Here is a 144179-nt window from a genome sequence, read left to right as displayed (position 1 = left end):
TAAAAGAAAATATTCATAACTGTCTTTTGAGGAAAATTAGTTATAGGTGTTCTACACGTATCACAATCGGACTATGTAAATGTTTGATTAGCTACAGGTGACTTGAATTCGAACAAGTTGGTTGCATAGAACCATTTACATAGGTGGCTAATCTGAGTTAATGCTTCAACAAAACTATTGGATTTATTAATTAACCATCAAAGGGTAGACAAAGTCTCCTATTGCTTCCAGGTTTCATATGTTTGACTCCACCTTTGACTGTGGTCCTGACCTAGATTTTTTATCGATCTGAGCTGGGTGACTAGGATAGGATCCATGTCAAGACGATTCCAGAGATGCCCATGTGGACGGTTTCTTCATTTGACACATGTACCCTGCTAAACCATGGAAGTAGGTATGGAACACATAGTTAGTTGTAGAATAGGTTGTGTTCCATAGCTAATTTGTAGAAACTTATTCAAATAGCAAAAACATAAAGGTATAACATGTCAATCATTTAATGTCCTCCTTGAGACAAAATCTATCATTTATCAGTGATGGGGATATGTCTTTTTATGGAAAACAAGGGAAAGAAGTGAGAAAAGTTGTCAAGGAGAGGGTAACTCTGAGGTTCAACATGAGTAGAGACACTTTAGGGAAATTCTTAGGAAATACCCCAACACCATCAAATAGTCAACCTTCCCTCTTCTTCAGTGACTCTCAGCTTCCCTCTCTGACTGCAAGAAATTTAGAGGACCCCTTAGGAGAAAAACCTAAAATCTTTGAAAAGCATATTAAGGAAGAAGAAGATGAGACCATTCAACACACTTACACCATGGCTAAAAATAGAAGTGAGGGTCCTTTTCCCATCAAAGAGATTAATGGAGATACTAGGATGAAAAACATAATTACCTCTGCCCTTCCTCACTTCCATGGCCTAACCTGAGAGGACCCTGATACCTTCTTGTTTGAATTTGTTGTCATATGAAGAACCAATGATTATACCTCCGATGACCAGAAGTTGAATTTGTTCCCATCCACCCTCAGGAATGCAACGTTATGCCGATTCATGGCTCTACTTGGGGATAACATCACTATCTCGGCTCAAATGCAACAATCCTTTAATAAAAAGTACAAGGACTATTGTAGGTCCAAAGACACCAAAGTTGAAATATTTAGAATGATGCTAGGACCTAATGAATCCCTGGAGGAATATGAGGAAAGGTTCCAACTTAGTTACAAAAGGGCCATATGCACCGTTGATCTCAAATCAGTCAAGCTAGTCCTTCTTAGAGGAATCAGGGAGGACATATTGGAAACCCTAAACATGTTTTATAGAGGGGACATTTATTAGCTACCCTATAATGATATCAATACAATATTCAAAAACCATTATAGGGTTGCTAGAAATAAGGGTAGGGCTAGTCAAGATTTGGCATGTTCCTCTTCCTCCAACTCATCTATAAGGAGTGAAATTGGAAACATGTTGGAGGAATTTAAAAGAGAAATTATACACATCTTTTCTCTGCAAATGGACACTATGCATATAAAGAGGAAACAAGAAGCAGAGAGAGCCTTAGCTATATTTTTCCCTAAATTCACTACGAGGCACCTAAGAAATGAATGTACACTAAATTTTATAGAGGTCTACTCATTTTGTGAGGAAAACCATTCCACAGATAGGTGCCCTTCTCCCCTAGGATTGAAGGATTTATATCAAGGGGCTAAAGGTGGGGTTGAACAACTCTATTATATCAACGAAAGTAGGCCTCAAGGACCTCGACTGTACCAATAGGGCATGCAAAGTCCATCCTATTCCTATTACAATCCCAATCAGAATGCACCCTTGCCCCCTTGGTGTTCTCCTGCTCACCCTTCATGGTCCACACCTTCTCCATGGTCTTATGCATCTTAGTATCCTTCCCAACCTTCCAATGAATCATTTCATCCATATGATTCTCCACATCCTCAATGGAATACCTCATCACAAGGTTGAAGGCCTCAATTCAACCAACCTCTTACTTTATTGCCTCCACCTCCATCTCAACCACAACTAATTCATCCTCCTCCACCCAAGCAACCTCAGATGCCTACCCAACTGAATCCAGACACAAATAATAAACATGCACAATAGGTCTGTATTTGGGAGACATCTTACCCTGCCTATCCCATGGAGATTCAAGAAATTCACCTTAGGTTTGCAAAGTGCTACTAGATAACCAACCTCCATCTCCACCTAAGCAGCTTAAAGAGGAAAAGGAAGAGAATGTTCCTAAATCCAATCCACCTCCTTTTCCTAAAAGATTGATCCATCCTAACCAAAACACCTTAGAAGAGACTAAACGTTTGGAAGAATTGAAAAAATTGTGTGTGAAAATCCCACTCCTCTAATCCATCATGGATGTCCCCATCTAAAACAAGCTATTCAAGGATAAATTCTTCAAACATCCTAGGAAGAGAAAGAAAGACACCCCTACTATCAATGTCATTAGTTAATTGTTTGACCTAATGCTGGGGAGAGTAATTTTCCCAAAGTATCTAGATCTTGGAAGTCCTATGATAGGTGTGCACATTGATGCCATCACTTTCCCTCATGCGTTGATTGATCTTGGGGTTTCCATCAATTTGATGACTAAGGATACCATGCTCAAACTAAATCTACAAGGATCCTTAATTAATTCCACAATAGTACTGCAACTTGCAGATAGGTCCACTGTAGCTCCCGAGGGAGTTGTTGAGGATTTAATGGTCTTTATTGATTCCTAGGAATATCATGCTGACTTCTCAATTCTCCATCTCAATACCAAATTCAATGGTTATCCTATCATCCTTGGAAGACCATGGTTAGCCATTGTTGGTGCTTACATAAGTTGTAGAGATGGGAACATGACCATTAAGAATGGGCATTTATCCAAATGGTTTGTCTTGTACCCTCCTACTCAACTGATCCAGATGGATATTGGTGGCCACCCGCCTATTCCACGTGGACCCCAACCATTGTTTCTTTCAGTTTTTTAGTTTCATTAGTTGTAGCACAGTTGACTATTTTTGGTATTTTTTTGGGTCATGAACTTCCGAAGCCGTTTTGAGGCCCTAAATGATGTTTTCTTGGCAATATTACTCCAAGGGATTTCATTGAAATCACATTTTCAGTCGCATTTATCAGAGATATATTTCCAACCAGGTATCATGTGTGTCAAATAGAGATAATATGACCAAGTTATGACCCCAGGAAGTTGGTTTCCCAACTAACCCCAACAGAGCCCATAAACTCTTGGTGTTACATCTCCTCGGGTTAGGGTTTTGGTTGTTTAGGGTTTTCTCTCAATGTTCAATAATAAAAAGGCCCTTGAGCTTCATTGTAACTCAGTTTAGAGGCATGTAGTTGCCACATCTCTTCTCAGAGATATGCTACCATCGCTCGAGCTAATCTCATTTCCATTATGTCTGTAGGCATATTTCATTATTTGATATCAATGAAAGATAGTGTTATTTTTGCTGCATATCTGTATTTATGGTTATATCTGTAAAATTTTTCTTTCTTGTTTGAATTCGGATCAGTGGTATCAGAGATGTCTTCTCTATCTCTATTTTTCTTTGCATGTCACCAATGAGGTCAGGATATAAGGAGTTAGGGCTCGAACTAGTCGAACCTTTTCAAGACTAGCCTTGGAAATCCTGAGGGCCTCCCATGGGGAAAGAAAAGAAAGATGAAGGAGTAGGAGATCCTATCAAAATATTGCTCGACGAGGTCCTCAAGAAACAAAGGAATATGATGATGGATAACTTTTCCTAGATCCTCCAATGGTTTCCCACCGGTGGCGCATCCACATCCAACAGCCACTCTGGAGGCGCCACACATTTTAAGGTACAAGTAAATTTTGACATTCCCATATTTGAGGGCCAACTACATGCAAACATAGTAGATAAATGGTTGAATCTAATAGAAGGATATTTTTTTGTTCATGATTTTTCCAGCCAAGAAAATATTCATTTCTCTCTTCCCAAAGTTTCCCCGCACGTCAAGGACTAGTGGGAAACCTATTGTGAGTAGAAAGATGAAGGTATGACCTCACTATTTTCAGCTGCTCCCACATGGAATTCATTCTGAGTAGCCATCAAGGAGCAGTAGTACCCTGTGGACCATGCTGCAATAGGGAAGGGACCAAGATGTGTCAGAGTTTACCAATATTTTTCATACCCTTCGCATGAAGTTGGGTATCAAGGATTCTAAGAAAAATTTGCTACTCAAGTACCGCAACTCCCTACATAAATACATTCAAGACAATTTGGAGTTCTTGGACATCTCCTCACTTGACATGGTGTACCGATACGCCTTCAAGGTCGAGAAAAAGTTTAAATAGAAGAAGCGATACTTTGGATCTATGAATCCAAAGCAAGGGAAATGTGCCCTCAAACCACAGAACAAAGGACAAATCCAAGGCAAGATGACCTAGGACAACCCGCCAATGCCACAAGCAAAGGAAAACACTATGAAGCCAAAGAAGGACATGGAAAAGTGGTGTGAGTTCCATAAGAGCTCCACCCATAACACAAGTGAGTGTCATGCCAAGGGGTCACTGGTGGCCAAACTGAAGGCTTTAGAATCAAATACATGTTCCAACTCTAAGTAAGAACTTGACAAGGGGAATGATAAAGGGAAGAAGATTATTGATGTGGAACCCAATACCACCATCGCCACCACAAAGATCCAGAAGGAGGAACCTAAAGATCTAGAGGATAAGGAGCGTCTCTTCCACTCTCAGATGTGGGTAAAAGATTCCCCGCTACAGTTCATTATCGACAGCGGGAGCCAAACGAACCTGATTGCAGTAGAGGTCATGAAGCAGTTGGGCTTACCGACCACAACACACCCGCAACCATACACCATTGGGTGGCTTCAACCAGGACGAGATCTATGCGTGAGCCAATAATGTCACCTTCCATACAACATTAAGCCCTTCATAGATGAGGTATTATGTGATGTTGCTCCCCTTGATGTTTGTGATGTATTATTAGGCCAACCATACTTATGGAAGTGATATGCTATGTATGAGTCAAGGCCTTGCATTGTCATTGTTACATTGGGAAATAAGTTGTATAGGATACCGGAGGTAGCAATGCCTACCACCATCTCTCTAGTTACTGCAAAAAAATGTAGTGAGCTCATTTCAAAAACCAGGAAATTTGTTTTCTTGATGATACACCCTTAGGAAAGAAGAAGACGGTGGACACGACCTCTAGATAGGGCCCCTCCACATGACAACAATAGATGGACAAGGTTGTGGAGGAGTATGAGGACGCCTTCACCTCCTCCATAGGGGTGCCTTTACACTGTCAAGTCAAGCACTCCATCGATCTGACCCTAGGTGCGTTGTTACCCAATGGACCAATCTATCGGCACTCCGTTCTAGAGAACAATGAAATCAAGAGGAAAATTCAGGAGCTACTGCACAAAGGTCACATTCATCCGAGTTCATCACCCTATGGGAGCCCGATCATGTTGTTACAGAAGAAGGATGGGACTTGGAGACTCCATATTGGCTATCAGGTGATAAACACGATCACCATCTAGAATAGGTACCCAATCCCATAGATTTGTGACCTTATGGGCTAACTCGAGGGGGGAAATATTTCGGCAAGATTGACTTGAAGTCCAGATATCACGAGGTACCAATCAAACCCTCTGATGTTTTTAAGACTACCTTCAAAGCCAAGGAGGGCCTTTTCAAATGGTTGGTTATGCCTTTCGGGTTGACGAATGCTCCTACAACCATCATGAGGCTTATGGATGATCTCTTGTGCCATTCACCAACTCATTTGTAGCGATATACTTGGATGACATCCTGATCTTCTACCAGAGTTGGGAAGAGCACCTCCACCACATCTGATAGGTTCTCCAAGCACTGCGGCAACACAAGCTGTGTGCCAATTTGGAGAAATGCACTTTTGGCATCACCCAAGTTTAGTATCTAAGATACATTACTGATGAACGGGGGGTGCATGTTGATCCAGCCAAGATCCAAGTCATTTTGGATTGGCCAGCCCCAACCACTCTGACGGAGCTTCGCAACTTTCTGGGTCTTACCAATTTCTACCGCATGTTCGTGTTGGGGTTCTCTCATATCACTTGGCCCTTGAGTCAAGTCACCAAAGGAGGAGTGAAAGAAAAATTATTTTGGTCTGAATCTCAATAGAAGGCATCTGCAAATTTGAAACATCGCCTCTGCTCTACATCAATTCTCACATTAACAGACTTGCAACAACCATTCGAGATCAAGACAAATGCCTCTAACTATGCTACTGGGGAAATCCTTACTCAATGGGGGCATCCAGTGGCATATCACAGTGAGACACTTTCAGACACAGTCTAAAAGTATCCCACTTATGACAAAGATATGTATTCCATTGTGCAAGCCTACCGACAATGGAAGCATTACATTTTGGGGAAGGAAATGGTTATCCACACAGACCACCAACGCCTGAAGTTCATATGGAAGCAAGGGAATTTGTAGAATGATCACCATCAGAAGTGGTCCACATACCTGCAACAATTCCATTTGAATATCAAGTATAAGAAGTGAAGAAAAAATAATGTTGTAGACTGCCTTAGCCAACCACCGATCATCACGTTAACCACCGTGCTCAACTCTTGTGGGCATGAGACTTTTGATTGGCCACTTATTTACAAACGCGACACATAATTTGGCCACACATACCATATGGTCTTCGAGGGTCAGCAAGTTCCATATTTTCACCTCCAAGATGCTTTGTTATGCCACCTAAGACACCTTTGTGTTCCTTCAAGAAAGTGTGTGAAGATGATATGGGAAGCACACTACATTTGGGCTGTTGGGCATTTCAGGGTAAAGAAAATGGTAGAAGTACTGAAGAATTATTTCTATTGGCCGAATCTTCGATAGGATGTCAACAAGAACATTAGATCCTGCACTGCCAATGCCATTGCCAAACCAACCATCAAGAAGTAAGGTCTCTATACTTCACTACCTACCCCTAGTCAACCTTGGGAATCCATCTCCATGGATTACATGTCAAGCCTTACTTCTACTAAGCATGGCAACAACTTCATTTTTGTGGTCGTTGACAGATTCTCGAAGATGGTCATTATGGCAGCCTTTAAGAAGAATATCACAGCAGAAGTCACTTCTAAACTCTTATTTGAATGAGTTTTGGTACACATTGGGATTGGAACAACAGGTTCCTCAGTACATTTTCATCCACTCTCTGGTTGATGCTGGACACCAAGCTCACTAAGTCCATGGTTTTCCATCCCCAAACTGATGGCCAGACAAAGGTTGCCAACATGATGATCATACACATTCTACGCATGTACAACTCAAAGCATCCATGCACGTGGGATGAGAGCCTCCCCTATGTACAACACAGCTACAACCAAGCTCTCCACAGCTCAACTAGCCACAACCCATTTTAGGTGGGCTTGGGATTCCAGCCACTATGACCCATTGATGTGGCCATACCATTTGTAGTGACACAGGCAGATTCGGCTCATGTCCAGTCCGAAACCAACAAGGAAAATAGATTCATTGAGCACATTCAACACATTCGTCAATAGGTCCATGACATATTGGACAAATCCAATGCTAAGTACAAGCAACGACATCATTAGCATTGGGTGCCATGCAAGTTCCAGGTGGGCTACAAAGTTTGGCTACATTTGCAGAAGAAGCGCCTCGCTTGGCCCCACCGCAAGATTCACCTGCCTTGATATGGACCATACACTATCACCAAGGCTATGGGAGATAATTCTTTTGAGCTCAACATTCCACCATTCCTTGGCCTGCACCTAGTGTTCAATGTGGATCACCTTCAACCATACTTTCCACCATTACTGGACACATCCGACATTACATAACAACTCACAGCAACAGATTTAAATCGAGACTTCTTGGAACAAGCTACAACTGATCGGATCATGGACACGCAGACCAAGAACACTCACCAGCAGAAGATCCAACTGTATTGAGTTGTCAAATCTGGCCAACTCCTACACCAAGAAAAATGGCTCACTAGGGACCAAGTTCAGCAAAAGTTTCCTCATCTCATGGGGGAACTCAATGCAATGGACACCATTGCTTCCTAGGAGGGGGAATGATCCAGGTGGATATTGGTGGCCACCCGGCTATTCCACGTGGACCCCCACCATTATTTCTTTTAGTTTTTCAGTTTCATTAGTTATAGCACAATTTACTATTTTTGGCAATTTTTCGGGTCCTGACCTTCTAAAGCCATTTTGAGGCCCTAAACAATGTTTTTTTGGCAATATTCCCGCAAGAGATTTTTACGAAATTATGTTTTTAGTTGTATTCCTCGAAGATATATTTCCAATGAGGTATCATGCACGTCAAACAAAGTTAATATGACCAAGTTATGACTCGGGGAAGTTGGCTGCCCAACTAACCCCAACAAGGCCCATAAACTCTTGGTGTTACATCTCCTCGGGTAAGTTTTTTGGTTGTTTATGGTTTTCTCTTATTTTTCAATAATAAAAAGGCCCTTGAACCTCATTGTATCTCAGTTCAGAGGCATGTAGCCACCACATCTCTTCTCAGAGATAAGCTACCATCGCTCGAGCTAGCCTCATTTCTATTCTGTTTGTAGGCATACTTCATTATTTATTATTAATTAAATATAGTGTTATTTATGTTTCATCTTTGTATTTATGGTTATATCTGTAATCTGTTGCATTCTTGTTTCAATTCAGATCATCAACCATCCCTAGAGCATGACCTACCCTTGTGCTTAGAAGAGGAACATGAAGATGAAGTATATCATACCACATCCTATCCAATCTCTACCCTAGATGCTATTATAGGAGGGAGGCAGCCCGATGAAGATGACCTCATTAATCAAATCCTCAAGACCTACCCCCCCAATACCATACCTCTTGATGAGTTGGTGAAGAATTAGGAAGATATCCCTTGTGTTGAGCTACAGAAAAGGTATGAATTTGACATTTATTTCCTTATCTTTTTCTTTAATCATAACTCCTTTATATTCTAAGATGGTAATATATCAAAGAATTATAGTGAAAATTAAGGAGTTGTTGGTTATTGAAAATTAGTTAATTATTGTCTTTTTCCATGCAGGAAATAGAAGAAATGGAAAACTACCATTCTGGAGGGAAAGACAAAATAGAGTAACCATTGTTCCTTCACCAGGAAGTCGTATCCAGACAAGTAGATCAAGATCGGAGCACACAGTTAAGGATAAGAATGGAAAATCACAGCATCAGTGCAAAAAGACAAAAAGTTGATTGGAGTTAGAAGATTGAGCAGATCCCTTAGGATCTCTTGATCCTGAGGGATCATTGCTTCAAAGTTTATCTGTTATTTCTTGTTTTATCTGCCTAGCCATTATAAAAGGGATAGCGCTTGTAAAGAAAGGGGATTCATGATCGTCATTCAAAACTCACTGTTCTATATTCACTTTGATCATTGATTAAAATAGAGTACGATTGCCTGTAAACATTTTTGCATATGATTAATACATAAGTCGATTTCTATTCCATTCTTTTACACTGAAGTAGTCTGGTGGTGCTTCACTAGCGGCTAAGGGCCCGGCCCTAGTGGATCCACTTGCTATCTGTACCATTACTTTACAATCACAGTCATGTGATGGTTTGGTTTGATTTTCATTTATTTGAATCGCATTGTTTTACTGTTCCTTGTTCAAGAGTTTATGAATTGTTTTACTGTATATGCTGCAATTGAATCGCGTTGCCGTTCCTTTTCATCATAATATGATTATTACTCTTTGCAAACTATATTGTCATGCTGTTCATTTCAATCATAAAGCTTCACTGTTCATTCCAGTAAACTGACTTTGTTGTTCGTTACAGATTGTTGTTAATTTCTACTAAATAGCATTGTTGTTGATTTACTTTCTGCAAGTATTTGGTTTTGCTTTTAGCGTTATTATAGTTAGTGTATTTATTCCATTTTTATTAACAACATTGTTGATTTAATTCCTTTTCATTTCCAATCAGTCGCTTTAGTGTGGAGTGTGAGATCAACAACTGTAAAGAACATTGGTTATTACTATCTGAGTTCTCACATTGAGGATCTTGTTCATGATTGATTTCGTTTACATCAGTTGACAAAGGAAAGAGTTATTGCTACTGCATCCTTGACTAATAATTGCTACTAATTTTCTGAGTGAATGATTTAGTTTCAGAGAATTGAGGTTCTTTTAATTACAAGTAGCTTTTATTTCAAGCATCCGTTTACTCTTGTATTTGAAGCACTGTACTGCAAATTGGAAAACATTACTCTTGGATTAAATTTCCGCCTCAGACTGAGTACACTCTTGAAATAGAAAATCGTACCTGGATTGATAATTAATGTAGGATAAATAGGAGTTAATAAGACACCTTTTATACCTCAACATTTTGGCACCGCTGCCGGGGAGAGTGTAGCCATTTCTTCTTTCAGAGAGTAGTGTGCATTTGATGAGTGCCTGGTAGGAGAGAATTGGGTATTAAAAACAGAAGGCAAGAACCTGCGTACGGAGCATGTAACAGCCCTACTCCCCTGCCTACTTTCTAACAGATTTGTTCATTTTTTTGGGGTAGAAATAAACATTTAAGTTGTGTGTATTACTAAGAAGAAAAAACTTGAAAATAATCCAAAACCGCTACCCAAACTTGACAAAGCTAAGCGACCGGTGACCCTTCGTCGATCAACCTTCATAGACAATATCATTAAGCAAGCCAAATCTCAGCCATCAGTGGGCCCTAGAAAAGTTGCTTCTAGACAACCTACTGGCTCCCTTCGAGCCACAGGTTCACCATCTATAGCCTTTGCTGAGGTGCACAGCAAAACAGAAGAGACTGAGCAAGATTTTCAAGAAATTGAGAATTCTCGCCCAATTTCCTTTTGTTGGGTTGTGTTATATTCTTTCCATGACTAGCCCACGTAGTTAACCAGGGGGTTAGAGGGGGCCCAGAGACCCCCTTCGTTGTAGCAATTGTGTAGTTGGGGGGGGGGGGGTCACAAGGGGTTTGAGATGTACCCGTAACCCCACTTTATGGGGTCTAGGGCAATGCCCCAGAAAATTTTGGTTTTGGACACTATGTTAGGTTGGGAGGACCCAACTATGGTTTGGTGCATGATTTTCGCACATGCTTTTGGATGCGATGGTTTTCGGTCCATGGTATTGGATGCTTCAGCATGTATAAATATGTATTCTAACATTGAAAGGAACATAATCAAAAATCAAGCTGGTAGTCTGGGTTTTAGGATCCAAGGGAAAATCTCTATGTATATGTGTTTTATGTGTTATCCTCCCGAATTGTTTATTTTCTGTGTTTTAGAATTTGTATGCAGGTAATTTCTGTACAAGGTTAAAACCTACATTTGGTATTAGACGTGTTTTGGCTTCAAGGGGACGTCTTTATTGCTCAGGGGTTTCGCTCGGGCCTGTGGTAGACCCTATTTAGTGGGAGATCTACGATATCGATTATGATGGTAAAAGAATATGTAGAGCAGTGGAAAGATAGAGATTAAGAAATTTAATGGTTAGAGTTTTGAGTTGTGGAAACTCAAGATGGAGGATCTGTTGGTGGATAAAGATCAGTGGATCGCGGTAGATCTGCGTACTAAACCAACGGGAGTGACTGATGAAGAATGGAAGAAGTTGGATCAGAAGGAAAAGAGCACAATATGATTGTGTGTCTCAGATTCAGTATTTCTGAATGTATCAAGGGAAGCTATGGTGAAATATTTGTGGGACAAGTTAGGGACTTTGTACCAATCTAAGTCTCTGGTGAATAAACTGTTCCTGCAGAAAAAGATGTATAACCTGAGGATGATAGATGGAGACTCAGTGATAGAGCATGTGAATTCATTTAATACTGTGGTAAGTCAGTTAGCATTTGTTGATATTAAAATTTCAAATGAAGATAAGTGCGTCAGTTTGTTGTGTTCTCTACCAGATTTGTGGGATAGTCTGGTTATTGCAATAGGTAGCAATGCAACTGCCTTGCATTTTGATGAAATAGTCTCATCCTTGCTGATGGAGGAGATGAGACGGAAAAATATGGAGAACCAGAATGGTGATGCCTTGTCTATATGAGGTCGGTCCCAGAATAGAAACAAAAATAAGTCATCTAGTGGGAGATCTAAATCTAGAGGCAGATCTAAATCTCCAGGAAAATCTGTAAAGGTGGTGTGCTGGAAATGCGGAAACGAAGGGCACTACAAAAGGGACTGTAAATCTAAAGCTCCTGATAAAGGAAAAGGATCTAATGATGCTCCTTCTGTAGAGATTAAAACCACCTCAGATGAAGGTGGGGATGTGTACTTGGCTTCTTCAAGTACACATGTAGATCATGAGGCATGGTTGATTGACTTAGGTGAATCCTTTCACTTCACTCCCCATAGAGAGTGGTTCTACGAGTATGAGAAATACGATGGTGGTGATGTCTTCCTAGGGGATGATAGGAAGGCTAGAATCATTGGTCATGGAAAAGTAAAGTAAAGTTGAAGTTGCAAGGTGGAAGGGTTAGAACACTTCTAGGTGTTTTTCATATTCTTGCATTGGCTAGAAATATGATTTATGTAAGCAAGCTGGATGATGCAGGTGTAAAAATAGTGTTCGATAAGGATACTTGCAAAATGGTTCGAGGAGCACTGGTATTGATGTGGGGAGTTCAAATTGGAACTCTGTACAAGCTACAAGGTAGCACTGTTAATGATGGGTGCAACAGTTCTGTGGTTCCTGAAAGTGGAGCAGAAAATCTAGTGGTCTCTGGAGAGAAGACCATGTTGTGGCATCAAAGGCTTGGAAATATTCGAGAGAAGGGTCTTCAAATACTTCATGGTAAAGGTATGGTGGAAGGTATGAGTAATAGCTCTCTGGATTTTGATTTTTGTGAAAATTGTGTATATGGGAAGCAGAATCAAGTGAGTTTCCCCTCTGGTAGTAAGAGGGCGAAATAGATATTAGAACTTGTGCATAGTGATGTGTTTGGACCTATGAAGGTTCCATCACTAGGTAAGTCTGTGTACTATGTATCATTTATAGATGACTTCTCAAGGAATACATGGATATATTCCCTTAAGAAGAAATCTGAAGCCTTTGACAGGTTTAAAGAACTTAAGGCTCTCATGGAAAATCAGACAGAGAAGAAGATAAAGGTGCTGAGGACAAATAATGGTGGAGAGCTTTGTAGCAAGGAATTTGAAGAATTCTATAAGAAGTGTGGTATAGCACGACAGAAGACTACTCCATATACACCTAAGCAAAATGGAGTTGGAGAAAGAATGAATAAGACGTTGATGGAAAGGGAAAGAAGCATGCTCAGTGGTGCTAGGTTAGGACAGGAATTCTGGGGAGAGGCGGTGGATACTGCATGTTACCTGGCCAACAGGTCACCTTCATCAGCGTTGGAGGACAAGACTCTACAAGAGGTATGGATTGGTAAGAAACCCTCTCTTTCACATCTGAGGATATTTGGATGTGATGCATATGTACATGTTCCAAAGGAGAAATGAACCAAGTTGGATAGTAAATCTAAAAAGTGCATCTTTATTGGGTATAAGAATGGTTTAAAGGGTTATAAGATTTGGAACCCAGTCACATGAAAGATTGTGTATAGCTAAGATGCGGTGTTCAGAGAGGTAAAAGATGTTATTAAACATGAATTCCAACCAAAGGAACCTAAGAAGATATATTTTGAGCTAAAGGAGGAAGAATCAAACTCTACAGCAGAGGAGGAATCAGAAGATGAAGAGCCACAAACTCTAGGTGTAAGAAGATCAGCTCGAGAAAGAAGGTAGCTAGAAAGGTATACTCCATCTGCTTTCTATTCAAATTTTGCTTTATCTATTACTGATGATGATCCCAGAACTGTGAAGGAAGCAGTGGATTCAAAGGATGGAAAACTCTGGAAAGAGGCCATGGTTGATGAAATGGCATCTCTGCACAAAAATGAGGCTTGGGATCTAGTGGAGTTATGGTCTAGAAGGAAACCCATTGGTAGCAAATGGGTGTTCAAGAAGAAGACAAATGCAGAAGGAAAGGTGGAGAAATACAAAGCTTGGTTTGTAGCAAAAGGTTATTCCCAGGTGCCAGGAATTGATTTTGGTGATATTTTTTCTCCTATTGCTAAGGTAACTTCTATTACGTTACTTTTATATGTTTCTACTGCTTTTGATTTTGAGGTAGAACAGATAGATGTGAAGACAACATTTCTTCATGGGGATCTAGAAAAGGAGATCTACATGAAGCAACCTGAAGGCTTTGCAGTGAAGGGTAAGAAAGAACTGGTATGCAAGCTAAAGAAGTCTTTGTGTTGGTTAAAACAGTCACCAAGGATGTGGTATCATAAATTTGATACATTTATACGGGGACTTGGCTTCACCAGAAGCAAAGTAGATCACTGTGTGTATTTTAAATTAATTGGTGACTGTGTTATTTATCTAGTCTTGTATGTGGATGATATGTTGCTGGTTGGAAATGCCAAAGAAATTATCCAAGATTTGAATACCCAATTTTCCTTCAAATTTTACATGAAAGATCTTGGTGCTGCAAACTATATTTTGGGCATGGAGATTAAAAGAGATCAGGATTCGAGGAAGCTCTGGTTAAACAAGAGGAAGTATGTCGAGACAATACTACAGAGGTTTAATATGCAAGATAGTAAACCGGTGAAGGTTCCTATTCCTGTAGGTGTAAAATTATCTGCTAAACAGTGTCGCAAGACATAAGAAGAGGAAGAGAATATGTCTCATGTTCCATATGCAAGTGCAGTCGGTAGCTTGATGTATGCAATGGTCTGTACTAGACTAGACATTGCACATGCAGTGGGAGTATTGAGCAGGTTTATGTCAAAACCAGGGAAGGAGCACTGGACAACAGTGAAGTGGGTTTTCAAGTATTTGCGTAGCACTAGTGATTATGGTTTGCGCTACCAAGGAAGACCAGGATTGGACAGAATGTTGGATATTCGTGGCTTTGTTGATGTAGACTAGGCTGGAGATCTGGATCAGAGAAGATCTACAAGTGGGTACGTGTTTAACCTATTTGGAGGTGCAGTCAGTTGGATGAGTAAGAAACAATCTGTAGTGGCACTATCAACTACAGAGGTAGAATACATTGCAGCCACTCATGCAAGCAAGGAAGCAGTTTGTTTGCAGAGATTGTGTTCAAGTATGGGGTTAGTACAGGGAGCTATAAGGATAGACTGTGATAGCCAAAGTGAAATTTTCTTGGCAAAGAACCCTGCATATCATTCAAAGACAAAGCACATTGATGTTTAGTATCACTTTGTGAGGTATATGATAGAAGACAAAAAGGTGTTGCTGGTAAAGGTGGACACTTTGAAGAATACTGCAGATGCATTGACAAAATCTATGAGCTCTGAGAAGTTCTCTTGGTGTAGAGAGACAATGGGCATTTTAGGGCTGGAAAAATGACTAAGCTCTCTTGTGGCCCCGTGTGGAAAGAAAACAACAAGTGGGAGAATGTTGGGTTGTGTTATATTCTTTCCATGACTAGCCCACATAGTTAACTTGGGGGTTAGAGGGGAGGCAGAGACCCCCTCTGTTGCACTAATTGTGTAGCGAGGGGGTGGGTCATAGGGGGTTTGAGACATACCCGTAACCCCACTTTATGGGGTCCGGGGCAGTGCCCCAGAAAATTTTGGTTTTGGACCCCATGTTAGGATGGACGGACCCACCTATGGTTTTGTGCATGATTTTCACACATGTTTTTGGACATGATGGTTTTCGATCCATGGTATTGGATGCTTCGCCATGTATAAATATGTATTATAACATTGAAAGGAACATAATGAAAAATCAAGCTAGTAGTCCCGGATTTGGGATCCAGTAGAAAATCTCTATGTATATGTGTTTTATGTGTTATGCTCTCGCATTGTTTATTTTCTATTTTTTAGAATTCTTATGCAGGTAATTTTTGTACGGGGTTAAAACCTACACTTTTCAAGAAGATAACTCTAGTAATCTCTGCGAAGGGGGAGGAGAAACAGGGGAAATAGAAGAGCCAAAATCTCCTCTCAGAATAGTTCAAATGCTCAACAACCCAGATAAGGGGGATGTTGTCAAGATCATCCAAAACAAAGCAGAAGAACCTGAAGAGCCAAGATCCTCCCAGATAGTGGTTCAACAAGAAACACTCATTATCCCAAACCAAGGAAGTGTTGTTAAGGTCATTCCTACTCCTTCTAGTCAGCCTAAGAATAACTCCCTAGAAATCCCAGAAGGATATTGGCACATATTTGATCAAATGGCCTAGAACCAGCAAACACCTCAAACCTCCACACTCCAATATCCCATTGTGGACATTGCAGCTAATGCACCTATGAAGGCCATTCCTCTCCAGCATATTCCTACATTCCAAGGCCTAACATCGGAAGATCCATATGCATTTCTGTTTGAATTCAATGTATTATGCCGGGGGTCTGACTATACCACCGATCCCCAAAAAATAAAACTATTTCCTTCCACATTAAAAGGAGCAGCTTTACGATGGTTCATGGGGTTAGGTGGAGGTGTTATAAATGACTAGGATCAGATGAAAACTGCTTTTCTAAAGAAATATTAGGATTACTATAGGTCCAAATAATTAAAGGATGAAATATTTCAAATGACAGCAAGGACTAGTGAAACACTGGAAGAATATGTAGAACGCTTTCAATACAACCTCCAGCGATCTCCCTATGCAACTTTACCTTTACCTGATCAAGTGTTAAAAACTACATTAATTAAGGGAATGAAAGAATAATGGGTTGAAACATTAAACATTATGGGCAAAGGTGACATATATCAGGAAATTTTTGCTAACATTATTGATTTGTGTATCAGGTGTTCGAGAGGTAGCACAAGACTAAAGCCAACAGAACGTGACATGATCACAAGGGATAACAATGTTCCTGGTGGACGTATAACCGACGTAGAAATTGACAATCTATTAGAAGATTTCAAAATTGATATTCTAGGGACTCTGACAATGCAGTTTGACATCATGCAAGCTAAACAAAAGCAAGCACAAGTAGAGCAAAATTTGGCAATATTCTGCCCTAGATGCAGAAAGAAACACAACCAAAAAGAGTGCTCGCTGGATACAGTCCAATTCTGCACCATCTGCACAAAATATCACTCCATAGAAAGCTACCCCTCAGTCCCGGGATTGAAAGAAGTCTAAAAGGAGGTAGAAGAAGAAACAGAACTGGTTTACCTACTCAATCAGCATCGCCAGTGGCAGTCACGACAAACAGGTATGCCCGTTGATCCATCCTCTTCTTTTTACTCTCCTCAGTATAATGGTCAGCAATATAATGGAATGTGGTAGAATCAGCCACCTTTCCCCAGCTGGTAACAATAGCCATTTCTCATATCATTGGCCAAACCAAACAAATCAAATCAATTGGCCGAACTTTCCTTATTGTCCACCATTTTGGCAAAACAATGCATATCCAACACAATGGTCACCCCCCACCTCGCAGAGTCAGACCTGATAGTCGAAATAGCAAATACCTATGAATCAACCAGCTGGAACGATTACTCTCCTTCAACCGACACTGCCAGCACCTTATACATTGCCACAAAATCCCCAGACAAACTTAAAACCACAACTCTCAGCCCAACCCAACCCAAACCCCAATAATAGACCGGTTAAATCTATTCAAATAATCGAAGGACCAGAACTTGAAACCGAGTTAAGGGAGTGCAACAACATTCAATTAAGATATGGGCGCATAATAGAAACAGATGGAGATAAAAATGCTCAAGTTGAAAATTCATTACCTTTAGAACACTACAAGAAGAGAATTTGGTTAGACAACAAACTCATGAACAAGCAACCACCTCTTCTCCTCCATTTCCAGAACGACTAATCATACCTCGCCCAATAGAACATCCTGATTTTTATCTTCTGGGAGAACTATAAAATTTGTGTATAAAAATTCCACTCCTCTAAGCTATCTAAAATATCCGAATTTACGCGAAAACCGTCAAAGAATTATATATAAAAAATTCATAGAGGAGAATAACAACTAACCCAACTGTCCAAGTAGTCGGCACCCTACCTGACTTACTATCAGGAAGAGAAGCACCTGTAAAATATGAGGACCTAGGGAATCCTATAGTTACGGTGCATATCAATGGATGCTCCCTCCCAAATGCCTTATTTGATTTAGGAGCTGCAATCAATATTCTAACAACCACCACTTGTCAAAATCTTGGCATTACATCATTAGATCCAACCACAACCTTATTGGAGTTGGTTGACCAATTGGTAGTCAGACCAGAAGGCACACTACATGATGTAATGGTATCTGTAGACTCCTGGGAATACCCTGCAGACTTTCTGATTATTAATCCCAAAAACCGAATAGATGGACACCCATTAATTTTAGGTAGACCTTGGCTAGCAACTGCTGACGCTTACATTGGTTTTCGACAAGGTAGCATGACTATAGCAAGAGGGAGTAATGTTAATAATTTAGCCTTATACCCTCCAACCCAGTGAAGTTTAACAATAATCAAAACAGAAAAAAAACCTGTATCATACCTGACAGAAAACATTAGATCACCGTTAACCATAGAAGATGCCATCGAATTTAAAGACCAAACAGAGGATGACATCATTAACAGCTTCATTAACCAACTAGAAACCAAATCCCATTTACAATGTCACATGATTGAGGTAGCATTTGATAATGATGTAATAGAAGATCCCCTGGAAGACACTCATGATCATTCAATACCTACCACCTATGTTTACAACAACAAAACTATAGAAATTGAGCCTGGAAAATTTTTGAACATTAACAAAAACCTGACTACCGAACAAGAAGAAAAGCTGGTCCAACTACTGAGAAAATATAAGGAAGCTTTTGCATGGGATTACCCCAACATGAAAGGAATTGATCCCTAGTTGTGTACACACCACATCTATACAGAAAAGGATGCTAGACCCACTCACCAACCCTAACGGAGATTAAACCTTCATCTTAAGGATATTGTGAAAGCTGAATTACAAAAAATTTTAGATGTAAACTTTATTTACCTAATATCTGACAACAAGTGGGTCTCTCCACTAGTAGTGGTGCCAAAGAAGAATGGAAAGTGGCAAATATGTGTAGATTACAGAGAATTGAACAAAGAAACCCAGAAAGACCACTTCCCCCTTCCATTCATTGATCAAGTATTAGACACACTAGCAGGAAAGAAATTATTTTCTTTCCTAAATGGCTTCAGTGGATACAATCAGATTCAGATTGCCCCTGAAGATTAGGATAAAACTACTTTTACCTATCCTTGGGTAAGATTTGCTTACAGAGTTTTACTCTTTGGGTTATGCAATGCCCCTGACACATTTCAGAGGGCCATCCTTAGCTTTTTTTTCAGATTTAATAAATGAAGGGCTCAAAGAATATATGGATGATTTCACACTTTATGGAGATGATTTTGAGCCAGCGTTACAAACATTGGAAAAGGTGCTACAAATATGCATTGCCACCAGGCTCTTCTTGAGCCATGAAAAGTGTCATATGATGATGACCGAGGGACTCATCTTGGGTCATGATATCTCAGCAGCTAGAATACAGGTAGATCCGGCTAAAATGCAGATAATTTTGTTAATACCTACTCCTACCACACAAACAAAGGTATGCAGTTTTCTGGGATTTTTCTGGTTACTATAGAATATTTATAGAGCATTTTTCTTAAATTGTTGCACCTTTATATGCACTAACAGGGAATGTTGATTTCATTTGGACAAAAAAGTGTGACTGTGGTTTTGAGGATCTGAAAAAGCTTGTATCGACAACCCCAGTGCTAAGAGCCCAAATTGGGATTTGCCATTCCAAATTTCATCTGATGCTTCAAACACAAAAATCAGAGCAGTTCTTGGGCAGGAAGAAGATAAAAAGCCATATTCAATTTATTATATTAGCAAGAATCTATCCCTTGTTGATTTAAACTATATTGTGACTGAAAAAAAAAAAAAAAATTAGCTGTAATACATGTTGTAAATAAATTTAGACATTATATAACTGGGTATCCTGTAGTTTTATATATAGATCACTCTACCATAAAATACTTAGAAAATAAACTAGTTACAAATGGAAGAGTGACAAGGTGGTTGATTCTCTTGTAGGAATTTGACATCACAATTAAGGATCGACCTGGAAAAGAGAATCTTTTAGCTAATTTTCTCTCACAAATTCCAAAGCCAGCAGATGCAGCAGCAGTCGAAGATCAATTTCCAGATGAAAATTTGTTTGTTGTTACTGTCAGAACACCACGGTATGCCGACATTGCAGATTATTTAGCAGTAGGAAAATTAACTAAGCATTTAACACCTAATGAACGAAAACAGATAGTGCAACGCAGTACCTGATTCTCTTGGATTGGGGGCTACTTATTTCATACAAGGGCAGATATGCACATCAGAAGATGCGTCTGAGAAGATGAAATATTTGACATTCTGAAAGCATGCCACGATGGGCCATGTGGCGGAAATTTTGCACACTGTACGACCAATCACAAAGTTTTACAAACAGGCTATTACTGGCCCACTATATTTAAAGATGCTAAAAAGTTTGTTTAAGCCTATGACAGTTGCCAAAGGGTGGGATGCCCTGGACAAATGAAATGCCTCTGAACTCGCAATTAGTAATCAAGCCATTTGAACGATGGGCACTCAATTTTATTGGTCCTATTAACCCATCATCAAATCATAAAACATACATACTGGTTGCAACAGAGTATGTTGCCAAATGGGTTGAAGCAGAGGCACTCCCAAGAGCTACAGAGGATTCTGTAATACATTTCCTTTTCCAATTATTTGTGCAATATGGCCTCCCGAGGGACATAATTACAGATGGAGGACCGCAATTTGTAGGTAATAAAATCACTGCAACAATAAAAAATTACCACATTCTGCACGAAATTACAACCCCATATCACCCACAGGAGAATGGCCAAGTAGAAAGCACTAATAAGGTGATTGAGGCAATAATTACAAAAATAGTCACATCACACAAACATGACTGGGCTTCAAGATTGTTGGAAGCCTTGTGGGCATATCGAACAACATGGAGAAACACCAACAGGTATTCACCATATCAATTAGTATTTGGAAAAGAACCCATCTTCCAAATCGAATTCAAAATTCAAACATTAAGAACAACACAAGAGGTGGGTTTGAATTTAAATGAGGTCCAGACTAATAGATTACAACAAATCAATGAGTTATATGAAATTAGGCTCTCAACTCTTGAACACACTGCATTAATTCAATAGCAGAGAGAAAAATGGCACGACGCCCTTATTAAAAAGAAAATCTTCTACGAAGGAGATTGGGCACTCCTATATGATTCTAGGTTTCAATATTTCCCCGGAAAACTCCAGACACAATGGCTTGGACCTTATGAGATAAAAAAAATGCATGACAATGGCACCATTACATTGACTACCATCGATGGATCTAGACATTCTTTCAAAGCAAATGGTCACTGAGTTCGACTTTATCACAAACTGCTTACTTAGGAATCCTTTTACCAGCAATTACGGGAAGATTCCACTATGCAATTTCTTGCTGAGGAAGATAACCCCTCCTTAGCATTAATTCACTAACAATTCCTTTGTTTCTGAATTTTGTACATAAAATTTTCTCTTTAATTTTGCTCGTATAAACTGGTTTTTTTTATAGATTTTTACTGCTGTTCCATTTAAGGTAGAACTATTGTTCCTCTTAAGAAAAAATAGCCATTTCATTTCAGGAGTAGCAGAAGGCTTCTTTATTTCATTTTTGTGTTGTTCATCTTAAGGAATAGCTATTGTTCCTCTTAAGGAACAACTGTCGTTCCTCTTAAGGAACAGCAGCCATTCCTCTTAAGGAATAGCATTTTTGCATGTCGCCTTTGATGTTTTTATTTTTGTTGTTCCTCTTAAGGAACAACTACTGTTCCTCTTAAGGAACAACACTTTTGTGTGATTTTATTTTCATTGTTCCTCTTAAGGAACAATTGTTGTTTCTCTTAAGGAACAACAGCCGTCCCTCTTAAGTAAGAGCAGTGGTCCCTCTTAAGGAACAACAACTGTCCCTCTTAAGGAACAACATTTTCGTGTGTTTCTATTTATGTTGTTCCTCTTAAGGAACCGCTGTTGTTCCTCTTAAGGAACAACAACCATCCCTCTTCAGGAACAACAACTCTGCGTGTTCATATTTTTCACTGTTCCATTTAAGGAACAACTGTTGTTCCTCTTAAGGAACAACAGTCGTTCCTCTTAAGGACCAATAGCCTTGCGTGCTCTTATATTTGTTATTCCTCTTAAGGAACATCAATCCACGTGTATATTTTAGCTATTCCATCTAAGGAACAACAATATCACCTGCTTACATTTGCACTGTTCCTCTTAAGGAACAACTGTTGTTCCTTTTGAAAGGAACAATAGTTTCGTTATTTTTTTTTACCTTCTGTTGTTCCTTCTAAGGAATAGCAGTTTCGATTTGGAGTGTTTTTAGGTTGTTCCGCCGAAGGATCAACACTTTATTTTGTGCTTGCTTTACTTGATGTTCCACTTAAGGAATAGCTGTTGTTTGTCTTAAGGAACAATAGTTTCGCGTGTAATTTTTTTTCTTTTTTTTGCCGTTCCTATTAAAGGAATTGCAGTTTTGCATGTAGATGTTATTTTTTTTGTTCCTCTTAAGGAACAGTAGTTGTCCCATCTAAGGAGCAACACTTTTTGAGTGCATTTTTTGTTGTTTCTCTTAAAGAACAACATTTTTTTAGAGTTTCTGTGAATAATGTTTCATTCTTCATGATCCTTTCAAGCCAAAGATACAAATTTATGCAAGGACACAAAAATTAGAGGTTACTGAAATAAGCAAATCAAAGAAAAAATTGTCATCTTTAAAGAGATTGCTTTGTATTGATAAGAAAAAGGAAAGGACACAACTATCTATATCACTTTGTTGTCTTTATCTTCACTAAAACTTAATTTGATTGATTATTTTTATCATGTTGGTTCTTCCCTAATTCTCATAATTCTCTTTGATTATTATTATTGAATAAGAATAAGGGCATATTTTCCTCTATTGATATGTTCAGACTTCTTCCACCATCCCTACTCTTAAGGAGTGTTGAGCCATCATCCATATATAAATAGGAAGTGCTATATAAAATAAAAGGAAAAGAAGGAAAAAAATATATCTATATGATTACTAACAATTCTATGATTTGTCAGATGGAGGATAGGGGGTCTCATCAAGAGCCAGCCTACCATGATCATAAGGAAGTAGTGAAGTGGCATTCCCACTATGGCCACCACACCAGGGATATGATCCAAGGGGAACATCAAAAAAATAAAAGTCCTTGGAACAGGAGGTCTCATCACGAGCCAGCCTGCCCACCTTTCACTCCTTCCTAGTGAATGGCATTGTGATTCAACTGGTTACCAAGCCAGCACAACAACCTCCATTCTGACATCACAAAACACTTTCCTAGGCATACATAGTGGATTATGGTTCCAAGGGTGAAAATGCAACTTTGTTAAGGTTATAAACACCTATGGGAAACAGAGCTCTGCCGATGGTATTGGAGTCATATTTTTCAATATTGATAGTAATTATAAACCCTTTTCTTATTTCTTTATCTTTATTTCAAAAGAGATTGTGTTCCCAATTCCTTTTGAACCTTTTATGCATGAAATATTGTTTAAAAGTCAATCATAATGGTTTAAGTGAAATAATGACCGCATAAGCATTTTACCTACGTCAACTGTCATTTTCCCCTTTCCACATCACTCCATAGCATCTCCATATCTATTCACAATTTTCAGCATAAGCCTCGATTTTAGCAAATCGACACTTTTTGTGATCTTGTCATGAATATGTACACCTTTCCCTTTTTATACTATACAATTTTCGTCTAGTACGTTGCTCCTCCATTTAACCGGTCGAGGATGACCTATCATATTTCAGGGGGCCACGGGTGACTTCCAAAATACTCTTGCGTAAGTGTCAGTTTTTTATTTGGAGATACTAGGCTACATCAGATCCCTTAATAGCAAGTTTTAATGGTATTGATGTTAAAGAAGGGATATTATTCGATATGCACAATTTGTTGTTCCATTATTATCTCTATGTATTGCTATGTAAAATTAACAGTGTACAAAACTTAGATGAAATGGGAGGTTGATCAGTATGCAGCGAGCCACAATTACTAACAGTTTCTGATGCTACATGAGAAATTTTGGTAAGAGCAGGATGGATAGCATATTTTACACGACTACAGCAGCCCCATGAAACTATGTCTATCGAATTTTTGCAGAATTTGCAAGATGATCATTTCATAGTAAGAGGAAGGCGAATAATAGTGACAGATACAGTAATTGTAGAGGTATTTGGACTACCAGCAGTTGGACCCATATGGACACATAAAAAATTGAGATTTCATAATGCCATGGCCACCTTTTCGGATGAGGGACAAAACCTGATCATTAAAGGAAAAGGAGTCCAGCCTTCATCTCTAGGAGAACCATGGAAAAAATTAGCTAGAGTAGTGTAGAGCTACATTACATGTGATGGGAAAAAGGATGTGGTAAGACCACGTCACCTCAAATTACTATCGATACTAAAACAGAAATGTGCTGTAAATTTGCCTGCATATTTAAATTTTTTGCTGCATGATGCTGCTCAGAGCATAAAGAAATCCCATCATATAGGTACTGTAGTGAGCCACCATTGTTTAATTCGATTGATAGTAAGTTATAGCCTTGCTCAGCAACAGACCAGTTGGGAAGAATTGGTGTTTTCTATAGACGGGGGACTAGCCTTACCAGCCCCAAAAAGAAAAAGAACCACCAGCATAGCAAACAGACCTCAAAAACGCAGACACTCCTCCAGATTAAGAATAGGCAGGGGAATGTTTGAGAACCTCCAGGTAGTAGCAGCCAACCCTTAGAATTACATAGTTCTGAAAACGAGCAACCCTCACAACCCGAAGGAAGAGATAACCAAGAATCAGAATTGGAGGAAGAAACTGAGCACACTAGTGAAGAAGAGAGGGAGGAAGTGGAACTTCCCTTAACCCCCAGCGCAAGTCCACCACAAAACCCATTGCAGGAGGATGAATTGGCCCAGATTTTGGCCAATATGAGTGAGTATATTCAGCCCCAAAGTCCACTCAACCTCAATACTGAGGTAGAGCAATCATAGGAACACTCTGCCCACAGCAAGAATACATCAGAGGAAATAAATGATGAGGAAGAAGCAGGAGAAGAAGCCACTTAGGAAGTGGCAAACCAAGCTAGGTTACCTCTCCAGAGGAACCTAGTCAGGATAATGCAAATACTAAAAAGGTGCTCCAAACATAGGATATGGAAACTATTTAGGGCAAAGGAACAACCCTTGAAGAACAAAATCCAACTAAGCAGCCAAGCCTAGAAAGAATAGGAACAGTTAAAGAAATAGTTGTTCCTCCCAGGAAAAGGAAGAGTGAAATTAAGAGGCTATGAAAGGAACAACAGAAGCTGCAAAATTTAGTGAAACAACGCAGACGAAAGATAAGGACACTGAAAGGGGGAAAATCTCAAGAACCTCGAAAACAGTGGATGTAGCTATCCAAACTGAACTCCATGATACAAGGGCCACAGAGACTCAAACCAAGCCCATATTTATTCAAAACAATAAGGAACAACAAGCAGCACAGACTTCATGCACTCCATTCCATGATAAAGAGACACAGACTATAGGCACTCAGTATTGTAATAAGAGTACCCAGATAGATCTTCAACCCAAAGATGTTTTGATGGAAAACAACCCTGGTGTAGCAAAACTCCAAGAGGATCTGGCACAGGCTCAGCGGACTATAGAGAAGCTTGAGGAAGAGATTGTTCCTCAGAAGAAATACCAAGAATTACAGCAGCAATTAAGGAACATCAATGCATCAAAGAACGAAGCCTTCGATAAATATTGAAGGGCAGAAGAAAAAGTTGAGGAGGTAAAGAACAGACTAAAAATAGTCACGAGTCAAATGGATACTCTCTGTTATTTATATACAGATGTTCTAGCATGTAGGTCCCCTGCCAAAAACTATGCTTTATTTTTATTAGAAAGATATTTACAGTTAAAAATTAAGGCTGTTAAGGTAGGGAAATCTATAGAATTAAAAATTGTTGATGATTTTATAAACTGCTGTAAACACCATGGAGTAAAAGTCCAATGATTACTCTATGAGTTTTATTTACATAATTTTATATTGGAGGAGGAAATGGAGAAGAATCCCAATCCTTTTGTGGGTGATGTACAGTTTCAAGCATTTATTTCATTTGTTGTTAACCAATTAAAGTGGCTCAAGGCCCATAACACTTTTCAGAGACAAGAAAATGGGTTAGACCTTTGGGTTAGGGGTGAACCGAAAAACCCATTACAACTGCTGGCTAAACATAAAAGCCTAATGAAAAAGGAGGGAGTGATCCAGACCTTGGGACCCATCCACAAAGAAATTGTCCAGCAAGGGGTAGAATATTTATTCTCTATCAAAGAAAATTCCTTGGCAGTAGCTAAATTCAGATGGAAGACTTCCAATCGGAATATACAAGATAGAGAGCCATTCAACTACAAAAACTTTAAGTTAGCTGTAGATCGCCTGGTTACTTATAGTAACCTCATCTTGAGGGAAGGCCCGTGTTGGCCTGGTTGTAGATTTCGAAGCCCTATTATCTGGTATCCTGCAGAAGGGTATAAGGCCATATATGAATTGCCTGAAGGGCAGATGGGGCCCATCCTGGAAGTTTTATCTACAAATCATGGGTTTATACCACTTCATGACAATCCCTCTCCAGCCTATTCTTGGACTACTTTGCATGCAAATTATATGGTTTTCATGAGGGCATGAAAAAGGGTAAGCAGGGGGGTGTGTTGAGCTATGGAAAAGGTATGAATTTGACATTTATTTCCTTATCTTTTTCTTTAATCATAACTCCTTTATATTCTAAGATGGTAATATATCAAAGAATTATAGTGAAAATTAAGGAGTTATTGATTATTGCAAATTAGTGAATTATTGTCGTTTTCCATGTAGGAAATAGAAGAAATGAAAAACTACCATTCTAGAGGGAAAGACAAAACAGAGTAACTGTTGTTCCTTCACCAGGAAGCCATATCTAGACAAGCAGATCAAGATCAGAGTGCATAGTTAAGGATAAGAACAGAAAATCACAGCATCAGCACAAAAAGACAAAGAGTTGACTGGAGTTAGAAGATTGAGCAGATCCCTCAGGATCTCTTGATTCTGAGGGATCACTGTTTCAAAGCCTATATGTTATTTCTTGTTTTATCTGCCTGGCCATTATAAAAGGGATAGCGCTTGTAAAGAAAGGGGATTCATGATTGATATTCAGAACTCAATGTTGTATATTCACTTTGATCATCGACTCTCGTTGATTAAAATGGAGTACGATTATCTGTAAACATTTTCGCATATGATTAATACATAAGTCGGTTGCTGATCCATTATTTTATACTAAAGTAGTCCGGCGGTGCTTCACTAATGGCTAAGGGCCTGGCCCTGGTGGATCCACTTTCTATCAGTACCATTACTTTACAATCACAGTCGTGTGATGGTTTGGTTTGATTTTCGTTTATCTGAATCAAATTGCTTTACTGTTCCTTGTTCAAGAGTTTATGAACTGTTTTACGGTATATGTTGTAACTGAATCGCGTTGCCATTCCTTTTCATCATAATAAAATTATTACTCTCTACAAACTATATTGTTATGTTGTTCATTTCAACTATAAAGCTTCATTTTTCGTTCTAGTAAACTAACTTTGTTGTTCATTACATATTGTTGTTCATTTCTACTAAATAGCATTGTTGTTCATTTCTTTTCTGCAAGTATTTGGTTTTTCTTTTAGCATTATTACAGTTAGTGTATTTATTCCATTTCTATTAGCAACATTGTTGATTTAATTCCTTGTCATTTCCAATCAGTCACTTTAGTGTGGAGTGTGAGATCAACAACTGTAAAGAACATTGGCTATTACTGTCTGAGTTCTCAGATTGAGGATCTTGTTCATGATTGATTTCATTTACATCAGTTGACAAAGGAAAGAGTTATTGCTACTACATCCTTGACTGATAATTGTTGTTAATTTTCTGAGTGAATGATTTAGTTTCAGAGCATTGAGTTTCTTTTAATTACAAGTAGGTTTTATTTCAAGCATCCATTTAATCTTGTATTTAAAGCACTGTACTACAAATTGGAAGACATTACTCTTGGATTAAATTTCCACCTCAGACTGAATACACTCTTGGGATAGAAAATCATACCTGGATTGATAATTAATGTAGGATAAATAGGAGTTAATAAGACACCTTTTATACCTCAACACCTTGGAATGATTTATGCCTAGTTGACCCTAGTCCTGCTCATGTCAAAATGGTAGAATTTGGTCCATCTGAAACATTGAAAATCAACCCCTCTCCCTCAACCAACCAATAAGAGAAGTTGTGCAACATGCTGAGAGAGCACTTGGATGATTTTGCCCTGAGCTATAAGGAAATGAAGAGAGTGCATCCTTTGGTGTGTACTCACCGCATCTGCATCAAGGAAGGATGGAAACCAGTGCACCAATCTCAGAGGAGAATGAAACCAACCCTCAATGACATAGTGAAGGAAGAGTTGCAGAAATAGTTTGATGCAGGGTTCATTTAGCTCATCTCAGATAGTGAGTGGGTGTCCCCTCTAGTTTTGGTCCCAAAGAAAAATGGAAAATGAAGGATCTATGTGGATTACAGAGATTTAAAAAAAGAAACCAAAAAATACCATTTTCCTCTACCTTTCATTGATCAAGTCTTTATGCTGTGATGAATGATGGGTTTATGAAATAATGTCATATTGATGCATGACTTTACAGGATCTATATTGTTATGTTAACGCAATTAATGTCAATTCTTTACATGAATATTATATCGTTGTATGTTAAGGTTATCTAACACTTAAGAAGATCTGAATAAATATTGGGTTAAGAATAATATTGGATGTGCATAAGTAGTTAATTAGCCTGTTCAGTGTCTGCAAAAGCCAATTGTAGACCTTCATGAAGGTCTAGAAGCTAGTTAAAGGGAGTTCCATAGATAAGCCATAAAGTCTTATCGATCTGCGCAAAGGCAGATCTATATCACAAAAAGATATCACACTGATCTTTGGGTGAAGAAACATGGTTCCAACATCCCCCCATATTGCTCCGGGTGAGACTTAAGTCTGCACTACGCAGGTTGATGCTGAAAGGGCTAGTAGTGTAGGGTTTTGTTTAGCATAGCTAACTCTAAACTTGGGTCAGGACCCACTAAGCAGACAAATGGTTTTGTTGTCGGGACTAGGATATGCATAAAGAGACTTTTGATGTCGCATCACTGGAATCCAACAAAGAAATATATTGAGAAGTGGTTGGATAGAAAGACCCATGAATTTTGGGCACAAGAAAAAAGAAATTCATGCGTGATAAAAGAATAATGGTTGGACAGATATCTGTACACGAGAATACATGATATTTTCTTCTGTACATTCTCGATTGAACTATATGAGTGGACCGCTAAATTGGCAGATGACCAAGGTAGGCAGAGGCTTGACGGTCTGATAGTGTGGACCGCAGAGCTCGTGTGAAGGTTGGAAGCTTCTAAAGATAAGATCGCATGCGTAGTTTATCACTGGCTTGATCGAGTCATTCGAGGATTTGTTACTGTGGAGTACTAAAAATGTATGTTTTTAATGATCATTTCAATGGCTTTTCAGTGGGACTTGTGAATCTTTTACATCATGAATGTGGAAAACAATAGAGAATTATGATAAAATATGTGGAATTAGTATGCAAGACTTAACCGCTGATAGTTGTCATTCTCTTGTGAAGGAAAGGGTAAAAACGAGGAGCTGCTATTCCAAAGAAAAAGACAAGAATAGGGTAACTGTTGTCCCTTTGACAAAGGACCGAGTGCAAACTGTTAGGATATTCCGACACATAGGAAATAGTTAAGTACAACTTGGTCTAGTATAGAGTTAGGTATAGAGTTAGGTAAAGTGTGTTTCTTTACCGTTGTACATTTTGTAACTTACCATCCGACGGTCATGATATGTAGTGATCCGACGGTTCATTCTCTCCTCGGTATTACCGACACTTGATCCGTGGCTTGACACCCGATTGGTCCATGATTTCTATTTAAAGCGCATGGAGGGTCATTTGTAGGGTAATTGGTGCATGAGAGAAACATATGTAAATTTTCATTCTTTTATTAATAAATTGCCTGAAGTGGCCGCGTGGGCTCAGGCCGTGGATTGTTTCCCTCTCTGAGGGTTTTAACCACATCAAAAATACTGGTGTATTGATCTGCGATCTGGTTGTGAGCGGTGTCCTTTGGTGTTCTATATGAGGAACTTACCCTGTAAATTCCTACATGGTATCAGAGCAAGGTTGTATAAGTTTCACAACTTTGGGTCATCAAATCTTCCCTCAGTATTTGTTGCTCATAACGATGAAGTGAGCAAACTTTGGCATGAGCGATTTGGTCACTTAAACTATCGCTCCCTTCAACATCTATGTAAAGAAAATATGGTGACAGGTCTTCCTATGGTATCTTGCAAAGATGGTGTTTGTTCCGGATGTGTACTCGGAAAACATCATCGGGACAGTTTTGAAAAACGTGCCTCTTGGCACGCCTCAGCCCCTTTAGAGCTTGTGCATAGTGATTTATGTGGTCTACCTCCTGTTGTTTCATTCTCTGGCTGCAAGTATTTCTTAAATTTCATTGATGATTTCTCCAGACGCACTTGGGTATACTTCTTAAAACTCAAGAGTAAAGTATTTCACACATTTTTGGCCTTCAAAGCATTTGTTGAAAAATAATCTGGACATCAAATTCTTAAGCTAAGATCTGATAATGGCGGAGAATATGTTAAAAACACATTCATCAACTTTTGCACTGAGAATGGAATTCAAATGCAACATACTATTCCATATACTCCACAACAAAATGGTGTAGCTAAAAGGAAGAATCGCACCTTAAAGGAAATGGCTAATTGTATGCTACAATCTAAAGGACTTGGTCTTAGTTTTTGGGCAGAAGCAATTAACTGTGCAAATTACATAATAAATCGCACTCCTACTAAAGCTTTAAAGAATATCACTCCAGAAGAAGCATGGAGCTCAATCAAACCAGATGTAAGTCACTTTCGTGTTTTTGGAAGTGAAGCGTGGGCCCATATTCCAGATGAAAAGCATAAAGCTTTAGAACCTAAGAGTGAAAAATGTACTTTTGTTGGATATTCTGAAGATGTCAAAGGCTATAGACTTATTCCATTTAAGTCCAAAAATGTTATCATTAGAAGAGATGTAAAATTTGATGAAAATATATCGGCCTGCGAGCCTAGTCCGGCGGATGTGCCACCTCTCCCTATCTCTTCTACTTTTGAAAACATTTCTTCTTCAGATGATCAAAGTGAGGATGACAATCCTCCCCCACCATCTCAGGATCCTCCTTCAGCTCCTCAGCTTCCAAAATGGGTTCGTGCTACTCGAGATGCAGCAGGTGATCTTGCTGGTGATCCTACAGATCAGCGACGCACATGTTCTCAGTTCGAGAGAGCCTCTTCTTTACTGGCTCAAGCTCTAGTAAATTATGATCCTGACACCTTTGCAGAAGCTTCAGGCCATCCAGATTAGGAAGCAACTATGAATGAAGAATATCATTCATTATTGGCAAATGATACATGGGACCTTGTTCCTCTACCAAAGGGACGAAAACTTGTTAGATGCAAATGGGTTTACAGAACCAAGTATGGACCAGATGGGAAAGTTGATAAACATAAAGCTCGTCTTGTTGCTAAAGGTTTTTCACAGGTTGAAGGCATTGACTACACTGAAACCTTCTCCCCTGTTGCCAAAATGAACTCTATCCGCCTTGTTCTTTCCCTTGCTGCCTCATTCAAATGGGAAGTCCATCAGATGGATGTTAAATCTTCCTTCTTGCATGGGGACTTGCATGAAGAAATCTACATGGAACAACCTATTGGCTTTATACAAACAGACTCCAACCTTGTATGTCGGCTTAAGAAATCCATTTATGGTCTCAAACAAGCTCCTCGAGCTTGGTATGCCAAAATGGATAACTTTCTTTTAGAATCTCGCTTTTCTAGGTGTCATTCTGACAATACTGTCTACACCAAGAAAGTGGGCAAGTCTCTTATCATTCTTGTTCTTTATGTTGATGATCTTATCCTGACTAGTAGTGATCCCAACCTTATCAACCATGTGAAGTCTAGCCTTAAAAGGAAGTTTGAAATGACAGACTTAGGACACTTACATTATTTTCTCAGTCTTCAAGTCTTGCAATCTAAGGAAGGTATTTCCCTTTCTCAGTCCAAGTATGCCTGTGATATTCTACGCCACTTTCACATGGAAGACTATAAGCCATCCCCTTCTCCCTTCCAGTCTGGAGTCAAACTTTCAGTCACTTGTACTTCTCCTAAAGTTGATGCTACCTTATACCGTCAACTTGTAGGAAAACTTCTGTATCTAACACATACTCGTCCTAACCTTTCCTTTGCTGTTGGCCTTGTTGCTCGGTTCATGCAAAACCCCCATGAAAGTCATTGGAAAGCAGCTAAAATAATACTTCGTTATGTTCGAGGTACAGTTCAATTTGGAATTCATTACAGTGCCAAGGCATCTCCTCTATTGGTTGGTTTCACTAATTCTGATTGGGCTGGTGACCCTGATGATCAGAAGTCTACTGTCGGTTATGTGTTCACTCTTGGTTCAGGACCTATTACATGGGCTTGCAAGAAACAAGGTGCCATTTCTCTTTCATCAGCAGAAGCAGAGTATCGTGGTGCTGTAGAAGATAGTAAGGAAGCCTTGTGGCTTCGTCAGATCCTGTCAGAGTTTGGCTTTCAGCAGCAGCATCCGACTATACTTTGGTGTGATAATCAAAGTGCCATTTAGTTGTGCAAAGATCTAGTCCAACATCAGCACAGCAAACACATTGAACTGCACATGCACTTCATCAGAAAGCGCATCCATGACCATGTTCCTAAAGTGCAATATTGTTCAACTGATGATCAAGTTGCAGACATCTTCACAAAGGCTCTCACAAAGGCGAAGTTCACTAAACTTCGATTTATGGTTGGAGTTTAGGAAGTTGTCACGAAGGGGGGATAGGCTCTAGTGCCTCCTTCCTTCTCCTATTGTGTCATATTTGTAAATCCTTCAATCCTATCCCAAGTTGTTCTTAAGGGGGGATGTTAGGATATTCCGACACATAGGAAATAGTTAAGTACAACTTGGTCTAGTATAGAGTTAGGTATAGAGTTAGGTAAAGTGTGTTTCTTTACCGTTGTACATTTTGTAACTTACCATCCGACGGTCACGATATGTAGTGATCCGACGGTTCATTCTCTCCTCGGTATTACTGACACTTGATCTGTGGCTTGACACCCGATTGGTCCATGATTTCTATTTAAAGCGCATGGAGGGTCATTTGTAGGGTAATCGGTGCATGAGAGAAACATATGTAAATTTTCATTCTTTTATTAATAAATTGCCTGAAGTGGCCGCGTGGGCTCAGGCCGTGGACTGTTTCTCTCTTTGAGGGTTTTAACCACATCAAAAATACTGGTGTATTGATCTGCGATCTAGTTGTGAGTGGTGTCCTTTGGTGTTCTGTCTGAGGAACTTACCCTGTAAATTCCTACACAAACGAGGCTAAGCAAGTTGAGGCAAACAGGTCCGGAAAAGGAGAAGAAGGCACCAGCTCGGCGGAGGAGAAAAGAAGTGATTAAGGATTAACAGTTTGGCGAATCCCTCAGGATCTTCGATCCTGAGGGATTGCTGCTTTATTTATCTTATTGCTTAGACATCTCCGTCGTTACCCTTATATAAAGGGACGGAACCGTTAGTTTTGGGGGACGATACTTTTATGTAACTTTCTGTTAAAGATTGAACTTTGATCATCGAGTCTCGTTGAACTTGGTTCATTGTACTTCCTGTTTCATGCATTAATATAAACTTGGTGATTATCTTATCTCTACGACTGGATTAACCTAAAGCGGTGTACCCTTGAGGCTAAGGGCCCGGCCCCGGAGGACACTTGCTTCTGTATCACTACGATTTGATTTCTGCGTGGTTTGCTTATCATCTATAGTTGGTAATCTGATATGCCTTATAAGTTACATCACATGCTCTGTTAAGATTCGTTCATTAAGGTTCTTTATATTGGCTCTGCACTATATCACCAATACTTTCAGAGTTGATTGAATATTACTATACTTAATTAAACATTGTTATCATTTGGTTATGGAGCTTTTATGATGTGTATTTGTATTAAGGAAATTATCTGAAAAATGTGTTCTTTATGATTCAGGATTAATGCCGTTCCATTTCGAAACACAGTCGTAATTCCTGTTGATGATTGGTGTTAAATCAGATTACTTTTCCAGAGTGTTGTGTGTGTATGATTTCCACATGCTGTTCCATAATTAAGTAATTAATGTTGTTCCATTAGTTGGTTGCGTGATTTACTTGGAGAATGAAAGATTGGAGTTTTGATTACAATGAGTGCATTTGAGTTGACAGGATAAAGTTTGATTATTGCGCGCAAGGTTTATTTATCCGATTGTTGTTCCATTTCAGAATTGTTGTTCCATTCTAGATTTGCTGTTCAATTTCATATTTGCCGTCCCATTTTTATCTGCTGTTTCATTTACTTGCATTTGGTGTGAGAGATGATCTGTGGCTGTAGTGAGCCTCGACATTTACTGCCTCGCTCCTAGATCTGTGGTCCATGCTCTAATTTCCTTTCCATCAGTTTCCAAAGGGATGGGCTATTGTTGTCAAACACTTGACTGATAAAGTTGCCTAGCTTTAAGAGTGTGTGATTTAGTCATTTGAAGTAACTTAGTCATAGATAAGCATCAGTTTACTCTTGTATTTTTGTAGAACACTGTATTACTAGCATTACTCTGACAAATAGCCTCAAATTGAGTCACTCTTTGAAATAACCAAACGCTCTCGGATTGACATATTAATGTGAGGTAATTAGAGGTGAAAGAGACCCTTTTTATAGCTCTACATTTTGGCGTTGTTTCCGGGGAAAGAGTGTGTTGGCATTATGTTTCTGTTATGGCTATATGTTACAAATGTTGTACTTGATGGCAACTCCCATGGCAAGGCTCTCAATATGTTGAAAATTAAGAAGTATGCAGGAAATCAGCTCTGAAGGTGCGTACCCGCAGGTACACCATGCAGGGACCGCGTCCAGATACGTAGGCCAGCCGTTCAGGAGGTGTGTACCCCCAGTGCACACATTTCAAGGCAGAGAAAAGCACACGTGGGGTTTCTTATGTTTTACTCTTGGTATTTAGCCGACAGTATTTGTGTTATTACGGTTTTGGCTCGTGGTATTGTTCCATGATTTTAGGAGGAGCTTGCCTATATAAAGCAAAGGAGATCACTTGGCTAAGCATCTTTTGCAATTGAATATCTTTAGATCTGAAATATTGGGTTATGGTCTTAAAAGCTTGATCTATATGAAAGGGAAGTTGAAGGCGAATCTGTGAAGGGTGATCTCTCGAGCGCATGATCAGATCTGAGCAACTGTGCCACTCTGGTGAACTGCCTATTCGGCCCTAATCAGAAGTACGCAGGTGTTTAACAGAAGAGCTGCGTGGGTACGCAGAGCAGAAACAAGAGATCTGCGTGGGTACGTAGAGCAGAAACAGGAGACCTGCGTGGGTACGCAGAGCAGAAACAGGAGAGCTGCGTGGGTACGCAGAGCAGAAGAAGGAGAGCTGCGTGGGTACGTAGAGCGACAAAGGTTCAGGTGCGTACGCATAGTAAAAGTACGTGGCGCGATAGTATTTTTGGGTGCGTACCTGCAGTAACAGTACGCGGCGTGATAATGTCTCTGGGTGCGTACCTGCAGTAATAGTACGCAGTGCGGTTGAAGGAACAGTGTGTGGGCACGCAGTGCGACAGAAGGATTTCTACGGGTATACGCAGGAAAGCAGAAGGTGAACTGCGTAGCGACGCAGGCCACAGAAGAGAAAACTGCGTATCTGTCTTAAAATGTTCTGTTGATTGAATTTTTCTGTAGATAAGGTGTTCTGGGTTAGTTCTGTTATTGCTGATCTGATAACTGTAGTGGACTGTAACTTTTATGTACTTGATGATCATTTGATGCTTTATGAAAAGAAGTAGGGGGTTGTAGCTCCCTTCCAGGAGAGACTGGAAAACGAGAGAGAGAGAGTTGTAGCTCTCTGCAGGTTGCAGCCTGCGTACTGGTAAAGGACTGCACCAGTACAAAACCATTGTAAAAGAAGTTTCTAATTTGAAAGAAGATAGAGACATATTGTAGCAGGTGGTTTTCACCCACATTGGGTTTCCACCTTACATCTTGTGTTCTTTGGTGTGACTATCTGTTTTCTTTGTTCATGCTCATTATTTTATGGTACTGACATGCAAAAATAATTCAAAGAACAAAGATAATACTGATTCACCCCCCCTCTCAGTATTATTTTCAACAATTGGTATCAGAGTAGGTCCTTCAGAGAAGCTTGATCGCTTGAAGGTAGATCGTTCATCATGAGCAACTACGAGAGAGAAGCATCAATCAGGCCACCGGTTTTTGATGGGACAAACTTCAATTATTGGAAGGTAAGAGTTACTGCCTATCTTCAATCTCTTGGTACAGAAGTTTGGGACATCATAGAGACAGGCTATGCTTTTCCTTCAGCTACTCCTACAGATGCAGCCGAGAAAAAGAAGTATGAAACAAATGCGAAAGCAGTCAGTACTCTATTAGGATGTATATCTCAATCAGAATTCATGAAGGTAATGCACTATAAATCCGCAAAAGAGATATGGGACAAAATTGTCACGAGCTATGAAGGAGACGAACAGGTAAAGCGTGCTAAACTTCAAACTCTTAGAATTCAGTATGAGACTCTCAAAATGTATAATGATGAAAGTGTGGCTAACTATTTTCTTCGGGTGGATGAGGTTGTTAATTGTATGAAGAATTTGGGTGAAGAAATAAAAGAGGCTATTGTGGTTGAAAAGGTCCTAAGATCATTGTCCCCCAAGTTTGAATCTAAAGTATCTGCAATAGAAGAAAAGGAAAATCTTCGAATTCTTACTATGTCTCAGCTACATGGAATTCTAACTGCTTATGAAATGAGAAAGGGAGGTCCATCAGACAGAAGAGAAGCTGCTTTCAAAGCATCAGGCAAAGGAGATTATTATGAAGCAAGCCACGTCCCGGAAGAAGAGGAAGAAGAATCAAATTTTGTCAGAAATCTTCAAAGGGGTTCTGGAAGGTTTAGAGGTAAGTTACCTTTTAAATGCTTTGCTTGTGGAAGAGTAGGTCATTATGCTGCAAAATGTCCTTATAAGGATAAAGGAAAGGAACCTGCTAGATGGAACAAGAAACAGAACGCAAATAAGAAAAGCTACTACACTCATGAAGATAGTGATGGTCTATCAAACAGTGATGAAGATGAACAAGGTAATGAATATAAGTTGTTAATGGCATTTGAAGATGATGATTATATGGATGCTATAGATGTGGATAAACTTTATGATGAAATTACTAGACTCAAGAGATGTATAGAAGAAAAGAACATGATCATTGATACTCTACAATTTCAAATTGATGAAAAGGAAAAACATCTTGAAAAATTAGAAGGTGAAATTGCTGCTCTCAGAAAAGAGATTGAGAAAACAAAAGCTATTAATCTCAAGTTTGTCAAAGGATCTGAAACTTTGGATGAGATTATCAATGTGCAGCGGTCTCCACTAAACAAGATAGGTCTGGGCTATAATGGAGAAACTTCTCAAGCATCCACCTCAAAAAGTTATCTTGATGCAGCAAGAAGAAATGAGCAAAAGAACAATGAAGATCATCAGGTAAAGCAGGGATGAATTACAAACAGAAACTATCAGGGGCAATCCATCTTAAGGGTGAACAAAAGCTACAACCAACCACAGGTAAAATCTTCTCAATTTGGTTCAAGAATAGATGAAAATAGAAATTACAATCAGTTGGCTGGTAGATTCGATAATCGCAGAAGTTTCTTCAATGGACAATGCTTTTCTTGCCATAACTTTGGTCACAAAGCAGCTCAATGTGTTGCATATAAAACGATCATGACTAGGGAAGCTCAAAAACAAAGAAGTATGACAGGGATTATAAAAAGGACCTATAACAACTTTTCGGTTCTTGAAAATGAAGCTGAATGTTCTATTTGCAATAACTTTGGTCATGAAGACTCTGAATGCAGGAGAAGGTTTCAGCAGAAAAAGGAACAAGCCTCAAGCACCAAAACATGGAGAATAAAGGAAACTCAAACAGAAAGATGTGGGATAGCATTTTATGCATAAGGACAGGAAAATCTATGGTACATTGACAGCGGATGTTTGAAGCATATGACAGGTGATAAAGAAAAACTTGAGTCTTATTCTGCTCTAGAAAAGGGAAAGAAAGTCTCTTTTGGAAATGATACTCCTGCAACTATAAAAGGAAAGGGCATTGCTCAGTTAAAAGAAAAGGTCAAGGCTGGAAATGTTTTGTATGTTGATGGATTGAAGTATAATCTTCTAAGTGTCAGCCAGATGTGTGATCAAAGAACCGAGGTTATATTCAGATCAAATGGATGTCTTGTTCGTGATCTTGATACAGGTAAAACAGTGATCAAAGGCAAAAGAACTCCAAATAATCTGTACATATTTGAAGAAGGACAACAACAATGCTATCTGAGCAAGGATGATGAGCACTGGCTATGGCATCGGAGGTTGGGGCATCTAAGCTTTTCACAAATAAGGAAAGCATGTAAATATCAGGCAGTTCGCGATCTTCCAGATATGAAAATTCCTGACAACACCATATGCAAATCATGTCAGTTTGGAAAACAAACCAGAACTAACTTTCCAGAGAAGGAAGGATCAGCTAGCATGCCTCTTGAGCTAGTACATACAGATACATGCGGTCCATTCAGGAAAAGAACACCTAGAGGAGAAGAATACTTGATATTATTCATTGACGATTTCTCCAGGTTTGTCTGGCTAGGACTTATGAAGCACAAAGATGAAGCATTCGAAAAATTCAAATCCTTCAAAGCTTTGGTTGAAAATGAATCAGGTCACAAAATTAAGTGCCTCAGATCCGACAGAGGTGGAGAGTTCACCTCAAATGAATTTTTCGATTTCTGTGAAGAACATGGGATAAGAAGAGAATTCTCTACAGCTAGAACTCCTCAGCAAAATGGAGTTGTGGAAAGAATGAACAGAACAGTCCAACAAATGGCTCGTGCTATGCTTGATGAATCAGGAACTCCCACAACTTTCTGGGGTGAAGCTGCACATGCTGCGGTTGTTATTCTCAACAAAACATATGTCAGGGTGAACAGCACTCAAACTCCTCATGAGCTCTAGAGTCGTAAGACTCCTTCGGTAAAGCACTTCAAAATATTTGGGAGCAAATGCTATATTAAGAATACTGACGAGCAGCTTGGCAAACTTGAACCTAGAGCAGATGAAGGCATTCTTCTTGGTTACTCTCCACACAACAAAGCATACAAATGCTACAATAAAAGACTTGGCAGGATTGTTGACAGCATTGATGTAGTGGTTGATGAGAACGGATACATTCCTAGGCAAGTTCATCATGAAGACATCGGAAAAGATGAAGGCTACCCTCAAAGACAGAATGATGAAGAAGAAGAACCTCAAGAAGAACCAGAGGAGAAGACAAGAATAGAAGAGAAAACCCCATCCAGATATGTTCAGAAGAATCATCCAGAATCTCAGATTGTGGGGCAGAAAGAAGCAGGTGTACAAACAAGAAGAACAGTTGCAAAAGCCTCAAGCTATTTGGCATTACTCTCCTCCACTGAACCACAAAATGTGAAAGAGGCATGCAAATATGAATGTTGGATGAAAGCAATGGATGAAGAACTTGAGCAAATCGAAAAGAACAACACTTGGGAGTTGGTTCCTAGACCAAAGGATAAGAATGTTATCGGAACAAAATGGGTCTTCAAAAACAAATTGAATGAAAATGGAGAAGTAATTAGAAACAAGGCCAGACTTGTTTGTAAAGGGTATGCGCAGCAAGAAGGAATAGACTTTGAAGAAACCTTTGCTCCTGTTGCAAGACTCGAGGCCATCCGAATGTTCCTTGCTCTCTCAAGTTTTCAAAACTTCAAAGTATTTCAAATGGACGTGAAATCAGCTTTTCTAAATGGAGACTTGGAAGAAGAAGTATACATTGAACAGCCAGATGGGTTCATTCTTGGAAATGATCCAAATCTTGTATGCAGATTGAAAAAGGCTTTCTATGGTCTCAAAGAAGCTCCAAGGGCTTGGTACTACCGTTTGGACAAATATCTTCATCAACAAGGTTTTTCAAAAGGATCAGCAGATAGCAATCTTTATATAAAAGTTGAAAATGACAAATTGCTAATACTTGTTGTGTATGTAGATGACATTATTTTTGGGAGCAATGAAGAAGCTATGAGTCAAAACTTTGCCTCGGTCATGCAGAAATAATTTGAAATTTCCTTGCTAGGAGAACTGACATATTTCCTTGGTTTGCAAATCCAACAAAAGGAAGGAGGAATCTTTTTATCTCAAACCAAGTATCTCAAACAGATTTTGAAGAAATATGGTATGGAAGATGCAAAACCAGTATGTACACCCATGGTCACAGGATGTAGCCTCAGTGCAAATGATGAATCTGCAGCAGTACATCAACCAACCTACAGACCTATGATTGGAAGTTTACTTTATTTGACAGGTACCCGACCAGACATCATGCATGCAGTTGGAATAGTTGGAAGATTTCAGGCAAATCTGAAGGAGACTCATCTTCAGGCAGTGAAGAGAATTTTCAAATATCTTCAAGGGACTCAAAATTATGGCTTATGGTATCCTAGAGATACAGATCTTACACTTCATGCTTATACAGATGCAGATTGGGCCGGAATCGTGGATGACAGGAAAAGCACAAGTGGTGGTGCGTTCTTTATGGGTTCCAGACTGGTATCCTGGTTCAACAAGAAACAGAGTTCGATTGCCTTGTCTATAGCTGAAGCGGAATATGTCGCTGCTGCATCTTGTTGCACCCAACTCCTTTGGATGATGCAGACTTTGCAGGATTTTCAAATCACTTGTACACCACCAATCCCCATCTTATGTGATAACACAAGTGCAATCAGCATCTCAAAGAATCCTGTTATGCATTCAAAAACCAAGCACATACCAATCAAGTATCATTTTCTCCGGGAACAAGTACTTGAACAGAAGGTCAAGTTGGAGTATGTTCCTTCTAAGGAACAAGTTGCTGATATTCTCACCAAACCATTGCCCAGGGACACTTTTGAATACCTCAGGCAAAAGCTGGGGGTTGTTGATGCATCATCTTATTGTTGAATCTTTTCTGATTGATGGTACAGGTTCAGGGGGAGCATATAATGCATTGTTGGCATTATGGAGGATGGTCGGAAGGAGATCTTGGAAATAGCTGCAATATGTCTCTATCTCTTTCATGGTGGATTATGGTTCTTTGTTGCAGATCTGGTTCATATTCAGGGGGAGCATGTTCTTAGGGGGAGCATACCCCTTTGCCCTTGATGTCAAAGGGGGAGAATGAAGCTGAAGATTGTGAGGTTGCCATCAAGTCCAAAGGGGGAGATTGTTGGCATTATGTTTCTGGTATGGCTATATGTTATAGATGTTGTACTTGATGGCAACTCCCGTCGCAAGGCTCTCAATATGTTGAAAATTAAGAAGTACGCAGGAAATCAGCTCTGAAGGTGCGTACCCACAGGTACACCATGCAGGGACCGCGTCCAGATACGCAGGCCAGCCGTTCAGGAGGTGCGTACCCCCAGTGCACACATTTCAAGGCAGAGAAAAGCACACGTGGGGTTTCTTATGTTTTACTCTTGGTATTTAGCCGACAGTATTTGTGTTATTACGGTTTTGGCTCGTGGTATTGTTCCATGATTTTAGGAGGAGCTTGCCTATATAAAGCAAAGGAGATCACTTGGCTAAGCATCTTTTGCAATTGAATATCTTTAGATCTGAAATATTGGGTTATGGTCTTAAAAGCTTGATCTATATGAAAGGGAAGTTGAAGGCGAATCTGTGAAGGGTGATCTCTCGAGCGCATGTGTTATAGACATTTTTGTGCCTTACAGCATGAAGCATGAAATGTCCATAATCTAAGGGATCCAAAGTCCCTAAACATGTTGTTCCTACCCCTAGAGGAACAAGGTCAGCAAACCACAGCACTAAATATCAGTTCTCCACCTGAAAACACTCAAAAACAAGCAAATTTTGGATCATGTCAACTGCTCCACTGAGCATCTGCGCTGAATGTCAAGTGCTCCACTCTGTACCTGCGCTGAATGTCAAATGCAAAGAAGGCCACCTGCGCTGGGCGTACTTGGACAAGTGGCACAGTCATTCCTCAAGGTGTCAATGCCCAGGAAGCTTCCAAAATGACACTTGGATCAAGGAATTTGACTGGTGATGAGTAAGAGGGTCTAGATCTCCAAGTGGAAGCAAGAACCTCCAAGTGGACCCAAGAACTGAAGAATAACTGAAGTGAGAGAGGACACTAGTCAGCTTCATGCTAGCCTCAAGCTGACTCATCCTTTCTCCAAAACTCCTATATATAGAGCTCTCTCATGAGGTCTAGGGAGGTTGGAATCTTGTGAATGTAAGGAAGTGCTGTTGGTTTGAGTTTAGAGCTATTGGGTGATTTGCTTTGAAGGAGGTGAAGAGGAGATTTCTTTCTGCTGGGAAGGTGATGCTGGATTGGGCCTCTTATGGTTGTATCACTTCTTGAACTTTACTTCTTCCATTAATAAAGCATTTGAGGTTCTTCTATATGCATGTGTCTCAATGATGTATTGCCATACTTGTGTATTTGATTTATTCTAATCCTTGAATCAATTATGAATGTATGCTTCTTGTAGTTTCCCTCTCTTGCCATTTTGCAGGATCTTGGTGTAGCTGGGTCAGTGAAAGAGCAAGGAGCTGGGAGCAAGCAGCAAGGAGAGAAGATTGGATCAACCATTAGCGAAAGACATCGGTTAGTGGATCTCTTTCTCCCCTATTTTACTTTCATAAAGAAGAAATCTTAGATAGCTTTGCTTCGATTGTTGCTGAGGTAGTATCACCCTTAGAGTGGGATAGGGTCATTCCGTATTGGATACTTTTCCCAACAACAAAATGCCGACTCCGCTGGGGATCATATCTTGTTGGTTGTTTGTGTTTTTTGCTATTCATTTCATAAACACAGGGAGTACCGAATCGAACTGCATTTGGATCTTTCAAATGCAAAGTAGAGGGCAGCTACTCTAGCTCAGTTTCTGGGCATGTTTATGATTTGAAGAGCTGATCCACAAGGACTCTGAACAGCTCTTAGTGATAGCTTTTCATCCTCCTAATTACCCTTTAGTGTGTACTTGATTGATAGCTTTTGATTTGGCCAAAAACTGTGAATTTTTGAGCAATCTGTGACCCGGAAACCAAGAGAAACGAGAGTTTCTCTCTTCATTGCAGGCACTGTGAAGGCAGTCTGCATTTCATCGCAGGTCCCGAAGGGGCTACCTGCGCTGAATGTCAAACTGACAGTGTACTACCTGCGCTGAACCAGTTTTGCCTTGTGCAACTGGGGTTCCCTGCTGTTTATTGCCCTGTTTTCATCCTTGTTTTGCAGCCTGTTATCAGTCAATGTACCTATCTGAAACCACCTTTCCTTGCCACTATTCCGCCTCGGTTGTATAAAGAAACTGTATTTGTTCTTTGTATTTCTTATATCATTTGCAGTTTCCCATAACGAAAAGTGAACTAGTCTTGCTGTGGCCTCTTAGATCTAGACTTGTGATAAGTGTCGTATTGATCTTAAGAGTTAGTTTGTTTGCTGTTCATAGCTGATTGAGCTTTTGCTTTCATCATATGGTTTGAATTTATGTATTTCTAGTGTTGAAACAAGTAAATCTTAAGGTGTCTTTTGATTTTTGGACAAAGCTTGTTTGCTTTCACTTGAAATTGAATTCAAAATTATACAACAGCTTTCTTTTTGTAGTACATCAACATTAAGAAAGAGAAAAGAAATACCTGCATTGTGCATGTGTATTTTGACAATTTGTATGTTGATTTAGGGAAAAGTGCATTAGTGTGTGCTCTATGATCTGTGTGAAAAGATGATGTCTTTCTTTTCCCTCAGTAGTTAAGATTTTCAAAGTTGAAAGATTGAAAAGCTTGCTTATCATCTTAGACTGCATTTAGGAAGTTGTATTATACATCTCGTGGTGATCCATAAAGGCAAACTGCTAAACAAGATCAACTTAAAATGAATTGAATTTACATAACAACGCTTTGAAACATAACGCAAACACATAGAGGTCTAAGCTAGAGACGTGTTCCGGCATCGTTAAACGTGATATCTTAGCGTTGAGTGGTTGGGTGATTCCTCCACGGTGAAGCAATAAGTATCAATACGGACTTGTGCTCCCATGTACCGTCGCGTATATATTGGGAGACCCCTATAGGAACAAAGCCTTTATCCATAGGAAGCCGTGTCGGACGCCCTACTGATCGCAATGCAGTGAACACAGCATTCACGAAGATCGACCACCCGTACCGTAAAACGTATTCTATGGTTTTGCGAAAGGTTTGGCACACCCTCTGCCTAGATCTCCAGAGCAGTTTCTTTTAGCCTTTTTCAAACTCTATAACTGAAAAAGTCCATCCGAGCATTTGTCACTTTGGGCTTGTTAAAACATCGAAGGAGACTAGAGTCATCTTTAGCTTTTTCTCGACTCTTAAAAAGTGAAAAAGCAAGTTGTGTCTAAAGCGTCGTTATAAAATTTATTTTAAACGGAACATAATCACCTCCTATTCCTGCGTTGATCTGTAAGTTGAGAACATGGAACGCCCCAACCAAGGAATTCCCCATGATGGAAATCCTAGTCCTTTCTCCTCTTGGAGAGAAGTTGGTGCGCCCCACATGGCCACATTGTCGCTTCCAGGACTGACAATTGGCCTGCCAATTTGGCTATTCTCAACCAATGTAGTTCAGAACACCATGGTTCCTGAACAGTCGAGTCAACAGTTAGATCAGTCTAGAGCTGCCCACCAACCTTCTACTTCCTATAACTCTTCCTCCAATCCGTCGTCTTCACAAGGTAGAGCCGGCAAAAGCCAAGCTCCCATGGAGAAGAAGGAGAAGAAGAAGAGAGAGAAGAAGAAGAAGGAGCCTAAGGCGACTAGGGGCAAGCAAAAGACATCTGACAAAAATCCACACACAGCACAGACCGGGCCTAAATCGCCATGTGTCATATGTAGAGGAGACCACTTCCATAGAGATTGTCCCTGTATTCCCCGGATACTAAGGGACTGGTCCCCTCGTTTGCACAATTCGGGAGCATCAACCTCTGATATCCATGTTGAATGCTTACCGTCAACCAGCAAAAGTGAAGGTTCAAGACAAAGAGGGGGAGTAAGATTCGCCTGCAGACTGTGTGAAGGCGATCACGCCATCCACCATTGTCCCTTCTTAGACGAAGCGAAGAGAGTTTTGGAAGATCGTCCAGTTTCACCGTTGAGACTTCCTCCTGGATACAAAAAACTCGTGCCAAGTCCTTCGTTGGTTGAGAATACAGCTGGCCCGCTCAAGTGGTCGGCTGAAGCGTCAGTCACTAAAAATGAACCTACTGAATCCAGACCGGATGAAAGTCCAAAGGTCGAAACGGCAGTTGACCCGGTTCTCCCTTTATAAGTTTCATCTTCAAATGACACCGTCACTGAAGACTCATCTTCAAATGACACCCTCACTGAAGAGAATAAGGATGACACCATCCAGATTCTTTTCATCAACACAGACTCTGATGAGCATCAAGGCAATGCACCCATTCCTTTATCGCAGGAAGGAACATCGTCAGGGTCATATCCGGCCGTATATTTGGTCCCACCACCAAGCAACCTGGTTGTATCCTTTGATTGGAATCAACTAGGCAGACCCCGGTTGCCAGCCAGTATACCATTCAGAATCATAGTCCAAATATATAGAATGGTAATGGCTGGCACTATCATTGATGAAGGGGCATCTGTGAGTATCCTTTCCTCTATTGCTTGGAAAGCACTGGGTTCCCCGACGCTTTTGCCTGAGATAAGAAATCTCTCGGGTTTCGATAAAGGAACCAGTCGACCATTAGGAATCCTCCCCAATGTGCCTGTTACATTGAAAGGGAAGACCGTTCAAATGAACGTGATGGTCGTTCAATGACCCTTGGATTATAACCTACTCCTTGGACGAGACTATGTATATTGCATGGGAGCAATAGTCTCCTCACTCTTTAGAGTAATGTGTTTTCCACACGAAGGAAGAATGGTCAAACTCGTAGACCAACTTTCATTTCCGGGATCACGCATCGCAAATAGTCACATACCAACCTTGAATGGTCTATTCAATCAAGAAATGTCTCCACCCCCAGTCCTTCTTCCTGATGAGTGCGAGTGATTTGGAAAGATAGGACTGGAACCCAGGGGGCATGCATCCTGGTCTGCTTCGGGCAGAAAAAACCCTGGGTATAAGGTAGAATTTCCGCGAAAGAATATGACTAGTCCGTACCCCGTCCGTGGATGGAAGAGGGGTTGTTCTGGAATAAGATTCTTTTGTCAAAGTTATGTGAGTTGACAGACGGAGTCTCTCACCTTTGTCTATTTCGGTAGACATTGCCGAGGAAGTGTTTTGTTTGAAAGATTAACGAGACAATCTTTGGGTAACTAGAAAGAGGTAAGCCTCCCTCAATAACACAAATGTTTTGTCTTTGAGTAGTGTTCTTCTCTTGTCGCAAGTAGCTGTTCTCTTGTCGCAAGTAGCTGTTCTCTTGCGATCTTGCAAAAGATCTGTTAAAAGTTGGGCTGACGAGAAGACAAGTATCGCGTAAGACCCGTTAAAAATAACGAGAAGACAAGTATCGTTAACATTAGACTAGCAAGACGACAAGTAGCTGTGAACACCCAAAGAAAAGCAGAGGTGGGGGAGAGGAGGGGCAACCTTGAAATTGTATTTTATACCTGGGGGCATGCAAACCTTTTGGAGTGCAAGCTAAGAGCGGTTATTTATCTGTTTTTGGGATTAGCCGTTTCTGAACTTGCATAAAGAAAGGATGCGGAGCATAGCTTCGTGAGATAAAGCTCCATAAAAAATAGCTATCTCACAGGAGACATTCTTATCTTATGACTGGTATATCGAGCAGTTTTAGCATAAAGTTCATGCTCGTTAAAAAATAAACGCAAGATCCGAGCAGTTTTAGCACATAGTTCATGCTCGTTAAAAAATAAACATAAGATTGAGCAGTGTTTTGGCGCATTCAAGCTCGTTAAAAAATGAACCCATACCGGTAAATAACTATTGAGTATGTAACCTGATCAACCGTAAAAAGACCTTGGTCGTGTTTTGTGCACCGTCACCTCCACCGTTCATTTGGCCGATCGTTTACCTCCATATGATTGTTTACCCATTTTGAGGAACAGCTGCGAAGAGTGATTTCACCTAGCCATCCTTGTGACACTGCCGTGATTGGAAAATTCCAACCTGTACCTGGAATCAGCTGCTATCCCTGTCCATCACTCGTTCCTCAAAAGACGAGTCTTCTTTAAGCTCTTTTCATCTGACTCGTAAAATATGAAAAGTTTGCCGAGTTTTGGCCTTCCAGCTCGTTAAAGTGACCGGAAGAGCTATCCCTCCTCTAGATTTTAATCTTTTTGGACTTGAGGGATTATTGCACAAAAAGGTCGAGCGCTTGTTTTATTCGGCTCGTTAAAGTTATCGAAAACTCATCCCTTCTGTATTGTTTTACACTTTTTCGGACTTAAGGGATTAGATGACGAAAAAGGAATTTTGGAGTTAACTTTCTGTACCTTTTCAGACTCTCTAAAAATGAAAAGGACCGAGTTTTCTTTGTCGTTAGACTCGTTAAAATGATTAAATAGCGACAAACTTGTCTTTAGACGAGAATGAGTTTCCCTATCGCTAGGCTCGTTAAAACATAGCGATGGGCTTGCCCGAAGGGCAGGTTATAGAACAAGCATATGTTATCCTCCTCAAGATTGACAAAAATAAAGAGGTACTGGTCAGAAATGACTGGGGAAAAATTGGGAGAACCTCAAAGCTTTAATGGTAGCAAGTCACTCTTGAACATGACACTTTTCCTCCGTACCACATCGGGTTGGGTTGTTTCATTCACCGGTCTCATCACCATGGTCTTGCCAAACCATCCATTTGGGGTAATGCTACCGATCCATCGCATCAGTGTTGTTATATGTTCAAGAGATGTCGTTCAGAAAGAGTCAACCGTGTCCCATCCACTGCCATACATTATCCTTCATCCATTCATGACCGCCACCCTGAATCATATGTCACAGATTGTTTTCACCTCCATTAAAATCATTAGCTCCGTTCCGTGTCACTGATGTGGGATTCATTAAGGCCCTCCTTTGACAGATCGCTTCTTGTCGACTTCAGCTCATTATCCAAGAAGTTGATTTAGGAACAATCCCCAGTACTTTGAAGCTTGCATGCCTCAATGGCAAGTTTCTCACTTCCGGCGACAGGTATACATCAATGACCTTCGACCGAAAGATTTTACGTGGTGTTCGACGCCAAGTCCTTTATTCACACCACGTAAATTGTACTGCAGTACCTTGAGGGTCATCATCATTATCGGTGATTCCTCTCGCGCTTGTTAACGGTTTACATCATTGACCAGTAATCAAGCGATGTCTTTCCATGTTCGACTTCAGCGCAATTCTCACATGGATCGACTTGTACTTAGAGTGAAGATCGAACGAGTTTGAAGACCCCGGATCTAGTTTCATCCATTCGGGCTGCGATATATATTCAGGAAATATAAAGACATTTGACATGTACATCATTGCAGCAGATGATCATCCTACTCAAAGGATGATAATTTCAGCAGAGAATTATCAGTCTACCATCAGACGATCGTCTGTTCTATGTACCGAAATGAATTTATAAAGCTGAGCATGGCAATGCCCGCCTCAGCTAGATCATGAAAGCAGAATGAAAAATAATGTATTGTATTGTATTTTATTACAGGTCACCTCTCAGCGATTGAATGAACTTTGGATCCTCCGGATAAAGCATTTCACCCGATAAACGACCTCATACTTTAGGGGGCAACTGTTATAGACATTTTTGTGCCTTACAGCATGAAGCATGAAATGTCCATAATCTAAGGGATCCAAAGTCCCTAAACATGTTGTTCCTACCCCTAGAGGAACAAGGTCAGCAAACCACAACACTAAATATCAGTTCTCCACCTGAAAACACTCAAAAACAAGCAAATTCTGGATCATGTCAACTGCTCCACTGAGCATCTGCGCTGAATGTCAAGTGCTCCACTCTGTACCTGCACTGAATGTCAAATGCAAAGAAGGCCACCTACGTTGGGCGTACTTGGACAAGTGGCACAGTCATTCCTCAAGGTGTCAATGCCCAGGAAGCTTCCAAAATGACACTTGGATCAAGGAATTCGACTGGTGATGAGTAAGAGGGTCTAGATCTCCAAGTGGAAGCAAGAACCTCCAAGTGGACTCAAGAACTGAAGAATAACTGAAGTGAGAGAGGACACTAGTTAGCTTCATGCCAGCCTCAAGCTGACTCATCCTTTCTCCAAAACTCCTATATATAGAGCTCTCTCATGAGGTCTAGGGAGGCTGGAATCTTGTGAATGTAAGGAAGTGCTGTTGGTTTGAATTTAGAGCTATTAGGTGATTTGCTTTGAAGGAGGTGAAGAGGAGATTTCTTTCTGCTGGGAAGGTGATGCTGGATTGGGCCTCTTATGGTTGTATCACTTCCTGAACTTTACTTCTTCCATTAATAAAGCATTTGAGGTTCTTCTATATGCATGTGTCTCAATGATGTATTGTCATACTTGTGTATTTGATTTATTCTAATCCTTGAATCAATTATGAATGTATGCTTCTTGTAGTTTCCCTCTATTGCCATTTTGCAGGATCTTGGTGTAGCTGGGTCAGTGAAAGAGCAAGGAGCTGGGAGCAAGCAGCAAGGAGAGAAGATTGGATCAACCATTAGCGAAAGACATCGATTAGTGGATCTCTTTCTCCCCTATTTTACTTTCATAAAGAAGAAATCTTAGATAGCTTTGCTTCGATTGTTGCTGAGGTACTATCACCCTTAGAGTGGGATAGGGTCATTCCGTATTGGATACTTTTTCCAACAACAGCATGATCAGATCTGAGCAACTGTGCCACTCTGGTGAACTGCCTATTTGGCCCTAATCAGAAGTACGCAGGTGTTTAACAGAAGAGCTGCGTGGGTACGCAAAGCAGAAACAAGAGATCTGCGTGGGTACGCAGAGCAGAAACAGGAGACCTGCGTGGGTACGCAGAGCAGAAACAGGAGACCTGCGTGGGTACGCAGAGCAGAAGAAGGAGAGCTGCGTGGGTACGCAGAGCGACTAAGGTTCAGGTGCGTACGCATAGTAAAAGTACGCGGCGCAATAGTATTTTTGGGTGCGTACCTGCAGTAACAGTACGCGGCGCGATAATGTCTCTGGGTGCGTACCTGCAGTAATAGTACGCAGTGCGGTTGAAGGAACAGTGCGTGGGCACGCAGTGCGATAGAAGGATTTCTGCGGGTATACGTAGGAAAGCAGAAGGTGAACTGCGTAGCGACGCAGGCCACAGAAGAGAAAACTGCGTATCTGTCTTAAGATGTTCTGTTGATTGAATTTTTCTGTTGATAAGGTGTTCTGGGTTAGTTCTGTTATTGCTGATCTGATAACTGTAGTGGACTGTAACTTTTATGTACTTGATGATCATTTGATGCTTTATGAAAAGAAGTAGGGGGTTGTAGCTCCCTTCCAGGAGAGACTGGAAAACGAGAGAGAGAGAGTTGTAGCTCTCTGCAGGTTGCAGCCTGCGTACTGGTAAAGGACTGCACCAGTACAAAACCATTGTAAAAGAAGTTTCTAATTTGAAAGAAGATAGAGACATATTGCAGCATGTGGTTTTCACCCACATTGGGTTTCCACCTTACATCTTGTGTTCTTTGGTGTGACTATCTGTTTTCTTTGTTCATGCTCATTATTTTATGGTACTGACATGCAAAAATAATTCAAAGAACAAAGATAATACTGATTCACCCCCCCTCTCAGTATTATTTTCAACAATTGGTATCAGAGCAGGTCCTTCAGAGAAGCTTGATCGCTTGAAGGTAGATCGTTCATCATGAGCAACTACGAGAGAGAAGCATCAATCAGGCCACCGGTTTTTGATGGGACAAACTTCAATTATTGGAAGGTAAGAGTTACTGCCTATCTTCAATCTCTTGGTACAGAAGTTTGGGACATCGTAGAGACAGGCTATGCTTTTCCTTCAGCTACTCCTACAGATGCAGCCGAGAAAAAGAAGTATGAAACAAATGCGAAAGCAGTTAGTACTCTATTAGGATGTATATCTCAATCAGAATTCATGAAGGTAATGCACTATAAATCCGCAAAAGAGATATGGGACAAAATTGTCACGAGCTATGAAGGAGACGAACAGGTAAAGCGTGCTAAACTTCAAACTCTCAGAATTCAGTATGAGACTCTCAAAATGTATAATGATGAAAGTGTGGCTAACTATTTTCTTCGGGTAGATGAGGTTGTTAATTGTATGAAGAATTTGGGTGAAGAAATAAAAGAGGCTATTGTGGTTGAAAAGGTCCTAAGATCATTGTCCCCCAAGTTTGAATCTAAAGTATCTGCAATAGAAGAAAAGGAAAATCTTCGAATTCTTACTATGTCTCAGCTACATGGAATTCTAACTGCTTATGAAATGAGAAAGGGAGGTCCATCAGATAGAAGAGAAGCTGCTTTCAAAGCATCAGGCAAAGGAGATTATTATGAAGCAAGCCACATCCCGGAAGAAGAGGAAGAAGAATCAAATTTTGTCAGAAATCTTCAAAGGGGTTCTGGAAGGTTTAGAGGTAAGTTACCTTTTAAATGCTTTGCTTGTGGAAGAGTAGGTTATTATGCTGCAAAATGTCCTTATAAGGATAAAGGAAAGGAACCTGCTAGATGGAAGAAGAAACAGAACGCAAATAAGAAAAGCTACTACACTCATGAAGATAGTGATGGTCTATCAAACAGTGATGAAGATGAACAAGGTAATGAATATAAGTTGTTAATGGCATTTGAAGATGATGATTATATGGATGCTATAGATGTGGATAAACTTTATGATGAAATTACTAGACTCAAGAGATGTATAGAAGAAAAGAACATGATCATTGATACTCTACAATTTCAAATTGATGAAAAGGAAAAACATCTTGAAAAATTAGAAGGTGAAATTGTTGCTCTCAGAAAAGAGATTGAGAAAACAAAAGCTATTAATCTCAAGTTTGTCAAAGGATCTGAAACTTTGGATGAGATTATCAATGTGCAGCGGTCTCCACTAAACAAGACAGGTCTGGGCTATAATGGAGAAACTTCTCAAGCATCCACCTCAAAAAGTTATCTTGATGTAGCAAGAAGAAATGAGCAAAAGAACAATGAAGATCATTAGGTAAAGCAGGGACGAATTACAAACAGAAACTATCAGGGGCAATCCATCTTAAGGGTGAACAAAAGCTACAACCAACCACAGGTAAAATCTTCTCAATTTGGTTCAAGAATAGATGAAAATAGAAATTACAATCAGTTGGCTGGTAGATTCGATAACCGCAGAAGTCTCTTCAATGGACAATGCTTTTCTTGCCATAACTTTGGTCACAAAGCAGCTCAATGTGTTTCATATAAAACGATCATGACTAGGGAAGCTCAAAAACAAAGAAGTATGACAGGGATTACAAAAAGGACCTATAACAACTTTTCGGTTCTTGAAAATGAAGCTGAATGTTCTATTTGCAATAACTTTGGTCATGAAGACTCTGAATGCAAGAGCAGGTTTCAGCAGAAAAAGGAACAAGCCTCAAGCACCAAAACATGGAGAATAAAGGAACCTCAAACAGAAAGATGTGGGATAGAATTTTATGCAAAAGGACAGGAAAATCTATGGTACATTGACAGCGGATGTTCGAAGCATATGACAGGTGATAAAGAAAAACTTGAGTCTTATTCTGCTCTAGAAAAGGGAAAGAAAGTCTCTTTTGGAAATGATACTCCTGCAACTATAAAAGGAAAGGGCATTGCTCAGTTAAAAGAAAAGGTCAAGGCTGGAAATGTTTTGTATGTTGATGGATTGAAGCATAATCTTCTAAGTGTCAGCCAGATGTGTGATCAAAGAACCGAGGTTATATTCAGATCAAATGGATGTCTTGTTCGTGATCTTGATACAGGTAAAACAGTGATCAAAGGCAAAAGAACTCCAAATAATCTGTACATATTTGAAGAAGGACAACAACAATGCTATCTGAGCAAGGATGATGAGCACTGGCTATGGCATCGGAGGTTGGGGCATCTAAGCTTTTCACAAATAAGGAAAGCATGTAAATATCAGGCAGTTCGCGATCTTCCAGATATCAAAATTCCTGACAACACCATATGCAAATCATGTCAGTTTGGAAACCAAACCAGAACTAACTTTCCAGAGAAGGAAGGATCAGCTAGCATGCCTCTTGAGCTAGTACATACAGATACATGCGGTCCATTCAGGAAAAGAACACCTAGAGGAGAAGAATACTTGATATTATTCATTGACGATTTCTCCAGGTTTGTCTGGCTAGGACTTATGAAGCACAAAGATGAAGCATTCGAAAAATTCAAATCCTTCAAAGCTTTGGTTAAAAATGAATCAGGTCACAAAAATAAGTGCCTCAGATCCGACAGAGGTGGGGAGTTCACCTCAAATGAATTTTTCGATTTCTGTGAAGAACATGGGATAAGAAGAGAATTCTCTACAGCTAGAACTCCTCAGCAAAATGGAGTTGTGGAAAGAATGAACAGAACAGTCCAACAAATGGCTCGTGCTATGCTTGATGAATCAGGAACTCCCGCAACTTTCTGGGGTGAAGCTGCACATGCTGCGGTTGTTATTCTCAACAAAACAAATGTCAGGGTGAACAGCACTCAAACTCCTCATGAGCTCTGGAGTGGTAAGACTCCTTCGGTAAAGCACTTCAAAATCTTTGGGAGCAAATGCTATATTAAGAATACTGATGAACAGCTTGGCAAACTTGAACCTAGAGCAGATGAAGGCATTCTTCTTGGTTACTCTCCACACAGCAAAGCATACAAATGCTACAATAAAATACTTGGCAGGATTGTTGACAGCATTGATGTAGTGGTTGATGAGAAGGGATACATTCCTAGGCAAGTTCATCATGAAGACATCGGAGAAGATGAAGGCTACCCTCAAAGACAGAATGATGAAGAAGAAGAACCTCAAGAAGAACCTCAAGAAGAACCAGAGGAGCAAACAAGAATAGAAGAGAAAACCCCATCCAGATATGTTCAGAAGAATCATCCAGAATCTCAGATTGTGGGGCAGAAAGAAGCAGGTGTACAAACAAGAAGAACAGTTGCAGAAGCCTCAAGCTATTTGGCATTACTCTCCTCCACTGAACCACAAAATGTGAAAGAGGCATGCAAAGATGAATGTTGGATGAAAGCAATGGATGAAGAACTTGAGCAAATCGAAAAGAACAACACTTGGGAGCTGGTTCCTAGACCAAAGGATAAGAATGTTATCGGAACAAAATGGGTCTTCAAAAACAAATTGAATGAAAATGGAGAAGTAATTAGAAACAAGGCCAGACTTGTTTGTAAAGGGTATGCGCAGCAAGAAGGAATAGACTTTGAAGAAACCTTTGCTCCTGTTGCAAGACTCGAGGCCATCCGAATGTTCCTTGCTCTCTCAAGTTTTCAAAACTTCAAAGTATTTCAAATGGACATGAAATCAGCTTTTCTAAATGGAGACTTGGAAGAAGAAGTATACATTGAACAACCAGATGGGTTCATTCTTGGAAATGATCCAAATCTTGTATGCAGATTGAAAAAGGGTCTCTATGGTCTCAAACAAGCTCCAAGGGCTTGGTACTACCGTTTGGACAAATATCTTCATCAACAAGGTTTTTCAAAAGGATCAGCAGATAGCAATCTTTATATAAAAGTTGAAAATGACAAGTTGCTAATACTTGTTGTGTATGTAGATGACCTTATTTTTGGGAGCAATGAAGAAGCTATGAGTCAAAACTTTGCCTCGGTCATGCAGAAAGAATTTGAAATGTCCTTGCTAGGAGAACTGACATATTTCCTTGGTTTGCAAATCCAACAAAAGGAAGGAGGAATCTTTTTATCTCAAACCAAGTATCTCAAACAGATTTTGAAGAAATATGGTATGGAAGATGCAAAACCAGTATGTACACCCATGGTCACAGGATGTAGCCTCAGTGCAAATGATGAATCTGCAGCAGTACATCAACCAACCTACAGATCTATGATTGGAAGTTTACTTTATTTGACAGGTACCCGACCGGACATCATGCATGCAGTTGGAATAGTTGGAAGATTTCAGGCAAATCCGAAGGAGACTCATCTTCAGGCAGTGAAGAGAATTTTCAAATATCTTCAAGGGACTCAAAATTATGGCTTATGGTATCCTAGAGATACAGATCTTACACTTCATGCTTATACAGATGCAGATTGGGCCGGAAGCGTGGATGACAGGAAAAGCACAATTGGTGGTGCGTTCTTTATGGGTTCCAGACTGGTATCCTGGTTCAGCAAGAAACAGAGTTCGATTGCCTTGTCTACAGCTGAAGCGTAACATGTCGCTGTTGAATCTTGTTGCACCCAACTCCTTTGGATGATGCAGACTTTGCAGGATTTTCAAATCACTTGTACACCACCAATCCCCATCTTATGTGATAACACAAGTGCAATCAGCATCTCAAAGAATCCTGTTATGCATTCAAAAACCAAGCACATACCAATCAAGTATCATTTTCTCCGGGAACAAGTACTTGAACAGAAGGTCAAGTTGGAGTATGTTCCTTCTAAGGAACAAGTTGCTGATATTCTCACCAAACCATTGCCCAGGGACACTTTTGAATACCTCAGGCAAAAGCTGGGGGTTGTTGATGCATCATCTTATTGTTGAATCTTTTCTGATTGATGGTACAGGTTCAGGGGGAGCATATAATGCATTGTTGGCATTATGGAGGATGGTCGGAAGGAGATCTTGGAAATAGCTGCAATATGTCTCTATCTCTTTCATGGTGGATTATGGTTCTTTGTTGCAGATCTGGTTCATATTCAGGGGGAGCATGTTCTTAGGGGGAGCATACCCCTTTGCCCTTGATGTCAAAGGGGGAGAATGAAGCTGAAGATTGTGAGGTTGCCATCAAGTCCAAAGGGGGAGATTGTTGGCATTATGTTTCTAGTATGGCTATATGTTACAGATGTTGTACTTGATGGCAACTCCCGTGGCAAGGCTCTCAATATGTTGAAAATTAAGAAGTACGCAGGAAATCAGCTCTGAAGGTGCGTACCCGCAGGTACACCATGCAGGGACTGCGTCCAGATATGCAGGCCAGCCGTTCAGGAGGTGCGTACCCCCAGTGCACACATTTCAAGGCGGAGAAAAGCACACGTGGGGTTTCTTATGTTTTACTCTTGGTATTTAGCCGACAGTATTTGTGTTATTACGGTTTTGGCTCGTGGTATTGTTCCATGATTTTAGGAGGAGATTGCCTATATAAAGCAAAGGAGATCACTTGGCTAAGCATCTTTTGCAATTGAATATCTTTAGATCTGAAATATTGGGTTATGGTCTTAAAAGCTTGATCTATATGAAAGGGAAGTTGAAGGCGAATCTGTGAAGGGTCATCTCTTGAGCGCATGATCAGATCTGAGCAACTGTGCCACTCTGGTGAACTGCCTATTCAGCCCTAATCAGAAGTACGCAGGTGTTTAACAGAAGATCTACGTGGGTACGCAGAGCAGAAACAAGAGATCTGCGTGGGTACGCAGAGCAGAAACAGGATACCTGCGTGGGTACGCAGAGCAGAAACAGGAGACCTGCGTGGGTACGCAGAGCAGAAGAAGGAGAGTTGCGTGGGTACGCAGAGCGACTAAGGTTCAGGTGCGTACGCATAGTAAAAGTACGCGGCGCGATAGTATTTTTGGGTGCATACCTGCAGTAACAGTACGCGGCGCGATAATGTCTCTGGGTGCGTACCTACAGTAATAGTACGCAGTGCGGTTGAAGGAACAATGCGTGGGCACGCAGTGCGGCAGAAGGATTTCTGCGGGTATACGCAGGAAAGCAAAAGGTGAACTGTGTAGCGACACAGGCCATAGAAGAGAAAACTGCGTATCTATTTTAAGATGTTCTGTTGATTGAATTTTTCTGTAGATAAGGTGTTCTGGGTTAGTTCTGTTATTGCTGATCTGATAACTGTAGTGGACTGTAACTTTTATGTACTTGATGATCATTTGATGCTTTATGAAAAGAAGTAGGGGGTTGTAGCTCCCTTCCAGGAGAGACTGGAAAACGAGAGAGAGAGAGTTGTAGCTCTCTGCAGGTTGCAGCCTGCGTACTGGTAAAGGACTGCACCAGTACAAAACCATTGTAAAAGAAGTTTCTAATTTGAAAGAAGATAGAGACATATTGCAGCAGGTGGTTTTCACCCACATTGGGTTTCCCCCTTACATCTTGTGTTCTTTGGTGTGACTATCTGTTTTCTTTGTTCATGCTCATTATTTTATGGTACTGACATGCAAAAATAATTCAAAGAACAAAGATAATACTGATTCACCCCCCCTCTCAGTATTATTTTCAACAGAGTGTAGCCATTTGTCTTTTTCAGAGTAGTGTACGAACCTACTAGGGAAGAGTTGGATCTTAAAAACGAAAGGTAAGAACCTGCATGCGGAGCATGTAAAAGCCCTGCTCCACTGTCCTCTTTCCTAACAGATTTGCTCTTGCTTTGTTTGAATAGAATTTAGCAGTTCATTTGAGTGCATGACGAAGCAGAAAAAACCAGAAAAGAATATTAAGCTTCCACCCAAACCCGAAAAAGCTAAGGGGCCGGTGATCCTTGGCCGAACAACTTTAATAGACGAAATCTATAAGAAAACAGAATCTCAGCCATCAGTAGGTCCCAGGAAAATAATTTCTAAACAACCTACTAGTTCCCTTCAGGCCACAGGATCACCATCTGTAGCCTTTGCTGAGGTGCATAGTCAAACTAAAGAGCAGGACTTTTAGGAAATCAAAAATTCTACTCCAGAACTATTGCAGGAAGGGAATTTCAGTAACTTTTGTGAAGGAGAAGGAGAAACAGGAGAAACCGAGGAACCAAAATTTCTCATTGGAACATATCAGCCATTAAACAACCCAGATAAGGGGAGCGCTGTGAAAATCATTGTTGAAGGAATCCAATCTCCTCAGACATCAGGTATTCCTCTTATCCCAGATAAAGGAAGTGCCATTAAAACTATCCCTGCTAAAATCGTTCCCTCTCAACCTAGGAATACCCTCCTAGATATCCCAGAAGGTTATTGGCATATATTCGACCCTATGGCTCAGAACCAGCCAAATACTCAAACCTCTACATTACAATATCCTATAGTGGATTCTGCAGCAAATGCGCCCATGAAAGCTATCCCTCTTCAACATATCCCTACATTTCACGGTCTTACATCAGAAGATCCGGATGCATTTTTATTCGAATTTGATGTGTTGTGTAGGGGATATGATTACACCACCGATCCCCAAAAATTGAAATTATTCCCCTCTACATTAAAGGGGGCTGCTTTAAGATGGTTTATGGGACTAGGTGGTGGGGTCATCAAAAATTGGGATCAAATGAAAGAATCCTTCTTAAGAAAATATCAGGATTATTGTAGGTCTAGAGAATTGAAAGATGAAATATTCCAAATGACAGCCAAACCGAACGAAACATTAGAAGAATACGTGGAACGTTTTCAATACAATTTACAAAGATCTCCTTATGCATCACTACCTTTACCTGATAATGTGTTAAAAACTGCATTGATAAGGGGCATGAAGGAACAGTGGATTGAAACATTAAACATCATGGGAAAAGGGGATATTTATCAAGAGAATTTTGCTGACATTATTGATTTATGCATCAGGAGTTCGAGAGGCAACACAAGAATAAAACCGGTAGAATATGATCGGTTTGCAAGAGACAATAAAATATCAACAGAAGGAGTAACGCGTGTGGAGATTGGAAATTTATTAGAAAATTTTAAAATTGATATTCTAGGGACACTAACTACACAACTTGATATTATGCAGGCCAAACAGAAGCAGATGGAGGCAGAACAGAATTTGGCAATCTTCTGCCCCCGATGCAGAAAAAAACATAGTCACAAGGAGTGTCCACTGGATACAGTCCAAACATGTGCCATCTATACAAACGATCATCTTACGGAAAGCTGCCCCTCACTTCCTGGATTAAAAGCAGTATACAAGGAAGCAGAGGAAGAACCAGAATCAGTGTACTTGATCAACCAGTGCCGCCAGTGGCAGCCAAGACAATCTGGTATGTTTTTAGACCCAACCTCTTCTTTTCAGCCTCCACAATATAATTCTCAACAATATAATATGTGGCAAAATCAGCCCCCACCCCCATTTTCAAACTGGTCACCACCATCGTTTCCTTCTTCAAACCCATGGCTGAATCAGCGAAACCAATCTGATTGGCCGAATTTCCCTTATACTCCACCATATTGGCAAAATAGCCATTATCCTCTGCAAGGGACTCCCCCTACTTCACAAGGTTCACCCTGGCAGACAAACTGGCAAAGACCGATGCAACAGCCAGTAGGAACTATTCCGCTCCCTCAACCTACTCTGCTAGCTCTACAACAAAATCCCCAGTCTAATCTGAGACCGCAACTCCCAGCCCAACCCAACCCCAATCCAAATAACAGACCGGTCCAATCTCTTCAAATCATAGAATCACCAGAAATAGAACCCGATCTGCAGGAGTGTAATGATCTTCAATTACGATCTGGACGTATCATTGAAAATGAGGGAGATAAAACAGTTCATATTGAGGATCAGTTAGTAAGAGAACATCAGTTGCAACAAGAGGATGTAAATAAGAAACAGTCTCATAATCAAGAAACTACATCCTCTCCCCCGTTCCTAGAACGATTAGTCATACCTCGACCTTTACAGTATCCTGACTTTGACATTCTTGGGGAATTACAAAATTTGTATATAAAAATCCCGTTCCTCCAAGCCATTCAAGATATTCCTATATATGCAAAAACTATTAAAGAATTGTGCATAAATAAACCAAGGAGGAATATAACAACTAATCCAAAACTCCAAGTAGTCGGTACTTTATCTGATCTATTATCTGGGAAAGAAACACCCATTAAATATGAAGACCCAGGAAATCCAATTGTAACTGTTCAAATTTACAGTCAGACCTTGTCTAATGCCTTAGTTGATCTAGGAGCTGCAATCAATATTTTAACAACCACCACCTGTCAAAAACTCGACATTACATCTGTAGAACCTACCTCTACTTTGTTAGAATTGGCCGACCGATCTGTGGTTAGACCAGAAGGTACTCTACACGATGTCATGGTCTCTGTAGATTCCTGGGAATATCTGACCGATTTCCTGATAATTAATCCAAAAACCCGACTTGATGGACACCCGCTAATCCTAGGTAGGCCTTGGCTTGCGACCACCGATGCTTACATTGGTTGCCGGCAAGGAAATATGACCATAACCAAAGGACCTGATATCAAGAATTTGGTTTCGCACCCTCCAGTGTAGCCAAGTCTCACAATAATTAAAACTAACAAGTATCCTATATCATACCTTACTGATAACATTAGATGTCCATTGACTATACAAGAGGCACTTGATTTTAAAGATCAAACAGAAGATGATGCCATTAATAATTTCATTAGTCAAACTGAAGCCAGATCTTGCACACAATGTCACATGATAGAAGCAGCATTTGATAATGAAATAGAAGAAGATCCTCTTAAAGACACACATTATCAAACAATACCTGTTACATCTGTCGCAAATAGTAAAATTGTGGAAATTCAACCGGGAAAAACTTTAAATATCAATGCCAACCTCACATCTGAACAAGAAACTAAGCTCATCCATCTGTTAAGAAAATATCAACAGGCATTTGCATGGGATTACCCTGATATGAAAGGAATCAACCCACAATTGTGTACACACCACATTTATATAGAAAAAGATGCTAGACCTGTCCGTCAATCGCAAAGAAGACTTAATCCTCATCTAAAAGATGTGGTGAAAGCGGAACTTCAGAAACTTTTAGATGTCAATTTTATTTATCCTATTTCTGACAGTAAATGGGTCTCTCTGCCCGTGGTGGTACCAAAAAAGAATGGGAAATGAAGAATTTGTGTGGATTACAGGGAACTCAATAAAGCAACACAAAAAGACCACTTTCCTCTCCCATTCATAGACCAAGTGCTAGATACTTTGGTAGGAAAAATATTCTTCTCCTTCCTGGATGGCTTCAGTGGATACAATCAGATTCAGATTGCTCTTGAAGACTAGGATAAAACAACTTTCACTTGTCCTTGGGGAACATTTGCCTACCGAGTTCTACCTTTTGGCCTATGTAATGCTCCCACCACATTCCAAAGGGTTATCCTTAGCATTTTTGCAGATTTAATAAATGATGGACTTGAAGTATATATGGATGACTTTACACCCTATGGAGATGATTTTGATCCAGCACTAAATACCCTAGAAAAAGTCCTACAATGATACATAGCTACCAGGCTTTGCTTAAGCCACGAAAAATGTTACATGATGATGACTGAAGGACTTATTCTAGGACACTATGTTTCAGCAGTCGGCATTCAGGTAGACCCAGCCAAAATCCAAATACTTTTGCTTATTCCCAGTCCTACTACTCAAACAGAGGTACGCAACTTTCTTGGATTTTCTGGATATTATAGACGATTTATAGAACATACACATTGCTGCACCTTTATATGCACTAACTGGTAACGTTGATTTTCTTTGGACAAAAAAATGTGAACGTGCTTTCAAGGATTTAAAGAAGCTTGTATCCACGGCCCCAGTCCTGCGAGGACCAAACTGGGATCTGCCACTTCAGATATCAGCTGATGCCTTAGATACAGCCATTGGTGCAGTCCTTGGACAGGAAGAGGATAAAAAACCATATGCTATCTATTAAATCAGCAAAAATTTATCCCCTGCTGAATTAAATTACACTGTTACTGAAAAAGAATTCCTAGCTGTAATACATGCTGTCAATAAATTTAGACATTATATTACAGGCTATCCTGTCATTTTGTATACGGATCATTCTGCCATAAAATATTTAGCAAATAAGCCTGTCACAAATGCCAGAATAACTAGATGGTTGATTTTATTGCAGGAATTCGATATCACAATCAAGGACCGGCCTGGCAAAGAGAATCATGTAGCTGATTTTCTCTCGAGAATGCCAAAGCCAATTGATGCAGCAGCAGTTGAAGATCAATTTCCGGACAAACATCTATTTGTTGTTGCCGTTCAAACACCCTGGTATGCTGATGTTGCCAATTACCTTGTAGTAGGTAAACTACCAAAACACTTAACCCCTAGTGAGCGAAAACAGATTGTTCAGAAGAGTACTCGATTCTCCTGGATTGGGGGCTATTTGTTTCATACAGGGGCAGACATGCATATCAGGAGATGTGTTCAAGAAGATGAAATCTTTGACATCCTAAAAGCCTGTCACGACAGACCATGTGGGGGACACTTCGCTGAGCATTGAATTGGACATAAAGTATTACAGACAGGATATTATTGGCCCACGATTTTCAGAGATGCAAAGAAATTTGTCCAAGCTTGTGACAGCTGCCAGCGAGTAGGATGTCCTGGTCAAGCTGACGAGATGCCTCTCAAACCACAGTTAGTCATCGAACCATTCAAGCGATGGGCTCTTTATTTCGTTGGACCCATCAACCCCTCATCAAATCAGAGAACATATACCTTGGTGGCAATAGAATACGTCACCAAGTGGGTTGAAGCAAAAGCATTGCCAAGAGCCACAAAGGACTCTGTCATACAGTTCCTGTTCCATCTATTTGTACGTTATGGCCTTCCAAGGGAAATAATTACAGACGAAGGACCACAATTTTCTGGCAATAGATTAGTTGCAACACTTAATAATTATCATGTCCAGCACAAAATCACTACTCCATATCACCCACAGGCGAATGGACAACTAGAAAGCAGCAATAAGGTAATAGAATCAATCCTAATGAAAACCATTGTGTCACATAGGCGTGATTGGGTTGCCTGACTACCTGAAGCACTCTGGGCCTATAGAATAACATGGAGAAGCACCACTGGTTACTCACCTTATCAATTAGTTTTTGCAAAACAACCCATTTTTCCTATAGAATTTGAAATTCAAACATTACGAACAACACAGGAAGTTGGCTTAGATCTAACCGAGGCACAGATTAATCGACTACAACAGATCAATGAATTGGACGAAATTAAGCTCTCTGCACTACAAAATACAACATTGATTCAACAGCAGCGAGCTAAATGGCATGATTCCCTCATCAAAAACAAAGTCTTCCACGAGGGAGACTAGGCTTTGTTATATGACTCTCTGTTTCAGGACTTCCCTGGGAAACTCCAGACTCGTTGGTTGGGACCATATGAAATCCAAAAGGTACATGACAATGGGACCATCACTTTAATCACCATCGATGGTTCTGGATATACCTTCAAAGTGAATGGCCACCTAGTTCGTCTCTATCGTAAACCACTCACTCGAGAATCCTTCTGCCAACAACTACGTAGAGACACTGATATGGAGATTTTAGGAGAGGAAGAGAAGTCTTCCTCACCTGCAATTCATTAAGGAATTCATTTATTTTCACAATTTGTACATAATTTTTTTTCTTCAAACTGGTTTTTGTACGTATGTTTGAACTAGATGTGTTCTTTTGCTCAAAGATTTCAATTTTTGCCGTTCCTGAAATGAATGGCATTTGTGTGTTTCTGCTATTCCTTTTCAAAAAGAATAGCATTTTTTGATTTCTTGATTTTTCTGCTGTTCCTTTTCAAAAGGAACAACATTTTCGATTTTTCTGCTATTCCTTTTCAAAAGGAAAAGCACTTTCAATTTTTCTGCTGTTCCTTTTTCAAAAGGAACAGCACTTTCGATTTTTCTGCTATTCCTTTTCAAAAGGAACAGCACTTTCTATTTTTCTGCTGTTCCTTTTTCAAAAGAAACAACACTTTTGATTTTTCTGTTGTTCCTTTTCAAAAGGAACAACACTTTTGATTTTTGCTGTTCCTTTTTCAAAGGAACGACGTTCGCTTGTCTTGCTGTTCCTTTTCTAAAAGGAACAACATTTTCATTTTTTGTTGTTCCTTTTTCAAAAGGAACGGCATTGGTGTGTTCTGTTGTTCCTTTTTCAAAAGGAATGACATTGGTGTGTTCTGCTGTTCCTTTTTCAAAAGGAACGACATTTGTTGTGTTCTGCTGTTCCTTTTTCAAAAGGAATGGCATTGGTGTGTTCTGCTGTTCCTTTTTCAAAAGGAACGACATTTGTTGAGTTCTGATGTTCCATTTTCAGAAGGAACGGCATTTGCTGTGTTCTACTGTTCCTTTTTCAAAAGGAATGGCATTTTCACTTTTGAAACCTATGCTCTTTTATTATTCTAGCATACTTTTTCTCTCTTTGCGAAACAACTTATCCCTTTTGCTGGCCCAAGTTTGAGGATGCTTCTTGCCCCTGTTCTTTCAAAGTATTTTAGACACAGCTATGCACTTATGCAATGAATACAAAATCACAACATACTGAAATCAGGAAATTATAAATCGCTATCTTTACACGGCTATGTATTGGTAAGAGGACAGAAGGAAGGACATACTTATCTTTTGTTGTCATTATCTTACTAATTTTTCCCTGATTGGTTATCTTTATCATGCCATTATTTTTTTTTTTAATTTCCTTTGATTTTTGTTCAAGAATAAGAGCAAAGGGTTTATATCCTCCTATTGAGATGATAAGACTTATTCCACCATTCCTACTCTTAGGGAGTGTTGAACCACCCTTTGTGGATATATAAGGAAACGAGTTTTATGAAAAAAAAAAAGGCAAGAAAAAAGCAAATGAATTAGAAACTGTCAAATGCAGGATAGGGGGTCTCATCAAGAGCTAGCCTACCATGATCATGAGGATGGAAGTGAAGTTGCATTCCCACTATGGCCACCACACCAGGGATATGGTCCAAAAGGTATATCAAATAAACAAACCTTGGAACAGGAGGTCTCATCATGAGCCGGCCTGCCCACTCTTCGCCCCCTCCTCGTGAATGGAATTATGGCTAACTGGTTACCAAGCCAGCATAATGGCCTACACTTTGACATCACATTCCTTAATATGGACATAAAGGATTATGGTTCCAAGGGTGAAATAAACAACTCTGCCAAGGTTATGGACACCTGTCGGCAGCAGAGAACTATTAATGGTATCGAAGTCACATTAATTACACCAATAGGTAGGATACTAATACTCTTTTGTTTCTTATATCCTAGGCACTAATCATACATTATTTCCCGACTTATATATCGCATGAACATTTATTACACCAATCATGGCAAAGGAGGTGACAATGACCACTTGAGATTTGGCAAGTACGACAGACATCCTATCCCCCGGCCTCGCATCATATCACAGTAGCCTCTTACGTAATACGCGATCCAACTTTACGCCTCGATTTCGGCAATCTGTTGTTTTTCTAAACATGGCATATTTTCATACGTTGTTCCTTTATGACTTGGTTACAGATCAGGTGCCGCTCCTTTCTTTGACGGCTGGGGCAGCCTATCGCATTGTGGGGGGGGAGGTTAACCTCATTATTCCCTGGGTTATGTGTCAGCTCACTATTCGGGAAAGATAGTGTACCAGGAAATGGCAGGGTTTAACGGCATGATATTTCTATTTTTTTTTCTATACAAGTTGCAGTTCATAAGTCATTTCTGTTGCATACTCTGTGTTTTTACTAAATACGACGATTACCACCCTCTCTGTGTTTCAAACAGCACAAGCAGTTGCTGTTCCGTTCAGAATCCACAGTGAAACCATGGGAGGCAGGGCAATTCGAGGCGAACCATAGGAGTTGACAGTCTCCGCTGCTGCTCGGGAGATCCTGGAAAGAGCAGGATGGTTGAATTATCTCAGTCGCCTGCAAGAGTCCAATGAAACAGTGGCGATGGAATTTTTGCAGAACCTGCAGGAGGATCACTCCACACTGAGGGGGAAGTGGATAGCGGTCACCGACGATATAATCGCAGAAGTCTCGAGACTACCAACCACCAGGCTTGTATGGACATTAAAGAAGGAAAGACTCCAGAAGATCATGGAAATTTTCCAGGACGAAGGCCAGATCTTAACAATTAAAGGGAAGGGAGTTCTGCCGGCAATGCTAGGAGAACCCTGGGCAGAATTAGCAAGAACAGTGCAAAGCTACATCACCTGCGATGGGAGAAAAGATGTGGTAAGGTCACGAAATCTTAAAATCTTAGTTGTTCTAAAGCAGAAATGCTCTGTAAATCTTCCTGCACTTTTGAATTCTTTACTTCATGACGCCGCACGAAGCCTGAAAAAGGCACAGCATGTAGAGTCAGTTGTCAGCCACCATGGATTAAACCGACTAATAGTTAGTCATAGCCTCACCCAGCAGCAATGCAGCTGGGAAGAATTAATTGCAATAATTGAGGGGAGAGTGACAGCACCTTCCCCAAAACGTAAACACACTACAAGCACACCAGAACTTCTAGAAGAACACAGACAATTAAGAAAAAAAAAACATGTTGCGAGCACATCCGAACGACCAGAAACACGCCAGGAATCAGCAAAGCGTAAGCATGACATTGATACACTGGAACAGCCAGAAAAACGCAAAAAATCAGTCTGGTTAGCCCAGATAAGAGGAAGGCTGGAAAAACTCCAGGAAAGCACCAGCCAGCCAGTGGTAATTAAGGACGAGCAACCCTCACAGCCAGAAGTAGAAGGAGAGCAAGTCAAAGGAGAAAAGGAAGGAGAGGCCGAGAAGGTTAAGCAATCTGAAGAGGAAAATGATGAAGCAGCTGAGCATTCGGAAACAGAAGCTGAGCCTCCTGAGACAGAAGCTGAGCCTCCTGAGACAGAAGCTAAGCCTCCTAAAACAGAAGCTGAGCATCCTGAAATGGAAGCTGAGCATCCTGAGGCAGAAGATGGACAATCTAGGTAGGAGGAGGAAATGGGACAGCAGGTAGGTAGCCCACCATAGGACCCAGTGGGAGAAGAGGAATTGGCCGCAATATTGGCCAATATGGGTGAGTATGGCAAACCTTCCACTCCATCATACCTCCGTGACAAACCCCAGGAAGAAGATACACCCGAAAAACCACATGCAGAAGAGGCAGAAGAAGGAAATCTACCTGTTCATGATGAAAAGGAGATAGGAGACACTGAACGGGAACAATCTGTTCCCACGACACAAGAGGAAATTCCAGAGGAAGTGAGGATAGAAAATGAAGCCACGGAACTAGTTAGGGTTCCTACCCCAGAACAGCCAGCACAAAACAGTGAAGAAGGACCCCAGGAGAAAGATCCAGGGCCTAGTCACGGCCCAGAACGCAACAGAAAGCCTGTTGTTCCTTCTAATAAAACATTGGAAATTAGAGAATTACGAAAGGAATAGTGGAGGTTATTGAGCATAATAGCCCAACTCCACCAGCAGATCAGGATCCTGAAAGCAAGGCAGAGGATAAGGAAGACTGCCGAGAAGAAAAAGATGACCACTGCAGTAAGAATCCACAGGATAAAAAGGCGGAGGACCAAAAATCGCCCTGCTAATCAAAACCCTGCTGAAGATCCAACTGTTGTTCCAAATGAAGCTGAAGGTCCAGCTGCTGTTCCAAATGAAGCTGAAGGTCTAGCTGTTATTCCAAATGAGGCTGAAGTTCCAGCTGTTGTTCCAAATGACGCTGAGGGACAGACTGCTGTTCCATTTGAAAAGGAATAGCTGCAAGCTGGTATTCATGTTAAAAAATAAAAGGACCACAAGGAAATTCAAACAGAGGCACCACCCTCAGGGGTGATAAGGGTTCTGAACTCAAAACAACGCAATAAGAAAGTTCAGGTAAAACTCCCAGCCTCCACTGATGCATGGAAAAGAGATCCAAAGACGAGGACCCTGCACAAGGGATTGAAACATGCTTAGCAAGAAATGGAAAGGCTTAGAGAGCAAACAGTCCCTCGTGAGAAGTATGAAGAACTCCAACAGCAACTAAGGAACGTCAACCAATCCGAAAGCCAGGCCTTTGAAAGGTGGCAAAAGGAGCAAGAGAAAGTTGCAAAGGTAACTCGTAGGCTAGATACTGTTATCAAACAGATGGATACCTTGTGTTCTTTATACAATGATGTTTTAGCATGTAGGGCCCCTGCCAAAAACTATGCTCTGTTTTTATTGGAACGATACTTACAATTAAAAATAAAAGTTGTTAAAGCAGGCGCCCCGATACAAATTAACACTGTCAATGACTTTATAGATTGTTGTAAACATTATGGGGTGAAGGTCCAGAGATTGCTATGTGAATTTTATTTGCATAACCTCATGCTAGATCAGGAGACTGAGTTGAACCCTGGCCATTTTGTTTGGGACATTCAATTGCAAGCATTCATCTCATTCGGGGTTAATCAGATCAAATGGCTCAAAGCCTATAACATTTTCCAGAGGCAGGAAAATGGCCTAGACTTGTGGGTAAGGGCTGAGCCTAGGGACCCAGTACGGTTATGGAAAGCACATAGAAACCTTATGAGAACTCTGGGTGTCATCGAAACGTTAGGACCCATGCACGAGGCACTCATTCGACAAAGTTTAGAATATTTTCTTTCTATCAAAGACCTCGCCATTGATGCAGCCAAATTCCGGTACCGAATCTCTAATCCAAACATCCATCTCAGGGAGCCATTTAAGTATGAGAATTTTCAATTAGCTGCCAACCGTTTGAACCTCTATGGCGAAAGCATTTTGAGGGCAGGGCCATCCTGGTTAGGATATAGATTCTGCAGTCCAATTATCTGGCACCCTGCACCTGGATATCAAGCCCTATATGAGATGCTTGAGGGTCAAACAGGCCAGTTCTTTGACTACCTAGCCACTCACCATGGCTGTAGGCCTCTGCATGAGATTCCTTCTCCAGCCTATTTTCTCACTGCTTTGCATGTCAACTACAACGTTTTCATGAGGGCATGAAACAGGTAAGTAGGGGGGTGTGTGGAGTACTAAAAAGGTATGTTTTAATGATCATTTCAATGGCCTTTCAGTGGGACTTGTGAATCTTTTACATCATGAATGTGGAAAACAATAGAGAATTATGATAAAATATGTGGAATTAGTACGCAAGACTTAACCGTTGATAGTTGTCATTCTCCTATGCAGGAAAGGGTAAAAACAAGGAGCTACTGTTCCAAAGAAAAAGACAAGAACATGGTAACTGCTGTCCCTTTGACGAAGGACCAAGTGCAAACGAGGCTAAGCAGGTTGAGGCAAACCGGTCCGAAAAAGGAGGAGAAGGCACCGGCTCGGCGGAGGAGAAAAGAAGTGATTAAGGATTAACAGTTTGGCGAATCCCTCAGGATCTTCGATCCTGAGGGATCGCTGCTTTATTTATCTTATTGCTTAGACATCTTCGTCGTTACCCTTATATAAAGGGACGACACTGTTAGTTTTGGGGGACGATGCTTTTATGTAACTTTCTGTTAAAGATTGAACTTTGATCATCGAGTCTCATTGAACTTGGCTCATTGTACTTTCTGTTTCATGCATTAATATAAACTTGGTGATTATCTTATCTCTGCGTTTGGATTAACCTAAAGTGGTGTACCCTTGAGGCTAAGGGCCCGACCCCGGAGGACACTTACTTCTGTATCACTACGATTTGATTTCTGTGTGGTTTGCTTATCATCAATAGTTGGTAATCTGATATGCTTTATAAGTTACATCACATGCTCTGTTAAGATTCGTTCATTAAGGTTCTTTATATTGGCTCTGCATTATATCACCAATACTTTCAGAGTTGATTGAATATTACTAGACTTAATTGAACATTGTTATCATTTGGTTACGGAGCTTTTATGCTGTGTATTTGTATTAAGGAAATTATCTGAAAGATGTGTTCTTTATGATTCAGGATTAATGCCGTTCCATTTCGAAACACAGTCGTAATTCCTGTTGATGATTGGTGTTAAATCAGATTACTTTTCCAGAGTGTTGTGTGTGTATGATTTCCACATGTTGTTCCATAATTAAGTAATTAATGTTGTTCCATTAGTTGGTTGCGTGATTTGCTTGGAGAATGAAAGATTGGAGTTTTGATTACAATGAGTGCATTTGAGTTGACAGGATAAAGTTTGATTATTGCTCGCGAGGTTTAGTTATACGATTGTTGTTCCATTTCAGAATTGCTGTTCCATTCTAGATTTGCTGTTCAATTTCCTATTTGTCGTTCCATTTTTATCTGTTGTTTCATTTACTCGCATTTGGTGTGAGAGACGATCTGTGGCTGTAGTGAGCCTCAGCATTTACTGCCTCACTCCCAGATCTGTGGTCCATGCTCTAATTTCCTTTCCATCAGTTTCCGAAGGGATGGGCTATTGCTGTCGAACCCTTGACTAATAAAGTTGCCTAGCTTTAAGAGTGTGTGCTTTAGTCATTTGAAGTAACTTAGTCATAGACAAGCATCAGTTTACTCTTGTATTTTTGTAGAACTTTGTACTACTAGCATTACTCTGACAAATAGCCTCAGATTGAGTCACTCTTTGAAATAACCAAGTGCTCCCGGATTGACATATTAATGTGAGGTAATTAGAGGTGAAAGAGACCCTTTTTATAGCTCTACAGTTACAAAGTTTGCAGTTGATACCTGAGTCAATTACATTGAAGCAGAGTGATGCTTCTTTAAGGGGATGTGAGGTAAATACATGAGATCTTTGAATACTTGGATTAAGATGCTCTTGTGTGAAAAGCAGGTTATGCCATTACCTTGATGTTTGGATCTACACGAAGCAGATGAAGTTTTAGAAATCAAGGGAGAATAGGTCCTGAAAGTAGTCCATTGATTGGACCTCCTTCAAGTGACAATGAGGGAGAAGCCCACGCCTCACCATAGAGGGCTATCTAGTTGATAAGATAGGGTTTTTTGTGGATACCTCATATGCCCATGCCACCTCCACAACATACACCTTCACCCACATAAACACCACCTCCACCGTCGTTCAACATGTCGAATACAAGGAATTTGCCCATTTTCAAGGGCTTGGGAGGTGAGTACCTAGATTAGTTTTGGTTCATTGTGAAGGCTTTGTTAATAACATAACAAATTACGGATGATAATATAAAGAAGGCACAGTTGGTTACTGCTTTATAGGATTGCACACTGACATGGTACATTAAGTACTGCACCGATAACTGCTGGCATCATTAGCAGACACTAAAGCTACTCTAAACAAAGAATTCGGTAAGCCTAAGTATGAATTGTGATTGGTAATTGGATTCAAGGAAATCATGATGAGGCTCGGTGAAACACCCTAGGAATTAGATCAAAGATTGAAGTGCCAGATCTGCGAAGCTAATATGAATCTCTCAAATAGTCAGCACCGTGAATGGTTTGTAGCCTCACTCCTACCCCACCTAAGGGTTGCTTTATCACAGCAAAAGATAGGAACTCAGGTGGAAGCCCTGGAAATTGTGATGAGATTGCATGAAACACCTATTCAGGATGCTTATTTCGGGGTTCAACAGATCCATGTGGAGTTGAAAAATCTCTGCTTAGAGTTGGAAAGCTTGAAAAAGGAAAAAGCAGCTCGGCTGGAGATGCGCAAAGAAGTTTGGTGCCTCAAGTGTAAAAGCCAGGGGCATGATAAATATCATTTCCCTATCTTCACGAATTATATTACAGGGGGAGGAATAATGACTCTGACGCAGGAAGCTCCAATAGGACCAAGTACAGGGCTCGTTCTATGGTGCACCATCTGTCATGTAGCCGAAAAACATGTAACGAATAATTTACACTTGCTGAAAAATTCGTGTAGACACCATTATAGTTATTTTGCGATTTCTATAAATCAGTGGGCCATGATGAGTGCCACTTCTGGAGCTATGAATTAATGATGGATAGAATGCCCACATATCAAATGCAAATAGAAACACGACCTCCATATCAGAGTGTGCAGAGGATACCAGGGTCGGAGGCAGGGCTGAGGAGGAGGAGGACCTACAAGAGGTCGAGGGTAAGTTATTTGCTATAATTGCGGAATGCTAGGACACTACGCACGAGAGTGTACAAACTAGACATGCCCATCATGTCAATATTGCACTTAGCCTGACCACACAATAGAAGAGTGCCCTATATGGATAGCTAAAATACAAGAGAATAAGGTCGGCCTCAACAACCTACCAAAAATTTACAAGTGATGAAGGCCGAGCCCCGCGAAGAGGATCCCAATGTGAATATTGTGCTGCGAAGCAAAATGATGACTGGTGATGATAAAGGGAAATGACTTGAAGAAATTGAGTGGGTCTATAAGGCTCCCAAAAAGGAGGTTGCGTTTGATCTCGAGCATGCTAAGGAAACATTCATGGAAGCAAAGAAAATCTTCACTGAAGCCTCCACCTCAGGAAGTCAGGATAAGCTATCTGTAGAGGTTGACCCCTCTGTGCTTACCACCTTTTTAGAGACTTGTATGAAGTTCCTATGCGATAGAAAGGTCGTGAAAGGGCTACAAGAACTGATAAACAAGTGTGATGGTAAGGAAACTACTCCTGAAGGACACTGTGCACTCATAAAGATAGGAAAACACTAAAAGACAATAGGGCTCGAGATGAGCCTCACTATGCAAATAGGGGACTATGAGATGGACCAATTTATTTTATATCTAGGGTCAGATGTGAACATTTTGCCTAAACAGACATGGGAAAGGATGGAGAGACTTGTGCTGCAATGGTCTCCGATTTAATTGAGGATGGAAAAATAGAAAAATATTATCCCTATGGGGAAATTGCATGGGGTAACTGTAGATATAGAAGGTGTGAGCGCACTGGATGATTTTGAAGTGATAGAGATTTTTGATGACAAAAATCCATACCCCATGCTCCTGGGAATTGATTGGGCTACTGACATGAATGGGGTTATCAATTTGAAGAAGTGGGAAATGTCACTTGAAAGAAAATTGCTCCGTGTCGTAGTCCCATTGGACCCTGCGGAAGGACCTCTATATACTGAACCAGTCCGCGACTATGAAAGCGACGATGATTTGGACCAAATCTATAAGATAACAACGCGATACCAAGACTAGGTTAATCCTTCAACTGATGGATGAATTGCATGGGACCGCGAAAGTTCCTATACTTCAAATTCAGATGAAGAGTTGGAACATTGGCAAAATAGGCTGCATGAAGTATCCACATTGTGCTGCAACATGATGACCAAATCACTGCATTGTGTGTTGTCGAAGGTAAGAAATTTTCCTTATTATGATAGTTTAATTAATGTGGATAAATTTTTGGATGCTTTTGAAAGAGAAGTTCCAAAGGATTACCATTTTCACGCGTTGAACTGGGCACTACGTGCTATGCCTGCTTATTGCTGGGGTACGCACAAAGACAACTTTGATGAGTGGCATGATTACAGAAGAATGATGAGAATGCAGTTTGGTCGGCCTAAAGTATGGGTAACTAAGAAGTATGATGGGAGGAATGATCCACACAATCACTTGGCTAAATGGACTAAGGTATATGGAATGGAGCCACAACTAGAATGGGTGCATTTATTATGTCACACTCTGGACATAATCCCTATGAACTGGTATTTGGAGACGAAGCTCTGCCATAACACCATGGAATGGGATGTATTAAGAGAAGGGTTCGTGAGGACATTCAACTTTGAAGATGGGTTCGAAAGCATTGATGAGGCACTGCAGGAGGTTAAGGCAGTGATCTTCAGAATACCACAGGATCCTTTGGAATTGATTCAACTAGATTGGAGCACCTAGCTACACCATGCCCTAGAGTGCTATAATGTGACTACTGAAGGAGAGGATGAGGATCCAAGGAATATTAACATTCCAGAAATAGAAGGCCACTGTGAGGTAGAGGGATCGTAGATAGAGAATCCAGACATCACCGCGCCATTGAAAACTAGGCAAGTAAACATTGGCACAGAGGTGAAGCCAAAGTTTTCAAAGATTGGGGATTACTCGGATGATGCTACAATAGATAAAGTTGTTGAGTTGCTCCACGAATATCAAGATTTGTTCCCTACAAAATTTTCAGACGTGAAAGGCATCACAGGCGATTTGTGAGTGATGAAAATAACTCAAAAACCGGATGTGAAGCCTGTTAAGCAGAGGCCATATCACCTTAACCCCAAATACAAGGAAAAGGTCAACTTGGAGTTGGACAAGATGCTTGAAGCAAGTATTATTGAACCCATGCAGGAGTCTGATTGGGTGATTCTGATGGTAGTTCAGGAAAAGAAGCAGAAGGATGAAATAAGGATTTGCATAGATCTTAGAAAGCTTAATGATGCCAGCGTTCATGATCCTTTTTCGAAACCATTCATTGATGAAGTACTAGAAAATGTGGGAGTAAAGGAAGCATATTCCTTCACTAATGGGTTCTTTCGGTAGCATCAGATTAAGATCGCACCAGAGGATAGGAGTAATATAACCTTCGTGACAACATGGGGTTGTTTCTAGTATACAATAATGTCATTTGGACTTAAGAATGAGCCAACAATATTCTCTCGCGTAGTCATCGCGGCATTCGAATAATTCATTCAAAAATTATTGGAGGTCTATTTTGATGACTCGACAGTGTTTGGGCTAGCCAAGAGCCATGTAGACAATCTGCGCTTAATGTTGGATATCTGTCGAAGATATCAGATTGCACTGAACCTGAAAAACAGTTTGTTTTGTGTCCCCTTTGGGATTTTGCTGGGTCATGTGGTATGTAGGTAAGGACTCATGGTGGACCTTACTAAGATTGCAGTAATAATCAATTTGGAAGCCTCTAGGAGTGTTAAATAGTTGTGCACAATGCTGGGCCATTGTAGGTATTATCAAAATTTCATCAAGGCTTATGCTAAGATTACCATGCCCATGGAAAACTTGTTAAACAAGGATGCTATATTCTACTGGAATGAAGAATGTCAGCATAGTCTAGATGTCTTGAAGGAAAAAATGGTTACCACACTGATCTCGGTATTCCCGACCTAGAAGAAGGAAATCCACATGCATGTGGATGCCTCATGTATTGCACTAGAAAAAGTGCTGACACAAGCTAGTGAATGGGAGATGGATCATCCTATAGTGTTTGCGAGTAGGAAATTGTCAAAGGATGAAAAGAATTATTTGATGACAGAGCACGAAGGGCTGGCTATGGTGTACATGCTCCAGAAATTTAGACATTACCTACTGGGCAAACATTTCAAGATGTACACAGACCATTCTGCATTGAAGTATCTAGTCAAGAAGCCTGTGTTGGGGGGGAATATGTAGATGGTTGCTGTTGTTTCAAGAATACGATTTTGAGTTAATTGTGAAGCCAAGAAGGTTGAATGTAGGGCTAGACCATCTTTCACGCATTGAAACAAGAGAAGAGCCTACTAATTTGGAGGAAGGGCTACCTAACATGCATCTCTTCTTACTGTGCGTAGTAGATAATCACTTTACAGATATTATCCACTTCCTGACTACAGGAATGACTCCAGAGGGATATACCAGTCAGTAGAAGAAAGAATTGGTAGTGTGTGTGACAGATTTTTCAATAATTGTAGGTCATTTGTATAAAATCGGATCGGATGAGATACTTCGATGTTATGTGCCTGATTTTGAACGAAATAGTATCCTTGTTGAATCTCATGGAGGAGTTGTGAGAGGGCCTTATGGAGGGAAAGTGACAGTGCATAATATTTTCCACGCTGGGTTTTGGTGGTCGACGTTGCATAAAAATTCTAAAACATATTGTAAGGCATGTGATGAATGTCAGAGAGAGGGCAAGCCATCACAAAGGTATGAGCTTCCACTGAATCCACAGGTGTCATTACATCCACTTGAGAAATGTGTAATTGATTTTGTAGGACCAATTCAACCCCCGGGCAAGAAAATTGGTGCGCGTTATATCATCATTGCAACAGAGTATTTGACCAGATGGGTGGAGGCACAACCTGTGAAAGACTATATATGGGCTGCAACAGAATTTGTTTTGTTTGAATATGTGTTGACCAAGTTTGGTTGCCCAAATATAGTGATGAGTGATCACGGTAGCCATTTTCTCAATGAAATGATCAACACACTAATGGAAGAGTTCTAGATTTACCATAAGAAGAGTACGCGATATCATCCTTAGGCCAACAGAATGGTTGAGGCTTTTAATAAGATATTGGAGAATGCATTGACGAAGGTTTGCAATGCACAGCGGAATGATTGGGACGTGCACGTATCAACAATATTATGGGCATACAGAACTACTTGAAAAAATCTCATAGGTCAGACACCTTTTAGTTTGGTCTATGGCATGGAAGATGTAATGCCTATGGAGTATATTGTGCCTTGTCTACACATAGTAGCTTTCACAGGAATGGCAAACCATGGAGCCTTAGAATAACAACTCGCACAACTAACAGAGCTTGAAGAAGATAGGTTTTTGGCTAGACTCCATCAGCAAGTTGAGAAGCAACGCGAAAAAGCATGGCATTAACAACACATCAAACTATGCACCTTCAAGGTAAATGACTTAGTTTTATTATATGATAGCAAGTACGATAAGTTTCTGGGAAAGTTTCAGATGCACTAGATGGGGCCATATATCGTCAAATAAATTAGAGATGGTGGTGCAGTTCAGCTTGTAAATTTGAATGCAGATCCATTTCTCGGAATGGTAAATGGAAGTCGGTGGAAGCCATACAAAGGGGATCTGGCCTAATGACTGCATGATGATAGGATAGTCTTAGCACTCCAGGCAGCTGCAAGGGTGCGCAGGACTATAAACTACACTGCCCAGTCTATAGAGCTACGCAACAGGGGGCTACGCGAAAAAGGGAGATCTCATAATACCAGAAGAGGTGTGAAGGGAGCTGCACTACAGAGGGAGTTACTGCACAACATAACTAGAAAATGACCATTACAGTCACTATTCATGATTTTACAGTGAGGAGATCATTAAGAGGAGTGGGGGGGGGGGGGGGGGGGGGGGACATTTAAGGCATTTAAGGCTGAAATATTTGGAGATCTGCCGCCAAATGAACATTTATGGACGGATTTTGGGGGGAACGATAGAATTTTAATTTTAATTTGCCTATAAATTTCGCATGGCTGTCCAACAGAGAACACTTTGCATCCTTAGAATTTTTGAGTTGTGTTGTCCATTGCTTACTAATCCTCAGGTTTTCACAGATTTAGTCGTGAGCTGTGTATTTGATAAGTTACCCTAGGATACCCAACAATTTATTATTAGCACGATGTCTAGAACAGGTGAAACTGCAAGCATTGAAGAAACTGTCGTCTCTAAGGGAGCTGCTCCAGAGGTTGTGAGCATGGAGGCTCCATCTGTTGTGCCTACGATGCCAAGGTCACATAGGGCGGAGCCTACACCGGTGAGAGAAGCCCCCAAACCCAGGAAAGATGAACAGAAGGGGTCAATGTTAGTGCATGAGCCATTGAGGAAGCATTCTACCACCCAGGCCCAGAATAAGGAAAAACAACCAGTGAAGGATAAGGGGAAAGTGGTATATTTGGAGGTCAAAGAGGGTGCGGAGGATATATATGCTCAGGAGGTGGAACCTATCTCCAAATGGCCATATTATATCCCTCTGTATAAGGGAGAAGTGAAGATAACCAAAGACCTAGATGTAAGGAAGTTTCTCCTAAATACACCCCTGTTGCCAGAAGGCATCACCTATGAAGGTCCGTGCTTGGTGCAGATTCTCCATTTAAAGCTAGAAGACTAGGATTTGGCAGACCATAAGAGGTTTCCCCACCTTGCGACGGAGAATTATATGAAGAGGGTATATTACAAGGAATCTGGTGTCACCGCGTTGGAACCTATGGAGTGGATTCACAGAGTGAATCAGTCGGGGTTGTTGAACCTATTGTGGGTGCCCCACTACCACCGCTCCAACATCAACCTCATTTGTATCAAGCAGTTGTTGACCTTGGTGCATGATAGATGTTTGTGGCTGAGTGCACCGATCCTGATTACAGATATGTTGATCCATTGAATCACGCTATTACCGCACTCAGGCTTGAATTCGGCCAAGGAGTTTGGTAGAAAGACGAGTGAGCATGACCTGGCAAAGAAGATGAAGGAAAAGTTCAAGCTGGTCAAGAAGCCATGTGGGTACTCCATCACATCTATCATTGACCCTACGGTGCAAGTTGCTACACAAATCTTAGTTGGAAAGGTCATGAGAAAATGTTGTGCAGACGAGGTTCCAGCGCCCGTAATTTCATTGGCTGCATAGTGCACAGAGGGCATGCAGTTCAATTGGTCACACTACCTCTGTAGCAATTTCCTCACAAATTATCGCAAGGCTTACGATGAGAGAAAAACCTTCCACTATGCATGGTTGTTTCTCTCCATCATGCTAGTGGCTTGGGACCTGCCGGAGGATAGTTAGTTTCCTCCCCTAGAGAAAGGATTGCCGGAGGCTACCCAGTTTGCCTCCCTTTGGGCCATAAAGGACACTATGCGGGTCATGGAGACCAAAGTTTTCTGGGTGTTGATGGAGGTGAGCATTCGCATGGCCATCAACCAGAAGCTGTAGTTGTCCCCAATAGTGTTTGAGCAGCTATCAGAGTACGTGGAGTTTAAGGTAGACTTCCACCACATATATATCAGGGCGCAGAAGGATCCACAATAGAAATGGTTTGACTTGCCTTACCTTGCTACAGATGATGCTATTCAAGAGGTTATCAAGCGATGGTCGACAGATTGGCATTCTCCATCTGATCTGGCCACAGGCACTAGCAAATTCATGGAGAAGAAAAAGAAGGAATCAACAAAGCAAGAAGTCCAGTAGTTGCTCGAGAACAGAAGAAAAGAGGCTGAGGAAAAGGCCTGGTTAGAAAAGGAGTGCGCTGTGAAACAGCAGGCCGAAAAAGAAGACTGCGACTCTAAGCGGAGTGGTAAGTCCCCTTCGCCCCAGAAAGAGGAAGAGGAGTAGTGAGAGCAGGGTAGTGGAGGTCAAGAGGAACACAAAACTCCCTTTCAGGTAAAAACATACAGATATTAGTAGAAGGAGGGGCCCCAGAAGAAGTCGAAAGCAACAAAGCCATCATTGGATCCAATCACACTAATGGAAAGCGATATTGATGAGATTAGAGATAAGGTGCTCGATACCAAAGTGGAATTGTTGCAGCATTTTGAGCGACAACAACAACAGGCACTAAGTACCATCCAAAGGGATCTGCATGAGCTGCAGATCTAGACCAGTAGGATCCAGATCAGCACAGGGCAGGTAAGTACTACACCAATGAGCTTGGCACCCAGGACTAGTCAGGCCACAGAGGTGGTCAGATCACTAGATCTCCAAGCCCAAGTTTTGGGGAAAAAGCCCATGTTTTGATAAAGATGTAAAGTCTCTACAAATTGTGATCGTGGATTGTGTAGTTAAGTAAAGAGTCAAAAATGGTTTTTATTGTCCTTTATGTAAGTTAAGTTGGGTTTTGAAGATCTACCCATGGTCCCCAGACCATGGGATTGTATAAATAGGTGTGTCTTATAGAGTCCAAGGCATGAAGTACAAGAATAGAAGTTGTCTATGGGTATGATAGAAGGAGTCCATGTTAGTGTAGAAGGTAGAAGAAAGGCTTTGCAATTGTGTGTGCATAGGCCTCGACTAGTGTCCGCACCTAAGTGCATGGACCCCTGTAGCTGAGTGCGCAGGGAAGTCTTGAGTCTGTAAACTTACCTAATTATCAATAAAGAAGATTATTATAGAAATTCCTGTGTTTATCCATTTACTTTTATTATAATGCGCTTTATGTTGTGATGAGTGATGGGTTTATTAAATAATGTTGTATTGATGCACAAATTTACGGGATCTATATTGTTATGTGAATGAAATTGATGTAAAGTATTTACATGAAGATTATATCATTGTATGTTAAAGTTATCTAACACTTAAGTAGGTCTAAATAAATACTTGGTTAAGAATAATCTTGGATGTGCGTAAGTAGCTGATTAGCCTATTCAGGGTCCACAAAAGCCAATCGTAGACCTTTGAGGAGGTCTAGAATCTTGTTAAAGGGAGATCCATAGATAAGCCATAAAGGCTTATCGATCTGTGCAAAGGCAAATCTAGATCACAAAAATACATCACACTACTCTCTGGGTGCGGAAACTCGGTTCCAGCATCCCCCCATATTGCTTCAGGTGAGACTTCAGTCTGCACTCTATGGGTTGATGTTGAAAGGGCTAGTATTGTAGGGATTTGTTTGGCACAGCTAACTCTGAACCTGGGTTAGGACCCACTAAGCCAACACTCTGTAGAAATATATATGGATGATTTCACTCCTTATGGGTGTGACTTCCTGTGGGATCTCTCTAACCTAGGGAAAGTACTAAGGAAGTGCATTGAAATTAAGTTATCACTTAGTCATCAGAAGTGTGAAATATTGATGAATGCGAGGATTGTTTTGGGTCATTCAATATCCCAGGAAGGAATACAAGTGGAACCAAATAAACTTTCCATTATAAAAAGGGTCTCTACTCCTCAAAAGTAGAGTGATGTTAGGCATTTATTGGGCTTAGATGAATATTATAGTAGTTTCATCAAGCAATTTAGAAAAGTAGCCTCACCATTGTTTGGACTACTGGCCAAGGACTTTGAATTTTGCTTGTGAGATAGTTTCCAAGAGGCCCTAGAGATCTTGAAGCATAAGTTGACTACCGCACCCATACTTAGGGGCCCAAATTGGGCTCTTCCTTTCCACATCCATGTTGATGCATCTGACAAAGTTGTAGGATTAGCTCTAGGATAGATAGATGACAAGTTTCCTTATGCCATGTACTTCATTAGACAAAAATTGTCTAAGGCTTAATTGAATTACATTGTGATTGAGAAGGAACTCCTAACTGTTGTCCATCCTTTGAATAAATTGAGACACTACATCACTAATTATCTAACCCTTTTGCATACTAACCATGCTTCTATCAAGTACTTAATGAACAAGCCTGATGTGAATGTTATAATTATTAGATGACTTCTTTTATTGAAGAAAATTTGATTTAACCATCATTGGTAGGCCAGGTAAAGAAAATGTAGTTGCATATTTTTTGTCAAAACTTTCTTTTCCTACATGTGAAGAGGGAATGGTTGATGAACAATTTATAGATGAACACCTATTTTCTATTTCAATCCTCTCTCCATGGTTCTCTGACATAGCCAACTACCTAGTTGCTGCAAAGTTCCCTCCAAATCTGTCACTCAGCGAGAAGAGTATGATTGTAAGGAAGAGAACCCGATTCACTTGGATTGGGAGAAATATCTTAAAATTGGGCCCAGATCAAATCTCGAGGAGATGTGTTATGGAAGAGAAATTCTTTGACATCCTCTTAGCCTATCATGATGGGCCTTGTTGAGGTCAATTTGTTGTAAAGAGCACAACTTTCAAGGTATTGCAAGTGGGCTAATGTTGTCCCACTCTCCACCAAGATGTAAGAAGATACACTAGTCGATGTGATCAGTGCCAGAGGATGGGGAAACCTACTCCCAAGGATGAAATTCCCTTGCAACCTCAGGTGGCTTTAGATCCATTTGACAAGTGGGGCATGGATTTCATTGGGCCAGTTGATCCACCATCAGGGCAGAAAAATTACATAATTGTATACACTGATTATTTGACAAAGTGGGTTGAGACCAAGGCTATCAAGATAGCAACAGAGGATAAATTTATTAAGTTCTTAAGGGAAAATGTGTTTTACAAATTTGGGTACCCTAGAGAGCTAGTCACTAATCAAGGAGCTCAATTCACATCACATTTGATCAAAAATTTGTTAAGACAACATGGGATAAAGCACAAAACATCTACTGCCTATCATCCTCAGGCCAATGGACAAGTAGAGGTCACCAATAGGGCATTAGAAGGCATCATCACCAAGGTTGTGAACAACAACAGAAAGGATTGGTCAGATAGACTAGTAGAGGCCACTTTGGCCTACAATACAACTTAGAATAAAACTACATGTTTCACTCCTTATGACTTGGTCTATGGAAAGAAGGCTTTGCTCTCCATTAGGTTTGAGTACAACACGTTGAGAATGGCAGCACACTTGGATTTGTATTTTACAAAGGCACAATAAGAGAGGCTACTCTAGCTAAATGTTCTGGATGAATTTAGGGTGCACGCCCTTCTACACACTAAACTTATCCAAGTATAGAGCAATATTTGGAACGAAAAAAAATCAAGGAAAAGGTTTTTCAAGAAGGGGATTGGGCTCTGTTATATGACTCTAAGTTCAAGGAATTCAAAGGAAAATTGATAACAAGGTGATTAGGCCCTTACCTGATAGAGAAGTTCCATGATAATGGAGCTTTTCAAATCAGAACGATTGATGAGGAAGGTATTCCCTTGCTTGTCAATGGATACATGTTGAAGTTTTACAAAATACCTCTATCCAAGGAAGAGTTCATCAACACCATTAGCAAGGACATAAATGTTATTGGAAGTTTCCTAGCTTCCAAGTCACAGAATTGTTGAAAAAAAAAAATTATTTGTGAAAAAAAAGAAAAAAGAAAAATATAATAAGGGGCTTGGATGAAGACCTCCATGAGGCATCTGATGCTAGCTCTTGGGTTGAAAAACTCCTTGAGGCATCCAACGAGTGAAAAAATAGAAAAAAAGAAAAATAAAAAATCCTTGGGTGAAATCCTCCCTTCAGGTGCCTGTGGTGATGTAAAATTATAAGTGCGGACATGAACGAATTCCTCTAGCCCAATAATGGGTCTAGCCACAACAAATACATTCTATGGAAGATTTCTTTAGGTTAGAATAAATCAAGAGGGACTACCTCTTGGTCGCTTATCCTGCTTGATGATGTCCTCGCTTGCTCACTCCAGAAATCTCTCGTTTCCTTCTTCAAGCTCCTAAAACAAGTAAACAACAACAACACACAAACATAATAATAAACAAATTGCAATTCAACCTACTTAACAAGTTAAGAAAAATTAAGACATGGATATGTAATATTACAAAACATGTAGGACATTAATCGATAGTTGCATATATTAATATCAAAGAGAGATTACAACCATTCGTCTTGACATCACAGTCTTCCTTTGACAAGACCAGGTTCCCACACACCTCTACTAGCACTTCATGATGGCTTCAAACAAAAATAGTTTGAAGACTCTTCCCTTTAGGATTCAATCCAAACCAATCACACTTCTCCCTCACACAACTAAATGGCTACAACTAGTAGTTGCTTTCTTGTCTAAAATGGTATATTCACACTCAGCCAAAACTCTAACTCTGATTTTCACACTAGTCACTAGTTTGTGCTTGGGAAGAAGGGACGTTTATTAGGAAATATCGATGGGAGATGGATCCTCTTCTCATGGGAGAAGGACTTATCCCTTGAGGTAGTTCTATCATTATAGGGGAAAGGAGCCCAAACTGTCATCCTCAACCCCATCCGGCCAAACCATTTATCAGATTTCCGTTACAGAGCTTCTAGAGATGGAAGCTTCAGCTCTAATTTAAAAAAAAATCCATAACAGGACCGGCGTGACTGGAACATAGCTCAGTTGCACTAATTGGCGTAGGGAATAATGCTAATCTCTGCACATCAGCATGGGGGAGACAAAGTTCATTAGGGCTAGTCATGTAAATTGGGAAAAACAAGAGTTTCAAGGGAAATGGTGTAAAAGGGAAATGTTCTTCTCATGAAGAGGGACATAATGGGAGTTTCTCCATGAAGGAAAAGCATGCGGGGTTCACTACAGAGGTCCTCAAGGATGAAGGAACGGGGATTACAGGGATAGTGACAAAATGTTGTGTAACAACGCCGAACGTAGGAAGGTAAATTGAAAACCTGTACTAAGGTAGCCTGTGTGTCCCTAAAAAAAAAGAGAAAAAAAAAAAAAAAATACCATGACAAGGAACTCCAGCATGTCCATTAATAAATCTTCTCATTTTGTAGGTTTTTGAAGATAGGGGAAATTGCAGAGCTACATGGATAACATGTTTAGTTTCATTCCATTCTCCCTCCATCCACTCCATCTAATCCATGCCAACCATGTACCTACCACTCATATCCATCGTCAGGCCTCAAAAATTAGTTTTTAATCATTTTTTGTATGCTACAAGATGTCCTATAGCTGCTACAGGAAGATCCTATAGCACTATAGGATGTCCTGAAATGCTACAGGAAAGGGGACCCAATAAGAAAATCATCCTGCATGCCTATTCTAGGGTGATTAGAATACCTACAATTCATAAAACCATTCACATATCACCTATGCATTCCTAATTCAAATCACCATACCCATACCTAGCTCTATCTCATTCAAAAAAAAGAAACAGAGGAAAATGTCAAAAAAAATATAATAACAAAAGGGAGGAATGTACTCCATTGCCACAACCCTTCACCACTCCATTAGAGCTCTACCATCATCCTACTATTGGAAATAATACTGAGAGTGGGGGTGAATCAATATTAGTCAAATCAATAACTTTTTCATTTCATACTCTGGTTCCTATATGCTACTTCAATGAAGGCCACTCGCGTGTACACACAACTGTATTTAAGGCAACCAGCGTATATCCAGTAAACTTATGATTCAGTTAATTCATCATATGTTGATTTTTAGTTAGTGTAGAAGTGCTTCATTAACCATATAAACAATAACCATGTGTAGAAATAATAGAACAAATCATCACATATAAGAAACACACATGAACACCAAGATATAAGGTGGAAACTCAATGTGGGTTAAAACCACCTACTGCTGTTGTCTTTGTCTTCTTTTAATAATAAGAAAATTTTGTTTATAATTTTGTATTGGTGCAAACTTATACTAGTACGTAGGCTTCGACCTGCAGAAGGCTACAATATTCTCTCATTCTCTAGCTTCTACTGGAAGGGAGCTACAACCCCCTAGCTCTTGTACTAGTCAATATGTTTACTAGTATGTAGGCGTCGGCCTACAGAAGGCTACAACCTTCTCTCTTCTTCCAGGGACCTCATTTCATAAATTTTCATACTAGATACTCTTGGAACACAACACCATAATCTGAAGGCCACGTTGTTAAGTGATAACAGGTGCTTTTTAAACTCCTAATTATCTTCACATTAATTATCAATCCAGGCAAGTCTTTCTATTTCAAGAGTGTACACAGTATGTGGCTTCTATTTAATTCAGAGAGTAATGTCTTATGAATTGCAGTATAGATACTTCTAATACAAGAGTAAACGGATGCAACAAATAAATTCTAATTGCAATTAAAAGAAAGTCCAATCCTTTAAGGAACTCAAATCCTGCAGTAATCTAAGTAACAACAATGCAATCTATGTAACAACGCTATCAGTTAGGAGTGCAGAAATAATAACTATTCCCTTAGAGATTGATAGAAATTAAATCATGTTCATTTGAATGTAAAATAACGATGGCATCAATTTGAGAGTTCTTAACAACAATAGTTATAGCTCATTACAGTTGATTACACTGAGTAAGAGATATCAATGAAACTCAATCTGAAATGAAAGGAAACTAATCAGGAAACAATTCTGTAAATTAAATATAAAATAGAGTTATTCTATCATGCAAAGAACTAATGAACAAAAAAGTGATAAAAGAACATAAGGCAATAATATGATCACACTAGCACACTTGCGATAATTTAAATCATATAACACAGATGAAGAAGTGAGTTCGATCGAAAGTCAAGCCCTAGCTGCCAACGTACACTACTTAGTTACTTCAGAGAATGGAAAGGAACAACAACTCTTTTATTTATTAATCATCAAACTGTGAAATCATTACAATGTATTTGCATTATACAGAAAAAGTCTGTAATTGAGAATTACAATGGTAATACAACAGTCCTCCTTTCTGCTTATAATTGTTGCCTTTTATAATGCGAAAGGGGTAAAAGATAAAATGGTAAAAGCGATCCCTCAAGATCTCGCAATCTTGAGGGATTCGCACACTTTTCTGTCCTCGGACATCCTTTTCCATCTCTAGTTGATCTTTCTGATTCATCTTGGCTTCCTCTGTAACTGTCGCATTCTTTCTTCAGCCTGCTGCCTTTCTGTTGTTCCTTAGTTAGGGAACATGAGTTGTTCCATTTTTTCCTTTTTTGCATAAAGAGAGATAATTATTAGCTAAATCATTATTGTGGATCATTCCTTCATTCTTACCCTAATTCTATGATAAATTGACATATTAGGATATAGAAGGGCTAGAAATAAAGGAAAAGGATAATAAAATAAATAACATATGCATACGTTTTCCATGACCCAACATACTCCTCTTCTTACCCTTTTTCATGTCCTCATGAACAGAAAATAATTTGTGTGCAAGGCAGTCAAGGAATAAGTTGGAGAAGGGTTATCGTATAATATCTAAAACCATGATTTTTAGCTAAGAGCTCAAGGATAGGCCATGTTTGCCCTTCAGGTAATTCATATATATCCTTGTAGCCTTCGGCTGGATACCAAACAATAGGATTGCAGAACTTACAGCCTAGCCAGTATGGACTCTCCCTTAAGATTGGATTGTTGTAAGTGACAAATCATTCTGCAACAAGCTTGAAATTTTTGTAATTGAATGGTTCCCTATTCTATACATTTCTGGAGGAAACTATCCATCTAAGTTTGGTTGCAGTTAATGAGCTCTCCTGAATAGAGAGGAAGTACTCAACTACCTTTTGCACAATTTCCTTTTGAATTGGCCCCAAAATTTTGATGACTCCTTCTTTTGTCATGAGACTTTTGTGACTGGCCAGCATCTACAAAGGGTTTTTAGTTTCTCCTTTGACCTAGAGATCTTAGCCATGTTCTTTCCTTTGGAATACATTATGAGCCTTAAACCACTTTAATTGATTAACAACAAATGAAATGAAAGCTTGAAATTGTACATCCCCTACAAAGGGGTTGGGATTCTTCTCTAATTCTTCCTCTAACACAAAATTTTGTAAATAAAATTCACAAAGCAACCTCTGGACCTTTACTCCATGTTGTTTACAACAGTTTATGAAATCTTCCATCATTTTTAGCTCTATTGGTCTCCAAGCTTTAACAACTTTGATCTTCAACTGTAAATACCTTTCCAGCAAAAATAGAGCGTAATTGTTAGCAGGAGATCTACATGCTAATACATCAGTGTATAATGAGCAAATAGTATCCTATTGGCCCCTGACATTTTTTAATCTGAGCTTCATTTTCTCAGTCCTCTTTTCTACCTTTCTGTATTTATCAAATGGCTCACTTTTTGAGATGTTCATATCCCGAACCTGCTTTTGTAGTTCCTGATATTTCTGCTGTGGGACAGTTTTTAGTTCAAGGTGTTCTATGGTAAGCCTAGCTTGTGGCATATTTTCTTGAAGATTTGCTACGCTAGGGTCACTGTTTGTCATATTTTCTTCAACTTGAATATCTGTTTGCGTATTCTTGCTGTGAGAGTGGATTTTTATTGTCTGCGTGTCCTTATCATTGGGACTGAATGCTTATAGTCTGTATACTTTTATTATGGACAGTCCGTCTTTCTGTCTGGGTGGCCGCATTGTCAGAGGGTACCACTTCCATTTGAACATCTAGGTTACGAGAATGTACACTCTATGTTTGGGAAGCTACTTCTGCAATAGTTGCATGCTATTCCTTATCCATTTAAGTGATTATGGGCTCAGTTTGAGTCCCAGTAACCTTTGTATCATGAATTCAATTTGAATTGCTGTATCTATTATTTCTGGGGTTCTGCCTGAAACTTTCCCCCTTGTTAATGTCCTTATCTTTTTCCTGAGTCTTTTTGCTAATTTTTGTAGCCTCTGCTATTCCTTTCGGAGCCTTTTAATTTTTATTTTCTTCTCTTTGGAAGGAAAAACTATTCCACTAATCCTTTCTGCTCTTAGCGAGCTCGGTTGCTCATCGGGGTTTTGTTCTACAAGAGTTGTTTCCTTACCATGACTTGTTCCTATTTCTCCTGTCTATCCCATATCCTGTGTATTTAAACCGACTTGACTGGGTTCTCCTAGGGGTGTATTACTAGTTTGGCTTGCCTCTTCCTGAGTGACTTCTGCCCCTATTTCTTATTCATCGATTACATTTTCTGAAATGCTCTTATTGTGGGCAGAGTTTTCTTCCAATTGTTTTGCTTCAACATTAAAGTTGAGTAGGCTTTCGGGCTATATAAATTCATTCATATTGGCCAAAATCTGGGCCAATTCAATACCAAATAAGTCTCACGGGGGACTTGTGTTGGGTGTTAAGGGGAGTTCTATTTCATTCCTCTCCTCATCACTAGAGTGCTTTGTTTCCTCCTTAAGTTCTGACTCCTGGTCATCTCGACCTTCCAGCTATAAATGTTGCTCATTTTCTGGACTATATAGTTCTATGGGTTGGCTGCTGCTACCGTGGGGATTTTCAGATGTTCCCAGGCTTGTCTTTAATCTGGAAGAGTGTCTACATTTTTGTGGAATGTTTGATGTGCTCGTAGTCTTTTTTATTTTTGGAGCAGGTAAAGCTAACCCCCCTTCTATGGTAAATACTAGTTCTTCCCAACTAGTTTGCTACTGGGAAAGGCTATAGCTTACTATCAGTCTAATTAAGCAATGATGGCTCACGACAGTTCCTATATGCTAGGATTTTTTTATGATTTGAGCAGTGTCATGCAATAAGAAATTCAAATATGCAGGCAAGTCTACAGAACATTTCTGTTTTATAGCTTCTAATAATTTAAGATGACATGGTCTTACCACATATTTTCTTCTGTCACATGTGATATAGCTCTGAACGATTCTGACTGGCTCTATCCATGGTTCTCCAAGGGATGAAGGTTGAACTCCTTTTCCTTTGACAATCAGGTCATGTTCATCCCGAAAGACTGCAATAGCGTCTTGTAACCTCAATATTTTATGAGTCCATATGGGTCTAACTGCTGGTAATACAAACACTTCAGCTATTACTGCATCTGTCACTATAATTTTCCTTCCTCTTATCGTAGAATGTTCATTCTGTAAATTCTATAAGAATTCGATATCAATGGCTTCATTGGGTTGCTGCAGTCATGTGAAGTATGCAACCCATCCGGCTCGGACTAGAATTTCTTTGGCGACATTGGAAACAGCTAGTATCAACGGCTCCCTGCGCACTGTTCTTCCTCCCATTTTTCCTAAATTCTTCACACTGTTAGCTTAACATAGGTAACACAACAATAAACGAAGCCAGAAATGGAACAAGAAGTTGTTAATATCGGATGAAACTTTTCAGCATAGATACCGTTAAAGACTTGCTATTATGGAATGTCATATAGTCCGGTATAACCAAATAAGGGACTAACACGCATGCATTAGTGCTTTGGGAGTCACCGTCACCCCCCTTAAAATGATAGGTCACCTTCGACCGGTTAAATGAAGGAATGACATACTTGGCGGCGATGTACAGAAGTGGTAAAAATGGCAAGGTATACATATTTATGATAGGATCACAAAAAATATCAGGGTACTGAAATCGACGCAAAAAACAAAAATTATAAATAAATTTGGAGATGCTGTGGAGTGATTTGAAAAGGGATAAAGGACATCTGAGGTGGAAAAGATGCTTTGCGGTCATTATTTCACTTAAACCACTATGATTGACTTCTTAAAAGATATCTCATGCATAAAGGTTCAAAAATGAATTAGGAACATAATCTCTTTGTAATAAAGAAAAAGAATAAGAAAAGGGAGTTATAATCACTATTGATGTTGAAAATATGACTCAAATACCATCGATAGAGATTTTGTTGCCCATAGGTGTTTATAACCTTGATAGAGTTTCTTTTTCACCCTGTCACACGGAATGAGTCGATCTTGCGGACAAGATAGACCTTCCTAGAATCTACCGATATCTAGTGACAAGCAAGCCAATCAAAAACTATCTTTCTCTAAATATGCATTTATAAATAAAGGAAAACAAGTGTTTAGGCCTACCTTGGGTCCAATGAGAGTTTGTGGAAGCCTCGCTCCTTTGATCCAAATGAGCTCCCTCGTTGCGAATCTGCAAACACAAACAAACAAACAAATTAAATAGCACCTAAAAAGCCAATATCATAACACATACTTAACATGATGATCAAAGAATTCATGAAACAAATGACATAGGACAATTTGTTGAGAAAAATGAATCTGATTGTATTAATTCAAATCAAAGAATAACTTTACGACTTGTGCCTTGATCCTATACAAGCTCCTCCCAGGGTCCAACAAGAAGTCTCCTCTACTTTGACAAGTTTCACTCTCTTCCCGATGAAGCCAAAAAGGTATGTGATCTCTCCTCTCAAGCTTAACTAGGAAGTCTCAATTCCACCAGCATTTACCCTAAAAAATGTTCAGCTTCTAACCTCCCTAGCAACCAACCCAATGCCTTAATTTATAGTGCAATGGAGGGAAGTTACTAGGTCCTCCTACAAAGGGATAAAGCCCTCCTTCAAAGGGATAGCTCCTCTCATTAAGGGATTATCTCCTTCTCTTTTGGGATGCATGAACCACCTAAGAGCGACCAATCCACGTCAAAATTCCTTCTAGAATCATCTAGAATTAACCCAAAGTGAGTTTTTTAGAATAAACTTGCGCCTTTTTGACTTTCACAGGGGTCCGCACCCACTCCTTTAGGGACAGAGCGGGCAGGTCCACAGTTTTTGTGAACAGGGAGTGCGGGATCGCAATCAATAGTGAGAGAAAGTGTGGAACCAGAGCTTTGTTGATTTTCAGTGTCTTTCTCTCATTTTCAAAGCTTGACTTGAAGAGCAGAGGTTTGAGAATTGCTTAGGAGGACAGTACAAGTGATGATAGACCCATACTGACTGCAAATAATCATGGTGACGATATTTTTGTGTAACAAATTGCCCCCTAAAGTGTGAAGTCTGTAGTAGATGAGGATTTCATTTATCATTTAGGAAGAGTGAAGCACTTTATCATTTCGAGGATCATCTTATGGAGAGCCTGGTCGGAACCTGTAAAAACATTCAATGCAAGATATATATATGATATCATATCATCGCTGAGGTAGGCATTCCCATACTCAGATCAAAACTGACTTAGAAAACTAACTACTGCTCTGAAATAGGAATGATCTTGTAATACATCACAAGTATAGACTCATGTGGACATAGTATGGACGCAGCCATCTGTTTATGAATAGTCCGTTATATAATGAATACAAAATTCCTCGTAGCCTGGATTGCGGAAACTAGATCCAGGGTCTTCATTTCTACTTCCCGAAACAGTACGATTCTATCCATGCAAATGAATGTGTTGAAGTCGAACATGGTAGAAACCACTTGATTACCAGTCAATGATGTAAACTGTTAACAAGTGTGAGAGAAACCACCAGTGATGTCAATGGCTCTCAAAGTACCCAGTACAATCCATGAGATATGAATAGATGTGTTTATGTCAAACATGTCACAGAATCCTTTGATCGAAGGTCAATGATGCAACCTATCGTCAAAGGCGAGAAACCTGCCATTGAGGCATGCAGATCCCAAGGTACTGACGATTTCTAGATAATCTCTCTAGATAATGAGCTGAAGTCGATAGAAAGCGATCCGTCACAGGCAAGCCCACAACACGAAATCATAGATCAAGTTGAAGAAATTTAGCAGCAAGGACTGACTCAGGGATGGTCAAGATGGATGACAGATATTTTGCAGATGAATGGCTTTATTGACAGTGACCTCTTGAACACATAATGACACAACAGATGGTTTGGTGACAATTGACCCAAAGTTAATACTGAGAAACCGGCTGAAGACTTTCAATGTGGTTTGATCAACTGTTAGGCAAAGGATTTCCCAACCCAGGTGAATAAAAATGTCGTGTTCAAGAGTGGTTACAAAGTATGACAAACAGGCTCATTTTTCTCTCTTTTCCCCCACCATTTCTGGCAAGTACCTCTTTATTTTTGACAAGCTTGAGGAGGATAACATTTGCTTGATTATAAGCTCATCCTTCAGATGAGTCCAACTTAGTTTAAATTTGAACCCTAAGAAGGAGTGGTTCGTTCCTGTTTGTAATTGAAAAGGTCCTTTACTGTGGAATTTTAACGAGTCTAGTATAGGAGAAACTCAGCATTTTTCAATTTTAGAGTGTCTGAAAAAACTTAAGAAAACTCTAGGGTTGACCTTTTTAGTAAATTTCTGTCTCCCAAGCCTGAAAAAGTATAAAATAATACTTGAGAGAACCGCTTGATCATTACGACCAAGGAGTACTTTTCGTAATTAGTGCCCCTGATCTGAAAAAGTAAAAAAGTGATCAATGACACGTCGTTTTAAAACCAATATCGAATTTGAAATGACAAAAATCCGGCAATCTTTTCATGTTTTTACAGTAAAAAAAAGAGTTGTAAGTGGACCATCTTTTTAGTTCCATTTTAACGAGTTTAAAAAGAAAAACTAGGTGATCTTTTCATGTTTTAGGAGTCAAAAAAGAGCTTAAAGGTGACTCTAAATGTTTTTTCATCGAAAGTGATTGATTTCGCTTGAGCAATCCGTTATCCTGAACAAAATTTGCAAACATTGCTCATACTTGTTTGAGATGGATAAAAATGTTGCGAAAATTACCTTTCTAAAGTGAAACATAAACAAATTTACAATTTATTTATTCAAAAAACTTATCAAAAGGGCTTTCGTCAATTCATTTTTACCATTTAAGATTTGGGTGAGAAAATAGTGTTTTTGTTTAGAAACTTCCCGTGAAGATTGCGGAAAATCCATTCGTCGGAATTGAACACCGTCTCCTCCAGGTAATCCACATCATCATACTCTTCAATTTTAACCATTTCAATTTGTGTTTTAGGGTTTTATTTCATTTTTTTAGAGGGTTTTTAGGCTAGAAACCCCGGCGCGGGGGCTCGTAAGCATAACACTGGCAGTCCACGGACCCTGACTTTTTCTCAATGGGGAAAAAGTTAGGGGTCCGCAACTTCCATGAAGGCAAGGTGCGGACCCCGCAGCAAGGTTTTTTAACCCAAAAATTCTCAAAATTGACCCAAACAAATTAATTTCTTGCATTCTAATTTGCCTTTTCGTTGGATGCAGAGTGTACATCATGCTTGATTGGCGAGAACGGGAGCATGAGGACGTGGATCCTGCCGCGTTGAATCACCAACCTTCGATCGATGCATTGAAGGCATGTAGCTTGTACAAATTCTGGGCCATACCTGGCATGAGGGCCCAGGTGGATTTCTTACAATGGCTGGTAGACAGGTGGAGCATACAAGACCAGTGCTTCTTCATTGGTGGCCACCAGCTTGAAATTGAGCCGGCAGATATATACTTTTTGACCGGTTTGCCTAAGAGAGGTGAAGACTTGACTCTATTCGGGACTAGGCCAAGTGGCCAGTCTGTTGATAGCCTCCGGCTAGAGTTCTGCAACAGCCAGGCTAGAGACAAAGGGATAGACATTAAAACCATATCCCATCCTGAACTCATGGTGATTGCATTTACTGTTACCAGACTTTGCGGGAGTGCTGCACTACATATTGCCACCAGATCCCAGATGTGGATGGCAGTTGACTGCTTTCGAGGCACCATATTCAACTGGTGCGATGCTGTGTTGGCTAATGTAAAAGGCCAACTAACCAGAGCCAAGAACGGACAACTGAAGACCTTTCGTTATGGGGCTTTGGTTGTGAACTTTGGTCTGGAGAGGTCCCAATGTTGGTCTCGCAGCACCTTACTGTTGGAGCTGGGCTTCCTCGAGAGCCCAAACTGATGCGTTGGGTCGCAGTTATGGCCGGTCATCCGGATGAGGGGACAGAGGTCGTTCGATTCAAACCTGAGTATTTCCACTGGTTGGAAAACTAGGTTTCTGCTATTCAAGACTTCCCTTACGCTAGGGTAGATTTTCGCGGTGACCCAGACATGGCTCTTCCACCAGGAGAGCAATGGGATGATTCAAGTAAAATCATTTTCAACATTTTCCTATTTTAAATTTTTTTTGTTTTTTATATCGTCCCAAAACTAATAGTAAAAGTTTCAATGCAGATGTGGATCCACAACGACTAGCCGCTCTCTGACCTTACGAGAGCAAACAACCAGCTGCAGCGGCGCCAACCCCACAGGATGAATCAACAGAGACCTTGGCCGAGTTGGAGAGTCATCTAGAGCGCTTGACAGGGGACATTCCAGAGACCGGCATAGATGACATTCCTCGTCGACTACAGCGCTATGTGATTGGGGTCCCAGGACCTTTTAGGAGGTTCCTTTGTAAGGTGGCCCGTACAGTGGTTTCTTATCGAGATCATCACCAGTGATAGGATGATCGCCTATTGTAGACACATATGACATTTTTTCTTCTTGTACTTATCACTTTTGCCAATCATAATGTGTTTTTCAACCTATGATCGAGGACGATGTATATTTTGACACACTTCTATATATATATCACTATTACTGGCTTATCTTGTAAATCATGTTATGGAATGCTTTTAAATTTACATGTATGATTATTGCAAATGTCTACTTAACATTCGAGAAGCAATTGCATCTGCTAATGTATTTAAAGATCTTGGAATATGCTGATATTCAATATAATCAAATTCACGTTCTAAGAGATGCACTCTCAAAAATAATCTCAATTGTTGGAAATACTGAGGCGGGGGTGAATCAGTATTTCTTCTTCCCACTATTGTTTTACCAGTTAAAACATATATATTCAGAACACAAGATGAACAACAAGAATAAATTCTTTTATTAATATAAACTATGCAATAAAATAGATAAAATATATAGATTCTCACAAACAGTTGCCAAGCTCCAACTTGGACTTTGGTGAGGCTCCAACCTCCAGAGCACCAACTCTGTTTTGCCAAGACACAAATCTTGGACTTAGGAGCACCAACTCCCAAGGACTTCAATCATGTTCAATTCTGAGGCTTCAATCCCAAGGACTCCAATCCTTCTTGCTTCTGAGGCACTGACCCCAAGGACTCCAATCCGGATTACTTCTGAGGCACCTACCCCAAGGGCTCCTATCCTTCTTACTTTTGAGGCACCAGCCCCAAGGACTCCAATCCTGCTTACTTCTTCTCTTAGAACTCTTTTCTACTGAGTTTTGTTTATTTACAGCTTCACTGTAGTCTCCAAACTACAGTATCAATGACAACCAGTCTTCTCTTGAAGTACTCTTCCCAATTCTTCATACTGCCCACACAGAGTGTCCAATACCCTTCATGACTTTTGATAATGTCTACTGTTAGCTGAACTAAGCTCTGCATAAAGAACAACTTCTTGTTCAAGCTTATGATCTCAGCTGGCTACTTCTCCCCTTCAACTATCTGCTGTCTTGTTAGCCCTGCTGCCCTCTTTCTGTTCTGCTGCATCCTCTTGCTGCCTCTGTCTCCTCTAGCTTATTTTCCATAGCTTTCAACAGCCTTCAACAACATTCACTGCTGCTGCTTCTACTATCTCACACTCTGGTTCTTCGCAATACCAACATCCTCAACAGTCCTCTGTTTTTGCTGCTTTTATGCGTTCCCGTGCCTCTGTCCATTCATTTCCTCTTACTCGCTAGCTCTTTGGATTCCTTTCTCCGCAGTCTCTTCGGCTTCCTCAACGCTCGCTTATTCTCTCAGTTATCCCCTCGCTTGCTTGCTTCTTCGACTTCCTGATCTTCAGTTTCCTCTGTCTATCCAAGTGTTCCAATATTCACAGGACACATACAAGAGGAAGAGAGGCCACATACACAGAGAATACTTATTACAAGTTAAACCTGTAACAACGCTCCTTTTATCCATAATTATTTGACATACACAGGGCTTTACAATGTTTACGGAGGCTTTCATTTGGAGAGACTATACCATCAGGGCGAGCCCACATGTCACATTACCACCGGCATCATTGGCCCTTCAAACCACGCGTAAGGAAAATATGTAAATACACAGGAAATATGAGTGAAACAGTCGAAAGTTATTAAAGAGTCGGACTTCAATTTTAATTCACCCGCATTTAAACTATATCGGGTCCACAACATTCATCGCAATCGGTGCTCGCAACGTATCGGCAGTCGCCAATGGCCAATGGGTGATGGACGCGATAAGACATTAAGCCAAATCGCAATATAGCATCAGGTCCACTCTTACAATTGCAATCGACAGATTTGCATATAACATAGCCAATTTCCTGATACCCGGACGCGATATTATTTTAAATTGTTTTAATAACTCCGTCGGGTCCATACCTCTATCGCAATCAATTCTTTTGGTCGGACAACCTTCCATGTAGCATTGCGATGGGCGGATTTGATAATAGATTCAACCATAACACAATCCCGCATCGGGTCTGCGTACATATCGCAATCGGCTTTTTGTGGTTGATAGCCCCTTATACATCGCGATTACCGCAGATGTGATATAGCATTCAATCAAACTGTGATATGCCATCGGGTCCGCGTATATTATCGCAATCGGAGGTAGGGCCTTTACCGCTCCCGATACATGCTCCCGACGTGATGGACGCGCTATTAAATTGCAACGTATTGCAATGGTCCCATGGGTCCGCGCATATTAACTTTGTTTATATGCTCCACTGTTTTAACTTTGTTTTTATGCTTCTCCGCTTATGTTGCTTCAATAGATGTTCATGTATATATATATGGGTTTTCCTCCGATAGCTCTCGATAGCTGTGTTTGTTGCGTCCCATGGCTCTGTTTGTTCCTCTATTTGGCGCATATATATATATATATATATATATATATATATATATATATATATATATATATATATATATATATGGCTCCTCTTGCAGCTCCTCTAACTCTGTTCGCATATATATATATATATTATATATGTGTGTGGCTCCTCTTGTAGCTCTGTCTTCTCCTCTTGTCTCTATCTACTCCTCTGGCTTGGTAGTGTCTTCGAAAGACCTCCTTGCATATATGAATGCCTCTCTTGCTCCAATATCCTATTATGTGCTTTCATATGCCTCCTTAGGTAGCTTCTCTTTACTTATGGCTTGGCTATCCTGATGGCCTTGCTCCTGTCTCTTCATGAATCTGCTCTGCATCCCCTTGGCTTCATGTCATCCTTTAGTATCCAGAATATTGCCATTTGACATCAATGACAACCTAGGTCAACAATCTCCCCCTTTGTTATTGATGGCAATATTCTTCTTCTCTCCCCCTTTGACATCAATGGCAAAGGAGTGCTCTGGGACTCCCCCTATCAAACTGATTTTGTTCTTCATGAATGGTAGATCTTCATGGGTTTGTGACTCCCCCTATCATAGTGCTCATCTTCTGTTTACTCAAGATAGAAGGATCAATTTGCACATTATTCCCTCTTCATGTCTCAGAACTGCTTTATCATGGCTTCAACAATGCTTAAGGATGCTCTACTTTAACTCTTTTATTCATATTGCAAATGGCCATACACCAAGTGTCTAAGTCCAGGCTTTCATGCTTCAATCCATATTACTGTCTCCACAAGTAACATTGAGAGACCTTCATAGTCCAAATCAGGAGAGACTGCCGCTGAGATTGTCTTTCTTGCTGTCTTTCTTCAGATCTGAGTTTATTTGTGTCTTTGTGCTTCTTCTTAACTCACTGCCATCCTTTCCTTGTGTTCTTGTACATATCTCAGCTAGTTATTTCGTCTTAGCAGATTTAGATATCTAATCTGTGGCTGTCTTTTAAATACAATTGATGATCTGCATCTTTTTTCAATGCTTTAGTTTTGATATAGGCTGCCAGCTGCTCTTACTTCAAACTCTATTCCAGATGTATCTGTTTGTTTGAAGACTACCTCTATTAGTGTCCAGAATTTATCTGTTCTGACATTAAATTCCTGAGTTAAGACATAAACCTCTGTGATAACAGCACCATGTTTGTTTTCCCTATTTCTTTAACAACAGTCCAAAGAATGGTTACAGGATCATATGCTTCAATGGAGTTCTCCTGAGACATTATAGGCTCCCCCTAACTGTAAGCATCATCTCTTTTGGTAGAATCTTCTCACAAAATGCTTAGATTGGCTGGAGAGCTCAAGGGAATTTCGTACTGTATTTCCTTCCTTCTCCATACTTGTGTAATTTTCTTCTTTTGCATGGTTCTAGCTTGTGTAAGAGCCCATGTTATGTTACAATCGCGTGCCATATGACCGATGTTATGACACTTGAAGCATTCTACATTGTTCATGAATAAGAATTCATGATTTCTTCCTGCAAAGTTGTTTCTTGGAGGTTGTCGGAGACTATAACATTTATCTCTATGAGATGGATGGGAATGATAACATCTATCTTTATAATATGCTTTACAGTCTTTTGCCATATGACCAAAGTTTGAACAGGAATAACAATAACCAAAAAATGAACTTTGGTACCTGGGAGATGGAGGTTTCCTTGATGTATTTCTGAAGCCTTTCTGCCTTGAGATCCTTTGATGATAACCATTGCCTCTCGCCTCTTTGTCATCATCTACATTTCTTCTTGGAGCTGGTTTTCTTCTTGGAGCAGGATTTGTTCTATTGTAGCCTTGATTTTTCTCCTTGCCTTTGCTGGAACTAGGAGCATCACCATTTCTTTCTGGCTTCTTCACATCTCTTTTGTTTAAAGCATTTTCATTCTTGCTTGAGGATTCACCTGCATACCCGAGGCCTGATTTATCAGATGGACATCTATGATAGCTGAGCATGTCATCCAAGGCTTGAGAACTCTTCAAGATTTTGTTCATCCCTTCAACCTTTCTTCTGAGGAGGACAATGTCTTCTTCCAATCTTTCACACTCATTATTCTTCTTTGCAAGTTGTTCCTCAGTTTCTTCCTTGCTATGAGTAGCTTCAGCTGCTACTATTTTAAGGGAGATGATATCTGACTTCATTTTGAAGAATTCTTCATTCTTTGCTTGACTTCTCTCCATTCTCTTCTCAGCTCCTTGTGCCTGTTTCCTGGCTTCTTGTAATTGAGACTTAAGGGAGGAGACATCTACCTTGTACTGACCAATCTCTTCTTCAAGTTTTTTCACACTCTTGTGCCTTTGTTCAAGTTAACTTCACAAGGTATTTTCCTGCTTCTTTGCTTTATTCAATTGATTTGTCATGGATATGACTTCTTCATGATGCTTCCTTTTGCATTGATGAAATTCCTTCTTAAGCTTGGCAAGCTCTTCATCCCTTTCTTGTACTTGAAGCTTGATGAGGTCGACTTTCTTTCTTGTTTGATCTTGGTCACCAACTGGAGCTATCTTCTTAAGTGCCTCATTTTCCTTTTTCAAATTGTTAATCTCTTCCATGGCAGTCATAAGTTGAGTGAGGAGTTCTTCTACAAAGTCTTTTTCATTCTCTTCATCTTCTAGGTCTGCTTCAGCCTTGATGTCATCATTCTCATTTTCAGCTTCTATGATGGGTTCTGGATTTCTTTCTAGATTTCCATCATCTTCTTGACTGATGGTCAATGCTCCTTTTGAGTGAAGATCATGAAGTTTGTTCCATATGCCCTTTGTTGATGAACCTTTTCCTAGATTGTTCTTTATAGAATTAGGGAGCCCATTCAAGATTGCCTTTACTGCTTTTGCATTGTACTCCTTGGATTCTCTATCCATCCTGCTATCATCAATCACTGATTTCCAAACTTCAATACCTTGAGTCTATAAGAAATAACTCATTCTTGCTTCCCATATATTAAAGTTCCCATTGAGCCTTGGAGCCTCATCAAATTGATTGTCTTCTATTTTAGTAGTAGAGGGAGACACATCCTTAGGAGGATTGGAGACTTTCTTCCTTGACCTCACCATTTGTGTTCTAAATGTCGACCTTCCAGCTGTTAAGCTTTGAATGAAGGTACCGGCTCTGATACCAATTGTTGGAAATACTAAGAAGGGGGGTGAATCAGTATTTCTTTTTCCCACTATTGTTTTACCAGTTAAAACATATATATTCAGAACACAAGATGAACAGCAAGAATAAATGATTTTATTAATATAAACTATGTAGTAAAATAGATACAATATATAGATTGTCACAAACAGTTGCCAAGCTCCAACTTGGACTTTGGTGAGGCTCCAACCTCCAGAGCACCAACTCTGTTTTTCCAAGACACCAATCTTGGACTTAGGAGCACCAACTCCCAAGGACTTCAATCTTGTTTAGTTCTGAGGCTTCAACCCCAAGGACTCCAATCCTTCTTGCTTTTGAGGCACTGACCCCAAGGACTCCAATCCTACTTACTTCTAAGGCACCAACCCCAAGGACTCCTATCCTTCTTGCTTTTGAGGCACCAGCCCCAAGGACTCCAATCCTGCTTACTTCTTCTCTTAGAACTCTTTTCTGCTGAGTTCTGTCTATTTACAGCTTCACCGTAGTCTCCAAACTACAGTATCAATGACAACCAGTCTTCTCTTGAAGTAGTCTTCCCAATTCTTCATACGTACCACATAGAGTGTCCAGTACCCTTCATGACTTCTAATAATGTCTTCATGCAGCTTTAGTCAGTCTACTATTAGCTAAACTAAGCTCTACATAAATAACAACTTCTTGTTTAAGCTTATGAACTCAGCTGGCTGCTTCTCCCCTTCGACTATTTGCTATCTTGTTAGCCCTATTGCCCTCTTTCTGTTCTGCTGCATCCTCTCGCTGCCTCTGTCTCCTCTAGCTTATTTTCCACAGCATTCCACAGCCTTCAACAACATTCACTGCTGCTGCTTCTGCTATCTCACACTCTGGTTCTTCACAATACCAATAGCCTCAATAGTCCTCTGTTTTTTCTGCTTTTATGCATTCCCATGCCTCTGTCCATTCATTTCCTCTTACTCGCTGGCTCTTTGGCTTCCTTTCTCCACAGGCTCTTCGGCTTCCTCAAGGCTCACTTATTCTCTCAGTTACCTCCTCGCTTGCTTTCTTCTTCAGCTTCCCGAACTTTAGTTTCCTCTGTCTATCCAAGTGTTCCAATATTCACAGGACACATACAAGAGGAAGAGAGGTCACATACATAGAGAATACTTATTACAAGTTAAACCTATAACAACGCTCCTTTTATCCATAATTATTTGACATACACAAGGCTTTACAATGTTTACGGAGGCTTTCATTCGAAGAGACTATACCATCAGGGCGAGCCCACATGTCACATTACCACCGACATCGTTGGCCCTTCAAACCTCGTGCAAGGCAAATATGTAAATACACAGGAAATATGAGTGAAATAGTCGAAACTTATTAAAGAGCCGGACTTCAATTTTAATTCACCCGCATTTAAACTGTATCGGGTCCGCATCATTCATCACAATCGGCACTCACAACATATCGGTAGTCACCAATGGCCGATGGCCGATGGACGTGATAAGACATTAAGCCAAATTGCAATATAGCATCAGGTCCACTCTTACAATCGCAATCGGCAGATTTGCATATAACATAGCCAATTCCCCGATACCCGGACGCGATATTATTTTAAATTGTTTTAATAACTCCGTCGGGTCCATACCCTTATCGCAATCGGTGCTTCTGGTCAGACAACCTTCCATGTAGCATTGCGATTGGTGGATGCGATAATAGATTCAACCATAACACAATCCTGCATCAGGTCCGCGTACATATCGCAATCGGCTTTTTGTGGTTGACAGACCCTTATACATCACGATTACGTGGATGCGATATAGCATTCAATCAAACTGTGATATGCCATTGGGTCCACATATATTATCGCAATCGGAGGCAGGGTCTTTACTGCTCCCGATACATCCTCCCGACGCGATGGACGTGATATTAAATTGTAACGTACTGCAATGGTCCCATGGGTCCGCGCATATTAACTTTGTTTATATGCTCCGCTGTTTTAACTTTGTTTTTATGCTTCTCCACTTATGTTGCTCCAATAACTGTTCATGTATATATATGGGTTTTTCCTCTGATAGCTCCCGATAGTATTATCTGTGGATATATGGCTCCTGATAGCTCCCAATAGCTGTGTTTGTTGCGTCCCATGGCTCTGTTTGTTCCTCTATTTGGCGCATATCTATATCTATATATATATATATATATATAAAGATAGATATATATACATACATATATATATATATATATATATATATATATATATATATATATATATATATATATATATATATATATATATATATATATATATATATATATGTTATATATATATATGGCTCCTCCGTTTTCTCCTCTTGGCTCTGTCTGCTCCTCTTGGTGGCTTTGTCTCCTCCTCGATAACTCTATGTGCTCCTCTTCTGTGGCTCTGTTCTACTCACTTAGTTTGCTCTTGTAGTTCCGCTAATTCTGTTTCCGCATATATATATATATATATATACATATATATACATATATATATATATGGCTCGTCCTGTAGCTCCTCTTGTAGCTCTGTTTGCTCCTCTTGTCTCCATCTGCTCCTCTGACTTGGTAGTGTCTTCCAAAGACCTCCTTGCATATATGAATTCCTCTCTTGCTCCAATATCCTGTTATGTACTTTCATATGCCTCCTTAGGTAGCTCCTCTTTGCTTATGGCTTGGTTATCCTGATGGCCTTGCTCCTGTCTCTTCATGAATCTGCTCTGCATCCCCTTGGCTTCATGTCATCCTTTAGTATCCAGAATATTGCCATTTTCCATCAATGACAACCTAGGTCAACATCAATAACACTGGATTTCTAATGGCATACACTCTATTAAGTTGTAATACAACGAGTTCATAATCTAACCTCACTATCAAACTCCGAATCCCAAATGAAATAGATTCAGATAATAACTCAATCACTGCACTATACTCGGCAACATTGTTCGTCGTTTGACTGAGGCTTACCCCATGCATAGATACCAACTCATCAGAGGGCGAATAGATAACCCAAGCTGCGGAAGAAATGTTCCGTGTATTACGACAAGCACCATCAGCGAAACCAATGTATGTTTGGAGAGGCATTGACATCTGCAATATCAAGAGTAAAACCAAGATAAGCAGGAATAATGATGAAAAACACTCTCTAAGCTAAGCACACTTTTTAAACTAAAACACACCAACTAGAAAGAAAACTATCCTAACTAAAAATCCCCATACCCATTCTTTAAGCATAATACCTCTTCAGGTAAAGACCATTTCTGGGTTTACCTAAAGAGTCCCCATCAAAGTCTACCAATTCATAGGGCCCTTTTGCTAGCATTCGCTTGACAACATAGGGACCATGCCACATAGGAACGAATTTTCCAATGCCTAATTTATCATTAGCTTGATTGTACAATAAGACTAGATCTCCTTCCGAAAAATTTTGAGGGGTCACATTTCGATCATACTGAGCTTTCATATGTTTTGTGTGAGTTTCGATCGCCAATGCAGCATCACGTCGATTCTCGTCTAATTGAGCCAAGTATAACAAATGTTTTTCCTCTTCGGAAGTGGCTGGAAGTAACTCGATGGCCATTTGCAATGACAGGATTTTGCATTCAATGGGTAACACAGCTTCCAGACCATAAACTAGTTGGAAAGGAGTGAACCCTGTTGACGTTTTTACTGAGGTTTGATATGCCCAAAGTGCTAAAAATAGCATGTTATTCCAATTCAACCAATGAATCCCAATGATTTGTCGGATCATGATGATTAAAAATTTGTTGATGGATTCAACCAGACCATTAGCTTGTGGATAATAAGGAGTTGAACTATCGTGATGCATGCCAAGCTGGCATGTAAGTTCGGTCATCATAACGTTTCGAAAATGATGTCCATGATCAGTGATAATCACTTGTGGAACACCAAACCTAGCAATTATATGATTGAACATGAAAATTGCAGCTGTTTTGCTGTCTGCCTCAAATGTAGGCATCGCCTCGGCCCACTTGGTAAAATAATCTACCGCAAGGATGATATACGCATGTCCCCCGGCCGAGTGAGGGTTACATGTAATAAAATCGATACCCCATTTGGAAAAAGGACCAACGGCAATTATAGGGTGGAGAGGAGCAGGTGGAGCACGATTCTTACGATCAAAAATTTGGCAGTTGTGGCATTTTCGGACTGCGTTAATACAATCTTTAAACAAAGATGGCCAGAAGTAGCCAGCGCGCAATATCTTTTGGGTTGTGGCATACCCAGACATATGACCGCCACACGCTCCAGAGTGATAGTCATTTAGAACCCTTTTAGCTTCCTCGTGAGTTAAACAACGTCGAAAAATAGAGTCCGCCCCACGGCGATAAAGAGTATCTCCAATAATTCTGAATTTTTGGGACTGGAATCGTATTTTTCGACGCTCTGACCTTGAAATTTCTGGCCGAAAGGATTGGGTCTGGAGATAAACGATGATATCCCCATACCACGGATCTAAAGTGCTGATTAGAAACAAGGATTTTTCCGTAATGGGCTCCTCCGCTACAGTTTCCGTGTCAGCACGCGGGGAATCACAGATTAACTCTGCAAAAACTAAAGATTTCTTAGACTTAGAGTTTTCAAATTCCAAGTCGAACTCCTGCAGGATCACAATCCATTTGCAGTACTTGCCCCCAACAATTGCTTGGTCAAAATGTAGATCATAGGGTTGCAATTAGAAATTACTGTAGTTTTAGGTAGTAAAATGTAGTGACAAAAACTTTGGATAGCTTGAACAGCTGCCAATGCCAATTTCTCCACATGTGAGTATTTTAGCTCAGTTCAATTTAACGTTCAACTAAGGTAATATATCACATGTTTAGTACCGAATTCATCTTCCTGAACTAAGACCATTCCAATGGTGGAATGAGAGGCGACGAGATACAAAAAGTAGTCCTGGTTGTAGTTGGGAGGATGCAATAACGGTGCATGGGTCAACGCGTGTTTTAGTGCATCAAAAGATTTCTGAGCTATCTCATCCCAATAGAATGGAGTATTCTGTTTCAACAACTGGGTAAAACCCTTTGTAACCTCAGCATAGTTAGGAATGAATCGTCGTAAAAAGTTTGCTTTCCCTTGCAAACTTTGGAGTTGGCGAGGACTCGAAGGAGGAGGCAATTTGACAATAGCTTCAACTTTCGAGGGATCAATGTGAATGCCAGCTTTCGAAACAACAAACCCCAGAAATCGACCCGTTTCTATATAGAAAATGCACTTGTGTGGATTCAACCTAATCCGATAATGCCTAAACTCATAAAGATTGCTCGTAAGTGGATGAGATGATCATCTCGATGTAATGAATGAGCAAGCAAATCATCGAGATAGGGTTTCACAATGTGCTTGATGTCATGAAATGCATAAGACTTGGCCCTTTGAAAAGTTTCCCCGACATTCTTGAGCCCAAAGGGTAATTTTCAATAAGCAAATGTCCCCCATGGACAAATGAAAGCCGTTTTTGGTTGATCGACAGGTAGAATATTGATTTGATTGTATCCGGAAAAACCATCCATGAAGGAGAATATTTCACTGCCGGCACAATCATCAATGATTTGGTTGATATAGGGAATTGGGTAATTGTCCTTTGGACAGGCTCGATTAATGTCCCTATAATCGATACATATTCTTATTGTCCCTTGCTTTCTGTTAACCGGAACAATATTCGATACCCAATCCGTTAACAGAATCGAATAAATGAAACCTGCTTTGAGTAATTTTTCAACTTCTGCTTTAATAGCAGCAGCTTTTCTTGGGTGAATCTGATGCAAATGTTGTCGGATGGGTTTAGCGTCTGGGTAAGTCTTGATTTCATGAACAACAATTGCGGGGTCAATTCCTGGCATTTCCTCATATGACCAGGCAAACACGTCGCGAAATTCTTGAAATAGGGCCTTATATATTTGAATTTCATCTTCTGTACACGAGGCACCTATATGAATGTTTTCAACAATTCCAGGCTTAACCGAAATGTAAATAGGAATAGTTCGAGAGATGTTTCCCAAATTTAACTCTGAATTAGTATTTTTCATTGGATTATGAGGTTCCTTGACATATTCAGTCGTAAAAATTGATGAAAAATCATTTTCAAAACGATCATTCTCGAGTAAGATTGAAGATCTGTGATGGAGATCTTCCCATGGTAAATCATCTACACATAGGATTTCACGAATTTTCTCATCAGAGTGAACAAGTTCGGAAAACGTTGTTAGATCCGAGCTTCATGTGAAAAGTGATTCCTCACGGACCACATTCATTAAGTCAATTTTGGTTGAAGATGGGTCGGTAAATGATTGCACGGCCTCATACGCAATTTCATATGGACTCAAAGGCATAACATCACCAAATGAATCTATCTCAGATTCAGAAGGTATGATACAAGGATCATCATAAATAGTGGTGTCTGACGAAATCATATGAATGGTTGCAAAAGAAGACGATGCGTTGATCAGAGGAAAAGGAAAAGTTCCCAGTAAACCGCATCTTTAACTAGTCCTACTCCAACATCCTTATATGGGATAGTCGTTGTACCGACATGCTGAATGCTTTCAGAAGAGGCTGGGTCGGATGAAAAGTAAGCCAGTTGGTCTATTGTTACGATCTTTCCATTATGAGGAAAATTTATAACCTGAAAGACCGATGAAACGACAACTGTCATAGCGTAAGACTAACTACGACCCAAGAGAAGGTTATAATCTAGAGGGGCATCAACCACCTCCACATCTAGATTAACGGTTTTTCCTTCAACCCCTATAGGTAAATCCTGCAGAATGCCAAAAGGATGAAACCCATGGCCATCAAAGGCCTTTAGAATCATTGGGGATTGATTTAGTGAAGGAGAACCAAGTGATCTCCAACACTGTATTGACATAATACACGTTGAGGCTCCCTCATCAATCACTGTCCTATGAATAGGACTGTTTTTGACTATCACTGGGATCTGGAAAGCCATTTGATGAGGTAAGCACGGTGTACTATTTTCTAGATCGAAAATTATTAGGTACGAGTCTTGAACGTCAACAGCTCCTATAGCCGACAAAAGTAATTTACGCTGTGCTAGACACGATTGTAGCACTTCCAAAGCCGACATTGCTGAGGGTGAAACAGCTAAATCCTCAACAATGTTATAGTTCTGAGCCACTCTCGCATGTGGATTGAAAGCTGACTTTCAAAGTATACCCTTGGCGGGCGGTTTGATTACTAAGTCTGGATTAGGTTTCTCGATCTGTAGTGGATCGGAACCAGGAGCTAAGGTTGATGGGTTAGAATGAGAAGATTCTGCTTCTTTACCATCAATAGGACTTTTACTACCATAATCATGCGATCGAGTAGCAATCCTAACATGGGACATCATCAGTATGGGTTCTTCATTGGCACTCGAGGAAGAACCTATCATCTTACTGTCTTGACATGGAAAAGGATCCTTCAAAACAGCAGGCGTTTGGGAACTTTTGACAATCTTCGCAACCTCTGCACGATGAGGGTAGTCTCTTGTAAAATGCTCTTCATCACAAATGAGACAAGGATAACGAGGTTTGCGTTTCTCATCATTTGATTCCACTTTTTCAGGTTTCTCTTTAGAATTTTAATCTGTTTTATTTTTCTTCTTCCCTTTCTTCTTACCACCAGATTTTGATTTGGCTATAGATGACTCTACAACGTGAATATCGGTGGAAATCTCCATAGAAGAATCTGCTGTCGGGGAATCTAGCAAGGTTATGATAGGAGAAGAATTCTTGGAAGACTTCTTCTTACTTTTGGTGTTAACCGTACCAATCATACCATCAGCGGCGTGAGACCCTGAAGGAGCTGCAGTGATTTGATTTTGCTTAAGAAGATTGGGGATTTTCTCCTGTAACGTACCTGACTGAGTATAAACCAAGTCAAGGTACTGTGCTTGAGCAATTACTTGCTCCTTAGTAATGACTCTGGCCTTAGCTACATCCTCAGTGATCTTTGGCAATAAAGATTTTACAAACCATTCAGCTAAGATCTGATCTGGAATAAAAACCTTCACTAAACGCCATCGACGTCTCCATTCATGAATGTGATCTGAAACGTAAGTGGACGTCGACTGCTTTAATGAAGTTAGTAATTTCGTGCCATTGTCATATCTGATTGGCAACTGAAAATGAGTTAAAAATGAGGTAGCTAACTGACTAAAGTTATAAAAAGTGCCTCGCGGTAATTCAATGTACCACTTGGCTGCAAGACCAATTAGAGTGCGCTGGAAGAGCCTTAGACGGATTGAATCACCTGGAATGGAGTTAGATGCACACCAGAGGTGATAAGTCATTACATGGTTCGACGAGTCCTCTCCTGATTTGCCTTCAAACTTAGGAATATCACTGGGCAACTTATTCGGCATTGGCGGCCAAAACGGAAGATAATTAATGGGATCATTCGTTAGGTGCGACAAGTCAGGCAAGTCCAAAGTTGCGATAAATGGTAACTGACGATTAGGGTCCCTAAAACTCTGGGTCATGAGGCCAGCCCCAGTAGGAGGATATCCAGGATACCTAGGAATAGGAATTGCATTTGGGATATTGTATCCTCCTGGAAAACCAAGATTAACTGGACCATACTGGGGTTGTTGAGGTTGTTGATATGTGTACCCAGGGTATGGTTGATACTAATAGACTAGTTGCTACACAGCAGGACCGAATTGGTACTGTCCCTGGTATGGTTGATAAGTAAATTGTGGTTTACTTGTGACAACCGTACTTGAACCAGGTTGTCCTACAGGCATCTGAACTGAAGTTTGAATTGTGGATCCAGACTGAGGTAAAGATGTCTGAGGAGTAGATATAGGAATAGTAGAAACCGGAGTTGTCGATACTCCAGAAGTAGGTGGGGTAGATTGAACAGATGTTGCAGCAATTGCAGCATCCATTTGAGGCGGAGTACGAGGCATACTAGGCCCAGGCTGAGAAACTACCGAAGGTACAGAAGTTTGAATAGTAGACTGGACAGGTTGCTGGGGTGAACCATAAGCTAAGGGTTGTTCAGTTTGAGATGACAACTGTACATTCGGTTGCAAGACCTGCTTAGTTTGCGATGGATCCCACACTAAGTTCATTTCGGGGTATGGACCCATAACAGGTTAAGAATATGGAGGACCATAACCGGGTTGAGGGTAGGGTTGATAATTCAAAGGTACATTTCCCGTTCCTTGAACATATGATTGACCGGAGGGTGGTTGGAAACCTTGGTTCGAGTACTGACCTTCAGGTTGATACCCTTGAGGGATGTACTGATACTGGGGTTGACCTTGAGGTACATATTGATACTGGTGTTGACCTTGAGGTACATATTGATACTGGCGTTGACCTTGAGGTACGTATTGTTCCGTAGGTATGTACTGTCCCCAGTATGGTCACCATTTTATCACACTGAATGAGTCGATCTTGCGGACAAGATAGACCTTCCTGGAATCTACTGATATCTAGTGACAAGCAAGCCAATCAAAAACTATCTTTCTCTAAATATGCATTTATAAATAAAGGCAAACAAGTGTTTAGGCCTACCTTGGGTCCAATGCAAGTTTGTGGAAGCCTCACTCCTTTGATCCAAATGAGCTCCCTCGTTGCGAATCTGCAAACACAAACAAGCAAACAAATTAAATAGCACCTAAAAAGCCAATATCATAAAGCATACTTAACATGATGATCAAGGAATTCAAATCAAAGAAGAACTTTACAACCTATGCCTTGATGCTGTACAAGCTCCTCCCAGGGTCCAACAAGAAGTCTCCTCTACTTTGACAAGTTTCACTCTCTTCCCAATGAAGCCAAAAAGGTATGTGATCTCTCCTCTCAAGCTTAACTAGGAAGTCTCAATTCCACCAGCATTTACCCTTAACAATGTTCATCTTCTAACCTCCCTAGCAACCAGCCCAATGCCTTAATTTATAGTGCAATGGAGGGAAGTTACTATGTCCTCCTTCAAAGGGATAAAGCCCTCCTTCAAAGGGATATCTCCTCTCATCAAGGGATTAGCTCCTTCTCTTTTGGGATGCATGAACCACCTAAGAGCGACCAATCCACGTGAAAATTCCTTCTAGAATCATCTAGAATTAACCCAAAATGAGTTTTTTAGAATTAACTTGCGCCTTTTTGACTTTCACAGGGGTCCGCACCCACTCCTTTAGGGACAGAGCGGGCAGGTCCGCAGTTTTTGTGAACAGGGGGTGCGGGACCGCAAGCAACAGTGAGAGAAAGTGTGGAACCAGAGCTTTGTTTATTTTCAATGTCTTTCTCTCATTTTCAAAGCTTGACTTGAAGAGCTAAGGTCTGAGACTTGCTTAGGAGGACAGTACAAGTGATGATAGACCCATACTAACTACAAATAATCATGGTGACGATATTTTTGTGTAACACACCCTTTGGAACCATGATCCTTTATGTATAATTAGGAAAGTGCCTTATGATGTCAGAATGGAGGCCATTGTGCTAGCTTGGTGACCAGATGAATCACAATGCTATTCACTGGGGAGGAGTGAAAAATGGGCAGGCTGGCTCGTGATGAGACCTATTGTTCCAAGGACTTCATTTCCTGATGCATTCGTTGGATCATATCCCTGGTGTGGTGGCCATAGTGGGAATGCCACTTCGCTACTTCCTTATGATCATGGTATCCTCCATCTGACAAATCATAAAATTGTTAGTAAACATATGTATATATATTTTTTTTTTAGATAGCACTTTCTATTTATATATATAGGGTGGCTCAACACTCCTTAAGTGTAGGGATGGTGGAAGAAGTCTGAACATACCAATAAAAAAATATGCCCTTACTCTTATTCAATGATAATGAGCAGAGAGAATTATAGGGGTTAGGGAAGAACCAACATGGTGCAAATAATCAATCAATTGGATTTATAGTGAAGATAGGGATAGAAAAGTGATATATATGGTTGTGTCCTTCCCTTTTTTAATCCATACAAAACAATCTCATTAAAGATGATAATATTCAATTTGCTTGTTCTAGTAACCTTCAAATTTGTATCCTTATATATATATTGTATTCTTTCCCTATAGAGGATCATAGAGAGTGAAATAATTATCACAAGGTGCTTATTTTCTAAAGAAAAATATTTCACAAAAAGTGTTGTTCCTTGCAGGGAACAGCAAGAAAAAAACACAAAAAGGTGTTGTTCCTTAAAGGGAACCGTAGTTGTTCCTTAGGAGGAACAAAAAAAAGAAACAAAACTGCACACCGAAACTATTGTTGCTTAGAGGGAACAACAGCTATTCCTTAGAAGGAACAACAACTATTCCTTAGAAGTAACATCAGCTGTTCCTTAGAAGGAACAATAGCTGTTACTTTTAAGGAATAGCGAAAAGAAAGAAAAATAATTGGACATGAAATTGATGTTCCTTAAAGGGAACAAAAACTGTTCCTTAAAGGGAACAACAGTTGTTCCTTAGATGGAATAGCAGAAAAACATATGCAATTGAAACTGTTATTCCTTAGGGGACAACAACTATTCCTTAGAGGGAACAACAACTATTCCTTAAAGGGAACAACAAAAAGCAAATACACACTGAACTGTTGTTCCTTAGAGGGAACGACTGTTATTCCTTAGAGGGAAAAACAAATGTTCCTTAAAGGGAACAACAAAAAGAAAATACACACGGAACTGTTGTTCCTTAGAGGGAACAACTGCTATTTCTTAGAGGGAACAATAAATGTTCCTTAAAGGGAATAGAAAAAAGCAAACGCACGTGAAACTGTTGTTCCTTAGAGGGAACGGCTACTGTTCCTTAGAGGGAACATCAACTGTTCCTTAAAGGGAACAACAAAAAGCAAATGCACACAAGATTTCTGTTCCTTAGAGGGAACAGCTGTTGTTCCTTAGAGGGAACAATAGTTGTTCCTTAAATGGAACAACATGAAAATCGAATATATAGGGCACTGCTATTCTTTAGATGGAACAACAACTGTTCCATAGAGGGAACATCAGTTGTTCCTTAAATGGAATTCAAAAACAAGTAAACATGGAACTATTGTTCCTTAAATGGAACAACAATTGTTCCTTAGAGGGAACAACAGCTATTCCTTAAATGAAACAAAAAAAGTATGTACACACAGAATTGATGTTCCTTAAAGGGAACGACAACTGTTCCTTAAAGGGAACAACACGAAAATCAAATATACAAGAGACTGTTGTTCCTTAAATGGAATGGCATTTGTTCCCTAGAGGGAACAACAGTTGTTCCTTTAAGGGAAGAACACGAAAATCTATACACAAAATTGATGTTCCCTAGATGAAACAGCAGCTGTTCTTTGGAGGGAAAAACAAAGGAAAAAAAAGAGTTTATTTACAGTTTATACAAGCAAATTCAATCAAAATAGGAAAAGTTTATGTACAAAATTCAAAAACAAATGAATTATTCACTGGGTCAATGTTGAGGATGGGTTGTCCTCCTTAGCAAGAACTTGTATGGTGGAATCTTCACGTAACTGTTGGCAAAAGGACTCCCTAGTAGGTGGTTTGTGATAAAGTCGTACTCAATGTCCATTTGCTTTAAAAGAATAGCCAGATCCATCAATTGTGGCTAATGTGATGGTGCCATTATCATGCACCTTTTGTATCTCATAAGGTCCTAACCATCTGGTCTGGAGTTTTCTGGGGAAATCCTAGAACTTAGAGTCATATAGGAGTGCCCAATATCCTTCGTGGAAGATTTTATTTTTAATAAGGGCATCATGCCATTTCTATCTTTGCTGTTGGATTAGTGCAGTGTGATGAAGAGCTGATAGCCAGAATTCATCCAATTCATGTAGCCTATTAATTTGTGCCCCGTTTAAGTCCAAGCCTACCTCTTGAGCTATCCTCAATGTCTAGATTTCAAATTCAATTGGGAAGATAGGTTCTTTTCCAAACACTAATTGCTATGGGAAATATCCCATGGTATTTCTCCATGTCGTATGGTATGCCCACAGGACTTCTGGTAATCGGGTAGCCCAGTCATGTCTATCTGATGCAACTATCTTTGTGAGTATTGCCTTGATCACTTTATTTTTGCTTTCTACCTAGCCATTTTCCTATGGGTGGTATGGAGTTGTGATCTTCTGCATGATATGATAATTCCTTAATGTTGCAGCGAACTTGTGGCCTATGAATTATGGCCCTCCATCCATAATTACGTCTCTAGGCAAGCCATATCGCACGAATAGTTGGAAAACAAAGTGGATTACCAAATCCTCTATTGCCCTGGGTAGTGTCTCTGCCTCCACCCGTTTAGTCACATAATCTGTTGCAACTAATATATATGTATTTTGATTAGAGGATGGGTTTATTAGTCCGATGAAGTCTAACACCCATCACTTAAAAGGTTCAATGACTATCTCCAGGTGCAGGGGCATCTCATCCAATTGCTCGAGGTGTCCCATTCTCTGGCAACTGTCACATGCCTGGAAAAACTTCTTGGCATCTTTAAAAATGGTGGGCCAACAATAGCCCATCTGTAAAAATTTGTGACTAGTTTTGCGATCTAAAAAACATCCGCCGCACAACCCATCATGGCATGCTTTCAGAATGTTGAAAACTTGATCTTCCTTGACGCATATTTTAATGTGCATATTAGCTCCTGTATGAAATAAATAGCCCTCGATCCAAGAGAATCATGTGCTGCACTGTACTATTTGTTTTTTTTCATTAGGCATCAGGTGCTTGGGTAATTTTCCCACTGCCAAATAATTTGTGACATCTGCGTACCACGGTGTTTTTACTATTACAGCAAATAAATGTTCATCTAGAAACTGGTCTTCTACTGCTGCCAAGTCATCTGTCTTTGCAATTTGTGAAGGGAAGTCTGCTACTAGATTTTGTTTTCCCGGTCGATCTTTAATTGTTATATCGAATTCCTGCAAAAGAATCAACCATCTTGTCACTCTTCCATTTGTAACTAGTTTATTGGTTAGATATTTAATAGCAGAGTGATAATTGTATAAAAGCCATAGGGTATCCTGTTATATAATGTTTGAATTTATTGATAGCATAGATTATAGCAAAAAATTATTTTTTAGTAATAGTATAATTTAATTTAGCAGGAGATAGATTTTTCTGGATTTAAAACCTCTGTGGTTAATATCTTGTAACTTAGAAATCAGAGAACAGACAGTAAAAACCATTTTTCCGTCAATGTTTCAAATACCAACAGGGATCCATCATCAGGACTACTTTGAATGTTGATAGATTTTTTGCTAATATAGTATATTGCATATGGCCTTTTATCTTCTTCTTGGCTGAGAACTGCTCCTATGGCTGTGTCTGAAGTGTCAGATGAAATTTAGAATGCCAAATCCTAGTTTGGGCCCCTTAAGATTGGGGCTATTGATACAAGTCGTTTTAAGTCTTCAAAAGCACTGTCACATTTATCTGTCCAAATGAAATTAATATTTCCTGTTAGTGCGTATAAAGGTGCAACTATTTGAGAAAAAATATTTATGAATCTCCTATAATATCCAGAAAATCCCAAGAAATTGCGTACCTCAGTTTGTGTGGTAGGAGTGGGTATTAAAAGAATTATCTGAATTTTTGCTAGATCTACCTGGATTCCAGCTGCTGAAATATAGTGGCCCAGGATGGGGCCCTCGATCATCATCAAGTGGCATTTTTCATGGCTTAAACAAAGCTTGGTAGCAATGCATCTTTGCAGAACTTTCTCCAGAATTGTAATGCTAGCTCGAAGTCATCTCCGTAAGGTGTAAAGTCATCCATATACACCTCGAGCCCTTAATTTATTAGATCTAAAAAAATGCTGAGTATAGCCCTCTGAAATGTGGTAGGTGCATTGCATAGTCCAAAAGGTAAGACCTTGTAGGCAAATGTTCCCCATGGGCAGGTAAAGGTAGTTTTATCCTGGTCTTCAGGGGCAATTTGTATTTGATTATAGCCGCTGAAGCCGTCTAGGAAAGAAAATAATTTTTTTCCTGCTAATGTGTCCAAAATATGGTCAATGAATGGGAGGGAAAAATGATCTTTTTGGGTTGCCTTATTAAGCTCTCTATAGTCCACACATATACGCCACTTTCCATTCCTTTTAGGCAACACTACTAATGGGGAGACCCACTTTCTATCAGATATGGGGTAGATGAAGTTTACATCTAGCAGTTTTTGTAGTTCATCTTTCACAATATCTTTAAGATGAGGGTTTAATCTCCATTGAGGTTATCTAATAGGCCTTGCATCTTTCTCTGTATAGATGTAGTGCATGAAAAGCTAGGGATCAATCTCTTTCATGCCCGAGTAATCCCAAAGGCTTCTTTATATTTTCTCAGAAGTGAAACAAGCCTCTGCTCCTGGTCTGCAATCAGGTTTTTATTGATGTTTAAAGTTTTCCCTGGCTCAATTTCTATGGTCTTGCTATTATACAAAGAAGTTGTTGGGATTGATTGGTCATTAATATCTTCTAGGGGATCCTCTTCGATTTCATTATCCAAGGCTGCTTTGATCATGTGACATTTTTCACGGGGTTGGTTAATATAAGTGTTAATGATGTCATCTTTAGTTTGATCCTTGAATTCAAGAGAATCTTCTATGGTTAGTGGTGATCTAATGTTTTCAGTTAGATATGATACATGTTGTTTTCTTGTTTTTATTATTGTTAGACTTGGCTGAGCTAGAGGATATAAGGATAAATTTTGTATATGTCTTCCTTTTGCTATAGTCATGCTACCTGTTTGACAGCTTATGTAAGCATCTCGGGTTGCTAGCCAAGGTCTTCCTAGAATAAGGGGATGTCTGTCTAATCGGCTTCTAGGATTGATGACCAGAAAATCTGCTGGGCATTCCCACGAATCTACAGATACCATTAGATCTTGTAATGTCCCCTCTGGTTTGAAAACCGATCGGTCAGCTAGCTCTAAGAGGGTTGTGGTTGGGTCCAAGGATGTAATGCTAAGTTTTTGATAGGTTGTTGTTGTGAGAATATTGATTGTTGCTCCTAAATCAACTAAGGCATTGGGGAAGGAGCATCCATTTATTTGCATCGTAACTATAGGATTTCCTGGGTCCTCATATTTTATTGGTTCCTCTCTGCATGATAATAAATCAGACAGAGTACTGACTACATGGACAGTTGGGGTTGTTTTTATTTTCCTCTTTGGCCTTTTCATACACAATCCTTTAATAGTTTTGGCATAAATGGGAATGTCCTGAATAGCCTAGAGGATAGGTATTTTTACACATAAATTTTTCAATTCTCCCAGAAGATCAAAATCTAGATATTCAATTGGGTGGGGTATAATTAGTCTTTCTGGGAATGGTGGAGAGGAGGCGATAGTTTGATCGTGAGTCTTTTTTTTAACTGGGTTCTCCACTTGTGGTTGTTGTTTTATAGGTAATTGATCTTCAATTTGTTTATCTTTTTCCCCCTCTATTATTCTCCCAGACCTTAATTTCAACTCATTACACTCCCTTAGCTCAGTTTCTGGCTCAGGTCCTTCAATAATTTACACAGATTGGATTGGTCTATTGTTGGGGTTCGGGTTGGGCTGGGCTGGAAGCTGTGGTCGTAGGTTGGCCTGAGGGTTCTATTGCAATGTGTAGGGTACTGGCAGTGTAGGTTGAGGTAGGGGGATTGTTCTTGTTGGCTGATTTGTAGGTCATTGCCAGCTTGACTACCAACTCTGGTTTTGAGATGTGGAGGGTGGCCATTGGGATAGATATGTGAAGAGTGGCCAGAATGGTGGGGAACAAGGGAAATTTGGCCAACTATTATTTTAATTTGATTGGTTGGTCCAAGGTGGTCTAGAGAATGGTTGTTGTGACCAATTGGGAAAAGGTGGTTGGTTTTGCCACATAGCACCTGAGTATTGTTGAGCATTATATTGTGAGGGATGAAAAGAATAAGATGGGTCAGCTGGCATACCCGTTTTTTGCGGTTGCCATTGGCGATGTTGATTTAGCAAGTAGACTAGTTATGTTTCTCCTTCTACCTCCTTATAGACTGCTTTCAATCCTGGTAGTGATGGGAAACTTACTGTAGCATGGTCTTTTGTACATATGGCACAAGTTTGTACCATATCTAACAGACACTCTTTGTGACTATGTTTCTTTTTGCATCTTGGGCAAAATATCACTACGTTCTGTTCTGCTTTAGCCTGTTTTTTCTTTGCCTGCATGATGTCTAATTGCATGGTCAAAGTTCCCAAGATGTCTATTTTAAAATATTCTAACAAATTTCCAATTTTTGTACGAGTGATAGTTTTGCTAGAGATTTTGCTGTCCCTGGTATGCATATCGCATTCTGCTGGTTTCAATCTCATACTACCTCTTGAGCACCTAACACATAATTTAATAATATCAGCATAATATTCTTGATATATGTCACCTTTACCCATAATATTTGATGTCTCTAACCATTGTTCCTTCATCCCTTTAATTAGTGTAGTTTTCAACACATTATCAGGCAAAGGCAGATTTGCATATGGTGATCTTTGGAGATTGTACTAGAAGTGTTCTACATATTCTTCTAATGTTTCGTTGGGTCTAGCTACCATCTGAAATATTTCATCCCTCAATTCCCTAGATCTGCAATAGTCTTGATATTTTTTTAGGAAAGCATTTTTCATTTGTTCCCAATCATTTATTGTTCCGCCACCTAGCCCCATAAACCAATGCAAGGCTGCGCCTTTTAATGTAGATGGAAACAACTTTAGTTTTTGGGGGTCGGTGGTATAATTGTAACCTCAACATAATACATCAAACTCAAACAGAAACGCATCTGGATCCTATGATGTAAGTCCATGAAAAGTAGGAATATTTTGTAAGGGGATGGCTTTCATGGGTTGGTTAACAGCTGTGTCAACGATGCGGTACTGCAATGTGGAAGTCTGGGCTGCTTGTGGATTGTTGGCCATTTGGTCAAATATATGCCAATATCCTTCTGGGATTTCAGTGGCTGGAGAGCTACTCTTAGGGTGTCCCAAAGGGGTAGAAACAATCTTAACAACACTCCCTTTGTCTGGGATACTGGGTGTTCCTTGCTCAATTACTACTTGAGGGGATTTTGGTTCTTCCCCTGTTTGTCCTCCTCCTTCACAAATATTACAAGAATTCCCTTCTAGTGAGGAAATTGGGTGTGAATTCTCAATTTCTTGAAAACTCTACTCAGTTCCTACATTTTTGCTATGGACCTCAGCGTAGGCTACAGATGGTGATCTCGTGGCCTGAAGGGAAACAATAGGTTGTCTAGAGGAAACATTTCAAGGACCTACTAATGGCTGAGATTCAGCTTTCCTCAGGATATCGTCTATGAAGGTCGATTGTCCAAGGGTCACTAGCCCCTTGGATTTTTTAGGTTTGGGTAGTGGATTTGGATTGATTTCTTTCCCTTTCTTCTTAGTCATTCACACAAAAAATTCAAATTTTTATCACTAACCTAGGATTTTAACAACTCTGCGGGAAAGCAGTTGGGGGAGTAGGCATTTTACATGCTCTGTATGCAGGTTCTTACCTTCTATTTTTAATAGCTAGTTCTCTCTCAACAAGTAGCTATTAGATACACATCACTCTTTATAAATGGCTACACTCTCCCCAGCAATGACACCAAAATGTTGAGTGATAACAGGTGCTTTTTAAGATCCTAATTATCTTCACATTAATTATTAATCCAGGCAAGTCTTTCTATTTCAAGAGTGTACAAAGTATGTGGCTGCTATTTAATTCAGAGAGTAATATCTTATGAATTGCAGTATAGATCCTTCTAATACAAGAGTAAATGGATGCAACAAATAAATTCTAATTTCAATTGAAAGAAAGTCCAATCCTTTAAGGAACTCAAATCCTACGGTAATCTAAGTAACATCAATGCAATCTATGTAACAACGCTATCAGTTAAGAGTGCAACAATAATAACTCTTCCCTTAGAAACTGATAGAAATTAAATCATGTTCATTCGAATGTAAAATAATGATGGTATCAATCTGAGAGTTCTTAACAGCAATAGTTATAGATCATTGCAATTGATTACACTGAGTAAGAGATTTATCAATGAAACTCAATCTGAAATGAAAGGAAAATAATGAAGAAACAATTTTGTAAATTAAATATAAAACAGATTTATCCTATCACGCAAAGAACCAATGAGCAGCAAAGTGATAAAATAACATAGGGCAGTAATATGATCACAGTAGCACACTTTCAATAATTGAAATCATATAACACAAATGAAGTTGTGAGTTCCACTAGAAGCCAGGCCCTAGCTGCCAGTGTACACCGCTTAGTTACGTCAGAGAATGGAAAGGAACAACAACTCTTTTATTTATTAACCATCAAACTATGAAATCATTACAATGTATTTGTGTTCTACCACAAAAATTTGTAATTGAGAATTACAATGGTAATACAACAGTCCTTCCTTCTACTTACAATTGTTGCCTTTTATAATGCGAAAGGGGTAAAACATAAAATGGTAAAAGCGATCCCTCAGGATCTCATGATCCTGAGGGATTCGCACTCATTTCTATCCTCGAACATCCTTTTCCATCTCTAGCTGATCCTTCTGATTCATCTTGGATTCCTTTGTAACCATCGTATTCTTTCTTCAGCCTACTTCCTTTTTGTTGTTCCTTAATTAGGGAACAACAATTGTTCCATTTTGTCTTTTTTTGCATAAAGAGAGATAATTATTAGCTAAATTGTTATTGTGGATCATTCCTTCATTCTTACCCTAATTCTATGATAAATTGACATATTAGGATATAGAAGGGCTAGAAATAAAGGAAAAGGATAATAAAATAAATAGCATATGCATACCTTTTCCATGACCCAACACACGTTTCATCCAATTTTCATACTGGACCTATTAACAACATTGAAGCTCAAAATCAATCACCACTGCAATACAACCATCAACTATATCTGCATCAACCAATCACTGAAACTCAATCATTACTTTATGAATCAACCAATTTCAATGAATCAATGACAACCTCTGAACCTCTGACACAACTGAATCAACCATTCATTCATACTTTAATCAACTTCAACAAATCAACTGGAATAAAGAGATCATTGTAGCATGTACAAAGATTTGTACCCATATCACCGCATCATCATTGAGAACCAGTTGTAACCTCAAAACCATGCTTTAGAGTGTATACGCTACTTGGATGAAGCCAACCTACGTGTATACACAGCTTCCCTCAAGCAAACCAATGTATAGATCTGTAAATACTTTGCTGCACTTCCAAACTTCAGACATAATCACACATTAAGGATAAAACATGTGTTAGTGAGCAAATCTCTCCATTATCAGATCACATAATGATAATTCATTATGATCCTGATCCATCATTAGATTTCATCAACACTGAAGCAAATCACAATCAACCAATCTGAATATGCAGAATATTGTCACTAGAAAACATTCACCAGAACACAAAGCAGAACCCAGAACACTACAAGAGCAAATAGAAATAGCTGAGACTTTAACAATCATACTTCATAAGGTATACGCTACTTCCATGATTCGAACCAGCATGTATACGCTCTTTTACTAAGGCTAACCTACATGCAAATCTGCAAATTCTATTTTATGATGTATACGCTACTTTTATATGCTAAACCAGCGTGTATACACTCTTTTACCGAGGCAAACATGCATACAGATCTGTAAATGCTAACTTAAAGCATCACAACTATTTCAGACTTCATTCATACCCAGATCATCACATTTACATAATAAAACATGCGTCAGTATTCAGATCTAGAATGTTCAAGATCAAACCACATAATGATAAAATATTTAAGTCTTTATGATCCCGGTCCATCAACATTCATCAGCCACATAGATACATCCTTAGTTCAAATCAGAAACCCATAACCTGCATAGTTGATTTCATACTTCATCAGATATTCAATCCCTGCTTGATTCTAGCCTAATGATATTCTCCTCCTTTTATAGTTTTTAGGCCTTTCTCAATACCATAGACCAAACCACTTAGGACCAATACCTTGGACCAAATACCTAGGGTCAATACCTTGGACCAGATACCATGGACCAATACCATGGATCAAAATACCATGGACCAAATAGCTCAAACCAGAAACTTAGTTTTCCAAGTTATACATGCTTTTCCTTCTGTTAAAGTGCATGTGTACATATACGCGACTTGTATACGGTGAACCTATGTATACGTCTTTTTCTTCATTCTGTGAAGACTGATCTATAATTCTTTGTTGTTTATCTGCTATACTATGATCTTTCATCTGAGTGAGTTTCCTTCTGAACTGATTCCTTGAAGTTGCCCTGCATTTCATCACATTTATAAATACTACTACCATGCATTCTGTCACATTTGATATCTCTTCTATAGATTCATCTAGTTACCATGTACAAGTGAGTTGTTCTACTATAAGTGGGTTGTCATCGAGTACAACACATGCATCATAATGCCAACACCTACAACCCCTACACCACTTTCAACCATCCCTCTAAAGAGAAAACCCTTGAAAAAGGGTTCGCTAAGTGATATCCTGTAGAAGCTACAGGATTTCCTATAGCAGCTTGTCCCACTACTAGAAATAGCTTGAAGCTCAATTCGTCCACCCAACTAGAGTAAGGAAGAGTACCATCATCTATGGGCACCTTGTTCTTCCTAGAGAGACTCCACAATGGTAGCAACAACAAAAGGATATCAAGCACCTGCACACATGAACACGACAAGCAATGGTCCGGAATTAAATAGGAACGCAATAAAACACAGAGATAACCATAAAGACAGATATGCAGTGGAAATAATACTTCATTTCATTACTGTAAAATATTGAAATATGCTTACAAACAGAAATGGAAATAAACCAGCTAGGGCGATGGTAGCTTATCTCTGAAAAGAGATGTGGCAGCTATATGCCTCTGAACTGTTCTAAAAACTGTGTTACAATGAGGCTCGAAGGCCTATTTATTGTTGAGAAACAATGGAAAACCCTTCACATTCCGAAACCTAACCCTAGAAGATGAAATGCCAAATTTTGGGCCTCATTTGGGTAAATTGGTACGTCAATTTCCCGGGGTCGTAACTTTGGCATACGATCTCCGTTTGACGCGTACGATAGCTCGTTAGAAAGATCTATCCGAGTACTACCAATTTGGGAGGCAACATCGATCCACGGACCCATGTTTCCCTAGATTTCCCAAAAAACATCATTTAGGACCTCAAAATGGCTTCGGAAGTTCAGGACCCTAAAAACTGCTAAAAATAGTAAACTGTGCTGCAATTTAGGAAACTGAAAATACTGAAAGAGACAGCTGTGGGGGTCCAAATGGGATAGGTGGGTGGCCACCAACATCCACTTGGATCATTCCTCCCCCCTTAGGAAGCAATGGTCCCCATTGCATTGAGTTCCTCCCTGAGATGAGGAAGCGTTTGCTGAGCTGGGTCTCTGGTGAGCTGTTCTATAATCTCTGATGTGACCAGAAATGGTGGGAAGCATGGTCGATGATGGTCCACATTGAACACTCGGTGCAAGTGAAGGAATGGAGGAATGTTGTGCTTCAAAGCATTGTTGCCCGTAGCCTTGGTACTGGTGTAAGGACCATGTCAGAGTGGTTGGAGCTTCTGATGGGCTCTTGTAAGGCATTCTTTCTGCAGATGTAACCAAACTTTGTCACCCACCTGAAACTTGTGTGGTACCCCTGTGGGTGAGGAGAAGTTGTTCCTGTGTTTTGTCATTACCGTATTCCTTTGTTGCTACTGCTGCGTAGAGGAAACCCTTGCAGGGGTCATGGATGTAGCAACGATCTTCCCCTTACTTTGGGAGTGAACCAGGTAGATGAATTTCCTGGTCTCTGATATGAGCTTTCTGCCTTTCTTGGCAGTGATCAAAGATGTGGTGGTAGGTGGGGCTACCTCCGGTATCCTGTATAATGAATTATTCAAAGAAATAATGACAGCACGAGGCCTTGTCTCATACATAGCATGTCACCTCCACAAGTATGGCTGGCCTGATAATACATCGCAAACATCCAGAGGTGTAAAATCACACAATACCTCGTCTGTGAAGGGTTTGATGCTGTAGGGAAGGCGACACTGCTGGCGAACTTTGAGATCTCGTCCTTCGTGAAGCCACCTGATACTGTACGGTTGCGGGAGTGGTGTAGTCGGTAGGCCCAACTGCTTCACGACCTCTGCTGAAACGAGGTTCGTTTGGTTGCCACTGTTGACAATGAATTGTAGCGGCGAACCCTTCACCCACATTTGTGAGTGGAAAAGGCGCTCCCCCTCCTCTGGGTTTTCAGGCTCATTCTTTTGGATCTTGGCAATGGCAACAGTGGCACTGGGATCTGCATCAATGATCTGCTTCCCTTTGCCATTCCCCTTGTCGGGTTCTGGTTCAGGGTCGGAACATGCATTTGATTCGGAAGCCTTCAACTCAGCCACCAGCGACTGCTTGGTCCGGCACTCACTTGTGTTATGAGTGGGACTCTTGTGGAACTCACACCACTTTCCTGTGTCCTTCTTCGTCTTCGTGGTGTTGTTCTTTTCTTATGGCTTCGACGGGTTGTCTTGGGTAACACCGCCTTGGATTTGTCCTTTGGGCTTCAGATTTGAAGATCCAAAGTCTCGCTTCTTCTATTTAAACTTCTGCTCGACCTCGATGGCATATCGGTATGTTGTGCCGAGCGAGGAGATGTTTAGGAATTGTATTTCTTCCTGGATGTACTTGTGCAGGCAACCATGGTATTTGAGTATCAAATGCTGCTCCGAATCCTTGATACCCAACTTTGTGCAAAGGGTATGGAAAAGATTGGTGAACTCCGGCACGTCATGGTCCCTTCCCTGCCGCAGTGTGGTGCACTTTATGTATTCAACCTCATAACTTCCAACAGGGTAGTACTGCTCCTTGATGGCCTCCCGGAATGAATTCCAGGTGGGTGCGGCTAAAAATAGTGAGCTAGTACTTTCATCCTTCTGCTCGTAGTAGGTTTCCCACCGGTCCTTGACGTGGGGGGCTGCTTTGAGAAGAGCGAAAATAATATTTTCCGGACTCGAAAATTCATGAACAGAAAAATAAACATCTAGCAGATTTAACCATTTATCTACGGCATCTACGCCTATCTGACCCTAGAATATGGGGATTTCAAAATTAACTTGTACCTTAAAGGGCGTGGCGTTTCCAGAGTAGCTGCTGGAAGCCGATGCATTGCTTCTGGGTAGCTGCTGAAGGATCTGGGCAAAGTTGTCCATCATCGCGTTCCGTTGTCGCTCGAGGGCTTCTTTGAGCTAGATTTTGATAGGATCTCCTACCCCCTTGTCTTTCTTCTCATCCGCCATGGGAGGCCGTCGAGATTTGGGAGGCTGGTCTTGCAAAGGTTCGACCAGTCCAAGCCCTAACTCCCTATACCCCGACCTCGTTGGGGACATGCAAAGAAAAACAGAGAAAAAGCAGACCGCTCTAATACCACTGATCCGGATTTAAACAGGAACGCAATAAAACATAGAGATAACCATAAAGACAGATATGCAACAGAAATAATACTTCATTTCATTACTATAAAATACTGAAATATTCTTACAAACAGAAATGGAAATAAACCAGCTAGGGCGATGGTAGCTTATCTCTGAGAAGAGATGTGGTGGCTACACGACTTTGAACTATTCTAAAAACTGTGTTACAATGAGGCTCAAAGGCCTATTTATTGTTGAGAAACAATGGAAAACCCTTCACATTCCAAAACCTAACCCTAGAATATGAAATGCCAAATTGTGGGCCCCATTTGGGTAAATTGGTACATCAATTTCCCGGGGTCGTAACTTTGGCATACGATCTTCGTTCGACGCTTAGGATAGCTCGTTAGAAATATCTATTCGAGTACTACCACTTTGGGAGGCAACATTCACCCATGGACCCATGTTGCCCTAGATTTCCCAAAAAACGTCGTTTAGGGCCTCAAAACGGCTCCGGAAGTTCAAGACCCGAAAAAACTGCTAAAAATAGTAAACTGTGCTGCAATTTAGGAAACTGAAAAGACTGAAAGAGACAGTTGTGGGGGTCCAAATGGGATAGGTGGGTGGCCACCAACATCCACCTGGATCAAGCAATCAGCTATACAGGAGCCAAAAGAAAAATATAGAAAGAGATAAATTAAGCACTTCCCTGAGCAGAAGCAAAGAAGTCAACTACTCCAGCATGCACTAATAAGAAAAATCTAGGCTCAAGTATGGTAACTTACTCAGCGCTTCCTTCGGTACGATATGATGACAAATGTGTAAATGTTGAAGAAATGCCTTTTTTATGGAGGTGGCCAGTTAACTTGGCTACCATCATCTCATGATCAAAAAGTGATCTTTCGGTCAGCATGCCATGTATGTATGTCACATCAGTGGGAATCAGTTAGAAAGGTGGTCAAAATTAGTTAAAAGGGAGTGGGTGATAATTATGAGGAGTAAGTGAATGATGACCAATGGTGGGTCAATGTTTCAAATTAGGAAATCTCGCACAACTACCAGCTAGCATAACGGTCTAAGTCCTGACCATAAATAGCATAAAACCTAAACATTCATGGATTTTTTTGCTCATTTAGAAATCAAGGATATAGGGACCAACTTGGAAATCCATTGAAAATTTTGAACCCTACTCTAGCCATTCTACAGGAAACAACTACACGAATCACAAAAGCCTATAGGAACCTATAAGAAACACTGAAATTCCACAGGAATTCTGCAAGGGTGTGGCTAAGGTCAACTTGGCCCTCAATTGTCATAATCCCAGGCATCACAGTTAAAATTAAGTGGTATATCCCTCCTTTGTTCATGGTTTACATATCTGATACACTTTGCATGATCTTAGTAATTATAGTTAGCTTGGGAATTAAAAAGCATTTGGGGCTAAAAAAAAAAAATATGTGCCTATAAGGAGTTGTAGTAATTACAGTCATCCACTGAAATATTTAGCTCGTAGCTACCCTGAAATTCATATTGAAGCTATCCTACAAAATCTTCTGCACTTAGCTTAAACTAGAGAAGAAAATGGGAGGGAGATTTAATAGGAGAGAGCCCACAGATACATCAAGAATTTACCTTCACCCCCTTGTTGTAGATATCTTCAGGAGGCATCACTGGTTAGGCTTATTTTAGTTTCTCAAGGGATATGATGATGATATAACTTATGAGTTTTCCATGGCACTAAATCCTCAATCAAAAACAAGTGCTACCACTATGGCAAGAGGAATTTCGATCTGAATGTAAAAAAGGTCTTACATACATGTTAAAAATTCCATTTATGTTAATTTGTGCAATGGATTGATAAGAGTGTGAACTAACATAAATAAAAGAACATAAAACCAATATGAGAAAACATAGACAAATAAAATAGTATTCGATTACGGGGTTCACAAAAACCTCTCTGTCTACCTCTTCGGGTCACTTCTCAATCAACAAACTGCTCTTATTAGGCTTCAAATGTGCACTTATAGCAATGACCTCAAAATCAGAGGCTCAGATGCAGAAAAGGACTGCAGACTCGAACTCAACATGAAAAATGATGAAATTAGAGTATAAACATGACTATATTTGGACCAGGTGACCTCTAGACTAATGAAAAGTCATTCTCCACCTGCAAAACTACCAAATTTGGATAAAATCTACCAAAAGAAACAATTCCACTAACTGTAGTGGAGGTGCACTATCTTTGGCTAGTGCTCCCGGTTCCTGTAACTTCAAAACATGTTAAGTTATGTTCCCTCTACCAAGAAACACTTTGGCGCATTGGTTTATAAAACATTGTGGGGGAGGGAAGGTTAGAGGTTCGACTCCACTTGACCCCATTCCATGGCGCGTTTCTGGTGATATAACCATTGATTATGCGATTTCATAGTTATATTAAGGTTTCGATGCACCGGTTGGATATATTCATGTTAGTTTAGAGGTGGGGGTGGTGGAGCCTCCAGTTATGGTTGGCTCTGTCCCCTCTCCTTTATCTTTGCCTTTGATATTTTCCAATAGATATATCCTCATCCTATACTACATCACAAAATATCCACCAGAAAGTTGGCTAGCCAGATTTGGTAAGGTCTTTGCTAGATTGAGAGGTTAAGGGCTCAATTCCCATGGAGTCCGTTGAAACCTTTTTTCTAATTCCTTGGGCCACTTGGCCTTAATACGAACTACAACATGGCCTCAATCCAAACTACCACGTGCCAGCTCCGGATTGGCAATGTGGTCCCCACTATCCAATTGTGTGCCCAGTCACTGCTGAGTCATGGGGTCATGTGGTGCTCCCAGGTGGCGCCATGTGGCCCTTATTTTTGCAAAACTAGACAAACTTCAACTGAGCATAGATTTTTCATACGATGTCCATTTGACGTGTCGTTCATGGCATTGGGTGTGTATCATCGAGAAATTCGACATGGTACTATGTGCCAAAGCATTTGAAGCCTTTTTACAATGATAGTTTGCATTGATCCACCTGGATCAATCCTTCCCACTAAGAAGCTTTTGGACCACCAAAAGTTGGTTTTATTTTGAAGACAAGTGAGGATATAATTCCTTCACTCTCCATATTTCTATCCATCAATCCTTATTGGGATTTGTGCCTTTGAGTTTGATGCGCAGGTATTCACATCTCCGTGTTTCGAATTTCTAACCCTTTTGTCCAAAATTACATCCTCCTGAAGTTCATTCATGTATTCTGGAGCGAAATATTCTATGGATGGTATTTGACTTGATTCTTCTTGATCATTGATCATAGAAGGCCCATAAAGGTTCAAATTTTCCACTTTTACAATTGAATAAATTTTCATGTAAAGTGGCAACTCTAAACAAAAAGCGTTATTACCAATCTTGTCCAAAATTTTGAAAGGACCATAGTTGATTGGCTTTAACTTTTTACCTTCACCTTGAAGTACTTCCTTGCTTATGTGTAACCAAACATGATCACCCACCTTGAAGCTATGATCCACCCTATGATGGTCGTGTCATTCTTTGTACTATGCCTGACTATTGTCAAGTTGTTCTTGCACTGCTTGTTGTATCAACTGAATTTGTTCAATGAAGCGACTAGCTTTGTCCTTCTCACTTCGTCCATTTGTTACAACATCTTTGCCAAAAATAAATTCCAAAGGAGACTTAGGTAAATACACAAAACAAATATTGAAAAGATATTGTTGAGTAGAAGAGTGCTTTTCTTGATTATATGCATGTTGTATGTAAGGTAGATGTTCATCCCAAAGTTTTGGATGCTTGTTGTTGTATCCTCAAAGAAATTGAACCACTATCATGTTGACTACCTTTGTTTGTCCATATGTTTGTTGATGAAATTTTGTGCTCTTCTTCATTTTTGTTTCCATGAATTCACGCAAACTTGACCAAAACTGACCAATAAATATGGTGTCTCGATCATATACAATTGATGTGGGAAATCCAAAATGAACCCATAAATTTTCAAATAACAACTTAGTTGTTTGTTCAGCTGTGACCTATTTAGTACATGGTATTAAAATACAAATTTTACTAAACCTATCCACTACTACATACAGGTAGCCATGACATTTCCTAGACATAGGTAATCCTCCTACAATGTCTAGTGAAATGCTTTCCCATGGACAAGATGGAATAGGTAATGGAGTATGCAATCGAAACCTTATGTTACTAGGCTTTCTAATAGGACACATAGAACATCCATTTACATATTTTGATACATTATCAATCATTCTTCACTAGTAACAAAATATTTGAAGATGAAAAAACATATTTCTGATGCCAAAATGTCATGCAATTAGAGAAGTATGTGCTTCTCTTATGACATGAAATCTTCCATTCATTGGAATGCACAATTTTCCAAGATGATCTAAAAGTTTTTCATGGAGATCATAATCAAATGCTTCACTTTTCTTCCATTTGTTAAAGTTGAATAAATTTCCTTAAATTCATCATCCTTAGCATATTGTTAAATATATCCTTCATGTGATATTATGTTGTGCTTAAGAACTGTTGATGCATTAATGATTGGTCTTTATAATAAAACAAAAACTTTATTATGTATGCCTTTATTATATCTGATTACTAAATGAAATTGTTGTAGGAAACCCATCCAATGATAGTGCCTTTATTGTTTCAACTTAGTTTGTGAACGAAAATATTGAAGTGGTTAATGATTTGTGTGAATTATTGTTTCTTTACCAAGAAGATAATGTTTCCACTTCTTTATGCTTTGAGCTAGTGCATATAATTCTTTATCGTATGTAGGATAGTTAGCTATTGCTGAAGTAAAAGTTTTAGAATGAAAGCATATAGGTCTGTTGTGTTGGAGTAACACAACTCACATGGCACAGTTACTTGCATCTATTTCTATCTCAAATGGCTGCTGCAAATCTGGCAATGCCAATACTAGTGCAGTACTTATCTTTTCTTTTGAGTGTATCGAAGGATTTTTATTGTTTTCCTCCTCACTAAAATTCGTGTTTAACACTTTTTAAGGCATGCAAAGGAGATACAATAAGGGACAGTTTTGCAATGAACTTTCTCCAATACTACGCTGAACCTAAAAAGATCGTATCTTCTATAGCAATTCTTGGGTGTTGCCAATTTACATTGGACTCGACTTTGAAGGGTCGTTCTTTAATTCACCGTTGCCTACAATATATCCTAAGTAAACTAATGAAGTTCTGCCAAATTCACATTTGGACAATTTTATGTATAATTGTTCGTTTCTTAGTACATCTGATACTTTCTTTACATGCTTTACATGATCATTTAAAGTCCTACTAAACATAAGAATATCATCTAAGTAAACTATTACAAAAATATCTATGAGTGGTCTAAATACATCATTCATGACGCAGATAAATGTAGCTAGTGCATTTGTCAAGCTAAAGGGAATGACCATCCACTTGAAGAGTCGTTGCTTGGTCTTGAAATATGTCTTCCAATTATCCTGTTCAGCAACTCTGATCTAATGATATCCACTATCCAAATCCAGCTTAGTAAAATACACAACATCCTTGAACTAATCTAGCAAGTCATCAATACGTGAAAGTAGATAATGGTTCCTTATTGTGATCTTCTTCAAGGCCCTGAAGTCGACACACATCCTCCATGAACCATTCTTCTTTTGAAACAAAATGAAAGGTGAACTACGTGGAGAAGTTCTTGGACAAATCATTCCTTGATCAACGATTTTTTGAACCTACTTCTTTATTTCCTCATTCTCTAATGCTAATAACCTATACATTCTAATTTTAGGTAAAGAGACATCAAACTGAAACCTAATTTCATGTTCAATTTGTCTCTTGGGGAGAAGACCTTTATGTTCTTGAAATAAATCATTATAATCATAAATAACTTTAACAATATCTTCTTTAAATTTGGGCTGACATCCTTCGAAGGCATTGGAATATGTAATGTCCTTTGTTTTTACAACCATAAGCATGAACTGTTTGCTAGAATTTATTATTCTCTTCATTTTTCCTGAGTTGATGAGTGAAAAATTATTCTTGAACTTATGTGCTCTGATGGTGTAATTTACTCCATTTTTAATCAACTAATATTTGTTTTCTTCTCGATAGAAAATAGCCTTTCTATCATACAAAAATGGACTACCAAGTACAATTCCAGATATATCATGTGGGACTATATCTAATTCTACCTCATCCATGTATTGTGAGCCTATTTCAAAACAAAGTTTACATTGTTTAGACACTTGAAGTTTCATTTTATCACAAACCCATCCTAATGGATATGGTTTTGGATGAGAAGCAGTTACAATGCCCAACTTTTTAACAATAGTTTCAGAAATCAAATTGACTTGTGACCCACTATCAAACAAAGTATCAATTTTGTTATGTTTAACAATTACTCTAATATGAAAGAGCTCATTTCTTTTCCTTTCATCATTTGCCTCATTATGAACTTTAGAAGAATTGGTACTAGCAATAGGATTTTTACCTTTAATGCCCGTGGCTATCACCTTCATTTCATCTCCCGAATATGATCCCAAGTCTTTGAATGTAGATGCAACATGCTTTCATTCCTTATTGAATTTCTTTTGTTTTAGCGCCAGATGAAGCTTCCAACAGTGAATTTCATCGTGACCCACTTTCTAGAAATGCGTGCAAATCACTTTTTCCTTTTTAACTATCGCCGTTTTTTTTGCTTTCCTCTTTTTATTTCCTTTCCCTTTATCTTTACTTTCTGTAGATTTGGATGAAGGTACAAACTCTCTATTTTTTCCTCTACCTTCTATGTGAGTGGCTTGTACTGAAACATCATCTAAGCTAGTAGGATTTAACATCAAAATAGTATGTCGTAAATAACTATGTAGACCTCCATTGTATTTCAACAAAGTTTCTGGAGAGTCTAATGCTATACCTAACATTAATGCATGATTTCTATATTCTTGTGTATAAATTTGAACATTTTTACCTTTAAGTTGGCGTAAAGTTTCTGAACTCATCATAGCTTGTTGAACATATGCCAAAGGATAAAATTTATTCCTTAAAGAAAAAATAAATTCACTCCATGATGAAATGATCTTACCATGTCTTTGAAGGTCAATTAGAGTTATTTTGTCCCACCATACGAGTGCAGTTCCTCCAAGTCTTAAACTTTCCAATTGGATCTTCTAGCAGTCCTTCACTATCTTTTATATCCTATAGTAGGCTTCAACTTGCCTGATTCAATTGTCTAATATTTCACCATTTAATTCACCATCATAAATTGGAAAATCAAATTTTACATCCAACTTAATTAAATCAGAAACTTTATTTTTTTTATTTTTAGACGATACAAAATATTGTTTTAGCAGAAGATGAGGAAGATTGATTAGAGGAGGACAAATCAGATGATGAAGGAGAAGGTGGAGGAGTAGGCTTTGGTACTGCTCCCACATCTGGATTTCTTGATGTTCCCTCACCTTTTCCTTTTTTAAAATCATTGTACATCTCCTCAACCATGGCTTTGATTTTCATGAAAGAGTCCACGAATTGAGCTTCTGATCCCAACAGTCCTTATTCAGCCATCTTTTTCTTGCAAAATAATCTTCCAACTTCTGACCTTGGTGAAACGATTTCTACTTCTCCTTGCTTCAATTTCAACCTTGTAATCATTCAACACTATCAAGCCTTATCAAACTAGAAGCTTTGGTACCAAAACTTGATCTAAATGTCAAAAGGTGTTATAGAAATGTTAAAAATTCCATTTATGTTAATGTGTGCAACGAATCAATAATACTGCGAATTAACATAAATAAAAGAACATAAGACAATATGAGAAAACATAGACAAATAACACAATATTTGGTTACAGAGTTCACCAGAACCTCTCTAGCTACCTCTCCATGCCTCCTCTCAATAAAAAAACTACTCTTATTAGGCTTCAAATGTGCACTTACAGTAATGCCCTCAAAATTAGAGGCTCAGATGCAGAAAAGGACTACAGAATCAAACTCCACATGAAAATTCATGAAATTAGAGTATAAATTTGACTATGTTTGGACCAAGTGACCTCTAGACCTACCAAAAGTCATTCTCCACCTAGAACATTGCCAAAGTTGGAGAAAATATGCCAAAATAAACAATTCCACTAACTGTAATGGAGGTCCGCTATCTTTGGTTGGCGCTCCTAGTTCTTGCAACTTCAAAACATGTTACATTTCATTCCATCTACCAGGAAGCACTTTGGCACGTTGGTTTATAAAACATTGTGGTGGAGGGAAGGTCACAGGTTCAACTCCCCTTGACACCATGCCATGGCATGTTTTTGGTGATATAACCATTGATTATGTGATTTCATAGTTATATTAAGGTTTTGATGCATTGGCTGGATATTTGCATGCTAGTTTAGAGGTTGGGGTAGCGGAGCCACCAGTCATGGCGGGCTTCATCCCCTCTCCTTTATCTCCACCTCCAATATTTGCCAATAAATATATCCTCATCCTCTAATATATCAAAAACTGTCTGTCAAAAAGTTGGCTAGCTGGATTTGGTGAGGTCTTTGCTGGATTTGGAGGTTAAGGGTTTGATTCCCATGGAGTTTGTTGCAACCTTTTTTCGAATTCCTTGGGCGACTTGGCCTCAATTCGAACTTCCACGTGGCAGCTCCAGATTAGCCATTTGGTCCCCATTATCCAACTATGTTCCCAATCACTATTGGGTCATGGGGTCATGTAGCGCTCCTAGGTGGCACCATATGGCCCTTCTTTTTGTAAAATTAGAGAAAATTCAATTGAGCATATATTTTGCATAAAATTCCCATTTGATGTGCCATTCCTGGCGTTGGATGTGTATCATCTAAAACTTCAACATGGTACTATGTGCTGATGCATTTGAATTCTATTTACGATGAGTGTTTGCATTGATCCACCTCGATCAGTTGCTCATTACCATAAAACCTTAGGTGATAAACAAAGTATCAACACTTCCTCTAGGGGTCAATTGGAGAAAGGAAGGCATGGCCAGCAACACATTTTCTAAGAAAAAATTATTCACCAATGATGAGAGACCAATTGAAGACAAAAATGGTGTTGGAAGGGAGAGTCTTCAATATCCCTCAAATGAGGTAGCCTACCACATCCTTAAATAAATTTCTTGTGAAGTGAGACTGAGTGTATTTATGGCTACCAGTTCAGGTTGCTCCATGAATTGAGATTTCAAACGAGGTTTCCAATAACCAAAAGATTAAGTGTGCCGTATTTTCTCCTACAATCAGTCATAAACATGATCAATAAGGTGAAAGATGGAAGGAAACAACAATTAGCACACCATGGTTTCAAAAATTGATAGTAGAGGATTTCTCAAGTATATCAAGAGCCCCTGTCCCTTGGTCCACATTCATATGGACAGAGAAGGATTCTTTGAAACCCAAGTCCATTCACTTGGTGAGAACCCAGATTTCAGTGAAGAAGAAGGAGAAGAAGAAGGAGAAAAAGAAGAAGAAGAGGCAGAGACAGACAAAACAAAGGAAGAAGAGAAGGAAGAAGAAAAGAGAGAAGAAGAGGAGGAGCAGCAGAAAGAGACCAGCCTTGAGAATACCACTACACTTGAAGAGGAGGAGATATCCCTAGATCAGGGAAGGTTGTCTCCTGAACCCACTGAAAAGGAGGCAACTACTGCCTTAGCTTCTTTGATCACACCCATCAAATCCACAAAGAAAAGGTAGAGACAAACTCCCCTCTATTTCAAAACAAGAAGAAGCACTAGGATTAAGTAGGGGAAGCCACAAACCCCAAAAAAAACCCTATTATAATTGAAGAATCACCAAGTAAATAGGAGGAGCTAGAATCCATGGGAATGAAGGTTGAGAAAGTCACATCACCAGGAGAAACCCCAAAGGCTCCCATTACCTATGTCAGGAAGCCTGTCACCAGGTCAACCTCATCCAAGTAGCCCAAGGCACCTGTAACACTCCAACAGAAAGGAAAAGGCCTGCTGCAGGATCCCAAAACAGTGCTACAAGAAACATTAGTAATGCTATAGGAAAATTAGAAAGTGATATAGGAAGAGCAACAGGGGAAAAAAGGAGGCAAAGAAACAAAGCCACAAGCATAGGAGGGGGAATCTTCTCGAAAGACAATTGAGGGAGATTTATAGAGCCAAAGGAGCCTAGTACATAGCCCAACTTGAGCTCCTATTACAAGTTCATTGAAGGAGGCAAAGTGATCCCATAGAAACTTGCAATCCATATCTCCATTGAACTTGAAAAAGAAAGAGGAAGGACACATCGATGGATGCATATTGCTAAATCAAGGAAAGTAGAATATGTGCGTCTTATGGAACAAAAACTCCTAGATATGGGCAAGGAGTTGAGTGAATTGAGAGATAGAGAACACACCATGAAAACATAGCTACAAGAAGAAAAAACATGCATGAGGAGGAAATTGCAAGAAAAGAAGACCCAATTGGAAACCATAACAAGCCTCTCCATGGAGGCACTTCAATGTAGAGTCCCATCCGCATCCTGTGCACTTTACCTCAAGTACCAATGGAGGTAGTTCTAGATTAAGACATTGGCACAACAGGGGACCATTTAATTTCAGGATTACAGGGATTTCATTGATTAGTGTGAGAGAAGTACCCTTGAGGACAAGCCCAAGGTATCTGAATTCTACCTACACAACCTTGCCATAATAAACCTAAATGTTTTGGACCCCAATACAAACTTGGGAGACTTGCAACTAATTTCCCTTGCATCATGGATGAGTCATGAGGAAGGTAGGGATGAGGAGGTGAAGATAATAGTAGAAAAAGAGGAAAAGCAACCCCTCTTCATCATGGTAGCACAAATAAATTCAAGTGCTATAATTAGTAACCACAACATCATTCCCAATGATGCTCAACGTTCACCAAAATACATGGCTATGCAAGAACATGCCATCTCCCATTTTGAGGACACTCTAAGACTATTGGTGACTGAGAGCCAAGAGGCATGCCAAAGGAGACAGAATAACTTTCTACACAATCTCAAGATAAGGGAGTATCACTCTCCTGAGAGATTGAGGAATGCATTAGAGAGAACACCCCTGTATAAAAAGGCCATGGAAATACTAATGATCAACTATATTGGAGATAAGTTCATTCCACCTTTGTTGTTGGGTTTTCTGGAAGGTAGGAAGGAAGAAGAGGAAAGAAAGCAGTGGGAAGAGATAGAGAAAAATGCAGGGTTCTATCCTCATGCAAAGACACAATTCATAGAAGCTTGCAATGTCAGGGAGGCCACTAGGGTTATGACGGATATGTATATAGATGATTAGGTTGATCAGAGGATGAGCAACAATTTCAGTAGGGGTGGTGATGAGGCTCATCAATATGTAAACTATATGGGTCAAAATGCCACTCTCCATGTTATTAAATTGTCTTTTCTCACATTTATTTACAGATTTTATTATATTTTCCTTAGTGAGAAGATAAAAATAGAGTTACTATGTCCTATGGCCTAATATGTGTTAAATGCATGAAATTGGAGGAGTTTTGTGTTGAGTTGAGTGCAAGGACTTGGAGTAGAAAAGAAAGAGAGATTATAGGAAGTGGTCTCCCTCCTTAATTCCTCAGATCATGTGAAGATTCTCCCACTCTATCTCATCGGCTCTGTGTCACTGGTAGCCAAACAAGATGAGTTCATTGGAAGCCAAGCCAGTGCCAGGAAAGGAATATTTATTCTCGAGTTATGGAGCCTAATATCCCTATTTTCTAGGGGGTTTTTTGTAGCTCCAATTTTGTATAAATAAGAAATCTAAGGGACTCATTAGGATTATAAGTTTTATTATAGTTGAGAGGCCATTAAGATGAAGCACACCTTGATTTTCATTGTTATGATATATTTGAAATTTTTATGATAATGAGAAATTTTGTTTTCATCTAGCACTGAGTTGACTCAGAAGGCTAAAGCTCTTGGGTTAGGGCCCAACCCTAGCAGTAGAAGGCCTTCTCCTTTGTATTTGTATTCTTAGCTTAGAATGTTGATTTACTACTAAAGTTTGTTTCTATTTATGTTCAACTTCCAAAGTTGATTAAGTTATTGCTTATCCATGCTTTCATTAGCTTAAAGAGTATATTAGTGTTGTAGTCTAGTGAAGGAAGATATACCAGAAAATCTTGTGATAGTTACCTCCCTCTCATCTCCCTTACGGGATCATGATGAGGGTACCCCACTCTAACCACCCAAAAATAGAGATTTTCCTTTATTCATTGCCTAGGTTAAGTTTCAATCTTAGCTAGATAACTCTTTATGATTCCTTGGAAATATTTGTAGTTGTTAGTTTATTTCTTAAGATTTTTGTAGGTTAGAAGGTAGTCCATTCCATAGATCTAGTCTCTAATAATACTTAGGTCAAACTTTCTAAGTTCAACTCATATTTTCCATGTTGACATGTAAAAATTTGTAAATGAAAATAGAAATAGGTTTTATTGTAGGGATTTTTGATCTCCAAGAAGGGAAATCGCTAAAAAATTCCACCTAGGTCTTATCCACCTTCTGTTGAAGCATACCAGGCCATATTCTGAACCTTTGTTTTCCAGCCACTGTGAGAAAGTTGTCTTGGGAAAATCCAGCCTTCTTAAAGTGTTGGGATTGGCCTTGGGTGATTTTCACCTTCCCTACACCTTCCACAACTATTGTGCATGCTTCCAACACTTCATATCGCCATTATTTTCCTCCAAAACCTCCGATCCAACTTCCTGTAGCAATACAAGACATCTTGTAGCAGTTCAGGACATCCTATAGTAGTTTCCTATAGCAAACCTATAGTTGCTTGTCTTGACCTGAAATGGTAGTATAGCCTAGTGTAGGAGTAGGTTAACCCCTTACATTTGACTCCATGAAAAAATGTGTGACATAGAATAGACTTTTAATTCCTTTCCCTCCTCCAAGATCAGATAACATTAGCTTTTATATTTATAAATTTAGCAATTAGGACTTTTTATCTATTCTGCAAGTGTGAATGAGATAATTAATGCATGCATGTTTGGATTTTGAAATGATAGAATAAATTCCTATTTTCAAGTAGTTCTGGTAGCTATATGATCAAGTGCAAGGTTAGCATAATTTCCTTCCTACAAGTGATTTTTATCATTTCGTAGCTAGATGATTTATGTCATTTCATAGAATTTACAAGTTAGTAACTTTCATTTCTGGAATTGACAAGCATTTACTTTTCCTACACTAGAACTAGTTTTACATTCCACTATTAGTAGTCAAACTCCCTTCAATCCAATAGAGGAATGGTATGGAACCCTAATGGTCAAGTGCCCCAGTTGAGAAGTGACATGAGTAGAATGATGCATTCGTTGTGTATATAGGACTGTCACCTCCAATTTTGTATGAAACCTTGGGTTGATAAATTAAAGCTGGTAGCCCTAAGAGTTGCAACATTCTTGTTCTAATACCAAGTCTCATCACCAAGCACCATCTTGCCTATGCCATACTTAAAAAGAACATTTATTATGGAATGTTATGCCTCAGGAAATGGAATTGGTGTTGTTTTAATGCAAGAAGGAAGACCCGTTGCTTTTGAAAGTTTTCCAATCAAAGGAAAGTATCTACAGAAACCTATTTATGAGAAGGAAATGTTGGAAATACTACATGCACTAAATAAATGGTGATCTTACGTAATGGGAAGACACTTCAAGGTAAAAACAGATCATGATAGTATTAAATACTTTTTGGAACAAATATTATCTTCTGAAGAGAAAAAATGGGTGACAAAGATGTTGGAATTTGAAATCATCTACAAAAAAGGGAAGAAAAATTTTGTTGTAGATGAACTCTTAAGAAATGATGAGGATGTGGAAGCATTTCTTTGTTCCATTTCTATTATACAACTTGAGTGGATAACCGAAGAAAGTGATGAATTGGAGGATTATGAAGAGGTGTGCACACTCATTCAAAATTTGCAGTGAGATCCCAGTACATATGATACATTTAGCTGAAAAAATGATTCATTATCTTACAAATATCACTTATATCTTTGTAAGAATTCCCAACTCAAAAAACAAATATTATTTGGGAATTACACACCTCTCCCTTAGGAGGGAACTCAGGATTTTTAGAAACTAACCATAGGGTCAAGAAGGATTTTTTTTGGCATGGCCTTAAATCTGATATTCATAAGTTTTTTGGTAGAATATTTAGCTTCCCAAGAAAATAAAGTTGAGACAATTAAGACCTTGGGTATGTTACAACCTTTATCCATTCCAAGTCAACATTGGGAAGAGATCTCAATGGATTTTATCACAAGTTTACCCAAGTCTGAAGGAAAGAGTGTCATCATGGTGGTAGTCGATATACTTACCAAGTATGCACACTTTTGTGCATTATCTCATCCTTTTAAAGATAATATAGATGCTACTACATTTCTGGAAACAATTCAAAAGCTTCATGGAAACCCAAAGATTATAGTAAGTGACAAAGATCCCATTTTTGCTAGAACTTTTTCGATGGAATTATTTTCTTGTCTTGGTACTAAATTAGCTCATAGCTCATCTTATCACCCTCAATCTGATGAGAACACTGAGATAGTGAACAAATGTTTCGAAGGATATATTCGTTGTTTTGTATATGATAAACAAACACAAAAGGTTAAGTGGTTACCTCTATTTGAATGGTGGTATAACACTTCCTTCCATACTGTAGAAAAAATGACCCCATTTATGGCACTTTTTGGATATCATCCACCATCCATCACATCATATTTAAGAAAAAATTCTAAGGTTCAAGAAATGGAATATCGAATTGAGCATAAACAATAATTTATCTAGTAGTTAAAGGATAACCTCACTCTAGCGCAGAATCAAATGAAGAAACAGGAAGATCAACATCACAATGAAAGAAGTTTTGATCTTTTTGACTCAGTATTATTACAAATACAATCATACAAACAAATTTTTCTCAAGAAAGCTAAGAAGCATAATAAATTATCACCCAAGTAATATAGTTCTTACTAGGTGTTGCAAAATATTGGTACTATGGCATACAAATTGGAGTGGCCTGCATCTTCCTGAGTACACCTAGTTTTCCATGTTTCATGCTTAAAAAAGATTATCAGTGATAAGATTCCAGTTCAAACAATGTTGCCAGAACTTGATGATGAAGGAAAACTCGTATTCGATCCTGAATCAGTCACAGAAACAACAACCCAATAACTACATAAGTGATCAATTTCAGAGTACCTCATTAAGTGTAAGAACTTACCCACTAAATATTCCACATGGGAGGATGACGTTTCTATACAAAAGCATCCATAACTAATCAAGCATTGAGAACAACACTTTTTTGAAGGAGAGGGGCATGTTACGTCCCTATAATACTAGTGTAGCCCCCTTACTGTTATTGTTAGTGTAGCCCCCTTATTGTTATGGTTGTGCCTATGTAGCCCCCATATTTTTATTGTTGTTCCCCATTGAAGCCCATTATTGTTATTGTTGTTCCCTTAGATTAATATTTTTATGTAGGCTCTAATTATATTGCGACCCCTTAGACTCGTATATATACAAAGGAGGTATTGTTATTTGTATCATTGAAGAATTGTTCATCTATGTAATGTAAAGAAAGTTTCCCTCTCAAAGAGGATAATTTTTAAGTCAATGATCTATCTTTTATGTGAGTTGGTTGCATAGCAATACATGATACATGTCATAATGACTCCCATATACAACATGCGCTTGGAAAAACATATACCACGACTGAATATAATAAATTCTACTGAATGATACATAATTCCCCTGAAGCTAACATGGTGAGGGGGGATCACAACTAAAGAATGCCTGTTGAATATGAAAGGGCTATGAATATTTGAATTGATCATCTAAAGGAGATGGAACATGTTGTAAGCGCTATGATTGGCAGAGACCAAACTAGTCAAATTGACAGAACTGCACCTAAGGTTGGATCATGACTTATTTACATCCAGACATGTGGGGGGTTACCTAAATGGCCACCCCCTAATGAGGTCTAAAACATCTCGTAGACAACTAGGAAAAGATGGTAAAATATGTTGGATCACTATACCATCAAGTGTATAATTGTCAATCATGCGATAATGAGCCAGAGTTGAGCAAATGAGAACTAACCAAGTCAAAAGGAAATGACGATTCCCTTTTCTTGATCTGAGGCACCAAACAATGACATATGTTGGAACCAAGGTACACCACCTTCTAGATCACTCAACTGGAATAAATGTGTTGAAGTTAACAGAAGAGGGCATGAGGATCATACTAATGTGACTAATATACTGACACTAGGCATGATGATGGAAGGATAATATGAGTGGAAAACTAGTGAATTCCCTTGTCATATCATAATATGCATGGTTTATCTGGCAGCAACTAACTTGATTCCAGAGGGGGTGGTCAATTACCCATATAGAGGCTTTTCAAGGACAGGTTAGTGCTGGAGGCCAAACATGAGAAGAATGGGATGAATGAAACACAAATATGGATGATACACTATAATAGGATTCAATGGGACTTTGAATAAACTCCATGGATGCAAGGGTGACTCATATCTAAAGATTTGAACAAGGGTGACTCGATGATGCTGCCACATGGGAGAGGCCCGAAGGGGAACATAAAAACATGAGTAAATAAAAGCTACTCATGATGAAAATCGACACAGAAGTAAAAAATAACAAAGGAAAGGTGGTATCAAATTGTAGTTGACTCATATGAAGAGAGAGTCAATTTTGAGAGGTGACAAAGTGAGACCTCCTAGAAAAAATGGATTCCTAGTGAATTTTCAAATTTCCAAAAATAAAGAGAGACCCATTATAGAACTCGGTGAGATATTTCCAATGGTGTTTATGGTTCATCAAAATGATCTATGGTTTGATTGTAACGGTTCATGATAAAACTAGGGTTTTTCCTATAAAAGGGCTTCATGCCCCAAAATCCAATTCATTTTCACATTGAGATGTTGGAGAATGTTTAGAGGGGGATAAAGTTGTAAATGTTCACAAGACCGTATTAGACAAACCAACCAAATGATTTTTTATTTGTGACTTTCAAGAAGGTGGCCTTACTTGTCTAAAAATGGCCTTAATTCTTCCTGGAAGTATGGTTCCTAATGAAGAATCAAGGTAAGAAAGGAATACAGGAATGAACTACTACAAAATGTCTAGAATAATCCCTACCCACCAAGTCAAATATGGAGACTAGGTGGTAAGTATGGCATCACATAGAGTAGAATATTTGAAGATATGGTATCAAGCATCTATAATATGTGATGTGTATATGGCTCGTTAGCGAGCTGAGTAGAACAAACTATCTAAGGAATGAAAGGATAATTGACCATACCTATATCATTTGGGTCTATGCCGAGACTTATGTTAATCAAGTGAGAAGGTGGCCAAGGGTTCCAACTATAGGTTTTAACCCTATACAACAATTACCTGCAAACGAATTCTTAAAACATAAAATATACAATGGCAAGGATATAAAAAAAATACATAGATTTTCCCTTGGATCCAAAAACCGAAACTACCAGATTCAATTTTTTATTATGTTCCTTTCAATGTTATGATACATACATACATGGAAAATCATTCATAAATCCCATTCCATTAACCCTAGATTAGAACATAATCATAGTTCGCTTGACCAGATCTATAAAATACCATGGATTGAAAACCATCATGCCCAAAACCATGTGCAAAACCATTGCACAAAATCATGTGTAGGTCCTAACACTATCTTTGGGTTCACCCCCCATCCTTGGGTCTGCATATATATAGGAAAAACAAAAATTCTTGGGGCACTTCCCTGGACCCCCCATGCAGGGGGTCCACCACCCCCAACAGAGGGGGTTTTCGCCCCCCTGTGACCACCCTGCTATGCCCAGAACAATGAACAGGAGGGTTTGGTGCCCCGGGGGTGACCCCTCCATACGTGCGACTACTCGTGGAAAGAATATAACACACACCCACTACCAACATGCCCAAAAGTATGAGACATTTACCCCCAACATATGATGAAGGATTGTACTTATCAAGTATGCAAAGGCGGGAATGATGCACCTAGCTAGATGAGTTTATGGAGTGCCATTGTGTTCCAAGTGTTGAAATAATGGATTCAAGGATTTAGCCCTACTGGCGCAAGGGTCTCTAGAGGATAATGAGTAGATGTAGGGGGTAGATTCCCTTGATTTTTGTATTTATGGTTATATCATGCTATGGACATGTCGAAATTATTTAAATAATGGAATCTAAACAAATTTTGATAATGTGATTTTCCATTTCTTTAGTTTAAGAATGTCTTCTTGTGGTAAGAACGGATAAAGGATGCAATAAGATAAAGGAAATGGTGGATTACCAATCTCGTTTGGAACTTCATATATGAATCAAATGGACTAAATTTTTGGGATCACATACATGGTGTTAGTATAGCAAAGAGTGGCTTTGAATATAATGAATTGATGCTCACCTAGACAACACGGTCATTCAACAACAATAATGTCTAAGGGACCCAGTTGTTGATGTAAGATGGAGGAATGATTAAGTGGATCATCCTTAGACTGATATGAAGTGATATGAAACTCTACAGGTTACTCTAAATGGTTAAGAGTAATAGTACTAGAGTCGAAACTACCAAATTCACTAGGAGATTTTGGAAGAATGGCATCACCTCGACACTAAAAAAGGGATGCCTCCTTACCCAAAATTTTTGTGTGGTAATGTAATGGACACACTAGTTGGATCTAGTTTGAATTTTTCAGTTCAAAGTAAGGAGTAATGGAACCAATCACCGTCATGGGACACATGGTTCACATATGCGACATCTCTTATGGGAGACTGATGAATAGTAGATGTGACATCTACCAATATTGAGACTGAAATTCCCTCTGAGGTAGCTTAGAAGGAATCAAAATAAGAAGCTCCTAAATTTTCATAATACATCGATCCCATGGATGAACATAGGTAGAGAATAGGGGTAGAACTATCTGTCATCTCGACATTAGGGGGAGGGATCACAATGGTGGGTTGAGAGTCCTCCTGTCCTTTCAAAGGATTGGGGCCAAGACTCGTAGGTAGAGGGGAAGTGGAACCACTATAAGCAACATCTAAATCATGAAGAACTTGAAGTGTATCACAAAAGCCCTCAAGATGGCAACAGTAATGGGAATAATGTTCATACTTATCACACAAAGCACAAGGGCGATTCATGTGTAAGGTCTTGTTTTTCTTGATAGATTCAGGTAAGGTAACATGGACCTTAGGAATGTTAGGTTCTACAAAAGTATGAGAGACCACATTCTTAATATGAGGGAGATTTGGAAAATTATTTGTGTCATTCCCCAAAACATCACACAAAGCACATGGAGGAGAAGTCTTTAGTGGTTTAGGAGGAGTAGGATTTTCTTGGGGTGCCTTGTCTTTGTTTACCTTTTTCTAGGTTTTTCCCTCCGCACTAGATGCTTTTAGAGGAAGAGTGGCTGCTTGTTGCGGTTGTTGTGGAACTGAAGAAAAAGAAGCGGTGGTTAATATGGGTTCAGCCAGAGTCAAATTTGTATAAGCTTTGAGTCGATCAAGAGGAGTGTTTGTAGGAGGATCGATGTACGAGATTGGGATCCT

The sequence above is a fragment of the Pinus tabuliformis genome, chromosome Q (assembly GCF_031772625.1).
Source record: "Pinus tabuliformis cultivar Carrire ecotype Pingquan chromosome Q, CPIR1, whole genome shotgun sequence".
Taxonomy (NCBI): Eukaryota; Viridiplantae; Streptophyta; class Pinopsida; order Pinales; family Pinaceae; genus Pinus; species Pinus tabuliformis.
The sequence above is the reverse complement of the archived record's forward strand: the minus strand, read 5'-3'. Positions refer to the sequence as shown.